The 143,373-nt window shown below is 46.4% G+C and overlaps 3 protein-coding genes and 1 long non-coding RNA gene across 8 annotated transcripts; 2 read left to right on the plus strand and 2 right to left on the minus strand.

Annotated features, from left to right (window-relative positions):
* The first annotated feature begins 7,011 nt into the window (after nt 1-7,011).
* Nucleotides 7,012-25,182, plus strand: LOC310698964 (claudin-34-like). 3 transcript variants are annotated; one of them, XM_083520537.1, is made up of 3 exons: nt 7,012-7,220; nt 21,683-21,775; nt 24,006-25,182. In XM_083520537.1, the coding sequence occupies exons 1-3, from the start codon at nt 7,099-7,101 to the stop codon at nt 25,000-25,002; spliced, it is 1,212 nt and encodes a 403-aa protein (XP_083376663.1). In that variant the 5' UTR covers nt 7,012-7,098; the 3' UTR covers nt 25,003-25,182. The 3 variants fall into 3 exon arrangements, with proteins under 3 accessions (XP_083376663.1, XP_083376665.1, XP_083376664.1); XM_083520539.1 differs by lacking the exons at nt 7,012-7,220; nt 21,683-21,775 and adding an exon at nt 8,847-8,869; XM_083520538.1 differs by lacking the exons at nt 7,012-7,220; nt 21,683-21,775 and adding an exon at nt 23,571-23,640.
* A 5,171-nt stretch (nt 25,183-30,353) lies between these two features.
* Nucleotides 30,354-41,792, plus strand: LOC310698968 (transmembrane protein 106C-like). 2 transcript variants are annotated; one of them, XM_083520545.1, is made up of 8 exons: nt 30,354-30,476; nt 36,205-36,433; nt 37,668-37,731; nt 38,229-38,388; nt 38,491-38,631; nt 38,737-38,786; nt 39,557-39,610; nt 40,172-41,792. In XM_083520545.1, exons 2-8 carry the CDS (start codon nt 36,247-36,249, stop codon nt 40,386-40,388), a joined length of 873 nt encoding a protein of 290 aa, XP_083376671.1. In that variant the 5' UTR covers nt 30,354-30,476; nt 36,205-36,246; the 3' UTR covers nt 40,389-41,792. The 2 variants fall into 2 exon arrangements, with proteins under 2 accessions (XP_083376671.1, XP_083376670.1); XM_083520544.1 differs by lacking the exon at nt 30,354-30,476 and adding an exon at nt 30,697-30,776.
* Nucleotides 41,793-42,943: 1,151 nt separating this feature from the next.
* On the minus strand, nt 42,944-120,684 carry LOC310698967 (arf-GAP with GTPase, ANK repeat and PH domain-containing protein 1-like). 2 transcript variants are annotated; one of them, XM_083520542.1, is made up of 19 exons: nt 118,329-120,684; nt 69,271-69,329; nt 68,015-68,102; nt 66,924-67,009; nt 65,752-65,893; nt 63,945-64,079; nt 61,821-61,918; nt 61,103-61,255; nt 60,014-60,100; nt 59,797-59,901; nt 58,525-58,687; nt 54,074-54,175; nt 53,804-53,950; nt 52,159-52,218; nt 50,724-50,875; nt 49,618-49,708; nt 48,154-48,376; nt 46,860-47,115; nt 44,461-45,203 (listed from the first exon to the last, which is right to left on the minus strand). In XM_083520542.1, exons 1-19 carry the CDS (start codon nt 119,959-119,961, stop codon nt 44,997-44,999), a joined length of 3,987 nt encoding a protein of 1,328 aa, XP_083376668.1. In that variant the 5' UTR covers nt 119,962-120,684; the 3' UTR covers nt 44,461-44,996. The 2 variants fall into 2 exon arrangements, with proteins under 2 accessions (XP_083376669.1, XP_083376668.1); XM_083520543.1 differs by lacking the exon at nt 52,159-52,218 and having other exon boundaries at nt 42,944-45,203.
* Nucleotides 81,271-84,054, minus strand: LOC310698969. The gene is made up of 2 exons (XR_014521861.1): nt 83,923-84,054; nt 81,271-81,374 (listed from the first exon to the last, which is right to left on the minus strand). It is a non-coding gene; the product is annotated as an uncharacterized lncRNA (long non-coding RNA).
* Nucleotides 120,685-143,373: the final 22,689 nt, after the last annotated feature.

The raw sequence follows: 143,373 nt of genomic DNA on the forward strand, positions 1-143,373 counted from the left end.
TTCTGTTTTCCTCCATTCCTCCTTCTCCCCGTCTGGTTCACTGAGCAAATAAGAGAGAGGAGGTTTCATGCAAGTCAAGGTGTGCAATGGATCTTCAGGGCATTTGGAAGGAAGAAAAGGTTCAGGAACAAGCGACGCATCAGCCCCCCAAGTGTAAAAACACATTTGAACATATCACTCATGAGATTAGCCCCCCCCCCCTTAGGATATAAATGCAGAACATCCTACGCTCCTATTAATATAAATAGTGGGGTATTTCATATGATAAGAACAGAGGAAGCTGCCTTATATGGAGCCAGACCAATTTTGGGAAAGTGCTACATGGGCCAGTCCACCAATTGGCTACCAATGAGAACATAGCAAAACACAAAATGGCTGCCATATGGTGTGGTATGAAATAAATTTGCCTGGCTGTGGGGCGTGAAGGGCGCACCCTGCTAGACCCTTGCCACGTGGCCTAGTCCCAGACTCGCTAGCCCCACAAAAGAGGCTCCTCATGAGGCCAGAGGAACATGGCCTGGCTGTGGGGCATGATTCGAAACCTCCAGTCCCAGTCCAGTGCTCTAACCACTAAACCACACTGCCCCCCATTGCAGTCTATAACAGCCTGGAGGGCCACAGATGCCCCATATTCTCTGGCTCTGAGATTGCCCAAAGTTCCCTTTCTATCCCTTGTTGTGCAAGAAGAACCGGTTGTCAAGCCTTTAGGTATGTGGCCCTGAAAGCGAAGTTATGGCTATGGCTCAAGCTCTGTTTCAGACCGGTGGGTTTGGCCCCCTTGATTCTGAGGGATAACTTTAAATCTCCATGGGAAGGGGAGATAGTGGAGGAAGTGCAGAAGTGCGGGTTGTCCCCCCTTTATATAGAGTCCATGACGTATAGCCACGCAAAGGCGGTGATCGCTCAAAGATTAAGGGATATTGCCAGACAGGAGGACACAGCCCGTGTGAAACCTGGGTTGTTTCTGGGGGAGCAGTTGTATCGGGCTGCTCCAGCTCGCTACCTGGCGGATATCCACTACGTGGAATACCACAGACTATTTACTGCGGCTAGGCTGAATGTTCTTGACTCGGCGGTCCTGAAGGGAAGATATGGAGGAGTCCCATATGACCAGAGATTATGCCACTGTGCATTGGGTGAGGTAGAATCCACAGAGCATATTTTATTGAGCTGTCCCAGCTACAACGATTTAAGACAGTATCTTATAACTCCATACTTACCCCAGCTCAGTTCCCGACAAAGAGGAAAGCAGACAGCATATCTGCTATTAAGTCTTCTGGGAAAACAACCTTGTCAGTGGCTAAATTTCTTTTCCTGGCACTCAAGTGTCGGAAACATATAACTGAATGCTTTGACGTGGGTTATCTGTGAGAGGTCTAGTACTGTGGCCCTACCTTATTTATGTACCCCCTATGATGTTATGGTTTATAATTATTGTGTAATGTTTAATTCTGACTATCGGTCGAATAAAGGAAATTGAATTGAATTGAAATTGAATTGTTGTGCAAAAAGAAAAATGCCCATGACAAAATGTGACATTTTTGGTTCTTTGGAGACAGTTCGGCTTCTCTCTCTCTCTCTCTCTCTCTCTCTCTCTCTCTCTCTCTCTCCATTTAAAGGAGCCTCATCTCTTTTCCCACCCAACTTCCTCCTGCACCCCCCCCCCCAGCTTCAAGATTTTCATAAAGAAGTAACTAACTAACCAACCAACCCATGATTGGAATTTACGAGATTAAGGAGATAATTTATTTTTATATAAGGAAAATAGATGGGAGGATAAATTAATTGCGCAAGGCAAGAATATATAGGATGGCAAATATCAAAAGAAACAAAGATTATGATTTGGGTTCTTAAAATAACACCAACACATGCCTGCCCATTGGATTTCAGAACAAATATGTCTCCGAGAACTACCATTCACAGAGTTCCCTGGGAAGTTGTGGGCATCTCTTTCGAGAGGCAATGCAGTGTGCCTCTGGGGGGTGAAATCAAAGGTTTTCAGCAGGCGCTAGAAGGAAAAACGAAGGAGACGCCTGCGAGAAGCCAAGTTACAGGGAACCAGGCAGAGGCCTTCTCGGTGGTGGTGCCTTCTTCATGGTGATCCACTACTGCTTTAAGGGAGGTTTTGGAATAAGTAGATTTCTTGCTGATCCAAAACACCCACCCACCCCACTCACACATGAAAACAAAGACCACCACAGCCGACTACAAATGAATAACCACACCCTAGGCCAACCCCAACCTCTCTCACCACCAAAGGAACACAAGCGAACGGCCAAGAACCTGCACAAACAACGCTGACACCAAACCCTACATATAGGAAGTAAAATAGAAAAATCGCCACCCAACCCCACCCCACCCCATCTTCCCACCCCCCCCACCTCTTTCCCCTTTTCTTCCTAATGTCTCAACAAAAGAAAATGATTTGTAAAAATTTTACATGGGGGGAAAAAACATGAGAGAGAGACATTGCACACTTTTGTAAATCAACAAAATTTGTAATAAATAAATACTAGTTTTTGGGAGAGGGGTGCAAGTAGCTAGCCATGCCTAGGGCACAAAATAGCCTGGCACCAGCACAAGGCCAACAAACACAAAAAGGAAAAACATCAATGGGGTACAAGCCAGCTGGGTAACCCTAGCTTCCACTGAGAGCTCCTCACCCAAGCCGAGAAGGGCTCCTGTGCTCTTCTGTGCAATGCTAAGTGCAAGATGTAGGTCTTTGTGACCTTGAGGCACATGCCAGAGGCAGAGAAGTAGCTGGTGAGTAGTTGCTTGACCGAGGAGGAGAGGACAGCAGAACAGGGGGCTCCTTCAACTCCTCCCAAACACACTCCCACCATCCAATTATACATTCACGTTCCAGAGATTGCACAATGTGAGGAAAACTGTGAAGCCAGCCAATGCCTCTACATAGCTCCATCCTTATTTCAGATATTGCCATATATCAATATATTCCATTATTTAGCAGTTTGCTACTCCCTGTTGCAGGGAGTAACATGTATGATGGCATGTTTGGGGCTTTCCTCCATCTCCACTTCGCAGGATTCCTCTTGAATGATAAAATCATCCGCATGGCTTTCCTCCATCTCAAGTGCGGAGGATTTCTCTTCAATTACCAGATCCAGCAGAGAACCACACTTTGAACAAGTAGTTAGACTCTCGCTTTTTACTGCGCTTCTTGAGGTAATCAGCCTAACAGTTGCTACAGTGGTGCCTCGCAAGACGAAAAGTATTCGTTCCGCGAGTCTTTTCGTCTTGCGATGTTTTTCATCTTGCGAAGCACGGTCCATCGCAACTGCGCCTCTTCAAGCGGCTTTTTTAAAAAAGTGCAAGACGTTTTCGTCTTGCGAAGCAAGCCCATAGGGAAATTCGTCTAGCGAAGCAACGCAAAACCGAAAAACCCTTTCATCTAGCGAGTTTTTCGTCTTGCGAGGCATTCGTCTTGCGGGGCACCACTGTATTTGACATTTATCTGTTGCGGTGGTCTTGGCGCAAAATCTCTCAATCCCTACAGAACCTAGAGAAAATTTATCTCCGAAGGTGTTACGGAATTACGGGGGGGGGGCGGGAGAGACATCTTTAAAGTTGTTAAATGTTACAAACATTATGCCTGAACCTATCCTTTCGACTTGACAGCTCAGGGAAGAAGATACCAAGCTGTATGAATCCTATAAAATCAACCCCTTTGCCAAGTTCCTCCATTCCAGCACCATTTTGCCCTTGGAAAAAAGACTCTTTCCCCTTCCACCTCCCCAAGCTTCAAGACATGTGTACACACCTCCTGCCCCAGGAAATGCCCAGAGGTGACAATTGGTGGGCTCATTGTTAGCCAAGGGAAGACAAATCTCATCCCCAGACTTGCCTCCGGCTCCAGAGATGCCAAGGAAGTTCTGTTGTACTTTGGGTGGTGGGTACTTAAGACATGTTTGCCCATGATGCTAAGCTTATACTGTACCTGGGTGTTGCCCTGACATAGCTGCCTATGCTAATCTTGTGTAACCCTCCCCTTTTGTGACATGTTAGTGATGTAGCAATGATGTATTGAAGATGCTGTGCAAACTGTATTCTGACATATGGTGGGAAAGTTTTCAAAGTCAAGGTGGCCCCATGCTCTGGGTTCACTGGCTGCTGTTGAACCTGTTGCGCAACAATAAAGGCTCTGAGTCTACTGACTGCTGTTTTGCTCCAAATTGCTTGCTTGCTGGAATTTCCTTCTTTTACTGACCACATGGACCTGCGGGGGGACGTGTACCCCGAGGAGCTGGGCTGTTGAGTAGTCTCTCAACCCGGAATCTTCCTTAACAGTGTGGAACCTCTAATGGAGCAATGTCCGTCCCCCCCACAAATATTGTTTCTTAGACTGTCCCTGTGGCTGACTTTTTGTTTTTTTTTTAACAAAAGCACATTTCCCATCAAATTTAGCTGCAGATTAAGCTGGGGGAAGGGAGGGGTCACTATTTCTCTCCTAAACCTCTCCTGTCCACCACCACCCTCTTCTGGGCACAAGTATTTTAGACAGCCCACCCCTGTTTCCTTCCTATGCAGAGTTTAGGCCCAATAAGCTGCTATTACTGTTATTATTGTTACCTTTGCAATGGTCATGGGGGATAATTTGCAGGAAATGTGTGGCTTACTGTTTTCCTTTTTTAAAAAAGATCTATTTGCAAAAGGTTTATATAGAAAATCAATCAATCGGTTAGTAATAGGTCCTCAAAACACCTGAGGAGGTACTGCTGCTAGAAACTATTCCCCCTCTCCGCAAATCCCCTTCCGCAATCAAGATGGGATTTCAGCTAAAATAGAGTTGGAGAACTTGGGGGTTTCAGCAGGAAATTCAAGGCAGCCCCCTGCAGCTTTCTCAGGGTTCTGGAAAGCATATTGAGCTCTTTGGAATTTTCAGGATTTGGGGGGGGGGGCTGTTAATAGATGCTGCGGAAATGAATTCTTCTTGTGGTTTCTGTGTACGAGATCCATCCCAGTATATAAGCACTACGGTTTGGAAGGAGGCCAGTTGTTTGGAAAGCACAAGGTCGACAGAAAAAGACACCCAGGCTTTTGTGGACTGTGGCAGATGAGGACAGAGGGAGACTGCGATTTGGGGAGAATGTATCTTATTCTAAGTAAAGCTTAACTCCACAGAAACAGAAAAGATGTTTGACTTTCTAGGATATGGCACTGCTGTTCAGATAACAAGTTACCCAACCTCACAATTACTTAGGGTCATGCAAACAGACCAATAGCCCATTCTAGTCCAATGCACTGATGTCCACAAAAGCCGGACGGATGATTCAAGGAAGCTTCCAGGCAGGGCATGAAGGCACTTAGCTCTTCCCCCCTCCCAGAACTGATATTCCAGGACAAACTTTTTTTTATATCAGAACTCTAAAGCGCTATAAGATTTAAAAGAGAGGAAAACCCAGCTGGATGGGCGGGGTCTAACTAAATTATCAATATTATTATTGTTTTATTTTGTGTGTGTGTTTTTATCTTGTATAAAAGATAAAAACATAAAAAACTCAAAGGCATCTTCAAATGTTAAATAAATCCAAGCAGTGAATTGCCAGGACTTGGAAGCCCCCTGGTCATGAAATCACTCTTTCCACCCACCCACCCCCCTTTCAAAAATGTGCATGGAATGAATGAGCTGGCATTCAAATCTATTCTTTTACAAGCATATTTTCTATTATTATTGGGTCCATTCTGACAAATATTGGGTCCATTCTCTCACTTCTGGCCCTTCTTGATTCCCTCATTCCTGGGGGCTGGACTAGATGACCCCTGGGGTCCCTTCCAACTCTTCCATTCTATTATTCTCTCGCCTACAATTCCGACACCCGCTTCAGGTTGTACCAATAATACCAGCAGAAAAACCACATTTTCGCCAGTTGATGGTCTTTTTTTAGGGGGTAGAAAGGAGCGTGGGTTTGTTTTGGAGGTTTTTGTTAGGAAATCCTGACATCCAGTGGATGGGGAACGCCTGACAGCTGACGTTACACTCCCAACATCCACTTAAAAGCCATATGGTACCTTGAAACGCTTCCCCCAAAGGGATTCTGGGAGCTGTAGTGCTGAGAGCCGTTTGGAGACCCCCTAGTACCCTCCCAGAACTCCCATTCCCAGAGTTCCCTGGGAAGTTATGGGCATCTCTTTCGAGAGGCAATGGAGTGTGCCTCTGGAAAGCCTAATTGAACCATTACGTGTAGTGCTGTATATAAGGAAACCATTACGATTGTAACTAACGCCTTATCTCGGTGGGGAGGGGTGTTATGTACTAAAGTTCTCACCCTGGGCCAGCAGGGGGATAGTCTAGATAGTTTTCACTCAGGTCCACGTCAGTTATTTTAGGCAGGAAACCCTGGGATGTTGTTGCTACAATGTTGATAGCCGGCTGCCTATAAAAGCAGGCCGGCTGAGCTGTTTGCTGTTCAGTTCTGTCCAGCTTACAATAAAGAGCTTCTCTGGAGAAATCACTGTGTCATCTGCTATGTTCGCCCGCAACTTAACAGGTTGGTTAGTTAGTTAGTTCTTTATGGAAATTTTGAAGCTGTGTGCAGGAGGAAGTTGGGTTTGAAAAGGGATGAGGCTCCTTTAAATGGAGAGAGGGAGGGGGGAGCAGAACTGTCTCCAAAGAACCAAAAATGTCACATTTTGTCATGGGCATTTTTCTTTTTGCACAACAAGGGATAGAAAGGAAACTTTGGGCAATCTCAGAGCCAGAGAATACGGGGCATCTGTGGCCCCCCAGGCTGTTATAGACTGCAATGGGGGGCAGTGTGGTTTAGTGGTTAGAGCACTGGTCTGGGACTGGAGGTTTCGAATCATGCCCAACAGCCAGACCATGTTCCTCTGGCCTCATGAGGAGCCTCCTTTGTGGGGCTAGCGAATCTGGGACTAGGCCACGTGGAAAGGGTCTTGCAGGGTGCGGCCTAATAGGAGCACGGGATGTTCTGCATTTATATCCGCGGGGGGGGGGGCGAATCTCATGAGCGATATGTCCAAATGTGTTTTTACGCTTGGGGGGCTGCTGCGTCGCTTGTTCCTGAACCTTTTCTTCCTTCCAAATGCCCTGAAGATCCATTGCACACCTTGACTTGCATGAAACCTCCTCTCTCTTATTTGCTCAGTAAACCAGACCGGGAGAAGGAGGAATGGAGGAAAACAGAAATCCGGCCTGAGAACGGAGGTCCCTGTCAAGAGAATGGCCAAGATCTCCTCAGGTGAGGATGAAAGGGGAGGCAGGGAAAAGCAAAGAGCCCCTGAAAACATCCCCACACTCGGAAAGAAGTTGTCGGCCAAACCCCTGCATGGAAGTGTATCTGCAGGAAGACGGTCAGCACTTTCCTATTGGATGGGTGTCACTGAGCAGAGTTTTCAATGGAGATGGTGTATCCTGATTAAGTGGGGAAAACAGAACGGGAGAGCATTTGGGTGTGGAGGATGTCATGCAGATACAGAACTGGACTTGCGTATTTGACGGGGTGAGCTCCCGTTGCTCGGTCCCAGCTCCTGCCAACCTAGCAGTTCCAAACCACGTCAAAGTGCAAGTAGATAAATAGGTACCTCTCTGGAGGGACGGTAAATGGCGTTTCTGTGTGCTGTTCTGGTTTTGCCAGAAGTGGCTTAGTCATGCTGGCCACATGACCCGGAAAAACTGTCTGCGGACCAATGTTGGCTCCCTCCGTCAGTAAAGCCAGATGAGTGGCACCCCCACCCCAGAGTTGCTCCTGACTGGACTTAACTGTCAGGGGTCCTTTACCTTTACCTTTTTAAAAGCACTTCACACTGCCATGCAATGTGAAAGTGCTTCATCTTATCAATGGTCACAACTCCTGAAATGAATGGATGGCTCCAATGCTCCATTTGCTGTCTTCCTTCAAAGATTAACATTTGTGTATGTTCTAAGATGTTTAAAATAGTCAAAAAGATGACAGCTTTTAATTCCTCTGAATTTGATATCTCCTTTAGATTTTTAAAGGCTGGCTCCCAAAGTTATTTCAAGTGAAATAGATGGATTTAGGCCCATTGCTTAACCAAATGTTAATCACACACACACACACACACACACACACACACACACACACTTCAGTGGAAACTGCATGCAGCTGAGCTGCTCACATTCGGAGCATCAACACAGAAAGGAACAGAAAGAAAGCAACACAAATATTTTGACGGAAGTGTCTTAGGAAAGCGATTTTAAATCATGGACACCTAGGTTCTGAAAATGGTATTGCCTGTATTGGTGTGAGGGATGGGGTCCCATGGCACAAATTCCATGTGGTCCCAGTGCAAAGGAAAAGAGCTAAGATCTTCTCCCTTACTATAATGTCCAAACAAGATGGGATGGGGAAGAAGAATGAGAGGTTTGTAAGGAGTCTTCAATAATTTTGCCAAGGAAATTCTTATGTCTCATGCTATTAGCCTTTCTTGTACATGGAGATCCTTTATGAAATGCATTCAGGCCCATCAAACAAATCTGTACTGAGATACACATACTGTATCACCATTTTTACTGCTGGAACTGCTCTGAATCTGACTTCAGGAAGAACATGTTTTAACTATGCAGTGTCCTGGAATAGACACTCTGCATTGGGAAAGAAGGGAACTGAGTTCCCTCCCATTTTCCACTTTCCTGATGTTCCAAATGACCAGTACCTTGGAGTTATGATTTGTGTTGTTGTCAGGATTCTAACTGTAACTGTAACTGACCAAAGAATTCTGCAGAGCAGTTGCTGCTGTGGCTGGCCGGCTGCTCAGGCGAACGTCAGCTCAGTGGCCAACCGCTCAGTCTTCTTGAGGCTCAGGAGCACCTAGCAAATACCTGCTCTGTTCCTGGCACACTAGACTGTAGCTGAGGAAGGCATTTCACGTAAGTTTATGGATTAAACATTCCTCACTATGCCATCAGGTGTGTTTATGCTCAGTGGAAAAAGATAGGTGCAGTAAAGGTAAAGGGACCCCTGACCATTAGGTCCAGTTGGGACCGACTCTGGGGTTTGGCGCTCATCTCGCTTTATTGGCCGAGGGAGCCGGCATACAGCTTCCGGGTCATTATTAAGCTGCTTCTGGTGAACCAGAGCAGCGCACAGAAACGCCGTTTGCCTTCCCGACGGAGCGGTACCTATTTATCTACTTGCACTTTGAAGTGCTTTCGAACTGCTAGGTTGGCAAGAGCAGGGACTGAGCAATGGGAGCTCACCCCGTCGCGGGGATTCGAACCACCAGCCTTCTGATCGGCAAGTCCTAGGCTCTGTGGTTTAACCCACAAAACAGTGAAATCATGAGCAGCTTCCCATCCACAACAGGTTGCTGAGGTTCTGGCTATTTTCACAGGAACAATGCAACAGTAGATGAAATCAGTAGCAGTGTGCTGGAAGAAAGTCTGAGTGTCGGCTTCTCTGGATCAGATGTCTCTACCTAACCAGGGGGTGGGAGAGAGCAGGGGAACTATTTCTTTTGCTGCTTCTTTCTGTGCCTGGAAGGAAGAATGCAGGAGGGAGGATTTCCTTCAATGACTAGACATGCTTGTTATTCCCTCTCTCACTGCATCTTGTCTTCTTTTTTGTTTCCAGGATGTCTGCCAAGGTCTCCCCTGCTCCCCTCCTCTCCAAAACCCCCCTGCGGGTGAAAGAAGGCTCCCTGGTAGTCAAATGGCTGCGTTTAGTTTCTGGTCTCCAGCTGTGTGCATTCCTGATGGATATTTTGGCCTTGCCGATGTGCATTATGTCAACGATCAGTGTCAACTGGCGAGTGTGGAGTGTGGAAGACATCGAGGGAATCGACTCTGGAAACATCTGGATTGGAATCTGGGGTGTCTGCTTTTGGAAAGACCCTTCTAACGACGGCAACTCTTTTTGGCATTGCGAAGATCTCGATGAGCAACATCCAACCCTCCCGAGGGAAATTTTTATTGCACAGGATTTAATGGCATTAGCTTCCATTATGAATTCAGTGGCCCTGGGATTAATTTCATTTGCCTTGTACAATGTGTTCAAGCCCAGAAAACATAAGGATTTTCTCTTTCGCTTTTTTAGGCTTGGAGCTCTGCTGAACTTAGTTGCAGGGATACTCGTCCTGATTTCTGTGGTCTGGAACACGTCTGCTGTCTTGCAAAATGGGGAAATTGACTTCCCTGAAACTTTTGAATTGCCTCAACTTCCGAGCGAGCAGCATATTGGACCTTCTATTTATGTAGGCTATATCGCTGCAGGTTTCCAGCTGCTGAGTGCAGCATTGGTTGGGATTGAGAGATGTTGCATCAGGACCACCGCAACAGATACATCTCTAATAGAAACTGTAGTGGTGATTACCCCAGGAAGTGTGGTGAAAAGCGAGAGTCTAACTACTTGTTCGAAGTGTGGTTCTCTGCTGGACCTGGTAATTCAAGAGAAATCCTCCACGGTGGAGATGGAGGAAAGCTGTGCAAAAGATCTTGTCATTCCAGAGGAATCCTGCACAGTAGAGGTGGAGGAAAGCCGTACGCCCCAAAGCTCACCTGAAGGACATCAAAGTCCACCTGAAGTCCCAAAACATACTATTATACATGTTATACCCTACAACAGGGAGTCGTAAACTATCAGATCCAGATCAACGCAGATCGCTCCATACACGCATGGATCTGCTTGGATCAGGATATGATAGTTTTGTTTTGGGACTTCAGGTGGACTTTGATATCCTTCAGGTGAGGAGGCCCTTTTTATGACTAGTAGTTAGTTAGTTAGTTAGTTAGTTAGTTATTAAAAATTTTGTTGATTTACAAAAGTGTGCAATGTCTCGCTTTCATGTTTCCCACCCCCCCCCCAGTAACATTTTTATAAATCATTTTCATTTGTTGAGACATTAGGAAGAAAAGGGGAAATAGGTGGAGGGGGGGAACGATGGGTGGGGGTAGCGATTTTTCTATTTTACTTACTATACGTAGGGTTTGGTGTCAGCATTGTTTGTGCAGGTTCTTTGCTGTTTGCTTGTAATTAATAAACCAATTAATAAACCCATATTAATTAAAATATTGACTCTGTTCGCATGATCTTGGCCGGTTTTAATGCACGCTCTCGTCCTGTTTTTCAGAGCCTCCTCCAGAGCAGACCCACTAAAGCCTAACCGGTGGGTCTACTCCTGTGTAGGATTCAGTTCTTGATAATTGTGCACTTGGGTCTGGGTTAAAGGCGGATCTACACGGATCCTCATGGATCCTCCACTTTTTAAAAAATAACTCCATCAAATGCAGTGTCAAATCACACCTGGAAGGCACGCCTACAGACTGGACTATCAAAAACGTGGATGCAGCACCACAAAAACTTGGATCCGAGGCATGGATCCTCATGAATTCATATGATTTTTATAGTGAAACAAAATAAAAACACCATGATACTGTAGACCACTTTTTAGTCTGTAAGCAGAACCAAAGAAATCACGCATCCACTGTTTCGTGCTGCCGAAATGGAGCAAAAACATGGTTAAAAAACACGGATCCTGATGGATCCTCATGATTTTTGCATTAGATCAGGCCAAAGTCACCGTCAGCTCAAATATCATGGCCATGGGCACAGTATCCACCACAAAAATCACGAATCCACGGCTTCCTAGCGACACCGTAGCCCAAAATCGTGGTTTTGAAGCATGGATCCTCATGCTTTTTGCACTAGATCAGCCCAAAGTCACTGTCAAATCACACATCATGTCTAGGGGCACAGCCTGCACCACAAGAAACTCGGATCCACGGCTTTCTGGTCATACCATGGCCCAAAAACGTGGGTTCGATTTAAGAAGCTGAATGTTTATAAAGGCACTTAGCGAATTTCTGCCACAGAAATTCTGAACAGAAACACTCTGCAGGTTCAGCCCCTAACAGAAACTGCTCTACGGTCTCTGTGTTGGGAAATGGGAACAGATCTTGCTCATCACCAACCTTCCCTCCGCAAATCAGTATCACTATGAGGCTGAACTGAACAGCTTGCTCCAGAGTTTTAAGAGATACGTTTCTGGGGTGTAGTGGTTAAGAGCGGTGGACTCTAATCTGGTGAGCTGGGTTCGCTTCTCCGCTCCTCCACATGCAGCTGCTGGGTGACCTTGGGCCAGTCACACTTCTCTCTGAACTCTCTCAGCCCCACCTACCTCACAAGGTGTCTGTTGCGGGGGTGGAAGGGAAAGGAGATTTTTAGCCACTTTGAGACACCTTCAAGTAGAGAAAAGCAGGATATAAAAACCAACTCCATGAATAAGAATTCTATGGAAAAGGACCATCCCTGCCATGATGATGAAAACTTCATCATCTTCATCCTGGGGGAAAATGACTATTGGGGTTCCACAAGGTTCTGCCCTGGGCCTGGTGCTATTCAATATTTTTATAAATGATTTGGATGATGGAATAGAGGGCATGCTAATCAAATTTGCAAATGACTGCAAACTGGGAGGGGTTGCTAATACACCAGAGGGTGGGTCAGAATTCAAAAATGACCTGAATAGCCTAGAGAGCTGGGCCAAAACCAACAATATGGAGTTCAGTAGGGAGAAATGTAAGGTACTACACCTGGATAGAAAAAATGAAATGCACGGGTGGGGGACACTTGGCTTGACAACAGTACCTGTGAAAGGGATCTGGGAGTCTTAGCCAACCACAAGCTGAACATGAGTCAACAGTGTGATGTGGCAGCTAAGAACGCCAATGCAATTCTGGGCTGGAAGGGAAAGAAGATTGTTAGCTGCTTTGAGTCTCCTCAAGGGGAGTGAAAGGCGGAATATCAAGTCCAAACTCTTCTTCCAAACTCTTTGTAATAGTGACATTTCCCATAAATATGCTGAGACACAACTGAATAATGTTATAGATTTCAATGGGATTCATGGAAGGGCCAAGTTTATTCAGCAGTTTAAATGAATGGGGCATGGAAGGGCTTAACTGGTTCTTAAGCAGGGCCAAAACCTGGGGGAAGGAATCTTCAGTCTCTGCAGAAAACAGCAGGCACAACAACATTTTGTATGGAATGCAGAGCCAGTTCTTCTCATAAGCAAGTAAGGGGAGCCCCTGAGGTGCTGGATGCACCACTAGAGCTGGTGGCATGGTGTGAGTACCAAGGTTGGTTTTGCTCTCTGCATTTTTCCTGAAGTTGTTGAGCTGTGAAAATCATGCCCACTGCCCCCTAGAACGCTGGAAACCATTTTGGGATTCAGGAAGGGTCACCTCAGATAATGTTAAGAGACGGTTTGTTAAGATCCTTGCAAGCATTTTGCCAGCCACAGCTAGTAGAGAGATGCCGCGATAGTTTCCACAATCAGTTCTGACACCTTTTTAAAAAGAGATTGATAATTTTGGCATCCCTGAAGTCTGCTGGGATCGCTTCTCTCTCCCATATTTTTTAAATGCGCTTGTGAAGTTGTTGTGTAAGTTCAATTCCACCCGCTTGGAAGATTTCAGCAGGTATCCCATCAGGTCCGCTGGCTTTGTTGTTTTTCACTTGGTTAATAGCTGTACACAACTCTCCCAGATTTGGAGATACTGCAAGCTCATCTCTAATTTGTTTTTGCGGGATTTGTGAGAGGACCTCAGCAGCTAAGGGGGAGTTGTGGTTAAGGAGATGTTGGTAGTGTCCTTTCCAGCACAATGCAATAGCTTCTTTATCTTTTAGAAGTGAGGTACCATCTGCTGAGCGTAGGGGGCATATGCCATGATTTATTGGTCCATAGATGGTCTGTGTGGCTTTAAAGAAACTCTGTGCATCATGAGTGTCGGATAAGTGCTGGATCGCTTGAGCTTTTTTTTATCCACCAGGTGTTTTTTAGTTCTCTGGTTCTTAGCAAGCAGTGAATTGCCAGGACATGGAAGCCCCCTGGTGATGAAATCACTCTTTCCACCCACCCACCCCCCTTTCAAAAATGTGCATGGAATGAATGAGCTGGCATTCAAATCTATTCTTTTAAAAGCATATTTTCTATTATTATTGGGTCCATTCTGACAAATATTGGGTCCATTCTCTCACTTTTGACCCTTCTTGATTCCCTCATTCCTGGGGGTTGGACTAGATGACCCATGGGGTCCCTTCCAACTCTTCCATTCTACAATTCTCTCACCTACAATTCTGACACCCCCTTCAGGTTGTACCAATCATACCAGCAGATAAACCGCATTTTTGCCAGTTGATGGTCTTTTTTTAGGGGGTAGAACGGAGTGTGGGTTTGTTTTGGAGGTTTTTGTTAGGATGTCCTGACGTCCAGTGGATGGGGAACGCCTGACAGCTGACGTTACATTCCCAACATCCACTTAAAAGCCATATGGTCCCTTGAAACGCTTCCCCCAAAAGGATTCTGGGAGCTGTAGTGCTGAGAGCCGTTTGGAGACCCCCTATTACCCTCCCAGAACTACCATTCCCAGAGTTCCCTGGGAGGTTGTGGGCATCTCTTTCGAGAGGCAATGGAGTGCGCCTCTGGGGGGTGAAATCAAAGGTTTTCAACAGGCGCAAGAAGGAAAAATGAAGGAGACGCCTGCGAGAAGCCAAGTTACAGGGAACCAAGCAGAGGCCTTCTTGGTGGTGGTGCCTTCTTCATGGTGATCCACTACTGCTTTAAGGGAGGTCTTGGAATAAGTAGATTTCTTGCTGATCCAAAACACCCACCCACCCCACTCACACATGAAAACAAAGACCACCACAGCCGACTACAAATGAATAACCACACCCTAGGCCAACTCCAACCTCTCTCACCACCAAAGGAACACAAGCGAACAGCAAAGAACCTGCACAAACAACGCTGACACCAAACCCTACATATAGGAAGTAAAATCGAAAAATCGCCACTGCTGCTAGAAACTATTCCCCCTCCCCACCCGTCCCACTTCTAATGCAAACCCCCTTCCTCAATCAAGATGGGATTTCAGCTCAGAGAGTTGGACAACTTGGGGGTTTCAGCAGGAAATCCAAGGCAGCCCCCTGCCTGAATGAGACTGGATTCCCCTGCTAAAACGAAGAAGGGGGACTGTTTAGGAGACAATCCCGCTTCTGAATCAGGAATGGGTTTGCTTGGAATCCCGCCCAACTGAGCAGAATTTAAGCCCTGCTCATCGGCTGACGTTGAAAACCAGACATCGCCCGGCCCTGGGCAGGATGGCACACCGAGCCTCCTCACATCTGCTCAAAGGAGGCTGCAAAGCGGGGGGACATGTTTGTATAATTTCGTGGTCTTGTTTATTTCTATGCTCTTTTAGATGTGGCTTCATAGCTGAGAGGGGGATTTGAACCCCGGTGCCTCCCAGGTCCTAATCTGGCAGTCTAACTGTTGGACCTGTTCCATGTCTGCTATTGGGTCCCCGGAGCGCAGATTCATACAGCGTGGCAATCAACCTTGCAGGATTCAAAAGGATTTATTTGAAATGCATATGCAGGACAAAGGCACAGCGCCATAAGCTCGCAATCTGCACACCCCAGTCAGGATGCGCCCACTTTTTATAGACTATACAAAAACAAAACAAAACAAAACAACAACAAAGGATGTAAAAGTCAATAAGGTGGGAGTGATGCTTTATCAGATGGCTTTACGCCTTAATTTAATTATATTAAATGGCAGGTGTCCTCCAGATATACCAGGAGAGTTCACCCACCTGGGGTTAAAATCAAACAGTGTTCTTGACTATGTATTGGTTTCCCGGGATCTATTTTTGAATGTCACCTCTTTTAAAATTGATAATGCCCAATTTAGTGACCATCTTCCCCTGACAACCAAGTTAAGTGTTGACTGGCACCTGCTCGAGCGCTCCCACCCAATCCCGGTGATTGTGGAGCCATCCACTAAAATAAAGGGGATTAGATGGTCCCCTGCCCTCGCCCATAGATATACGGATTTTATCCGAGAAAAGTTTCCTGGTGATCAGCCGGACATAGGAATAGTTCCGCGTGATCCTATTACCTGTATGAATTTTTTCTCTTGCCTGATAGAAGTTTTAACTCGCTTTTTTACTTCTCCAAGCTATGGAGTTAAAAACGATTATTTTAAATTTGGCGCCCCTTGGTTCAACTCTGCTTGTAAACTAGCCAGACTCCATCTACATACAATATATAATGACTATAAACTTTCCGGCGCTCTGGCCTTACCTCCATCTTATTCCCTGGCTAAAAAAGCATACAAACAGGCCCAGAAATCGGCCAAACGGGAATGGCATTTAAATCGCTGGCAGACTATAATTTCTGCCTCAAAATCTCATAACTCCCGGAAATTTTGGTCCTTAATAAAGGGAAGAAACATGAAATACCCCTTAACGGTGATCCCAGCCCCTACATGGGAGCAGTTCCTGAGAAAATATTTCTCAGTGGCAGAAGCTCCGGCCACTCACTGGAGACCTTCTAATCCCCTTCCCGTCTGGCCCAATACCGACCCTGCTGAAATCCTAGAATTGATAGCTGAGCTGAAAACTGGTAAGGCCCCTGGGCCAGATTTGGTCCCTGTTGAGGCTATAAAGCTACATTCTGCATGGTGGGCAGGGATTTTAGCTAAAACGTTTGACGCAATAAATGCCACGGGCTTAATACCAGGAACGTGGAAGGAGGCCATTATAATTCCTATCTACAAAAAAGGCCCTCCCGGTGACCCAGGGAATTACCGGAATATCAGTCTGCTATCGTCCATTGGGAAAATATATGCCCGTTTTTTGCTGGCAAGGTTGATGAAGTGGTCAGTTGAGGCTGACCTGATTGGGCATGAGCAAGCTGGATTTAGATTAAACCGTTCCACAACAGACCAGGCAATTATTCTTTATCACTTAGCCCGGAAATACTCGACACCTCGACGGGGCCAACTTTGCGCAGCCTTCATAGATTTGAAAGCTGCGTTTGATAGTATTCCGAGGCAATTACTATGGGATAAACTTGCCTGCTGGGGAATAGATAGAAGGCTCCTGTGGCTTATCTCCCAACTTCATGCCGGGTCCGTGGCCAGGGTAAGAATATCCCCTGCTGGAGACCTAACTAACCCAGTGCCAGTAAATAAGGGTGTACGCCAGGGTTGTATTTTAGCGCCTCTTCTTTTTAACTTATTTATCAGTGATATGAGGAACCCATTAATCGACTCACAAAAATTTATCCACACACCCCCGTATAGCAGATTATCGTTGTCCTTTACTTCTCTACGCAGATGATGCGGTACTACTCTCTTACTCCAGAGTGGGTTTAAGGAGGGCACTAAAGATTTTTGTGTCATATTGCCATTCTAATCATCTGTCTATCAACCACACCAAGTCCAAAGTACTGATATTTTCAAGGAGTCGAAAATTATATTCATGGAAATTGGAGGGCACGAAAATCGAACAAGTACATAAATTTAAATATTTAGGAATTTATTTTCAATATAATTTAGGGTGGAAAGCGCACGTTGAATATCTTCAAAACAAGACAAAAGCCCTATCACACTCCCTCCTCCGTTTTTTCTACTCTGAGGGGGCCTTATTCATCCCTGCGGCCTTGAAAGTGTATAGCATCAAAGTGATGGCCACAATGGCCTATGCTGCACCTTTATGGGCTGCCTTTGCAAACCTCTCACCTTTAGAGTCGCTTCAAAGCCAATTCTTACGCCGACTTTTAAAACTACCAACATGCGTAAGTAATGCGGCTATTCGCTTAGAAATGAAGATCCCCTCAGTGGAGTTAGTTTTATGGAGGAGAGTTTTGATTTATTGGATATCCCTATGGCATAAACTCCCGAACCACTATCTCATTCAATGCATGTGGCGGGATGACTTCACAAATTTGTGGTCAGGAAAAATCCATGCCAAATTGCTGTCCTATGAGATCTCGCCCACGGAATTGCTCAAACTGGATCTAAACGCGGCAAAAAGGTGTATAAATCAAAGGCTGGATGATGTGGAGCTATACCAAAATTTCTTAGCTGGTGGTGGAGCCTACTCGCCATTAAATCTCGGCATAACCCCTATCTATCGTGCTCCGTCCTACTTAACATCGCTTATAGCCGCATCTCACCGAGATGCCTTCATTAGAGCCAGGTTCAATGTTTTTCCAACAAACGTGCTGAGACATAGATTCACTAAGGGCCAAGTCCCTTCAATGTGTGCTTGTGAAATGAAAACATCTGAATCTCTACATCATGTTATGTTTATCTGCCCTATGTACAGTTCAGCTCGTGCTAGTATACTAAACTCCATAATCCAGCCTATGGCTGACAAACCAGTAGACCTACAGCTTGCCTGGGTTCTTCAAGATGTAGATCCTTATATTACTCTACAGGTTGCTAAATTCCTAACAGCCGTTCTCTCATACAAGAGACGGAATGGAATGTTAGCTGATTATTGATAGTTATAAGAATTTTTGATATTGACATCAGATATTGATTTTAGCGTAGTGCCTAAATTTTTAACTTTAATCTTAAATTTTTGTTTTGATTTGCCAATATTTGTCCTTGTGAGCTGTGAATTGTGTTATATTACTTGTGGCTTGTACGAGACCGCTGTTTTATTTGATTTGTTTTGTGTGTTGTGCTTTATGATGGGCGTAAAGCCGAATAAACATTTTGACTTTGAAAAAAAACAACAACAGAGAGTGAGACTTTACATTCTTATCCAATCAGGCTCTAACATTCCATGTTTCTCCTTTTGAAGCTTAACACTTCCTAATTTACTCATTCTTTGTTTGTCTGCCTGCTTATGGCCTTGCCCGTCTTGTAACAGTGGCTTTGATAACAGCATGCTGGAATTTCTATTTCTGAGGCCCTTCAATTGGAGTCTATAAGAGCCTGGAGGGCCACAGATGCCCCATATTCTCTGGCTCTGAGATTGCCCAAAGTTTCCTTTCTATCCCTTGTTGTGCAAAAAGAAAAATGCCCATGACAAAATGTGACATTTTTTGCTCTTTGGAGACAGTTCTGGTTCCCTCTCTCTCTCTCTCTCTTTTCATTTAGAGGAGTCTCATCCCTTTTCAAACCCAACTTCCTCCTGCACACAGCTTCAAGATTTCCATGAAGAACTAACCAACAAACTCATGATTGGAATTTACGAGATTAAGGAGATAATTTATTTTTATATAATGAAAAGAGATGGGAGGATAATTGCGCAAGGCAAGAATATATAGGGTGGCAAAAATCAAAAGAAACAAACATTATGAGTTGGGTTCTTGAAATAACAACAACACATGCCTCCTCAGTGGATTTCAGAACAAATATGTCTCTCTTTTTTTAAATTACCCAAACACTATAATGCAAGGAGTTGTAGTGATAGGCTTCGGCCTATCCTGCCTAGCTTGACTCTCCTCAGCTTTGATGCAATACTTTTTTTTTTCTGAGGGCTAATATTACCAGACTTTTCTCCTCCAGCTCTACAATTAAAACTTTTGTGGCCAAATTTTCCACATCCCCAGCATTGAACTTCTTTGGGATTTGTATAATTTGTTTTCCACCCTTTCTCCTCGGTGAGACTGGTGTTGGCTTGGGCCTTGTCATTTTGCCCCTTTGACAATGGCCTCTTTCCCTTGTCTTTCTCTGAAGAGGGGTTCCCCTTTGCTAGTTGGAATTTATTTCTGTTAGTCCCCCACACTTTCCTGCCAAAACTTGGTTCATTGAACCTATGGTCCCTTATTTCATTTATTTGGCCAGCTAAGTTAGCGGCTTCTTGAAGTGATTGAGGGTGTCTTTCCTTTATAAGATATTTTAATTGGTCGTTGATTGTTTCATAAAATTCTTCCAGAGCAAACGCTTCTCTGATTTTTGGAACAGAGGCTGCCCTCTCCTGTTCTAACCATTTTGTGAGGTAGTTTGAGATTTTCTCCCCAAGCTCCAGGTGTATTGTTTTTCCCACCGAATCCCACCACTTGCCTACCACTTCTGTGGTGACAGGTAGTGATGTTATTCCACCGCAGGTACGGTTGTGATCCCACCTACAGTTGTGATCCCACTTCTGCCACCAATTTTGTGGCGATCACACAGGGCCCCGGGACGTTTGACGGTCTATTGACCCTGTGCCACCACTGTGATTGCTTTCTTTTTTTGCAAATGCTTTTTATTGAGTTTTTTCACAAACAAAATAAAACAATATTTTAGTCATCATTTTATGTCATCTTATTTACACTGCGTATGTACACGCCCAGACTTCCTTCCTTCCCAGCTGCGGTTTTCTTAATATAGATCTTCTCTTAGAGATTCTTATTCACTTCTATACACATCACAGGATTTATGTTAACCCTGCTGTAGTTTTTAAACTTCTACAGTTAATTCTTATGTATGCCACAAATTTACCCCATTCTTCTTCAAACTTTGTCTCTTTTTGGTCCCGGATTTTATACGTCCTTTTAGCTAATTCTGTGAATTCAAAAAACTTAGCCTGCCATTCCATAACCGTTGGGGTCATCTGGGACTTCCACATTTGAGCTACAAGGATCCTAGCTGCTACTGGAGCATATTGGAATAATTTATGATCCTCCTTTTTTACTTCCTCCCCTATTATCCCTATTAAAAAAGCCTCCAGTTTTTTCGGGAATGTATACTTAAAAAGTTTCTTCAGTTCATTATATATAAAGTCCCAAAAATTTTCATCTTTTCACACTCCCACCACATGTGGCCACCACTGTGATTGCTTTCTTGGCTGCCACCACCCCGCTTCTCACAGGGACACACGGAGTCCAGACAGTTGTTAACATTAACAAATAATCAAGTTTATTTTTAAATGCAGGAACAAGCGTATGGTTTCAGTTTATTTTTCTCTTCTCAGTTTCTTAATTTTTGATGTCCTTCAGGTGACGAGGCCTCTTTTTTATGACTAGTATTTATTTATTTATTAAAGATTTTGTTGATTTACAAAAGTGTGCAATGTCTCTCTCTCTCGTGTCCGTCCCCCCCCCCCCCATGAAACACATTTACAAATCATTTTCATTTGTTGAGACATTAGGAAGAAAAGGGGAAAGAGGTGGAGGGGGAAAAGATGGGTGGGGTGGGGTCTGGTGGCGATTTTCATATTTTACTTCCTATATGTAGGGTTCGCTCTATCCTATATATTCTTGCCTTGCGCAATTAACTTATCCTCCCATTTATTTTCATTATATAAAGAAAAATTCTCTCCTTAATCTCGTACATTCCAATTATGGTTGGTTGGTTAGTTAGTTAGTTCTTTATGGAAATTTTGAAGCTGTGTGCAGGAGGAAGTTGGGTTTGAAAACGGATGAGGCTCCTTTAAATGGAGAGAGGGAGGGGGGAGCAGAACTGTCTCCAAAGATCCAAAAATGTCACATTTTGTCATGGGCATTTTTCTTTTTGCACAACAAGGGATAGAAAGGAAACTTTGGGCAATCTCAGAGCCAGAGAATACGGGGCATCTGCGGCCCTCCAGGCTGTTATAGACTGCAATGGGGGGCAGTGTGGTTTAGTGGTTAGAGCACTGGTCTGGGACTGGAGGTTTCGAATCATGCCCCACAGCAAGGCCATGTTCCTCTGGCCTCATGAGGAGCCTCTTTTGTGGGGCTAGCGAATCTGGGCCTAGGCCACGTGGAAAGGGTCTAGCAGGGTGCGGCCTAATAGGAGCACGGGATGTTCTGCATTTATATCCTAAGGGGGGGGGCGAATCTCATTAGCGATATGTTCAAATGTGTTTTTACGCTTGGGGGGCTGCTGCGTCGCTTGTTCCTGAACCTTTTCTTCCTTCCAAATGCCCTGAAGATCCATTGCACACCTTGACTTGCATGAAACCTCCTCTCTCTTATTTGCTCAGTGAACCAGACGGGGAGAAGGAGGAATGGAGGAAAACAGAAATCCGGCCTGAGAACGGAGGTCCCTGTCAAGAGAATGGCCAAGATCTCCTCAGGTGAGGATGAAAGGGGAGGCAGGGAAAAGCAAAGAGCCCCTGAAAACATCCCCACACTCGGGAAGAAGTTGTCGGCCAAACCCCTGCACGGAAGTGTATCTGCAGGAAGACGGTCAGCACTTTTCTATTGGATGGGGGTCACTGAGCAGTTTTCAATGGAGATGGTGTATCCGGATTAAGTGGGGGAAACAGAACGGGAGAGCATTTGGGTGTGGAGGATGTCATGCAGATACAGAACTGGACTTGCGTCTTTGACCGGGTGAGCTCCCGTTGCTCGGTCCCAGCTCCTGCCAACCTAGCAGTTCCAAACCACGTCAAAGTGCAAGTAGATAAATAGGTACCTCTCTGGAGGGACGGTAAACGGTGTTTCTATGTGCTGCTCTGGTTTTTCCAGAAGTGGCTTTGTCATGCTGGCCACATGACCCAGAAAAACTGTCTGCGGACCAATGTTGGCTCCCTCGGTCAGTAAAGCCAGATGAGTGCCCCCCCCCCCGAGTTGCTCGTGACTGGACTTAACTGTCAGGGGTCCTTTACCTTTACCTTTTTAAAAGCACTGCACACTGCCATGCGATGTGAAAGTGCTTCATCTTATCAATGGTCACAACTCCTGAAATGAATGGATGGCTCCAATGCTCCATTTGCTGCCTTCCTTCAAAGATTAACATTTGTGTATGCTCTAAGATGTTTAAAATAGTCAAAAAGATGACAGCTTTTAATTCCTCTGAATTTGATATCTCCTTTAGATTTTTAAAGGCTGGCTCCCAAAGTTATTTAGGCCCATTGCTTGGCCGAATGTTAATCACACACACACACTTCAGTGGAAACTGCATGCAGCTGAGCAGCTCACATTCAGAGCATCAACCCAGAAAGGAACAGAAAGAAAGCAACACAAATACCGTATTTTTTGCTCTATAAGACTCACTTTTTCCCTCATAAAAAGTAAGGGGAAATGTGTGTGCGTCTTATGGAGCGAATTCAGGCTGCGCAGCTATCCCAGAAGCCAGAACAGCAAGAGGGATCGCTGCTTTCACTGTGCAGCGATCCCTCTTGCGGTTCTGGCTTCTGAGATTCAGAATATTTTTTTTCTTGTTTTCCTCCTTTAAAAACTAGGTGCGTCTTGTGGTCTGGTGCGTCTTATAGAGCAAAAAATACGGTATTTTGACGGAAGTGTCTTAGGAAAGCGATTTTAAATCATGGACACCTAGGTTCTGAAAATGGTGTTGCCTGTATTGGTGTGAGGGATGGGGTCCCATGGCACAAATTCCATGTGGTCCCAGTGCAAAGGAAAAGAGCTAAGATCTTCTCCCTTACTATAATGTCCAAACAAGATGGGATGGAGAAGAAGAATGAGAGGTTTGTAAGGAGTCTTCAATAATTTTGCCAAGGAAATTCTTATGTCTCATGCTATTAGCCTTTCTTGTACATGGAGATCCTTTATGAAATGCATTCAGGCCCATCAAACAAATCTGTACTGAGATACACATACTGTATCACCATTTTTATTGCTGGAACTGCTCTGAATCTGACTTCAGGAAGAACGTGTTTTAACTCCGCAGTGTCCTGGAATACACACTCTGCATTGGGAAAGAAGGGAACTGAGTTCCCTCCCATTTTCCACTTTCCTGATGTTCCAAATGACCAGTACCTTGGAGTTATGATTTGTGTTGTTGTCAGGATTCTAACTGTAACTGTAACTGTAACTGACCAAAGAATTCTGCAGAGCAGTTGCTGCTGTGGCTGGCTAGCTGCTCAGGCGAACGTCAGCTCAGTGGCCAACTGCTCAGTCTTCTTGAGGCTCAGGAGTACCTAGCAAATACCTGCTCTGTTCCTGGCACGCTAGACTGTAGCTGAGGAAGGCATTTCACGTAAGTTTATGGATTAAACATTCCTCACTATGCCATCAGGTGTGTTTATGCTTGGTGGAAAAGGATAGCTGCAGTAGCAGATAGCAGAACAGCGAATCATGAGCAGCTTCCCATCCACAACAGGTTGCTGAGGTTCTGGCCATTTTCCCAGGAACAGTGCAAGAGTATATTAAATAAGTAGCAGTTTGCTGGAAGAAAGTATGTGTGGATCAGATGTCTATACCTAACCAGGGGGTGGGAACTCTTCTTTTGCTGCTTCTTTCTGTGCATGGAAGGAAGAATGCAGGAGGAAGGATGTCCTTCAATGACTAGACATACTTGTTATTCCCTCTCTCACTGCATCTTGTCTTCTCTTTTGTTTCCAGGATGTCTGCCAAGGTCTCGCCTGCTCCCCTCCTCTCCAAACCCCCCATGCAGGTGAAAAAAGGCTCCCTTGTAGTCAGGTGGCTGAGTTTAGTTTCCGGTCTCCAGTTGTGCGCATTCCTGATAGATATTGTGGCCTGGATTATGTGCATTGCCTCAACAGCAGTTGTCAACTGGCGAGTGTGGAGTGTGGAAGACATCAAGGGAATCGGCTCTGAAAACATCTGGATTGGAATCTGGCAGGTCTGCTTTTGGAAAGACCCTTCTGACGACGGCAACTCTTTTTGGCATTGCGAAGATCTGAATGAGCAACATCCAAGCCTCCCGAGGGAAATTTTTATTGCACAGGATTTAATGGCATTAGCTTCCATTATGAATTCAACAGCCCTAGGATTAATTTCATTTGCCTTGTATAATGTGTTCGAGCCCAGAAAACATAAGAATTTTGTGTTAACCTTTTTTAGGCTTGCAGCCTTCCTGAACTTAGTTGCAGGGATACTCGTTCTGATTTCCGTGATATGGAACATGTCTGCCGTCTTACATAATGAGAAAATTGTCTTCCCAGAAGCTTTTGGATTGCCTCAAATTCCGAGCGAGCAGCATATTGGACCTTCTATTTATCTAGGCTATATCGCTGCAGGTTTCCAGCTGCTGAGTGCAGCATTGGTTGGGATTGAGAGATTTTGCGTCAAGACCACCGCAACAGATAAATGTCAAATAGCAACCGTAAGGCTGATTACCCCAAGAAGCGCAGCAAAAAGCGAGAGTCTAACTACTTGTGGAAAGTGCGGTTCTCTGCTGGACCTCGTAATTGAAGAGAAATCCACAGTTGAGATGGAGGAAAGCCATGCGGAAGATTTTGTAATTCGAGAGGAATCCTGCAAAGAGGAGATGGAGGAAAGCCGTACGCCCCAAAGCTCACCTGAAGGACATCAAAGCCCACCTGATGTCCCCAAACATACAATTATATATGTGATTCCCTACAACAGGGAGTCGTAAACTATCAGATGCAGATCCACACAGATTGCTCCATACATGGATGGATCTGCGTGGATCAGGATCTGATAGTTTTGTTTTAGGACTTCAGGTGGGCTTTGATGTCCTTCAGGTGAGGAGGCCTCTTTTTATGACTAGTATTTATTCATTTATTAAAGATTTTGTTGATTTACAAAAGTGTGCAATGTCCTCTTTCATGTATTTTTCCCCATGTAACATTTTTACAAATCATTTTCATTTGTTGAGACATTAGGAAGAAAAGGGTGCTAAGAGGTGGGGGGGGGAAGATGGGGGGTGGGGTCGGGTGGCGATTTTTCTATTTTACTTACTATACGTAGGGTTTGGTGTCAGCGTTGTTTGTTCAGGTTCCCCTGAAGCGGGTGTCGGAATTGTAGGCGAGAGAATTGTAGAACGGAAGAGTTGGAAGGGACCCCAGGGGTCATCTAGTCTAACCCCCAGAAATGAGGGAATCAAGAAGGGGCAGAAGTGAGAGAATGGACCCAATATTTGTCAGAATGGACCCAATAATAATAGAAAATATGCTTGTAAAAGAATAGATTTGAATGCCAGCTCATTCATTCCATGCACATTTTTGAAAGAGGGGTGGGTGGGTGGAAAGAGTGAATTCATCACCAGGGGGCTTCCAAGTCCTGGCAATTCACTGCTTGCATTTATTTAATATTTGAAGATGCCTTCTTGCTTCAACTCTGGTTTTTTTGTGTTTTAATCTTTTATACAAGATAAAAACACACACACAAAAATAAAACAATAATAATAATAATTTAGTTAGACCCTGCCCATCTGGCTGGGTTTTCCCCTCTTTTAATTCTAATAGAGCATTAGAGTTACGATATAAAAGAGGGAAGATAAGTTGCAGCTAAGGGTGGAAAAGAAAAAAAACATCCTAGGAAATGGGATGGGAAGCAGATAATAGAAAAGGGGGGGAACTTACTATGTAACGAATCCTGATGTGCAATTTGTGGAATTTCAACAACAACACAACAAAATACTTAATAAAAACAAGAGCATAAAGAAAGCAAACCAATCACTATCCCTAATTAGGTATTATCTAGATAAAAAGCAAAAACTAAAGGACACAACTAATTCAAACCCATTCATTCCAATAGGCTTACTCTGAGTAGAATCTCACTGCATTGTCACTGCAACTCCTTGCATTAGAGTATTTGGGCAATTTTTAAAAAAGCCATGCAGGAGATTTTATCATTCCAGAGGAATCCTGCGAAGGGGAGATGGAGGAAAGCCCAAAACATACCATCATACATGTTACTCCCTGCAACAGGGAGTAGCAAACTGCTAAATATTGGAATATATTGATATATGGTGATATCTGAAATAAGGATGGAGCTATGTAGAGGCATTGGCTGGCTTCACAGTTTTTCCCACGTTGTGATTTTTGTACAACACACACACACTTCACTAGTTGCGGGACAGAATCTTTAAACTATTTTTTATCCCCTGTGCGTGTCCATACTGTACATAGATTTGAGTCACCTGAACCTGCAGATGGAACGTGAATGTATAATTGGATGTTGGGAGTGTGTTTGGGAGGAGCTGTCCTCTCCCCCTCGGTCAAGCAACTACTCACCAGCTACTTCTCTGTCGTCGGTGCCTCTGGCATGTGCCTCAAGCTCACAAAGACCAACATCTTGCACTTAGCATTGCACAGAAGAGCACAGGAGCCCTTCTCGGCTTGGGTGAGGAGCTCTCAGTGGAAGCTAGGGTTACCCAGCTGGCCTGTACATCATTGATGTTTTTTCTTTTTGTGTTTGTTGGCCTTGTGCTGGTGCCAGGTTATTTTGTGCCCTAGGCATGGCTAGCTACTTGCACTCCTCTCCCCAAAACTGCTAAGTTCAACTTTCCAAAACAGGTGCCTTGCAGGGGGGGGGGGAATGAAAAACACAAAATGTGAAACTGCTATCTTTATATTAAATTATTACCGGCCTCCTCTCTGCAAGCTGTTCTTATTACAGTAACGTTAAAAACAACAATAGCTTCTCTCACAGATATTTGTCAAAATCAGTAGTTTGTGCTTTGAACCTTAAAAGTTCCAAGGAGTGGTTTAATACTGTAAATGTCTGAATTTGAAAACAAAACAAAGTTTGTCTAAGATTTTTGAACAATTAAAATGAACCTACTATATACATGAAGTGAAACAAACATGGAAAGATTTCTTCCAAATAATCTGAAAAGGAGTCTGAGAATTTATTGACACAACTCCCGAGAACCTGCAGTTGTAGACTGAAAAGAAGAACCAATAAGGAACAGCATCTGTAGCTACGCCTTCACAAGAGTTTGAGAATTTTCTGTTTTTATTTTAGAGCTTACAGTCTGTAGACTACAGTTCTTCAGTGTTTTGAGAGCTTTGTAACTAATTGCTTTATTGAAGAGCCCATTTTTTTCAAAACATCAACTTTTGTCAAAAGATTGACCAGGTAGAAGATGTAACATTTTTAAAGGTATACCGCTATTTGAAATGTGTCGTTTCCCTTTTTATTTTAATACACAACTGAATGCTTATTTGCTTTGAGGACAGTTTAACCACAATATAGAATTCTGGAATTGGGAATCTTAGTACAGTGGTGCCCCGCAAGACGAATGCCTCGCAAGACGGAAAACTCGCTAGACGAAAGAGTTTTCCGTTTTGGAGGTGCTTCGCAAAACGAATTTCCTATGGGCTTGCTTCGCAAGACGACTCTAAGCCGCTAAGCCGCTTATCAGCTGATCCGATCAGCAGATAAGCCGCTAAAAGCCGCTAATAGCACTAATAGCGCTAATCCGCTAATCCGTCAATGGGGTTGCTTCGCAAGACGAAAAAACCGCTAGACGAAGAGAATCACAGAACGGATTCTTTTCGTCTTGCGAGGCACCACTGTACAGTATTTGGAGGGGCTTGTATAAGTATAACATCCTGATCATGTGAGCTATCAACCAGACTGACTCCAAGAAACCAAATTAAGGTTAAGGAGCTTGCTTCAGGAAATTTCCAAATGACATTTAGTTGAGAGATTATTGAACCCTCCAAGGAATTTTGTAATCCAAGCCAAACTTGGCCTTGTCTCCAACCTGCCATTTGAAGTTCGAGCTGTTAGCACTTGCAATATACAGTGTGGGAAGAATAGTATGGCTTTGGCAACAGGGCAATTTATAGAAGCTTAACAACCTCAAAAAGCAAAAGCAAAGAACCAACCATCCTCAAACCTTTCTCCCAATGAAGTAAGATGTAAATTAGGAAGAGCTTAGGTTCCCTTTTTTGCTGCTATCTTTTATTTCTGGATGGACACCCCACTGGTCAATGTCAGGCAGCCTAAAGCCATGAACTGCGACATTGTTTTCCATTTACAGATAGGTAGCCGTGTTGGTCTGCCATAGTCAAAATAAAAAAATTCCTTCCAGTAGTTGGTCTTTAAGGTGCTACCTTAAGGTGCTACCCCTTGGTGGGGCAGAAGTGAGAACAATGGAAAACAATATAAAAAAATTCCTTCCACCCTGTCTTTGGTCTTTAAGGTGCTACTGGAAGGAATTTTTTTATATTGTTTTCCATTGTTCTCACTTCTGCCCCACCAAGGTAGATGGTGAGGAAGAAACAGCAGAAAAAAGAACCAGGAAATTCCATCCCAGACAATTGAATCTTATACCTTTTCCTGTCTCTATGCATAAGAGGCCTAAGGATTTAAGTGCAGAAATCCAGTGAACTTAGTGGGTCCTATTTCTAAGTACAGTGGTGCCCCACAAGACGAATGCCTCGCAAGACGGAAAACTCGCTAGACGAAAGAGTTTTCCATTTTGGAGGTGCTTCGCAAAACGAATCTCCTATGGGCTTGCTTCGCAAGACGAAAATGTCTTGCGAGTTCCTGCGGGGTTTTTCTCCTTCCCCCCCTTTTTCTAAGCCGCTAAGCCGCTTATCAGCTGATCCGATAAGCTGATAAACCACTAAAAGCCGCTAATAGCGCTAATCCTCTAATTTGTCAATGGGCTTGCTTCGCAAGACGAAAAAACCGCTAGACGAAGAGAATAACGGAACGGATTCTTTTCGTTTTGCAAGGCAACACTGTAAAGATAGACTCATAGAGTAGAATACAGTAATAGAATTCTAGAGTTGGAAGGGATCCCAAGCTATTCCAACCCCCTGCGATGTAGGAATCTCAACTAAATCATACATGATAGATGGCCATCCAACCTTGGCTTAAAACCTTCCAAAGAATCATAGAGTGCTTATTGTGAAGTGGAGTGGCGCAGGCCCAGCTCTGCCACCTCATTGCCACACTATAAGTCATTTATTTGCCTTACTCTTAGGTTGCAATACTCTCCGCACTCATGGGAGTAAAGCCCATGGAGTTCAGTGGGTTGCTTCTGAGTACTCCTGGGATTGTAGTGTTATGCACCTTCACTTTGGAGGCGGAGGTCAGCAGGATTCAACAGGGAATAGTGGATTTAGGATTTATCCTAGAACCAGGAAGGGTAAGCAGCCCATTAAAAGGGAATAGGCTGGATTTGGACATAGCCATGCTTAGAGGAGATCCACTGAATTTGAAGAGTCTGCTCTCATTGTAGAATTAATTCTGGATTCAGCTGGGTCTTTTACAGCTCATACCACTGTGGAATTAAATTCATATGAACCACTGGTGTGCATGTGTGTGTGATTAAACTGAATTAATGGAACTGGAGCAAATTGGTGTCAATCTGTATTCAGATACAAGACAGTTTGGGCAGCTGAGGCGAACCACAATATGGTTCCCCCCGCCCACGCCAAGGCAGAAGGGGTGAATGAAGATATATGCATCCGTGTTCCCCAAACTCGGGACGCCAGCTGTTTTTGGACTACAACTCCCATCATGCCTAGCTAGCAAGACCACTGGTCCGGGATGATGGGAATTGTAGTCCAAAATCAGCCAGCGCCCCAAGTTTGGGAAACACTGATCTGCATGGAACAAGGCTGGGAATAATGGGCTGGAAAGATTCAATTAAGCTCTATACGGTCTTGGGATCTGCTGCCCCAGCGCCTCCTGCGCCCGCCTTCTTTTGCTTCACGGGCGGGCCCGCCCCTCTCAAGAGACAGAGCCTTCCCTGCTTAACCATCGTTCGCACATGCGCAGTGAAACCAACAGCGCTCCCTTGTGGGGGGCCGAGGCTTCGGCGTCTCAGCGCGTCGTTGCAGCTGCGCCTACTCCTCGTGATACGGGCTGACGCCGGTGCTAGGACTGCGCACGCGCGCTGCTGTCTCACGCCCGTATGCCGCGCCTGCGCACGGGGAGGTGAGCGGCTCCTTATATGGGGCGGGCTTGAAAACGCCCCTTCTTCTGTTTCGTCTTGCGGGTCCGGGCGGGGGCGTGGCTTCCTCTCGGCACCGCCCCCTCCCTCGTTGTGACGCTGCTGGGTGTCGTAGCGACGCTAAGCGGCTTCAGCAGATGGCGAGGAGCCGCCGGTGAGGCCGGAGCTGGGGCGCTTTCAGCCCGGAGGTGACTCTGCGTGGGGCGGTGGGAGGGTGAACGTGTGAACGGGTGACGCGGGAGAGGGAAGGGAGGGTGGCCCGAAGCGGGTCGGGGTCTTCCTCAGCTGAGGCGAAGCGGTTTCCAGACCCCTTTTCAGCACCTGCTGTTTCTACGACACCAGCCTCCCCCCAAATGCTTAGAAAGCTGAGGTGGTTTTTAATAGGGGTCAGCGTTTTAACTTTTGTATTTGTCTCTCTCTCTCTCCATTTCACTGTTTTATCTTTCGTAAGCTGCTTTGGGGGTCGTCGTTTCGCAGTCAGGCGGTGTGTAAGTTTGATGAAATAAATAAATACCTCTCCTTTTCCTTCAAGGTGGTGGCGTGGCCGGCGCTCCCCCCCCCCTTCTCACGTCTTTTTATTTTATTCCCACAACACCCTTGTGAGGTAGGATTTGCTTAGAGAGGGGCAGTGGCGGGTGGGGCAGGCCGGCTAATAATAATAATAATTATTATTATTATTATTATTATTTATTATTTATACCCCGCCCATCTGGCTGGGCTTCCCCAGCCACTCTGGGCGGCTTCCAAAAGAATATTAAAATAGCCCTTGAGCCCTAGTTTGACACTCCTAACCCTTCCACCCCGTTGCCTTTCTTCTGGTATCTGTCCCAATAGTCTTTTAACCTTACCTGCTATTTACAGATAGGTAGCCGTGTTGGTCTGCCATAGTCAAAATAAAAAAATTCCTTCCAGTAGCACCTTAAAGACCAACTAAGTTAGTTCTTGGTATGAGCTTTCGTGTGCGTGCACACTTCTTCAGATACACGCGTATCTGAAGAAGTGTATCTGAAGAAGTGTGCATGCACACGAAAGCTCATACCAAGAACTAACTTAGTTGGTCTTTAAGGTGCTACTGGAAGGAATTTTTTTATCTTACCTGCTATGTGAGACTGGCCTCAATTATTATTTTTTAGGAGTAGCTCTGTCAGTAGAGCACGCGAATCTTAATCTCAGGGTTATGGGTTCAAGCCCCCACGTTGGGGCAAAGGATTCCTGCATTTCAAGGGGTTGGACTAGATTGACTCTTGTGGTCCCTTATGATTCTATATACGGCCATCTTTCTACCTTTGTCTTCTCTCCCCACCCTCTTTCTCCTCCTGCATCTCATTGTTTGAAGCTAACACCCCCCTTTAAAAAAGAAATTAAAGGGTGGTTCTGCCTTTGCACAGCCTATCCAACATGTTTCTGTTCCCCAGTTTTGGCTGTCAACCCGCCAGGTGAAGTATCTCATTTAGTCTTGCTATCTGCTTTAGTAATTCAAAAGAAAACTGCTTGTGTGCGTGAGAAGTAAAGTTTTCGCATCCACGAAAGAAGCTGTCTGTTGTGTCTCTGCAATGCATGATTCACTATATGGGTCTTGCCTCCTTTCAGTTCGTCTCTTTGCCAGGGGTGAGAGGATAATCCTGCCACCTCTCTGCATGGGGTTGTGTGATGGCATTGTTCAGTTACCCCAATATAGAGTTGCACTTTTGAGTGCGTCTTGACTATAAGGTGCAGGCAAGCATGAAGTGAGCGGTCCTTGTAGAAAGGTGAATGTGCACTCATCCTATAGAAAAAAATCAGCTGCCGTCAGAATAGCGATTTTCAGGTTGAAGAATGATGTGTGCCTCCAACTTTAAATTTGTGTGTGGGATTGTACTGAATAGTTGGGCATGGGAATTTTAAGAACTAGCTCCTCCTGTATGATCGTGCCTGTCTATTGTGGTCCCCAGTGGAGGTGGCTCTCTGTTTAGCGACCATGAGAGGTGTGGCTGGAGTCCACATAGGACAAGGTCTTCTTCTTTTGTGGAACTCTCTCTTGAATATTTGCTTCCTCCCCCCCACCACCTGTATTTCCACGGCTTGTAAAGGCTGTGTTGTTTTGTCATGCCTTAGGTGTGGATTAGCTCTCTCCCTGACTTCTGTTTGTGCTGCTTATAAAGCGTTTAAATTGCTGAGATGCTGTTGTGTTTGATTATGGCCCCTTCCAGATGCCCTTTTTAGTTTGCATTCATGATCTGTGCTCATGATGGTATCAAGGTGGTTATGTGATCTGTTTCTCTGGTACTTTTTGCACGTGCAAAAGTTTTGGGCATACAACTTGGTTTCCTGCCAGTGCATGTCCTTTAACTTCCTCCTGAAATTCTGTAAGTTTTTATGCCATAAATGTCCTGGCATTTATTTTTATTTTTTTGTCTCACTCTTGTTACCTTATAGTTCAAGAGTGCCTCTCCAAATGGCAGCAACGCAGTAGCACTGGGGAAGCATCACAGAACAACTTACAAAGCGGAATGATGGGTGGATTGTCCAATTTAAACCCACTACAGTGGTACCTTGGTTTAAGAACAGCTTAGTTTATGAACAAATTAGATTAAGAACGCTGCAAACCCGGAAGGAGGTGCTTTGGTTTGTGAACATTGCCTTGGAAGCAGAACATGTTCCGCTTCCTGTTGAGTGTGTTCCATTTGTAAATAGAGTCCCCCGCTTCTATGGGAAAGCACGGCTTGGTTTAAGAACGGACTTCCGGAACAGATTAAGTTCGTAAACCAAGGTACCACTGTACTAATGTTCTGTTACTGCTTCAGTGACATATTGCAGAACACGCCCCGAAACAAACAAAAAACATAGCCTGGAGGTGCCCTACACATTTTCTTGTTTTGGTTGGTTGGTTCTGTTAATTTTTAAGTTTTGTAAGGTGCGCTTGAGGGCCTTTTAAAATGGCCAGGTATCCTACTTGGATTACCAGGAATGTGAAAACATGAACTGAATCTGTGAAAAAGGACTGACCTCAATATTTTCTCTCAATACTCTGTCATACACCAGTGTGACCCAAGTCTTAGGGCCCAACCCAGTGGTGTCCCCGAATGCTCCCTTGTATAAATCTTTCCCCCTCTCTCCCCCATGTAAAATAATGATGAATAATCCCATCTTTGTTGGGGGATATAAAATGCCGTACAGTATATGGGAGGAAGGGCAGTGTTACAGTGTGATCAAGGCCTTTCATTCCTGCTGCTGAAAGGCCTGACCCACAATGACACTATTGCAGTCATCCCTACAGTCACACATTGTCCTAATGACATTCATCTTGCTAGTAAATAATGTTTTTGTCTTGGGGTAGGTGGGGAGGGGAGCTACTTGTAGAGAAATGGGGTGGGAGGCCCTGTAGGAGAAATGGGTCAGGGCCATGAGAGAGATGCTCTTGAGCAAAGCTACTTTGTGGGTGGGTGGGGGTAAGAAGAAGCAAAGGGTTTAAGTGGAGGGAAGGGGGGGTGGCTTGTGCTTAGGGAACGTGGATTTCCTCACTTTCTAGGAGTCTAATTAGATACTGTTATGAGTGTTTCTGGTCTTGCTTAGTGACCCTCTCTCTCCTTCTTTTTTGCCCATCTTGAGTGGTGAAGGGGCTGGTCTTGACTTTACGTGTTTTTCTTTGTGTTATGTGTTTTAAGTTTGTTCTTCCAACATCTCCTAACCAGTGCGCATTCTCTTTATCTATCCAAAAAATAGCGCTATTGTTTTTTAGACATGGGTATGCTTCTTTTAAGGTTATGTCCACAACTAGAGCTTAGTTCTTGTTTGTTTTATTTATTAAAACATGTTTCCCTGTCTTGTCTCTGGGTTCCTCTTAAGATGTCTCACCACAACACATTTTAAGAACAATACCACTGGGGTGGATTTGATTTAAATCAAATAGATTTAAATCACTAGTCAGTAAGACTTGATTTAAATCAGATTCTACATAAAGACTCATTCTTGCTGCTATAATCTTAATATTTACAACCAGATGAAGGTTTTGATTTTGGATTAATAAATTCTTAGTGAAGTTTTTACAGTTATATAAAAAATTACTGATTTGGTTATACTATTAGAAATACATAGACACAATTATGAGATTATTGTGAGGTTTAATAAGTTAACTGTTTATATTTAGACAACTTTTCTGCTGTACTTTATTGGAAGGAGAAAAATGATCATTTCCTTAATAACAATTTAAATAATTTATTTAACTAAAAGAATAACATTATAGCATATGTATCCATATTTGTTAACTACTGTGGTTAGAGACTTTATTGTTTAGACAATGTCAGGCGAGTCCTGGGAAGAACGGCCTGGAACCAGTGAACTCTTAGTAGTTGACTGGCAAGCACTTCGAGGACTTATAGATCCCAGTTACTATTTCCACCCTACCCCCCCCCCCCCTTTGGATATGCTTCTACATTCAGGTGTATATTCTGTACAGTTAAGTGTCAGTGCAGTTGTTGGAACCCAGTGGGGGATTTTTTAAATCAAAAAATCCTATTTTTTAAAAAAAAAATCATTGATTTTTATCCACCCTGAATACCACAAATGAAACAGCATTAAAAATCATCAGCTGATCAGAAAATGTTGTTAATCTTGTCCACATTCTTCTTTTACAAATCCAAACCTTTACTGCTTGACTCAAAGTGAGCGGTGCCCTGGGCGTTCCAATGTTACAGTTGGGGAAAGTCTCGTCTCTCATTCATGCATGCCTTACTTCAGGCGAGGGGTGAGGAACTTGTGCCCGCCCATGTTGCTGGACTAAGTCCCATGATCATTGGCTGTGCTGGCTGTGGCTGATGGGAGTTTGAGTCTGACAATATCAGAGGGCCACAGATTTTCCCATGCCTGCTTTAGATGACAGGGGTTCAGGCAGCAGACCTGCAATTCTTGAATGGTACACACGACCAAGTTTATATCGAAGGAGGCAGTTCCTGAAGTATCTTGGTCCCAGACTCTTTAGGGCTTTGAAAGTTAAGACTCACACAAACAGGGACTCAGTGAAGCTGGAACAACGCTGTATGGAAATCCAAAACATCTTGCAGCAGGCAACAGTCTGGCTGCTGCATTCTGGAGCAATGGCAGTTTCCAGACTTACTTCAAAGGATGATGCTGCATCTACAAGCACTTCCTAGGTGTACAGTATACCTTTTCTTGCCCGGGAACATAGCCCCACCAGCGGCAGGCCAAACATATGAATCTGTATGATACAGTATACCTATATATTCATGTGCAGAGAAAAGCGTCATTTGCTGTATTTTTTCCTATTGTGATTGCATTAGCAAGAGGGAGACAAATGTGCTGCAATTGTTTATATGCTGCAAGCTGTTTGGGATCCAGATAAAGTGCAGGAAGTAGAACTGGACAATAAATTTTGGTTTCCGAGTACTGTATCTTCTTTTAATGATTTCTAGGCTGTCTTTTTAGGGCAAACCCTTCTCAAGGCAGCCTAACTTCAAATTTAAAAAAGGCAGTTAACTTAAAACATTTCAAGACCCAGCACCCTGCTCATATTAATTAAATATCAAACAGGATACTTGGTTGTCACTCTTATCTCTCTCTCTCTCTCTCTCTCTCTCTCTCTCTCTCTCTCTCTCTCTCTCTGCTTTCTTATGCCTGGGCAAAGCAAGCTGAATTTTTGAGGTGAGAGAAATGAGATATCCTCTTGTTTTGCCCCTTCCCAGAATTTTAGCACAGCCGTAATACATGGTGTAAAAGTGAAGGGAAACAGTGCAAAAATGTAGATTGTATACAGGTTGCAGAATTCATTCATTTCCCCATCACCATCTTGGTGCAGAATTCTAACCTTTTCTTTTGGATTACATGTGACACTGATGGTGTCCCTTTCTGAAGCAGATTAACCTGGGGTGGGAGAGATACTGCTTTTTATGTCAACATTTGTCCTCTGCTTCACCATTTCAGGACACGTTAGGAACCCCCTCCTTCCCGAAAAAACCTGGTGCAATGGGGTCTTTGCAGTCTGTCGGCACCAGCTCCTACTCCTCCAGGCGACGACAGAGAGAAGAGGACAACGATTTGCTAGACAACAAGGATCGGGAGGAAGACATTGCTAGGTTTCCATATGTTGAATTCACTGGGCGAGACAGCATCACCTGCCCCTCCTGCCAAGGCACTGGCTGCATCCCAACAGGTAATTCTGGCTCTGTATACCTTAGCCTGCTATCTCACCTCCAGAGGACGGTGACTTTTTTGCACTACTAGGCCATAGCTTAAGGGCATCCTAAAGTGCCTTTTCCTACTCCTGCAAATCCTGTCTTCTAGCATTTCCTACTATCTCACCTTGGGCTGTGCAATAACTGTATTTGAGGAGTTCCTCTTGGGTCAGGCTGGCCAGTGGCCTGGAGAGATTTGTGTGGAGTAAACCAATCCCTTGTCCTGCAGGAATCGCTGGCATGGTATTCACACAACTTGCTTTTGTTGCACACCAGTCATGCCTAATAAGTGAGGGCTGTTGGAAGCTAGAGATCCTACCCCCAACATAGGACTTGGACTGGGCTTCCTTCAGGCCCCTTCCTGCTATACAGTTTTGCAATCTGCTGTTGTCAGTGGACTCCATAACAAGCTTCAGCTCCCATTGGTTTTGAAAGCATGTTTCATCCCGTGGGATCTTCCCTGCTCCCCCCCCCCCCAACCTTGTGATTTCCCTGCCACTTGTAGTTTATGTCCTTTATAAATAACAGTCACATGGTGACGTGGTGTGCACCTCGTTTCTCAGAGGTGAGCATGGACAGACTGAATCTCACTCTGCAGACCTGATGTTGCCTGCCTCTGGTGGGGCAAACTTGGCAGACTCTGTGGAGTGCTAAGTAGCACCTCTAGATCAGCGGCACAGTCGTGATTCTAGACTCATGTCTGCCACAAGTGTATAATTTTGTTCAAGTTACATTTATTTCTATTTCTACCCTATACAGGGGTGAAGAACCTGTTGCCTTCTAGATATTGTTGGATTCAAACTCTCAGCCCCAACAAGCCTGGCCAATGGCTACAGGGGATGGGAGTGGTAGTCCAATAATATCTGGAGGGCCTCAGGTTCCCCTTCCCAATTTTGTTTGTTTATTTTACTTAAACTAAAGATTCCCAAGGTGGACTTGAAAACAGTCTGTTGTTTTGCTGTGTATGAGTTATCACATCCTCCTGTTTTTTTAAACAGCTTAGGTAACACCTACCCCATCCCACCCGTCCTTGTAGAGTTGTTCACTTCTCAGTCCTGTTGATAATTCACAGGAAATTCAAGTAAGTTATTTAGGACTTTTTCATATGGAAACCCAGATTTCACAGTTTTCACATATTTGTGCATTGAAAACAAGCCTGTAAGACTTGAGAGCTTCTAGCATTGGCAATTACTTCTTGCTTTCTCCTTCTAGAGCAAGTCAACGAATTGGTAGCTCTAATACCATACCATGACCAGAGGTTAAAACCTCAAAGGACGTAAGTACAAATGAAGTCTCTAACTCCTCTTGCTGCCTTTATGAGGTCCAATATTGCTCTATTTGCAATCCTTGTTTTGCTGATTTCATTTAATATTCTAATTTTCTGAGATTGTTAATTTGGGGTTTTCATCAGCTGTATGCCATAATCATCACAATTATAACAAATAAAGGCTTGACATATTTTGCTTTGCATGTCAGGAGTCTATCTCATATATTAGTTTCACCCTTTAAGTTGAATTACTTAAATAAATGAACTTTTCCATCATATTCTAATTTTTCATGGGAATCACAAGCAAGGAGAGTGCTGTTACCCTGAGGCCCTGCTTGCTGATGGGCTTGCTATAGGCATCTGGTTGATCAGTGTAAGAACAGGAAGCCTTTGGCCTGATCCAGCAAGGTCCTTCTTATGTTCTTATGCATATAAAGTGTGGATCTGTTAGCAGGAGCTGAGCCCAGGAAGGGAAGCTGGCTAACTGTTGATCTTGTCCTCTGCAGGAAACTCTATGTTTTGGTGTCGGTGCTGCTCTGCCTCCTGGTGTCAGGGCTGGTAGTCTTCTTTCTCTTTCCTCATTCAGTCCTTGTGGATGACAATGGCATCAAAGTGGTTACGGTCTGGTTTGACGAGAAAAACTCCCTTGTGGTCCTTGCCATCACGGTAATACCCAAGTGTGCCTATATATTACTTAATGCAGCTGTAGTTTCCTGGATCGGTGCTAAGAATCTTATCGGCTTTCTTTTCCTCTGCCCTACTTTGTAGGCCACTCTCCGGATCAGAAACTCCAATTTCTACTCGGTAGCAGTAACCAGCTTGGCCAGCCAGGTTCAGTACATGAATACTGTGGTTGGGACTCGGCAGATCAACAACGTCACCCGTATCCAGGCACTGAGTGATCAGCTGGTACTGCAGTCTGGAAAGACAATAGGGATCTTGCCTTTATGGTGGGGTGGGAGGAGATGCAGCCTCTTAAACTAATGCGGCTTTGCTTGTGCTCTGTTTTTCCAGGTGAACTTCACAGTGAAGGCTGAAATGGGTGGACCATCTTCTTATGTATAGTAAGGACTTGGTTTTTGCTTATCTGTGTTTGAACCTCAGCTAGGCTCTGCAGCACTTACCCCAGAGTAGCTGCCACCTCTCTCCACCCACCTCCACTTTTCTAGAGAGCTTTTGGTTCCCTCGGGTAGTTAGTTGTCTTATGCCTGTTGGAGCAACTGCACAATAGAGCCAGTGCATAAGCATAAGCTGTGTACAAGCTTTGGAAATGGTCTCTCAGCAATATCTTGCAATTGTATTGTAGCATTGCCTCTCAAGATGTGGAGAATCATGCCCCTCCCAGCCAAACTTACGATAGCTTTTATTGTATGCTCCCGCCACAAACCAAGAAGCCTCAAGTGAGTGAGTGTAGTGTCTTGGTTCTTCTATGCCACTACTCTCTCCTGGTTCCTAGGTTTCCCTTCCTCCTTCTTGCTACTTTGCTGCAGGCCCAGCTATCTCACACCAGTGTGGTATAGTGGTTAGAGTGTTGGGCTAGGACAAAAGAGACCCAGGTTTGAATCTCCACTGGATGGTTGGGCTAGCTCAAGCTCTTTGCATAACCTGCCTCACAAGGCTGTTCAAGCTATAAAGTGCAGATAGCTCCCAAATAAAGATTAAAAAGGCATCAAAATGTTATCAAAGCTTGAAGAGCACTGCACTTCATTAAACACTTGTCGTGAGATGGTAATTTGTCAATATGATTAACATGACAAGACTTCACATTTTGTGTGTTTCCTTTTAATTGTTCAAGTCTCTTGCCAATTTATTTCTTTGTCTTGGTCTCTTCCAGTTTCTTTTGCACTTTACCCAAGATCAGAGTGCACAACATGGTGATTTTCATGAGGTATGCTGCTCTTATATTCTGCTTTGCCTCTGCTAGAAGTAAATTTGACATCAGTCGATAAAGTGTGAATTCCTAACTAGACACTGACCTGTAGGACCATTGGACTCCCAGTAAATGTGTCGGTTGCAAGGAAGTACAGTGGTACCTCGGGTTACAGACGCTTCAGGTTACAGACTCCGCTAACCCAGAAATAGTACCTCGGGTTAAGAACTTTGCTTCAGGATGAGAACAGAAATTGTGCAACGGCAGGCCCCATTAGCTAAAGTGGTGCTTCAGGTTAAGAACGAACCTCCAGAACAAATTAAGTTCTTAACCCAAGGTACCACCGTATAGTTTTGTGAGAAATAAAATAAAAAATTATCTGCTGGGTCAGTCCAAATCTTGAAAGCTGAACTCTGTGACCAGAATAAATCACACAAATCCCCAGAACAGATTGGGGAAGGAGTGGGGAGAATGTTTGCCTCAGGGCTTCTTTGAATGACTGCATTTTTAGCATAGTAGAAAGGGGTGCAGCCTTTCTCTCCCCCGCCGTGATTCCTTCTCTTTGCTTCTACCTCTCAGGACTTCAGTGAAGATCTCCTACATTGGCCACATAACTCAGAGTTCCCTGGAGACTCATCATTACGTCGACTGTGGTGCGAATATCACCTATACCCAAGGCAGTTCTCGGCCTGTACCCACACCACCAACTAGGGTAGGTGTAGCTCAAGAGAAGAACAGTTTGAGTCAGCTAATGTACTTCAGTGATCCTAGCAGCCTGGTTTCGACTACTGTATAACCTCAGGACAATGGAACTTTGCTTTTGTATTGTTGGAGGGCAGAGAGGGGTTGTTGTAGTTTTTGGTGAACCGGAAGCTAGGAATGTCTCTGCACGCAGCACTTCTCCCACACGATTACATGAATAGCTGGACGACGCATCGGCTCTTGTTTCGGAACAGCCTCTGCTTAGTCCCCCACCCCCACCCCCTTCAGGCTGCCAGCATCTAGCTTGCGTTATTTTGCTCTTAGCTGATCAGCCTTGGTTCTTGAGGACACCCTCTTGAGAGCTTCTCTGTTCCTCCGTAAAATTAGGAAAAAGCGTGTTTCTCCAGGTGCTTCATTCCGCTGGACTACAAAGAATGAAATAATTCCCAGGATGGTGCTCCTAACTCTGTTGTTACCAAAGAGGGAACTAATATTTGATTGTGGAAGGGGAAGTGATCTTAACCTCATTTCTCGTGTCCTGGTCTGAAACACTTGGCTTGCTTGTTGTCGGTGAGACCGACTAGCCAGGAAGTGAGAAGACTAGCCAGCAATCTAAGTTTTGCTGAAGCAAATGGATTTTGCAATAGTTACAGCCCTGTTGTGGGTGGGGATTTCTAGACATTCAACGGGGTTTTCATGGTTGCAGTTCCTTTTAAGCTAGTTTTGACTGTGTCAGTGGTATTCCTAAAGCTCCTTTGATGTCTCTTAAGCGTATTGTTCTAAAGGGAGCGCTATTGATTTAGAGCAGAGGTGGCTAACCAGTGGTCCTCCTGCCCCTAGCTTCCATCCTTCCTTCCTGACTACTGGCCATGCTAGCTGGATTGATGGGAATTGGAAGGCCACAGGTTCCCTATCCCTGACTTAAGAGTTGTCACACTTTCTGCATCAGATTTTTCTGCTAGGAAAGGGCTATGAGACTTCTAGATCTTTGCATTAGGAAAACCTATGAGCAGTGGGCTTTTAAAAATCTGACTCTCCAAGCTGGGAAATGTTGAGTCAGTTTAGTTGGCCCCTGTGCTGTTTAGAGGGGTTTGTTCTCAGTATTTTTGTACTTTGTAGTAAAGAAAAATATTTATCTTTTTAGTGTTTCTGTCTACAATGTTTCCCTCTCTTAGAAGGATCAAGAGGTATACATCCTAGGTAAACCAGGAAAGTAAAATTTAGGACTGGAAGGATACTCCTCTGGATCACTACTAATCCTTTTCCCTTTACACATCGTAACTTCAAATATCTGTTGCTGAAGTTCATCTTCCCTTTAACACTTTTTTTGTGTTCTAGCCAGTCTGTGGAGAAAAAAGACACCCATTTGAAGTGAGTTTTAACTCTGTATTTTGATACTTAAATGACGGGGAGAGTTAATGTTTCTATAGAATCTGTACCTTTCTGCTTGGAAGACTCTAGTACTATAAAGTTAATAAACCTTGTCTTTTGCTTTTGAGAGAGGTGTGCTGATTTTTCTCTACAATGTCAGTTTGATACAACACGGCTTTGTAGGATACTTGGTGGCATTGCAGAAGTTGTGGTTTCAGGTCTTGCAGTACAATGGCGGGTGGTAATAAACCCAGCCACAGGTACGAAGCCTGCTTGGAGGGAGTTGGCCAAGGATAGTCTGGGACCTGCAATGGCGTATTGCTCAGTGGAATGTTTATCCAAACTAATAGTGGGGTTTTTCCCCTTGGCTACACTTTCCCTTTTAAACTCTGTGCTAGCTGATTGCCAATTTCCATAACTCAAAAATTGATCTGCCTTCATTTGGAGATTACTATACCAGTGGATTGTGGTTGTAACAAGAATGGGCAGAAGCTTTGTTGATACGATGAGAATGATTTGTTGGGTGGTGCATGTACTTGGAATGTGCTGTGTGGACAGAGTTAGTTCCAGCACACGTTTTGTTGCAGCTCAGACAACATCCCTGGTTCAGGTGTGATACCACTTGCTCCAGCAAACTGGTTTGTAGGCAGCACCTAAAACCTTGGTTGCTCAGTTGGTTGAAGAGCAGCACTTATTGCAGCTCCTGTGGACCCGGAGTCCAGCAGATTTGCACACCTGGGCCAAGGAAGGAAGCAACATGAAAATCTCTGAATCACCAACCTTACCAGCAGCAGGATTTCATGTTAATGCTAGTATTTTGTGAGGCCTCGCATCAGATCCAGCAGTGTAGCTAGCTGGGGTGGGGTATGTAAACAAAGCAAACGCTCTCCTTCTCTGTCTCGCTAGTCCTCTTGTTTATAGTCCCTCCTGTTCACCAGACCTGTGTGGTTTGGGAAACATTCTGCCTGCTGTGATGTGCAGAGGAGTGTTGTTCTGTTCTTGCTTCGCCAGGCAGGGTGAACTTGCTTGCTGCTTCTGAGACCTCTCAAGATGAGAGCAGCATTGAAGTGTCTGTGCAGCCAGTCCTCCACCAACCTCTGGACACCCAGCCTTGATAATCTCTCTTGTGGCCACAAACACTTTCCTACTCCCTCACCCCTGCAATTCAAGGTGGCCTTAAAAGGCGTCCTTTCCTGCTTTAATCTCTGCTAGGAAGGAAGGAAACGGAGTAAGAACTGTTCCCCGCCCAGCAGCAAATCCAACTCCAGACCACACTCACAAGAAGGAATAACCAGTCTTTGTTATTACATCTTCTTACATTGTCACGTACTTACAAGTTACAATCCAAGAGATTACAACAGCGGCACAGGGCCAATACTATCAGCTCTGGCACTTCTGCGTCCCCCTCCCCCCACCCCCAAACCTCATATTTCCCCCCAGGAGGTATTATAATCCCATCCCACTGTGAGGGCTTGCACCAGAGGCTCTCCTAGAACCTTGTGCTGAACTGCCATGCCCAACAGCATAAATTACATTCAGTCTTCAGGAGCCCCCCCCCATACCCCACCTGTCCCCCTCATGACCACAGGCTCTAGTCCTCCAAGGCAGGGGGCGGAGGAGCGCAGGGGCCCGAGGTGCAAGGTAGCCCCTCTCAACATCTGGTTGTGCCAGGCCCAGCTTTCTTCACTCTGCAAGGGAGGAGGCAGTGGCAGCAGGATAGTCCTTGCCAGCAGGCCCTTCCACCTCCACCCAGGGCCTGTAAGCCTCGTGCAACACAATCGCCAATACATTCATGAGTGTGGTCCAATTCAGAAGGGCAAAGAAAGGCCTGGCGCCTCTGTGATGTGGCCGGGGTGGGCTTGTGCATCTGGCCCACTCGTTAGCTCCAGCCCTGAACAAAGCAGCCCAGAAATGAACTGAGCCACAGCCAGCACTGTGGGGAGTCATCGCCATTCACCTTCCTCCTGGAATTCACTGCCATGACCCTCATCACGGATTTGAAATAAAGCCTGAGGCCACACCACTCATCGCAAACCACACAGGTGCCTCTGCTGCAGTGATGGGACAGGAGGACGACGAACCCTGTCCCCAGACATGCTGCCCAGCCAGAGAGAGGGAAGAGTTTTACGAAGCAATAAATTAAAACAGCAGTAGTCTAGCCAGAGAAGGACGTGGAGGTGGTGTCTGGGTGATGGGGAGGGAGAGAAGGGCCTTTTTTCTTTAGTTTTCAACCCTTTCTAAAAAGCACTCTTGTTTTAAAAGCCAAGGCCTGGGGCTTTCCTATCGGTGTCCTTTGTCACACTCTCCCGGCTGCACTCAGAGCAAACAGCCACGCCTGAGCTGGCAGGCAGTGTTCTGGCGGCTGATGGCGGGAGCCTCTCCCAAGGAACCAGAAAGTGATTTGAAGGGATGAGGAGAGAGCAGGGGGCAGATCAGTGGCAGGTGCATGGTGGGAGGGGGAGTGCGCATGGCGGTTTAGGACCAAAAAGAAACCTTGTTGAAAGGCAGAAAAGGTGAAGGCTTGAAGCAGTGCCTTCTCACCCCCTCCCCAGAGGGGAAAGGAATCAAGGTGCCAAGACTGAAAGGGGGGGTGGCCTATTTGGAGAGGCCTGGCAGGGCCATTTGGAAAGGCCAAAGGGTTTCTCCCTCTGCAAACGGCATGAAGGCCCCCTCCCAAACCTTAGGCCCCTGCGCACTGCCTTACAAAAGATAAGACTCGCTGGACCACTTTTTAACCTTTTCCCTGACAGCCAAGTTTTTCTGGGCCCTCATAGAGTTGGTTAGGTGAGGCTGGGTCACTGACCACTCCAATAACACTGATTTACATTCCACCTTCAAAGCTTGTTACAAACACAGAAAGAAAGAAAAGGAAAACCCCCACTCACCACTTGCCCACCCCCGCCCTCCCCATTTCTAAAAGTCCCCAGTAACTGGGAAGAGAAAGCCATCCTGGGCCCTGATCCTTCACTCCAAGCGCTGGGGCGCATTGCTCTCTCTCTTCCCCGCAGGTGTTGGCGGCCTGCCTTAGAGATGGCTGTTGCCCTGGAGACCAGCAGAGCAGCTCAAGGCCTGGCAGTCGGGAGGAGAGTCACCAGCCGCCGAGGTGGTTCGGGTGACGGCGGCGGCAGCCTGCGCCAAGCAGAGCCATTGGAGCAGAGCTCTGGGTGGCCACCACCTCCTCATCCTGTGCGAGACGGGAACTCATGATCCAAGCTCCTTGGCACGTAGTCCGGATGCCAGAGGGGTGTGGGGTCTCCCTAGGGAGAAGAGGCATCAGTTGCTGGACCCCTGCTGCACCACTGGGATAGGGAAAGAGGCTCCCCCTGGGGTGCTACACCAGGGCAGTTCGGGCCTCGGTCCTTCCCACGCTGGCACTGCTGCTCTTCCGGCGCAGGCCAGGGGTGGCGATGCTGCTGTAGCCTTCGTTCGGGCAGCCGTGTTGCAAGAGGATGTCAGTGCATTCCTGGCTCCCTGATTGGCGGGCGTAGAAGAGGGCTGTGTGCCCAGTGGCGTCGCACGCCTTCACGTCAGCCCCATACTGTGGGGGAAAGAGCGGTTGAGCCGTGTTAGGAACCCCAAGGTGCTCACTCCAAGAAGACACAAACATACACGGAGGCTCATGCTGAGGATTGGGAAATTAGGGTTTCACCGAGTCAACAGCCTACGTTTGCACCCTCAGCTTCCCTTTACATCCACCACTTCTTTCAGTCCAGAGGCTACCTCTCTCACCACCACCGTACTTCCCTTCTTAGCTTTTTCTCAGACTCTCTCCTGCTTTTCCCACAGCTGTAACAGCAGGATAGAACAACTTCCTAGGGCTGGGACACTGCCCTGCTGCTTGGGTTCAGTTATGATCAGGCTGTGTTTGTTCTGGAGTCTGCCAAACCACCTGTGACTATTATCTTGGTGTGTTTTTTTTAAACAACCCTTCTTTCCCATCCATTTTAAAGAGCCTTTCAGTAAATAACTATCCCTGTGCCCCCACTCTCTATGCAGCAGACACTTCCAACCTGCCAAGCTGACATACGGCCCCAGCAGCACACTAGCCAGCCACCCCCTGCTGCAACCTAGTACCAAGTTATCCTGTGTATGGAATACACCACCAACATTTTTATGCATCCTGCTGACCTTTGCTAACACCATCTAGAGTACTGTTTTGATTTTAACTTAGAACAGTTAAACCGTGAGAACTGCGGGTGGGATGGGGGGGCAAGTTTGGGGAAATCTGCTAAGCTGCACAAAACCTTTGGCCTGGGATGGTCACTGCCAAAAACTGCTGGTGGGAGGACACACTGATTAGAAGCTACACTAGTCCATCCATCCCAGTACTGTCCACTCTGATTGGCAGAGGGTCTCATGTAGAAGTATTTCACGTCACCTGCAACCTGATCTTTTATATATATATATTGAAAACCTGGATATGCCAGGGATTGAACTTGGGACCTTCGTGCAAATCACATGCTCTGCTAATGAACTCTGGCCGCTTTCCCTTATATTGATTGCAGGTTGAAGCTCCATGGGCTTTAGATTTGGACCATGGATGCTCTGCATTTTTTTTAAGCTTTTAAAAATCTCAGCTGATACAAGTGTCTGAATCATTTCTTAAAGAGCCCACATTGCAGTTGTACATGCTACCACAGAACTGTCTTAATGTGATTTGGAGCTAGGGCATGGGAAATGGTGCTTTTGATGAATAACTCAGAGATTCTAGCCAATGTATACAAGCTACAAAAAGTGGCACGAGAGAGGGGGACCTAAACTAGCCGTACAAAGTGAGAGTCAGCTCTATGCCAGCCCTTGTAGACGCTTGTCTCGTTTTTCTTTCTCCCTATATAAGGGTCTCATCTGCACTCTGCGTTTAAAGGGAGCTGAGGGATGTTAGGAGACCCCTATTGCCCTCCCAGAGCTACTATTTCCAGATTGGTTCATGAATCCATCAACCCCTGCATCCTGGGAACTTTGGGAAGAGAAATAAAGGTCTCCTAGCAACTCTCAGCGGCCTTAACAGACCACACTACTCAGGATTCTTTGGGGCAAGCCATGACTGTTGAAAGTGGTATGGTACTGCTTTAACTGTAGAGTGCAGATAGGGCCTTAATCCTTTTTGACCCAGGGCACACGAAGAGAGCTGGAAGGGGACATCTGCTTCCCTTGGATCCCCAACATCTTTCACCGTCCACTGCCAAGAACTTACCCAGACCAGAAGCTGAGTAATAACCACGTGCGCCAGGTCACATGCCACGTGCAGCGCCGAGCGCCGGTCTTTGTCGCCCGTGGGGGCGTTGATCTGATCCTTGGAGCTGTGGGCCAGCAACAGCAACACAGCACCCAGGTCCTGGTCCAGCACGGCCTGGAAGAGCTGGCACCCGAGGGAAAGTTCAGAGGGGGGCAGCGGTGCCAAGAACAGCCGCTGCTCGTATTTGGCTCGAATCCATGACTCCCGCTCTTCCCTGGGAAGACAGAGAGAGAAAGAGGGGTTATGATGGCTATAGGCAAATTCCAGTTTCGGAGTCTGTATGCTGCGGAATACAAGGGGAACAGAAGGGAAGGGAAATTGTGCTTATGACCCTGGTTGAGGTTTCTTTCCCCCAGTGAGAAACAGGACTGGATGGAACAGTTGGCATGGTCCACCCAGCATGGTCCTTCTTAAGTAGAGAAGATCATCCCGCCAACTGAAGAATAGACGAGATGATTCTCAGGGACCCAACTCTGCAATATAATCATTCTGAGTCTAAGCCTAGCACTAAACAGAAAGAGCAAAACCCATAGCAATGTACACCTATGGGTTTTGTAATCGGTGAATGTAAATGGATTCTCTGTGCCCTTACATCTGCAAAAAGATTGATATTGATACATTGGAAGGGCAAAAATATGGCCTCTCTTGATCAATGGATAGATGACATGACAACTCTTGCAACCCATGAACAGATTGTTTCCAGATGAAGATTATGTATGCACAAATTTAACAATATTTGGAACTTATTTATTGAAACCATAGTGACCCATGAATCAATGTATATTTGAGAGAAACAGTATGTTCATTCATTTACATATATGTTATATAGTTCTGTAATCTTAATTATATTTTATTTTTATATTGTTGTTTTTCCTCTGACTTTTAATATGTTTTATGTATTCTTTTTCTTTTTTACTTTAACTCATATTATTATTATTATTATTACTACTACTACTACTATTATTTAAGAGTAGCTACTAAGTTGGACCGCAAACTCTAATCAGTCATGGGCACAATAAGCCAGGCAAAGTGAAGCCACTTTGACAGAAAGTGTGGCAATTGCTTAAGTTCCCCCATCTACCCCAGGTACCAGTCTAAACTGGTAGTTTAACAGCACAATTCTGCGCATGTGGACTCAGAATTTAACGCCCATGACTTTCGACAAGATTACGCTCCTGCACAGGACTGTAGCCTTAGGTCCTGGAGGCTCCAGTTGTGGCTGTGTTACAGTGGCAGCTTGCCCTGCACTCACCGTGACGACTCGCAAGTGGGTTTCCGGCGTCCTTGCGTGCATTTCTCCCAGACGCTGTTGGCCGTTTCATTGCCGATGGAGGTGAGGACCAGCGTGAGCTCCAGCGGCCAGTCGTCCAAGTCGAGGGAGCGGACCCGGGAGAGGTGGGTGCCAAGGTTCCGGTGGATGCCAGAGCACTCAATGCAGATCAACGCCCCCAAGTTCAGGCTGGCCCAGGTTGGGTCTGGGGGTGAGACAAGCCAGCCAATCAGAAATCAGGGAAGTCTCCTCTCGCCCCCTGCAAAGAGCTCACAGAGCTACAATTCCCAGAGTTCTCTAGGAAGTGAGGTTGTTAAACCACTCTGGGAATTTTAGCTCTGAAAGGGGAATAGGAATTTCCTACTAGCTCTCTGCTCTTTTTGCAGACTACAGTCCCTAGGATGCTTTGGGGGAAGCCATAATCGTTTAAAGTGGCATGATGCTCTTTAAATGCATAGTGAAGATGGGGCCTTACTCTTGCACAAAGCTTGTGCTCATCATGCCAAGATCCACCTTGAACTGCTCACCTGTCTTTTTAAAGGTTTCCTCTACCTCCCCCCCTGACAATCATATGCTCCACTGAAGAAAGCTTGGAGCTTTTGGTTTTCCTGCCCACAAACAAGGGACTGTGCCATCTTCGAGTGAAACAATGGTTTTCTACTGCCTTCCCATCTGAGCCCCAGGAGTTATCAAGTTAATGCTACAATACCCCAAATGAACAGACAAGAAAGACATGCAACAGAATTCATACAAACAATCCAGGACAGCAAAGTTCAATTGCTTCACAGACTTACAACCCCCATCAGTCTCAACCAGCATGGTCAATGTTCAGGTTTGATGGGAATTGTAATACAGTACAAAACATCTGGAGGGAACCAGATTGAAGAAGGCTGATCTAGTGGACAGGGACTAGGGAGACCTGGGTTCATGTCCCTGCTCCCCATGGGACGTTGGGCCTATACCCCACTCTAGTCCAACCTACTTCAGACTGCTGTTGTAAAGATAAAGGATGATTTTTGTACGCTGCTTTGTGAAATAAGGCTGGGATAAAAAAATTTAAAGAATTAAACGCACTCAATCCCAGCTCACTCCTGTTCCCCTACCTGCAACTATGGCATTTTGCCTATCATAGATTGTTTCATCTTGGGCAGGAGTCACACCCTCTCTCTGTTCTGCACAGCATCTAGCACATAAAATAAAGATTACATAGAAGCTGTCATAATACTCCCTGGATTCTCTGTCTCCAGACAGGATTAACCAACGTGCTGAAAGGGAACTACCTGTTCCTAAGGAACTGGCAGAAAGCAGAGCTGCGTGGTGCCAAATGGCAGCACTAATATCTCAATAGCTTTAGTGCTAATAATACCCAAGGATCAATCACTGCCAACACACACACACATCTGGAATCCCTTTAGATCCGACTGCATACAAAAGAGAAATACTTACTCAAGGCCCCACAGTCCACACATAAGGAATTGCCTTTGGCATTACGGATGGCCTGGATTGCCACTGCTTCACTCTGGCTGTCCATGCGAGCCTGTAGGGATAGAAACAGAGGGTGCATCTTCCTGCAAGCCTTTTCTTCAGAGCGCTTAAGCCTGGTCTCCCTCGCCAGGGCAATAGTTCAGTCCCTCTTCAAACCTTGAGCAAGGTTCTCGCTTTGCATGCCAGTCTTCACCCCCAACTGCAACAGGGTGGCCCCTGGAGACATTGCCTTGGGCCATGGACTTCCCTTATTTGCACTGAGACAAATGGGATCACAGAGCCTGAGAGATGGGACCTGCTTTATGGAATGCTCCACACAGGGAGGTCTGTCGAGAACCCTACCTCGCCCCAAGCTTTGGCACTGCATGTTTGGATTTCTACTGTTTTCTCTCTTTGTGTTGATTTTGTTGTATTTTTTTGGCATGGTTCTTATGCAAGTTGCTGTTTCCACCCTCCCTATTCAAAGTAAAAAAACTCATCACCACCAAATACCCAGGGTGGGGTGGGGATGTTCCTCCCTGGTGCCAGAAAAATGGGGAGAGTGTTGGGAAAATGCAGAGCTATTACAGAAAAGGCCCATCTATATAACACACGGGTGGCACTGTGGGTAAAACCACAGAGCCTAGGACTTGCTGATCAGAAGGTCGGGGGTTCGAATCCCCGCGACAAGGTGAGCTCCCGTTGCTCGGTCCCAGCTCCTGCCAACCTAGCAGTTCGAAAGCACGTCAAAGTGCAAGTAGATAAATAGGTACCGCTCCGGCGGGAAGGTAAACGGCATTTCCGTGCACTGCTCTGGTTTGCGAGAAGCAGCTTAGTGATGTTGGCCACATGACCCAGAAGCTGTATGCCGGCTCCCTCGGCCAATAAAGCGAGATGAGCACTGCAACCCCAGAGTCGGCCACAACTGGACCTAATGGTCAGGGGTCCCTTTACCTTTATATAACACGTTAAGTGGAAGGTGTGATCATGACAACTACATGGTAGCCAATATTGAGACAGGCAAGCCTAGATCATTGCAGGGTAGAGTTGTATGTGTCCCCGTGTTTTTTTGGGGGAGGGATCAGTACCTTGTTCTTGCTACTCTCGCAGCACTGCAAGCTAGCCAAGATCTGGCTCTCGATAGCCTGGACCCAGGAGTCCCTCTCTTCAATGGTGCTGGCTTCAAAATGCCATGTCTGCCCTGTACTGGAGACGATGATGAACTCAAAGTTCTCCTCCTCTGTGGATACAAAAGAGCAGGTTCCAGCTGGACCGCAGTGGAGGCTGGATGAATCCTAGGGCTTCCAACCCACATATTTTCCCTCCCTGCGCTCCCCTAAGGGGCAGGTTCAACACACCCAGAGAATGGGGAGGATGCCCTTCAGGGGGAGTGACATGGACAAGAGCCACGGCTTGTGCTCACTAACAGCCCCAAACCCCATAAGGAGAGCCAGAGGCAGAGTTTTGAGGCACACACCTTCCTGAGAGCACAAGTCCCATGATTACACTTATTCAAATATTTGCCACTGCCAACGTGCAAACATATTTGCTACTGCAAAAGTATTTACATAGCGCCCTAAAGTTGTGGAATGCTGTACAATGTGTGTTTTGCCTGGGGTTTTTTTGCCGGCTCTCTCACAACCGTGCTATAAACTGCCAGTTCCCAGGTTACAGATGGGAGGGGGGACAAGGGGAGTGAAAAAATGGCACACGCTGTGGGGTCCAGAAGAGGCGGGGCTTGAACTCAGGTCCCCTCAGCCCCAGACCTGCGGCTTGAATAAATGGGCCTTAGTCTCTTCCGGAGTCTTCAAGAAAATCTCCAAAAGTTAACGGTACAGCAGTGCCTTTAGTAAGGGCAACTAAAAGGTGACAAGCAAACAAGCAAGTTTTTTAGTTCATCAAAACCCTTAATGAGGTTGGTGGAAGAACACAACAATGACAACCACCAGGGCATTAAAAAGGGGCTGGTGCCATAATGCCACAATGTGGTGGCTTCCCAAACTCTCCCCCTTCAGGGCTCTCTGTCCTCTGTTGACGTGCCTGCCAAGGAACCTCTGGGCACGGCAGAGGTTTCTGGGGGAAGGTATTCTAGGGCACCCATGGGGCCTTCCTGTTCACCTGTACACACTAAGAGGGGACTCCAGACACACCCAGCAATCCCCAAGGCTGTACAGTTCAGGATGAGATGGGGCTCATCTGTCATTACAGATCTTCCAGTTGAGGAAGCCCTGAGGAGCCCGCAGGCTCTGTGGAACACAGTTTGGAAACAGCCATCTTAAAGGAATTCCGGGAGCTCAGCCACCTTTGCAAACCCGATGTGAGCAGGGAGGGACATTTTAACACTCCCCGGGGGCTGGGGGGTTGTTAAGGAGAGGCAGAATAGGACGGAAGCTTTCTTGATCCCGGGGGAAGCGTTTTGGGGACAGACATCTACGCAGGCTGCACGTCACGATGTAAGCACAATCGCATGCAACAGGCGCCACGGCACAAAAGGAGCTCGCGCCTGCCCCCGCCACTCATTACCTGTTTTATAAATATTTCTTAAACTACCAAAGGTTTTTAATTTCCACATTTTACGCTTGGCTGCGGAGGGTCCGGAGGGGAAGCAGGAAGCGAGAGGCAGAGAAAGAGAAGGGAGGAAAAGAAGAAAGGGGAGAGTGTTCAGAGGAGGAGAAAAATAAGAACCAAAAAAAGCAGAGGCTATCCAGAACCCACGGGCCCAGGGGGTGGCAGTGGCGGTGGATGCGTGAAGAGTCGCAAGGGAGAGTGAGGGAGGAAGCTGCGTGAGCCGCGACAAACCCTTCCTGGGCAAGTGGGCATACAGCAAAACCGCAAGAGTGGAAATGAAAGGCTTCGCATCAGCTGCCTAAGTGTAGACAGAACAGAAGAGGTGGGGGTGGGAGCGGGAAGCCCAGTTGGACTTAGGGTGGTGCCTTCCGGACTCAGAACCTGTGGGGTGTTACCCTTCAAAAAACCCACTGGTTTCAGCATGGCCTCCCCGCAGTCTAAATTCGTACTTCCTGAGGCCGGGCAGGCTGAAGACAGTGCTGGCCTTTCCTCTAGATCAGGGGTGGCTAATATTTTCCTTGAACCCTTTGGCCAATTCTCCAGCAAGTTATGGGGCCAAGAGTGGGTGTGGCCATCACACACTCTTAGGGATCATCCACATTTCCCCCAGGAAAATCCATTCTTTAGAGCTAAATCGGACCAAACGTCAGTTGGATTTCTCTGGGTTGACATATGCTCCAATTGAGCACTAAAGAATGGGTTTTCTAGCGGGAAGCAGTCGGGCAAAGGCAAAACCGGTTGAACCCATGCCTACAAAGCAGGGGACAAGTGGACGTGTGGATGAGCCCTTGCATGCTGGCTGGAGCTGATGAGAGTTGGGAGTCTAACAACATTGAGAACCACAGGTTCCCCAGCCATGATCTAGTGTGATCCACTAGATCAGGCAGAGGGAGCTTCCAGTTCACAGACCACATTGGTCCCAGCAGAGACCATTTCCGCTCCACAGACAACAATCTGCTCCACATCCAACTTCATAAGATCAGAGATCATCACAGGAGCCATTTTTCCTTTGAAAAGCAGCTTGTCTTCACAGTGATGTAAGGTGACTGACAGGCAGATGGCCTCACTCCCCTGTCAATATCGGTAAATACCCAATCCCAGTTCACGGGATCATTCCCTACATTTTTCTGAGGGAGAAGGAAGATGTGAAGTGGGAATTTGGGCAGAGTGCTTGGGGGTTCGCAATAGATGTTATCTCCACTGTGGAAGGGAGTCTTCCCTCTTGTGCAAAGACTGTCACTCTGGCAAATATATGCATGTCTTCCCAGGAGTGTGGCTACTTATTTTGAATGGTGAGGTGAGCAAGCTCCTTCTCCTGTACTTATGGAAATTTGCATTACCAGGAGCAAACCAGCTGGGGCCACAACTTTTCCTACCCTAGAAAACAACGGGGTGGTCCTTCTAAGATCTCAAAAATGTTAACCCCTGAAATGTAGGGTCAGTGTGATGTCACTACAGGCACAATTTTTAAATATCAGCTCAGTGCATCATTCCTAAGTCTGTCCCCGCAGTCTGGAGGGGCAAAGAGTGAGGTTCTCAGGGGCCAGGAGTCCACGAGCCAGTCTCCCTTGCAGACAAAACCAAGGCAGCTGCCTCTTACCTTCTGCCTGCCCTGCAGACCCCTCTGTTTTTGAAGGAGTTGACAGCTTCTTCCTCCTGTGCTTCTTTCTGTCAACCATAGGGGATGGAGGTGGGTCTTTCCCACCGCTGCCAGGGCTGGAGAGCCCTTCTGCAGCCATGGCTACCTCTGCAGAAACAGGCAGGAGAAACAGATCACATTGCTTCATCCTTCCCTCTGGGCTCAAAGCAGCCCTTTCCCAGCATCCTCTCTCCTCCATCCTGGGAGCTTCCAGGTCTGTGCTGAACTTACCAGCCTTGGAAGAGGACACAGATCGCTGCAGGCGCTCAGGTTTGCCTAAGAGTTTGATCGCTGGGTCGACAGGAGGATTCAGCAGACCTGGACTGGGGCAAGCTGGGTGGAGGGGAAGAGAAGGAAATTATGAAGCTGTGTCAGTTAGGACATTCGCACAACTGGCCCAGAACTGCCACCTCTGACTTCCATCAGCACTTTAAAATCTCTCAGGTTTTCTCCAGGTTTCAGCTGAAAAAGGTGGAAACCTGTATCTAATACCTTCTGCATGAAAAGCATTTGCACAAGAGTAAACTGTGGCCTGCCAACAAAGGCCCGTATAGTAAAAACTATGGTTTTCCCAGTAGTGATGTATGGAAGTGAGAGCTGGACCATCAAGAAGGCTGATCGCCAAAGAATTGATGCTTTTGAATTATGGTGCTGGAGGAGACTCTTGAGAGTCCCCTGGACTGCAAGAAGATCCAACCTCTCCATTCTGAAGGAAATCAGCCCTGAGTGTTCACTGGAAGGACAGATCATGAAGCTGAGGCGCCAATACTTTGGCCACCTCATGAGAAGAGAAGACTCCCTGGAAAAGACCCTGATGTTGGGAAAGATGGAGGGCACAAGGAGAAGGGGACGACAGAGGACGAGATGGTTGGACAGTGTTCTCGAAGCTACCAGCATGAGTTTGACCAAACTGCGGGAGGCAGTGGAAGACAGAAGGGCCTGGCGTGCTCTGGTCCAGGGGGTCACAAAGAGTCAGATACGACTAAACGACTAAACAACAACAAAACTGTGGCCTCTCAAGGTGTGACTATCCTAGTTTCCTAGATGTGAGTTCCTCAACATAGTACCCATGGGGCCCGAAGACATCACTTGGTGCTGGCCAAGGGCCCTTGCTCTTCCCATTTGAGTTCATCTAAATAACTATGGCTTTTGAGGAGGGGGGGGGGTACCTGATTTTTAAAAATTCTTGGCCTGCATTCTTTTTGTTTTGTTGGAGGTGTAGGTGTTTTGGGTATGGATTCTGAGCATTGCCAGTGAGCATTCTTTTGTGAAATGGGTATTTTGTAACACTCACAACAGTTTCTGAGATTTCTAAATGTGCCCCGTTTCTCAAATAAAGCTTGAATAACCAGGTCTGGTTATTTACACGGCCATTTCATCAGTCTGAACCAGTGAGAAATCACAGCAGTGTGTCCAAAGCTAAGCCTAAATCTCTCCTGAGCGTATCTTCAGCTCAAGAGATGAAACGGGCCACCCGTTAGGCCCCCGATTTTCCCCCTCATTGCCAATCCCACCCCTAGTGCTACAATTTCGCCACCTATGAATGAGGCAGCAAATATAAAAGGGCCTTAGGCTTTATCCCCACTTCCACTTGTGCTGTACATTTGTTGTTGTTGTTTCGTCGTTTAGTCGTGTCCGACTCTTCGTGACCCCATGGACCAGAGCACGCCAGGCACTTCTGTCTTCCACTGCCTCCCGCAGTTTGGTCAAACTCATGCTGGTAGCTTCAAGAACACTATCCAACCATCTCGTCCTCTGTCGTCCCCTTCTCCTTGTGCCCTCCATCTTTCCCAACATCAGGGTCTTTTCCAGGGAGTCTTCTCTTCTCATGAGGTGGCCAAAGTATTGGAGCTTCAGCTTCAGGATCTGTCCTTCCAGTGAGCACTCAGGGCTGATTTCCTTCAGAATGGATAGGTTTGATCTTCTTGCAGTCCATGGGACTCTCAAGAGTCTCCTCCAGCACCATAATTCAAAAGCATCAATTCTTTGGCGATCAGCCTTCTTTATGGTCCAGCTTTCATTTCCATACATCACTACTGGGAAAACCATAGCTTTTACTATATGGACCTTTGTTGGCAAGGTGATGTCTCTACTTTTTAAGATGCTATCTAGGTTTGTCATTGCTTTTCTCCCAAGAAGCAGGCGTCTTTTAATTTCGTGGCTGCTGTCACCTGTGCTGTACATACAAGGGAAATTTATTGCAGTTGCAAGGCTTCCTACAGGGGGCGCTGCTGCTTCATCTTACAGCTGTTTTCCCCACACTAAGGCTAAAGGGAAAATTCAGTTCCCCAGGTTTGTGAATTAAACTGAAACGATTATACTTAGCAAATGCTCCAATTCAACCTGGCACCATTAGACACCTCGGCACAAAGAAATATGACTCCATTTAATAAGTTAAGCTAATTGCCCAAAGCCAAAATTCATCATAATTTTTTTTTTATTAGAGCTTTGATTTGATTAGATGGGAATCAATTCTTCGATTTGAGCATTTTCACGGAGGAGGAGAAGGTGTGCAGCACCTCCAGGAAACCCGAAGATATCGTGGAGTTCATTTACTGCAATCGTGCAGGAAGGGAATGCTGTGTTTTGGAGCTGGAACTCCTTGCAGCAGATGTACATAACTTGTGTCCCACCAACCACAAATGGGGATGTATTAAGAGGAGCTCAATAGACCAACCTTGTAAATAACCACTAGCCTGGTCACCTGTGGTAAAATGGTGACAAAAGCAGGGAAGCTTTACTGAAGCTGGCTCTTTTTATCTTCCGGGTACAAATGCCTAACGTAGACACACGCTGCAAGGCTGGTTAGGAGAACTGGCTGTGGAATAGTTCCAGGAAGTTAGTCGCATGTCGGCAATAGATCTCCTGGGTTTGCTGCCTGCCCAAGACTGCAGAAAGTGCGGGGAGGGGGTGTCAAGATCCTAGCAGACAGTCATGGGGGGGGTGATATGCAGGTGGGTCACAAGAGGCCCCACTGTATGGATTTTTACATCCTCTGCTGGAAAGAGGTGAATGGTTCTGATGTACAATGAGGAGGAGAAGGAGGAAGGGCGAACGCTCCCCATCAGGGGACAAATTGCATGCTGTTTAGGGAGTGGTTGGAATGTACAGAACTGCTCACCTTGACATTTCCTTTCTAAGGTGCCATCGCCGTGGGACGATATTTCTATTTTCATCGGACATAATTCAATCCCAAATGGAAGCTATTCCCCCTTTTGATGTTGTTTCCTATGACCATAAGGGTAATCCAAAACATACCCAGGAACTCGCCTCCCATTTTGGAATTAATTGGAAGACTGGGAAATATTATGCACATTTGCAGACTTTTGAACGCCCACGCACCACTTTTTGGGTGATGTCCCCCAGCTCATGTTCATGATTTGATACTCTTGATCTGTTTTATGCGGTGTGTGTGTTTCTTAGGGAGTCATCTGGGACTTCAGTGGTTCCCAAACAGTTCTCATGGGCTACTTGAAAATTGCTGATTTTCTTGGCGGAACATTTAATGCCTTTTCTGCTTGTTGTAGCAATGTTGTCAGATGTTGCATGACTTTTAATTGTATTTTTGCTGATCACGTTGTATTTTATTGGATTACAATTTGCATTCAATGGAATACAAATTATAATACAATATGAGAAGCAATAAAAATCGAAAAGCAGTATGAATATTTAATGCCAAAGACCACCTGAATGAAGCTTGTAGAAACCCTATTTTAGATCACTGATGTCTTTAATTATTTGGCCTTAATACATTAACACTGTGAGCAGAATGTGGTTTTTATTTCCTGCTCCCAGCTGATTCACTTTTAAAGAGGTTGACTTATTTTCTTGATTCCTATGTCTGGATCAGTAGAATAAAAATATTTCAGGAGGCACAGCCACTTCAAACTTTCTCACATGCAAAGCATTAAATACTCACACAGAGATTGTCTGACAATCTCTCACACACCTGTTTCCCAGCACATGGCATGTGCAAATTGGCCTGTCATGACAGCATGCACATGTACAGAGAAAGAGACACATGTTCAACCATCATGCATGACATGTGGGTTTCTCTCCCCCCCCCCATACGAGGCGTGTCATAGCTGAGCCAGCTGTTCGTTAAAAACACTATTTTGTTGTTTTTCATCATTTCCTTCTGTTACACCCTTCCTTGGCTGTTACTAATTAAGGTTAAACAAAAGTGTGAGTGCATCAACATCATAGTGCAAAGGGAGGGGGGATGCTTGGCTTTGCGAGTGGCTGGAATCTCAGAGAATTGCAAATAAAGAAAACACAACGTATCGGGAGTGTGAACTAACAAGCAGTAATTATACACACAGCCAAACACCATGCAAGTATTCCTTCCCTGGCAAACTTGCAAGTGTCAGAGCTCTGATTTTTGTGCTGTTGCTGCCCAAGAAACCCCATTTGAGTCTCACACTGAGGCATCAACCTGCCTAGCTAGGATGTCCAGGCCACACGTGAGACTCAGTGTGTTGTAGTGTGATCCCTAAAGGTGCTGGGGCAGGGAAGGAGCAAAGCACTCGGGGTCTCCTGTTGAAGTTAAAAATCCTCTCCCGCTCCTACCCCAGCAACTTGAAAGGGTTTGGGGTTTTTTCTTAATGTCAGGAGATACAGCCGCTGCAGTGCTCTCCCATCCTAAATCTGCTAAGCCCATGATGTGGGAACAAGCCACTTACTGCTGGTGTCCCCGACTCCCACACTGCTCACGTCTTTGACCAAACCGTTGATGCTCGAGGAAGTGCCACAGGCAGAGATGGCTCTGGGTGGGCGTTTGCCGGGCACCTTGACGGTGGTGCGGAGCAGGTCCATTTCTTTGCCGTGGCTGCTATGGATATAGTCCTGCAAAGGCACAAAGACCAGATTCTTTTTGGGTGGGGCGGGAATTAAGAGAATGGATCACATGCACATACATACAGAATGGTGCAGCTGTTTTGGACACAAGTAGGGCTGGACAGAACGGTATGCACCCAGTCTCTGTGTCCCTTGCACGCAAGTAGACCAGCAGGGCTGTTACACCAAGTGATTGTGTGGATTTTTAGGTGAAATCTGGGAAAAAAACCACACGCTTTTAAAATGCACCTGCTGGAAACACACATCTTTTTCTTCACACCACTGCCCAGGGGCTGGTGTTATGGCATCATGAGGAACGGCTAAGGGAGCTGGGCATGTTTAGCCTGGAGAAGAGGAGGTTAAGGGGTGATATGATAGCCATGTTCAAATATATAAAAGGATGTCACATAGAGGAGGGAGAAAGGTTGTTTTCTGCTGCTCCCGAGAAGTGGACACGGAGCAATGGATCCAAACTACAAGAAAGAAGATTCCACCTAAACATTAGGAAGAACTTCCTGACAGTAAGAGCTGTTTGACAGTGGAATTTGCTGCCAAGGAGTGTGGTGGAGTCTCCTACTTTGGAGGTCTTTAAGCAGAGGCTTGACAACCATATGTCAGGAGTGCTCTGATGGTGTTTCCTGCTTGGCAGGGGGTTGGACTCGATGGCCCTTGTGGTCTCTTCCAACTCTATGATTCTATGATTCTATGATTCTATGATTCTATGTGCTGCCACATGAATGTCACAAGTGCCACGCTTTCTAGCATCTCCAATCAGCTAGAAATGTTTTGTAAAAAGAAAAGGGGGTGGGCAAGAGCCAGAAAGCCCTGGCATTACCTTGCAAATAAAAACTCCAAAACAAAACAAAGAAAGCCCCTAGCAACAGCAACAACGTAAGCATAAGTGGACCAGGCTTAGAACGGTCTGTAGAAATGTGATCTAATCCATATGTCTATTTTCCAATCTGGCCATGATCTGCTGGATGTCTCCCTCATACACATTTTGTGGTTTTATTGCAGTCTGCTGCCTTTAGATGGTAATGTGTAGGACTTGACAATGCGACTAGCCAAGCCCTGGTGTGTTTGGAGCTGATGGAAGCTGGAGTACATGGAGCACTTACATTAATGCTGGGGTGATAGAAGAGAAGCCCATTGCTGGAGAGAGTCACGTATTTTTTCTTCCACTCCTTGTTCAGAGAATTGCCGCTTCGTTTCAGCAGGAAACTCTAATGGGAGAGAGGCGGTGAAGGCCGGGGGTTACCGACGGTGCCCGGACTCTTGCAACCGAGGGTTCAGAGGACTGGCAAACAGTTGCCAGGACAAATATAAGGAGGTCACCTGTTTGATGGGTATGGCTCGGCCACTTCCCGTGTTTTCCCCTCTGCTGTCCAGGCTCCGCTTCTCGGTGTCACTCCCTCTGCGATTCTGCAAAGAGACACAGCTGGGGTTCAAAGGTAACGTCCAACCATGGTTTGCCATTATGCCTTCACAAAACATGCCTTGCAAAATAGCCAGCAACATGAATCTGTAAACTATGGCTTGAAGCTAATTTACAAACCATAGTTCGGGCAAAGTGAAGTTACAGTCGAAGCATCAAAGCATGGGGTTGGGGGGGGGCATTGCTTGCCCCAAAGCTGGGAATAGCCTAAGAAGCGAGGAAACAGACCTGAAAGTCTTTGGATACTGGGGCTGGTGGAGTTGCTTCCATGGTGGCCTGTCTCACCATCAAATCACACTGGGAGAGGAGAGGGCGGCCAGGGAAGGTTGAGGAGGGCAGGGCTCAGAAGAGATTCAAAAACAAGGAGAGCTGCCTTATTTGTTCATCTAATCCAGTAATGCCTACTCTGACTGACAACAGCGGTTATCCAGGGTGTTATATAGAAACACTTTCCCATCTCCTGTTACCCAATCCCTCTGTGTTGCTGTGGTTCACGATGTTGCCCCTTGATAGCGGAGGGTTATTTTCAGTGTGGACTAGGGGGTGGAGGAGAAATTTGATTCCGTTTGCATTTAAAGCTTCATTTCTCAAATTTGCTTTTTCCAAAACAACATGAGGACCAAAGCGCAGCTACCCTTTGAAATATTTATCTGAATTTTGCGATGTAGTTTTCTAGCCAAGCTGTGTTTACAGAATGAAGATGTTCATGAAAATAATGTACAAAAATGCTTGACATGATTGCAAAAACATGTAACTCAGTCAGCACTGAATTAAAAATGCGTTTATTAGAAGAAAACCACACCAAAGACTTTTTTAAAAAAGGTAATTTGCAAATTGCTGCAAAAAGGTGGAGAACCAAATTTAAGATGGGAAAAATGAGAAATTGAGAGAACTGGAAATTGACAGATCCTTCCATCCTCAGTCTGGACTGGGCCACCCACCCTTTGGCCTCCCTTGTCCCATGACTGGTGGACTCCCCTGGAACTCACCGCAAAAAGGCTGGTTCGGCGTTTGGTGCCACGATGCAGGGAGCTGGGTGTGCCAATTATAGCGGTGGCCTCCCCACGCAGCTCCCGGTGGCTGATGTTGGGCGTGGAAGGAAGGGATGAGGAGTAGTCGCTCGTGTGGCCACCGTTACTTGCCTAGAGGGGGAGGAAAAGACCAGGCAGACTTATGCCAGCCCCTAAAAGCAAAGGAAGACAGACACGCAGGTCCGGCAGGGCCTTGGCTGTGCGAAATCAAGTGGCAAAGGTCCTGCGTGTGTGATTGAATGCTTGAAAATGAAAAAAAGCAGCACCCCAGGTACAAAAATAGCACTGCCAAGGAGATGGCTAGGCTGTGGAATTTTTTCTGCTTCTCCTTCCACTTTCCCCCAGGAAAACCCACTGTTTACCACTTAATCGGAACCAATGGCAACAGGATTTTCTGTGGATTTATGTTTCCTCTGATTCAGTGGTAAAACGATGGGACAAATGAGGAACCACTTGGATCCGTGCTTTCTAGGCACAGGAGAAGTGGAAGTGCGGACGACGAGCCCTAAGCGCCGACAGAGGAAGCTCATGCAAAGAGATCCACTAGATCCATGGGGCTTAGCCTCACACCCTCCCTCTCCATTCACGGTGCTGTGCCACCAGCAGGAGGAAACTCCGATTCCCGTAACTGGGCCCATTCAGGGGGATGTACTTGCGCGAGGTAGATTCCACCCACCGGCGTGGAGACGGCTGAATGGCTGGGGGTGCTGGGCAAAGATTTGCAAGATGCAAGGAGCTGCTGCTGTTTCTTCATATTCACAATCTTCTGAGCAACTGCAGTTGGGGGAGGAAAATACACATATATATCTGTAAATCGTAGGGCTGCTCAGATCCTCCAGTTGCCACACTGGAAATCGGCTATAAATGCTCAAAAGGGAAAAAAACTTTGCAGGGGACATGACTGCAGACCCTGCAACATCCAAGCTCCACAGACACTGTTTGAGTCCCATCCCATCCACACTTGCCAGTCCTGCAAGGGCCAGGTCATGCACACCCTGAACAAACTCTCTGCTGGGGCCCTTGACACCCCCCCACATCCAGCAGAATAGGAGTCACATCCAGGAGGGGCTCATGAAAGGGGTCTTTCTCCATGCAATTAGCCCCATGCTGGGAGGGTGCCAATTGGGTGGGGAATACACATGTGATGCGTCCCCTTTGCTCAAACCTGGTCATATTATTCACATGTGCTCTTCTGCAGCATGAGATCACACCATGTGCAAGCAGCTCCCGCATCATCTGGTGCACGTGTGATGGGGAGCTTGGTCTCCCTGTAGCTCAGTGAGTTACACCATGGTGCTGATAACACTCAAGGTTGCAGGTTCAATCCCTGTATGGGCCAGCTGCATATTCCTACATTGCAGGGGGTTGGACTAGATGATCCCCAGGGGGTTGGACTAGATGATCCAACTCTACAGTTCTGTGATTCTGTGATTCTGTGTCCAGCCTGGGGTGGGGAACCTGCGACTTGCCAGCTGTTGCTGGACTCCAGCTCTCATTATGCGCAACCATTGGCCATGGGAGTCGGACTTAAGCAACACCCGTAGCGCCCCAAAACTGCCAACCCTGGCCTAAACCAATAAATATATGGTGCTATCAGAGACTCCTCAAATGGCTGTCTCGTCGTTCTTGTATGCCGGATGTGCAGAAAGCAAAAGTACTTTGGGTCGCAAACCAGAGTTCCCACCACAACCACAAAACTGAACACAAGAAAAGCTTTTGACCTATAACACACTGCCTGCAAAGTGTACTCAGACACCTCTATGTAGACAGAAGTCAGTCCTGGAGTCAACAAATCCCCACATACACAACACAAGCTGCTTGCCCCAATTCTTCTTATGCAGGAGCACGCCTCCCGAGAACAGTAGAGGCTTGAGCATGGCCGCCTCAAGCCACTGACTCTCCAACCAGTGACATGGAAGAACCAGTTCTCACAGTTCTACCGGCCTGTAGACTCCACACATGATGGAGCAGACAAGGGAGTCAAGGGGTCCCTGGCACACCCCCGTTGCCTGTTTATTTATTTAATGGCCGTTTCCACTCTACTCGTGCCCAGAGCAGGTATCAAACTGACAGAATGACGCAACACATTTAAAGCACCAAGTATAATGCCAGAGAACAACAACAACAACATAATCATAATAATAACAACAACAACTATTATATCAGGTGCAGTTGGTGCATTCTTGTATACAAATATGTACGTCTTGCTTGCACAACCCACCATTTTTGCAACAGACAAATTGGTTCTGCTTGAGGGTGTCTTATAGGCACCTAGTTGGCCATTGTGGAACTAGTTACAGGTAGGTAGCCGTGTTGGTCTGCCATAGTCAAAAAAAAAAAATTCCTTCCAGTAGCACCTTAAAGACCAACTAAGTTAGTTCTTGGTATGCAGTGTATCTGAAGAAGTGTGCATGCACACGAAAGCTCATACCAAGAACTAACTTAGTTGGTCTTTAAGGTGCTACTGGAAGGAATTTTTTTATTTTGATTGTGGAACTAGTAGACTGGATTGGGTGGGCCTTTGGCCCAATCAAGCAGGGCTCTTCTTTGTATTGTGTAGGCATGTGAGATGTCCACACGTGATTGGTGCATGCGTATGCACCAATCGCATGAGGAATTTTGCACCACTGAAGGGTCTGCAAACCCAGGACACACTCTCTTGCCCTACACACAGGGCTGAACTGCTCTTGTTTGCCATTAGCCATGTCTTGAAATGTGTTCTCCCTTGGCTCATGTTCACAGGCACTCTTGCGGCCATGAAACCCAACTTCCCAGGAACACATTCCAGAAAAGTCCTCACCTTCATTGAAGACCCGGTCAACATTGAGTCCATAAGTGGCACATGTCTCGTAGTAGAGGCAGCGGCGCATTTCAGTGCACAGAGCTCTGGCTCGGGAATCCTCAATCACACGTGGGTTGCTGGCACTGATTTTATCTGCAAGGAAGAAGCAAAAACAGACACACACACAAACTTCATCTCTGAGCTGGACAGAAATCTCCTGGAATCAACGGGACTTGCTTTTGAATAAACATGCATAGGATTGGACTGGAAAGTATTCTCATTCTGCCTTAGCTGTGTTATCTCCTCACCACAAAAACAAGCTCCTATATACGGCCCTGCTGTTTTATTTGGGATGTAAGAAGGTATCAATTTCCTTTCTGACCCACGTACACTGCATGCTCTTCCGCCGCAGTTCGACTTCCAAAAAAACCTACGTTATTTGCCTCCCTGTCCTCTGTGGCAGAGCTTGACATAATTAATTCTGTTACTATTACATTATTCCACACTATTCAGCCAGTGTGGTGTAGTGGTTAAGAGCGGTAGTCTCGTAATCTGGTGAACTGGGTTCGCGTCTCCGCTCCTCCACATGCAGCTGCTGGGTGACCTTGGTCTAGTCACACTTCTTTGAAGTCTCTCAGCCCCACTCACCTCACAGAGTGTTTGTTGTGGGGGAGGAAGGGAAAAGGAGAATGTTAGCCGCTTTGAGACTCCTTAAAGGGAGTGAAAGGCGGGATATCAAATCCAAACTCTTCTTCTTCTTCTAATGCAAATGTGGGAGAGGAAATGCCACCAATTGCATATCATTTGCAGACTGGAAACAACAATAACAGTGAATATCGCTTGTATTCACTGGATTGGTTTCCATTCTGGACACGGGCCAACAAATTTTGGCAATTTTCACCCCCCATTTCCATTGGAATCCTTCAGTATCCCTAGTAACAGAGGGAACCACAGATCTAGAAAACTGACCGGATTTTGCTTTTTCTATGGTGCTGCCTTGTCCCAATTTGGTGCTTTCATTTCTCCACCAGTGATATGAACACTCACAACTAGAGTTCCTACTGGACTGTGTTTCAGCGTGTGCCGCTACCTCTTGGTTTCTGACCTCAGCTGGCCTCTTTATTCTTCTCCAGCTATTCTCATCGGCATCTTGACCCAGCTGGACAGGTGACCTAGTAATACTAAACCGGCTTGCACTTAACTTTGCTTTTGTGCAACCTTCCCTGCTGGATCAGGCTTGCTGCTGCTGCCACACTAAACTTTGGATTGGATCCAGCAAAGGCTTACCTGACCATACCACCCGCAGTCTGGTGTCTGGGATACGCCAAGACCCTGGGTCAAGGCTAAGAGCCAACAGATGTCCTGCAATGGAATTCCTTGCCTGGCTAACAAAACCACCAGGTGTATGCATTCTGTGAATGCACTGTGCACATGCAGAAATGGATACTAGGATGCTATTCCTTTAAACAAACAAACAAAACAAGTTTCTAGTCCTTAATGAGGACAGGCTTGAAAGTAAGCGGGCAATGTACGGTGGAAGTTCAGAAACCAGAGAAAGTCTGAGCAGAGCTTTAAGCGGCTGGGGGGGGGGGGAAGGGGCAGGGTCTCTGTGTAGCCCCCTAGCAGAAGTAATTATAGTCCTAACTGGGCTGTCAATCTCTTCATGTATAAAGAAACAGTTAATAGCGAGCCTAGTGAATACAAAAGCTTCTTCCAGTTGGCTGCAGGAAGACCCCAAGGAACAACTCCACCTGACTGCCCCTTGCCGCCCACCCATGCCCCCAAGATCAAATTCCCTGTAGGGCAGATACTCTCGCCCACTCACCCTGAGTGCCCACAAGCGCGAGAGCCATGTCGGAGACCGCGCGGTAGTTTGTGAGGAACCCGTAGTACTGGGTCAGTTCTTGAAAACTGGCCTCGTTCTCCAGGCTGAAGACAAAGATGACGGCATCGGCCCAGTTTGCAAACTGCAAGCGGGAAGGAAATCGAGAGGGAGAGACATATCAACGGGGGGACAGTGTTCAGACCAGTCACACCTTCTTCCTCTTTGTTTGGCATTGAGTCAGGGTGGAACCAGGAGTATGAAGGGATGCTACTGTTCTAAGGTCTACCCCATCCCCTCCACTCCAGCAATTATACAAAACCAGCAGCGCAGTGGTGGAGGGGCCATAGCTCAGTGGAAGAGAATGTACCTTGCATGCAGAAGTCCCCAGCATCTCCAGGTGTGCAAGGTGCAATCCCCATATGAGACGGCTGCATATTCCTGTATTGCAGGGGGTTGGACTAGATGACCCTCAGGGTCCCTTCCAACTCTATGATTCTGTGACTTGGATAGACTCCTGCCTGAAACTGCTGCTGCCACTTGGTGTGGACAATACAGAGCTAGATGGACCAATAGGCTAAGGCAGCTTCCTACATTCCTAAAGGTAAAGGTAAAGGGACCCCTGACCATTAGGTCTAGTCGTGGACGACTCTGGGGTTGCGGCGCTCATCTTGCTTTACTGGCCGAGGAGCCGGCGTACAGCTTCCGGGTCATGTGGCCAGCATGACTAAGCCACTTCTGGCGAACCAGAGCAGCGCACAGAAACACTGTTTACCTTCCGGCCGGAGCGGTTCCTATTTATCTACTTGCACTTTGATGTGCTTTCAAACTGCTAGGTTGGCAGGAGCAGGGACCGAGCAACCAGAGCTCACCCAGTCACGGGGATTCGAACCGCCAACCTTCTGATCAGCAAGTCCTAGGCTCTGTAGTTTAACCCACAGCACCACCCGCGTCCTAAGGACCTACATTCCTACAGAAGCCCAACTATGTGGAGAACCTTGCAACTTCTTCTTCTTTTAATTCCCAAATTGGCACTTTAATAATAACTTTTCTTAGCATCATCCTCTTGAAGGATGCTCCATGCAGCTTCTGAAAGCAGTGTGAACTGCAGCCCGGGAGGGTCCACAGCGCCCCAAAGGGACCCCACAAGGACCTCCACACATTCCTCGGCCTACCTTGGCATCTGGAGGTCCTGCTTCCTCTCGAATCAGCAGGAGGTGGCTCTGCCCATCCACCACCACTTCCTTCTTGAACTGGCCCCCTGAAAAACAGAAGGAGGCAGAGCTGGGGTTGGGGAGCAGCCAAGCAGCAGAAACAAAGCTGTCCTTTCAGTGCAATGGCTCTCAAGTGGGAAATTAACACAGCTCAGTGTAGCAACATAAGAAAAGCGCCGCTAGTCCAGCTTCCTGTTCTCACAGCGGCCAACCAGGAAAGCCTACAAGAAGAACCCACAAGTAGCACTCTCCTCACTTGTGATTCCCAGGCTGCAATACCTCAAGGACCGTTTCTCCCCCTGTGATCATCACCTGAGGCCCTCCTTGGTGTGCCTCCTCCATGACAGGTCCAGAGGCAACAACAGAAGAACCGGCCTTTTCTGGGGTGGCTCCCCGTTTGTGGCATGCTCCCCCCAGAGAGGCCTGCCTGGCGCATCATCATCATAATTTATTATTTATACCCCGCCTGGGTTTCCCCAGACACTCTGGGTGGCTCTGGGCCTTCTTTACATATCTGCAGGCGCCAGGCAAAAATGTTTCTCAATAATCAGGCCTTTGGCTGATGGAGGTTCTATGGCCTTTTAAATGTGTTTTGTGGGGAGGGGAGTTAATGGTTTGTTTTCGTTTCGTTATTTAACTTGTGTTCTAATTTTGTATTTTGCTGTTGTGAACCACCCTGGGATTTTTGGATGAAGTGCGGTATACAAATTTTACTACTACTACTACTACTACTAATAATAATAATAATAATACTGCCTCTGGGGGTGGGTGGGTGTAGAAAATGCAGATAGCTGAAGCCTGAGATGGGAAGGAGAAAACCAGTGGCTCAGAAACAAGTATTGTACGTGGGGGATGATAGCTGGCTGGGGTAGGTTCCCAGGTTCAGTCCCTGCCATCCCCAGTTAAAAGCAGATGATGTGAAAGGCAAAATTTGCTCTGTTTACTTTCCTCGTCTTCCTTTCTTACTTCCCCACTCCTTTACGAGGAAAAGAAAACTGAGTAGGTGCGCATTGGGCAGGGCACAAAGAAGCGAGCGGGGGAAAGCAGCTCACCCTCTGCAGGTTCCAGGCCCAAGTAGGAGCCGGTCAGGTAACGATGAACGAGGGCGGATTTCCCACTCTTGATGGTTCCGAGAATACCCTGCGGAGGCCAAGGAACAGAAGTCACTGGCAGGGCATAGCTCGACATAGTACAACAACAACACCCTCACCCCGTGGCTCTCTAGGTGCTTTCGGAACATGCTGACCTCACTGTTCCAGAACTTTCTCCCATCCCCTACACACACGCTCGCCAAAGAGTGCCCCCTCACCACCAAGCCTGGAACCAGAATTAACATGAGAGGAAGTTGCCTTGTGGCAGAAGCTCCTCCTGAGTAGCCATGGGCAATTCAGTTTTTGGTCTGTGCCACTGTTACGGTATACTTGTCCTTTTCTTGCATCAATCAGCAAGAAAATCTGCAAGGAAAGTCACATTTTAATATGTATTTGTTTTCTTCCTCAAAGCCCTCATTTCTAAACATGGTTTGGCACATTTTTTAAAAATATCAGAATGCGTAAAGATTAAATTTCTCAAGGATCCCTACCCCAGAGAAAGACCAGTGACGAGGCAGCAAAGTAGGATAGCTAAGGCTGAAGAGAGACGGGAAGCGGAAGTGGCCACTCATGCCACCCAGTGGCGTAGCGTGGGGGGTGCAGGGGGGGCCGGCCGCACCGGGCGCAACATCTGGGAGGCGCGCTCCACGGGTTAGGGGGCGCAAAATCCACGGGTTAGGGAACGCAAATTACTTGCCTTGCCCTGGGTGCTGACAACCCACACTACGCCACTGATGCCACCATAAGCTCAGGCTGGCTCAGTGTGGTGCAGTCGAGTTTGAGTGGTGGACTGGGACTTGGGAGACCCAGGTTCAAAGCTGTGTGATCACTGTCTCTCAGCCTAACCTATCTCACAGGGTTGTTGTGAGGACAAAATGGGGAAGATGGGGACCACGAATGCCACCCTGACCTTGGAGGAAAGGTGGGGTATAAATAAAATCAATTTTGAATTGATTTTTCTGTGTGCCAAAGCTACCTAAGAGAATCAGCTCAAATTGATGCAGTTGGCTAGGGAAACCAATGTCCATATGTGATGCAGAATGGACAAGTAACATGAACTGTGTTATTTATATAGGCCCATGGATGTGAATGTCCATTTGCAGAAGGAAAAGATGGCAGGCCTCCGTCAGCTTGCAATCTAAGGAACTCATTTATGGTATCTAGATATGTACTTGAACAGTGCATGTATAGGTGACAAAGGTCAACAAGACACCTACCAGTCGTAGCTCCGGAACGGAACGTCCAAGAGTCCATTCTTGGCTGTTTGCAACGGCCTCTGAGGAAAGGAAACAAGAGAGACAGGTAAGAAATTAGTAATCTCAATAATCCTTGCAACAGCCCTGTGAGACAGGCCAGTAGCTTATCACTCCCACACTGCAGGTGGAGGAAGCTGAGAAATCGTGATTCGCCCTAGGGCAGGTGGTGAATTTGCGGCAGAGGCACCACTGGACCACTGGCTTACAGCTCACAGAGCTCTGAGCAGATTAATCTCAAGACAAGTTGGTCCTCTACACACAGAGCTGGAGATCAACACCCCCCCCCGACTGCTGTTTGCAGCTTTCTGAGGAGGCAGGAAGTTGGGGAGCACAGCTGGGCATGTGTGCCTGTGTGTGTGGATGGAGGAATGGGGAGGAAGGACAGAGAAGGCAGGCAGGGATGAGATTCTCCCCTTCACGTACCATAAGCTGCTCTGTGGGGACAAGTCCTCTAGCCCTTCGGCTCTCCCACACGCAACAGTTTCTCCTTTGTGCTACTTCCGGGGTGGCAAAGGAACGGAGAAGGCAGCTGCAAGTGGGTGGGCACAGAGCACAATACCCATCCAGGGTCCCTGGGACAAGAGTCACAGTGGCGGGATGCATCCGCCATGGGATAAAGAGCCAGTTTAAGGCCCAGTGTGAGCTGCCTGGGAGTCAGGAAGCGAGGCTCAGAGCAGGTGTCCTGGCAGGCTCCATGGGAAAATTGGTGGGAGGGCAGGAGGGGAATATAAAGAGGACTTTTCCCGCTTTAGGCACCTGCAGCCAAGGTCTGAGTTGCCAATTCTGAGGCTCAAAGAAGCATTTTGATTTCCATGCCCAACCAAATGCCTGGGAGTTCTGCAAACTTTGCTGAGAACCTGGTATTGGCAACCCCAGGACCTGGTCTAGTTTTACTGCTGTTTTTTTTTTATTTAAAAAATCTTGGTTTAATGTTTCTTGTTATTCTGATTTTTGCCCTGTAAATTGCTCTGAGATACTTAACACGATGGATAGATGGGGATAAGGATTCGTAGAGTAAGAGACTGTGGTGTAGGGAGGTAAAGGAGCAATGGCTGTATGGGGCAGACAGAAGGGAATAGAAAATATGTCTTAGGGTATCTCCAGGCTGTCAGTATTTTGTTGGAGGGACACGAGCACATACCAGAACTTCAGGTTTGTGCAATTAAAGTGGATTAAAGGCCTCTGCCACCCTAGCACAACAAATCCACTTGGGGGGGGGGAAGGTTTTTTTCACCATTTGGAAAGCGATGGGGAGATTCACTGAAAATTGTGGGGTGCACAGATGATTAATGGGAAGGCGAGGCAACACCCCAATGAGCGCTCAATGTTATATAACCACCTAAGAAACAAATCAGAATGAAACAAAGACCAAACATAGTCTAAGGCTCTAAGCTTTGCGGAAGCAAAATCAAGATGAGTGCCAAATAAACAGGTTATCTTGGGAGGTCTTAATCTGGAGAGTGCTCAGTGCCCCCTGCCTTCCTTAAATGCTTTAAGTATTAATAAAAAGTGCTTCTGAACATGTAAAGAGTGTTTCCCCCAGCTATTGCCTGCCTTCACACACCTGCGTTTCGAGGGATAGCGGTCACATAGCATAGCTCCCAGGAAGACTTCACCGCCCAGCAGTTCTCTTTTGAGAAACAAATTGACAGGACAAACAGATATACAGTGGTACCTTGGGTTAAGAACTTAATTCGTTCTGGAGGTCCGTTCTGAACCTGAAACTGTTCTTAACCTTACCACTTTAGCTAATGGGGCCTCCTGCTCCCACCGCTGTGCAATTTCTGTTCTCATCCTGAAGCAAAATTCTTAACCCGATGTACTATTTCTGGGTTAGCAGCGTCTGTAACCTGAAGCATCTGTAATCCAAGGTACCACTGTATACACACGTGCCTATGGCCAGATTGCCTGCTTATATGTCTGCCTGTTTATAGCAGGAGTAGGGAACCTTCTTTGCAGCCTGAGGGCCACATTCCTTGGGGCGAACTTTCCAGGGGCCACATGCCAGAGGCAAAATGGAAGTGTCTCGTATTTCCACAGCAGGCTCCATTCCAACCAGGAAAGCACCAGAGATTTCTACACTCCCCGCAAGCAAATAAGAGGCATTGTTGCAGTTCAAGGACATGTTCCTGCAAGGCAAAAGCACTCAGGGAGGGTGTTGAGCACAGAGAGTGAAGGGTGTGGCCTGGAGAGAGTGGGCGTGGCCTAGAAAGGGGACTTGGCCTGGGGAGAGATTCAGGTGTCAGGCAGAGTTACCTGGAGGGCTGCATTTATTTCCCAGGCACGGAGCTCCTCCACTCCAAGAGACAGCAACAGAACCACCACTAGCCCTCCCTCTGAGTCCCACATCCATCTGTAGAGATGTCCCTGGTGGAGTGCTGTTGCTCAGTTGACACTGAATGTACAGGGAATAGGCAAATCACACCTGAGGCTTCGACCGCCCATGGAAGAACTAACAAGAACCAGGCAGCTAGATGGCACTAAGGAAGGAACCAGCTCTGGAAAGAGCTCCAGAGACAAGGATGCAAGTGCAGGCACTAAAATTATTTGCCAATATTAAAATTAATCAGAATTTCAACTTTGGCGGCTCACAGTTTGAAAGTGAAATACTGACACTGAATTTGTACTTAAGTGTGGAATTTTATCCCAAAATTTAAAATGCAAATGCTAAATGCCATTGCATGTCAATGGTCAGATACTGTAAAGTATTAGGTAGTCATTAAATACTGCCAGATATCAACACCATTCCATGTCAGCTATTAAGTATCAGGTGTTAAGTACTGTCTAACTGTGGATTTAGGACTATGTATCCCTGGCCTCCCTAAATTCCTCATGTGGTCTAGGGGGATCTTGGACCAAAATCCAATTTCAGCTATGAATTCTCACTGAGTAGCTTATTATCAGTTTTGAAATAATTTTCTACCAGTGTACTCTTCCTCCTAAGAGCCAATACTCCCAATGATGTATTTTCAGTATAAAAACAATTGACATTTGGAGCAGGGGAAAGTGAGGAGTTTGATTTTGTATTGTTGACATCTTGCCTGACTCCCTTGTTGTTGCATGATATTTTGTTAAGAGCTCTCCCCCATGGTTTATTAACTCTATTTTTAATTGACTTGATGTTTTTAAAATGTTTCATTGATCATGCAGATAGTCATCATGAGGACCTAACGGTGAGGCAGAAAGGCAGAGCAGATAGGATTCAAATCGGGGATGAGGAAAATGTTCAGCCTAAGGGCCGCATTTCCCTGTGGGCAATATTCCCAGGCTGAATGGCAGTGGTAGGCGGCGCCAGAGGCAAATGTAGGCAGAGCAACAAATGGAAATATCCCCTTTGTATCTACACACACTCATATATCCCTCTCTTTCCTCCATCCAGGCAACCAAAGTGCATTATCAGAACTCAAGGACACAGTCCAGACAGGCAAAAATGTATGAAGCAGGGCTGGTGAGGAAAATGGCCTGGGAATAGTTCTGGTGGCCACCTAGAGGGGTTTGGAGGACTGTATCTGCTCTCTGGGCCAGAAGTTCCCAACCCATGATCTAAATCAAGTTGGTCCAACATGTGGCCCTCAGGACGTTTTGTGATGGCCCTCGGCAACATTTGATGTCCCCCAGAGTCCACAATGCCTTCCCAAATGTTAAGTTGTGGGTGAATATATCAGACGACACAGTGATTCTTCAAACAGCTCTTGTTTATTCAGAGGCCAGAACAGAACTGAGCTGAAGGGCTCAGTCAGCCTGCTTATATAGAGCTCTAGTACAACGTTACTGTAGCAACTTTCTAAAACTATCCAATCACTGAATGTCACTTTCGATCCTTCATTTGCATAACTATCTACAGTATCCCCCTGCTGGCCCAGGGTGAGAACTTCAGTATATAACACCAAAGCTGGGTAAGCAAGGAGCTGGGCTTTGGAAAGGAGGCGTGAGGCCTCTGACAGGCTCCTAGAGTCCTCCTGCCTTGCTCCCAAAGCCTAGTTAGCACTTTTCCAGAATCAAATTTAGGGCTCGCTCCCCCACAATGTGCAGCAAGGCAGTGGGCGGGTTCGGTGTCAAAATACTCTTGCAGCCTGCCTGGTATGAAAAGTTGGGCTCCCCCTGATTTAAATAAACATGCTCACAAAATTTCAGTCCAGGACTCAAGGCTATTTTTTCTCCATCTCACTGATCCCAGAAAACCCTGCAGCCGTCCCAGTGTAAGCAGCCAGGTGACATTGAGATGCCTCCAGGTTAATTATTATAATTACGATTATTTATTAAATTTGTATACCGCCCTATACCCGCGGGTCTCAGGGTGGTTACAACATAAAATCGCAATATAAAAACACAATAAAAATAAAGACAAAAGTAACTCAACCTCCTCCCCAACACAATCAGCCAAAGGCCTGGTTAAAGAGGAATGTTTTGCCCGGTGCCTAAAAATATATAATGAAGGCACCAGGCGAAGCTCCCCAGGGAAAGCACTCCACAACAGGAAGCCATTGCAGAAAAGGCCCGTTCTCGTGTTGCCACACTCCAGACCTCTCATGAAGGAGACATACAAAGAAGGACCTTAGATGCTGATTGCAGGGTCTTGGGTGGGTTCATATGGGGAGAGGTGGTCTTTGAGGTGTTGCGGTCCTAAGCCGTTTAAGGCTTTATAGGTCAAAACCAGCACTTTAATTGGGCCTGGAAACTAATTTGGTCTATACCTGGTGGTCGGTAGCAAATTTGTGCTGCCGGTGGTGTGTGAAGCAGACCTTAAGCCATCCTGGCCGGCCTCCCTCTCCTCACATGTTGGGGTGGCGAGACAGCCGCCATTTCCTCCTCCTCCTGCCAACTCCCCCCTGTTTGAACCCCAATGCTGGCTTTGCAGGCTCCCTGGCGGAATGGCCCTCGCCTTGCATGCACCTGAGCAAAGGGAGCCCTGCACAAAAGCACAGCTCACGCCTTTTCTCGCTCTCCCTGTGTGTGTTACTACGAAACGGTTGCTTAGCAGCAGCACCCTGCACACATCACCAAGGTAACCGGAGAGGAAAGGGGGACGAGGAAAGGTGCAGCAGCCCCTGCTGGCCTTTTGATGCAGAGCCAAAAGGGCAAAGCTGTTGCCCACTTTGAAGCAATGCCACCCCCTCCGCAATTTGACTAATCCTGCTGCCACCCGCTAGCCAGCCAGCCAGCCAACCTTCCCCTCCCTCTCACACCAGCAAACTACCGTGGCCATCTTCTTCCATTTCTGGCAGGCCTTCTGCCATACAGCGGTCAAAAATTCAACAGGTGCAACCATCCCCAGCATAGCTGTAACCTGTTGAATTTCTGTCTGATGCAGCTGCCTACAAACAGAGGCTGCATTAGGTTAAGCACAGGGTAGGAGGGACACTCTACAGTACAGAACAAAGGTGACTGGGTTAATTTTCTTCGCTCTGGTGCAGCAATGTCAGCTGTCGGTCAACCAGCCAAATAACCAGGGGAAACAGCCCTTTGCTCAGGATAACGGTATCTGTGGCATCTGCCCCACGGTGGGCCTAAAACAGGACAGCAGCAGCAGCAGCATAAACTGCTACTACATGCATACATTATGATGCAACATTACTCAGCGGATGCAAATCGATTAAGGAATGTAATTATGAACCCTAAATAATAAATCGGGACAGCTGCCATCTTATAAGGGTGGTGTTTTCCATTCTAGGACTTGGCTCCAGTTTTACAGCTGAATGTTAGATATTTGATCTGCCATTTGCACGCTGCAGCTTACACGCATGTTTCCAACACAATCCTTCAGCTAGAAAAACTGTGTGCGTGAACCCTGGGAAACACAAACAGTAAATGCTGCTTAACTTCTCTTGGTGAAAACTGAATAGATATGGAAGTGACGAAGGAGGACATATATTCAAAAGGCACATTTCCCTTCTGAATTTTTATTTTTGTTAGAGCTGAGGGGAGCTCACTCCCTCCCTTTCCCAGGTGCCTCTGTTCAATACACCAAGAATAGGACGTCCACTCTAGAAAGCCGTAGAGAGAAGAACTGAAGGTTAGCTTCACGTGACTTCCTGATAGAAGGGAAATGTGGGCAAGGTACACCCTGGTTTTAAGCAGTATGCCAGCCACATGCACCTTCCTGAATTACCCTTTCCAAAGTAGCTTAGGAACACTTATGTTGTTACATCACCGCAGCCTCAGTTTCTAAGGGGCTACAACACTTTGGACTTTTACAGCTGCAATGTACTTGGGTGTGACTCAAGCATGTGCATAATCCATGTCCCGTCTCTTGGTTTTTAATTATGTATACAGTGCCATTAATGAACTATAAAGCACTTTGCAGACATTCATAAGCAAAAGGAAAGGCAGGTTGTGTCTGGATTTGGAAAACCTGGGGTCAAATTTCCCCGCGCAGCCACAAAGCACACTGGGGCTGTGTACACACCACACATTTAATGCACACGACTTTCCCCCCAAAGGATCCTGAGAATTGTAGTTTGTTAAGGATGCCAGGAATTGTAGCTTTGTGAGGGATTAACTACAGTTCTCAGGATTCACTGGGGGAAGTTAGGTGCTTTGAATGCATGGGGTGTGTACATCAGTAGCGTACCACAAGGGGCGGTCGCCCTGGGCACAAAACTGTTGGGGGCACAAAAAACCAATACCAAGTGCTGCCTCAATACAGTTGCAGACTTCTTTTGCTGGCCTCTGGTTTCGCCATTTGAACCAGAAAGTGACCTTCAGACAATGGAGCAACTCTTCTTTTCCGATCTCTGTAGCTGCGATCTCCTGGGTGAGGCAGACACCATTAGGCAGTTGAATGTGCATGTGTACTCTGTCCATTTCCCTCCCTCTTTGTGGCCCCGGGTGCTGGCAACCCATGCTACACCACTGGTGTATACACAGTCTAGGTGGCCATTGGCAAGAGTCTCTTTCTCTCTGTTTTTAAAATACACCTATGAAAAAACATGGAGTCACCAGCTCTTAAGACATTTTTCCTCCTCTTTTCCTGCTAAACACCTAGTTTAACACATGGCATGACATCACCATACTGTTAGTTTCCCTGCTCCTGCCTCTGTCTACATGCGCTACATCAGGAAGATCTGGGGCATTACATGGCAGGACAGAGCCTCAAACAAAGATGGGCTCTCCCAAGCCCATGTTCCCAGCATGTTCACACTGCTGTGTCAGCGACGTTGATGCTGGCATGGTCATGCCTACAGAATGGAAGACGGCAGGATCTCCAAAGACCTGCTCCACAGGGAGCTGGCTTCAGGCACCAGGCAGAGATGTCTACAAAAGTGACATGACAGTTGGCAACATTAACCCCACCATGTGGGAATCCCTTGCAGACAACCGCAGCACCTGGAGACAATCGATTGGACTGTGTATCCACAAGAGTGACCAGAGAAGAAATGACCACTGGGAGGAGTGCAGAGAGAAGAAACACCATGGTGCCATCTGCAGTAGCACAACCGGACACCTTCATCTGTCCCAGCTGCAATAAAACATGTCTCTCCTGTATCGGTCTCTACAGTCACAGCAGACACTGAAACAGACGGATGCCAACAACAACAAAATTAATGCAAAGATGGAAACGTCTCTGTACCTCTTTCCCAGCCCTCAGACATAAACATAAGGATGTGACCATCATTTGCTGGACCCAGTATGAGAGGGTGAAAGGCCCAATCTGCCAAGGGGAGGCGCAGACATTGCACCTGAGCTAAGCCCTACAGGTAGACGATTACATTATCAATCCAGGCCGTTCCTTAGGGTAAGTACTGTCCCTAAATTACTAAAGCACTGGTTTGGGTCAAATTTCCTACTCTGTCTACCAGAGGCAAGTTTGCCCATCTTTGGAGTGGCAAAGACTTCAAAACAACCAGGCATGTGACCTCTTTGCAGTCTTTGGCTGCAGAAAATTGAGGCTGATGACTATCCCATTATGATGATTGCCTCTTGCTCTTTCTATGACCTTCCATTTTGCCCAAAATGGATGCGCACAATCCCTGACTCTTAACTTTCAATTTAATCCTATTTTTTTGAAGTGCCTAGTTGCATTTGCGAAATTCTTCTTCTTCTGGCCTGCAAATACTTTCAAAGTACTCTGGCCTCTGGCCAGCGCACTAAATAAATTTACCTTACAGTACAAAACTACAAGACAGGGTTAATATAGCTGCCTCTATTGCCTGAGGAGGAACTGTTGATTTAAGATCCTGAGAGGGTTGTGGCATCATGGCAGAGTGGTTGGCAGGCATCCATTACCACATGCAAGCACACACTCACTCACTCACAGTGTGACTTCTGTCCCAAACTCCGCACATAATTCTCTTGCAAAGAAGAGTTCCCGTGACAGGCTTGAAGCTTCCCTTTTGAGTGACTGCTCCAGGCTGACAGTGTTCTCTCCTCTCGGGATGTTACATAAGGAGCAGTGTGTGTGTGTGTGTGTGTGTGTGTGTGTGTGTGTGTGTGTGTAGAGAGGATACTGGCACCCTCCTCCTCCACCTGCAGCAGCAGCTTCTCCCCTTTTCTGAAGACTTGGGCTTGGTGATGCAACAAGGCAGAATATGGAAGACACCTCACAAGGCACCACTGCCCACTTCCTGCCTTTGTTGTCTGCAAAAGGAGGGCTGCGCCATGGCTTGCATGCAAGGGATGTACGCTTCCAAGCCTAGAGCCTCACGTCTAGGTGACAACAGCAGCCAATTTCCAAACAGGCATTCATCTTCTGCTCCCCAAATCCTCAAAGCTGGGGCGCTCAAACCTTCCCCTCCAGCAACACGAGCAGAGGCAAACAACATTAGATACAGGTCGAAAGGGATGCGGAGAAGCCATGAGCTTCTCTAAAGTTCCCACATCCTTTATGTGTAGGAGTTTGCTCCTTCTCCTTCTCTCTCTCTTTCTCCCACACACAGGAGAATCATGTGCTGTGAAGCCGCATGAGGACACCGCAGGGTGTTTTTTCTTCCACTCTTGCTTTCTAGGCAGAAAGTGTTCCCATCTCCCTTCGAGTGGCTGAGCACCCACAGACGGGGTGCTGGAAATCCTGCTCCAATCACAATCAGAATGAACAGGTTGCTCTGGAGTAAGACTAGCCACCTTTCTCTTTTAAAGAGCTCATGTGTTCGCACCATCCACCAATGCTCCAGCCCCTTTGCTTGGGCCTGATTCAAAAAACAAAATTCCTGTGGACAGCTCCTTGAAATCTGCACAGAGCAGCCTAAGACATTTTGGAATATCCACAGAACAACCCGAAATGGTGTTAAAAACACAGACTGGGTCCAGAGGCTCAACTGAGGGCTTAGCCACACTTACCTTTCCTCAGCGCTCCATGTCAGAGAGCCCCCCCTTTTTTTTGCTCTGGAGTTTTCTCTGTGAAAACCCTCTCTTTAATGCTCAACTGGAGAAAACAGCAATCCCTAGAAAACTCAAATTGCCATTTGTTGCAATTCAACTTTAAAGAGCGGGTTTTCACAGGGGACGCTCCAGAGGCGGGAGGGAAGGAGCTCAGCTTTAAAGTTCAGATCTGTGCCTGGAAAGAGCAGAGCAAAAGCTAAGTGTGAATAAAACCTGCCTGGGGAACAGCAACGAGGAGCAGAAGGCGATATGAACAGGTGAGAGCCAGTACAGTGTAGTGGCAAATAGTGTTGTTGAGCCAGGAGCTGGGAAACCAGGGTTCAGATTCCCCACTCAGCCATGAAACCCACTGGGTGACCTCTGGCCAGCCACCAGGCACACCAACTCCATGGGGCAGGGGCCTCTACAGCCCCCCTCCATGTCCACTGGGATGGGGCTCAACCCCCTCACCAATCCTGAGGGGGCAGAGGAGGCCTGGCTGGATGTTGCCCTGGGCTGTGCGTCATCTTCCGCCACTGTGCGGCCTGGCAGGAAGTCTTTGGGAGATGCTGTGCAGACTAACATGGCCTGGCAGGCAAATGTCGCATCGAGAGGCAAATGTCACACCTGGTCAGCCTCTCCTAATGCGACAGCCATCACACACGCTACGTGTGATGCGCATGATGTCACACGCATGCATGACATTAGCCTCCCCAAATGCTGAGTGCAATTGGTGCCTGTGCCAGCCACAGTCCCTCAGCCTGGCTTACCTGACAGGGTTGTTCTGAGGATTAAATGGAGAGGGGGAAGAACATCAGCTCCTTGGAGGACAGCACTGTAGTAATAAAGAAATACGCAGGGCATTTTCATCCAGACTTGAAACTGACGCAGGTAGCCATCAAAAGTCTGTTTGCCTTAGGAAGACAGTCTAACCTTGCCTTAATAGCAGGATCAGTACCAGCTTGATAAGGAGATTCAGCCATGTGTGTAGCTGCCTGCCAGGCAGACTGGCCAGTTCCACCCTGTTGCTGAGCCCATTGTGGGCGATGGGTATGTCATATGCAAGGTTTTTTCTGAAAGAGAAGAAATGCCAAAGGGCACATGGCCCATTTTACAAAATGACCACTGGCACTGTTGGGGGGGGGGCTTTCAAACTGCCATATTAGCCACCCCTCCTGCTGCCAAGCCACATGGAAGGGAGACACCCTGTTGAAATGGACAGATATCTGAAGAAATCAATGGAAAGAAAAGCTTATGGCTCGAAGGTGGGGAAGAGAGAAGTAGGAAGACAAACCAACCAACCTGAAACCAATTTCAAGTCGGTATTTAGGTAAACAGCAATAATGAAAAGCAGCCCTGCATGTGAGCCCCTTTCCATTGCTATTAGGGGAGCAATTATCCTCTCAGCTACGTCTGAGCTCCTGCAGGCCAACGGGAATGAAGTAGCCACTTCTTATCGCCCATCTTTCCCGGGCTGCTGGCAGCTCCCGTAAATTAAACTGCCCAAGCAGAGCTATAAAAAACGCTGTCTCAGCAAGCCTGATTGAGGAATCGGCCTCTCACTTATTCAACAAGTTGCTACCCAGCTTTGCCAGCAATGATGCGTCATAAAGACCTATGCATGGAGGTTGCATCAAAAACATACCACCCTGTAGGGATTGTACCAAAAGTCTACCTACTCCAGCATTCTGACCCCAAAGGTAGACAACCGGATACTTCTAAGCAGCCGACAAGCAAGGCATGAAAACAGGAGTGTATTCCAGTTCTTTGGCCCCCAGAGAATACCATTCAAAGATATGCTGCGCCTGACAGTGGAAGTACCATTTCACTCCAATGGCCAACAGCTGCAGATAGAGTGCCCCCCTCCTCCATGAACTGGTTTACTCTCTTTCAAAAGCAAGGGTAGGAGACCTGTGGCCCTCTAGATGTTTTTGGGTTCATGGCCAATGGCCAGGGGTGATAGGAGTTGTATTCCAGCAACATCTAGAGAGCCACAGAGGGTTTCCCCTTCAAAGTCAGTATTTGCCTCCACATCTTATGCCAGTGAACACAAATTAACCAAATTTCCCGAATCTGCTGCCCAATTTCACCAGGGTCACATCCACACCATGCATTTAAAACACTACATGGCCTCCCCAAAAGAATCATGGGGAATGCAGTTTGCTCCTCACAGAGCTACAATCCCCTGCACACTTCACAAACTACAGTTTGGAGGAACCTTTGGAGGAGGCAAATTAAAAGCTTTGGTGTTTTAATTGTATGGTGTGCATGTCACCACTGAGTTATAATTTTGTGAGAAAGGACAAAAATATTATCCTTCCACACCATGCATCCTTTAATAATTCTTTAACATGCCTCTCTGAATTCATCCTCCTCTGCACACAAAAAACCCCAATAAAAGCCCTGAACACGTTGGGCTTTTGTTTTGTTTTTGGTACGTATGGATGGATATATGTATGCAAGTATATAAGGTGCTCTGGCCTCTTGATTCATTTTTGTTGCATTTTTTCGTACCTTTCACAGATCCGCGGTGTACTTTTTAAGAAGATGGGGCAACCAGCAATGTACACAGTATTCTAAACGTGGCTGTACCAGGGATGTGTGTAAACGTTATTATGATATAGGCAGTTTCATTTTCAGTCATTTTCCTAATAATCCCTAACATGGATTTTGCTCTTTTCATTTCCATTGCAAACAGCAGTTCCAGAAAACAATTCTGTTTATGGGCAGTTCCTTGTTTCGTTTCCAGTAACATTTATCCACTGAATCTGAGATTGGAAAGGAAAGATCAGTTGCAAAGGGGTGGAGGGAAGGGAGCAGAGAACAGAACCTTCTCCTTGGATTATGAGACCTAATTATTTTCTCTCCGTCTCAGACTACAAAAACTCGGAGCCATCAGTGAAATTAGAAGTCAGACAATGTAACGTCACATCCAGGATGGCTCTAACTTCAGAGTTTGCAAACATTGTTTTTGGCGCAGTATGCAAGTAGTAGATGGGCTTTAAAGCAATGACAAACCTAGACCTAGACAGCATCTTAAAAGCAGAGACATCACCTTGCCAACAAAGGTCCGTATAGTTAAAGCCATGGTTTTCCCAGTAGTGATGTATGGAAGTGAGAGCTGGACCATAAAGAAGGCTGATCGCCGAAGAATTGATGCTTTTGAATTATGGTGCTGGAGGAGACTCTTGAGAGTCCCATGGACTGCAAGAAGATCAAACCTATCCATTCTTAAGGAGTGCTCACTGGAAGGACAGATCCTGAAGCTGAGGCTCCAATACTTTGGCCACCTCATGAGAAGAGAAGACTCCCTGGAAAAGACCCTGATGTTGGGAAATATTGAGGGCACAAGGAGAAGGGGAAGACAGAGGACGAGATGGTTAGACAGTGTTCTCAAAGCTATGAACATGAGTTTGACCAAACTGCGGGAGGCAGTGGAAGACAGGAGTGCCTGGCGTCCATGGGGTCATTAAGAGTCAGACACAACTAAATGACTAAACAACAACAAGATGGGCTTTTGGAATGATCTGGCAGGGCTATTTTTATGTTAGGTAGGAGGATGCTGGCTGGGATTGCCAGGCATCAGAAGATGGGGATCTGGTGTCCTACACAATCCCTCATTACACCCTACTACCCTCTGTCCCTACAGCCAGCCCTTTCCCACTTCCCCAGTCCTCAGAGAAGTCCCAAATCCTTTCAAGATGGTGGATCTGGGACAACAACATGAATTTGGCACAATAAGCAGGTGCACGGCTGTCTGCATCATTCCTACAATTCAGGATGAAGGATTTGGGATACGGTCACATAGAGTTTTTGTGCGAATTGTTCTTCTTGCAGAACATACACACAAACACACAGAGCTGTGACTACAGAGAGTTTGATTCAAATCAAACAATCTGGGATTAGTTCCTTAATAGGAAGATGCTAGGGTTCAAGCCAAGCCCAGCAGCCCACCTCCTCATCAAAGGACTCCGTTGGCTGTCCCTTTAGAACAGGCCTGGGGAACGTTTGGCCCTTTGGGCACTACAAAACTACAACTCCCATCAGCCCCAGCATGTGCAGCCCATAACCAAGGATGATGGGAGCAAGGATGACTGGGGAGCCAAAAGTTCCCTACACCTGCTATAGAAGGCTGATTATTAGAAGGGGGAAAATCACTCTTCCTGTGTTAGAGACACTTTCCTTTATTACCACTACTGTACTTTCAACCTATTTCGGGGTTGAAAAAGAGGTCAAGAGGCTGTGCCATGCCTCCAATTAAGCCTTGGCCACATATTCCCCTGCAAGGCCCATCCAGGAGGACCCAGGTGCTAGTTAATCTCCGGCCTCTGACTCACAGACCCCGGGGCAGGGGGAGCAGAGCGCATTCTGCAACCTTATGCCAGGGGCTTGGCGCGCACGTTCCAGTCGATTATGTGCAATGATGAGAGCTGACAGCCGCTAGTTGCCCGCTGTAAATGCTCAGAAGTGCGAACTGGTACCAGAGCACCCAAAACAAAGTGTATTTCTAATAAATCTCTCCTCGCCTTGCTCTTTCTTTCGAAGCTTGCTGCATACCGATTCTCTGGGGCTGATGGCTTTTTTGAAACGTCAATCAGAGAGGATCAAAGGGAAAGCTGGAGAAGTCATTTTACACCCTTATAATTCCTCCTGATTAACACATCTGCTCAGACAGAGGTTTATGGCTGGGAAGGAGGGAGAGAGGGAGAGAAAGAAAGAGAGAGAAGATGGAATCAGGGCATCAAAGACAGCCTGGCACAGCTGTCTAGGGGATTCTGTTCATACAGCAGATCCGAGCGCTAGCTGGGAAAGGCGGGCAGGGGGGAGATAGAATCATGTCATCCTTAATGCTGCAGCTGGGGTTCAGACCCCCCCCTCCCCAGACACTCTCTGGAAGCATGAAGCTTATTGCCTCTACGTTACTACAGGTAGCTAAGAGACAGAAGAACGAAGTGATGGGGGAAGGATGAAACACAGGGCATTCAGCACTGCTAACTGATGCACCAATAGTCCTAATTCTGCATCTTCAGCCTTGGATTCTAAAGCAAGTGTGGGGGACCTGTGGGCCCCAGATGTGGCTGAACTATGACTCCCACCATCCCTGACCACTGACCATGCTGGCTGGGGATGATGGGAGGTGAAGTCCAATAACTTCCAGAGGGCTGCAGGTTCCCCACTCCATGGTTCTGCTGTACAAGGTATAACATCCTTCCAGTGCTACCCCTACACATACATATACACCACTTTTAATTTGCAAAGTACTTTACAACGCCAGCCACATTCTCGCAAGAGACATTCATGAGAACGTTCACTTACTTCCACTTTACAAAATGGAAATGGAGATGTAGAGATAAAGACTTGCCTAGGACCGCACAATGAGTCCACAATAGAGGTTAAACATGAGCCCAGCTCTCCCAGACTTAAAGCCTCCAGAACCTGGGTCAACTAACTGTCACAGACTCCTACAGTGAGAGGCCCATGACCTCATAATGGAGGAGGTTCATGACATCACAATGAGGGAGGCTCATGTTGCAACAAGCAGATCAACAGCAGACTGGGCAGAAGGGTAGATGTCATTTTTCTATCTATATCTCACAGTTTTGCCAATTAACTTCCAACCTTGTGCATGCTTACATTGGATTAGGGTCCCACTGAGCTTAGTAGTGTCCGATCTGTGGGTGAACATGCATGGGACTGGTCCATAAAATGTTTACCTGCAGAGGTTACTTGGCACTCTCTGCAAATGCCCCTGGCAAGACAAATTGAGGCTCACAACTGTGAAGTCATGAATTTATATAATTATTTTGATTGACAACCATGAAATCGAGATTCACAACAGGTTAATTGATACCTCTTGATGTTCCAAGCCCAAGTTGGGTGAGAGAGGGTCAGTATTATACAAAGAAAATCAAGACAGCAACACAAGTTCAGCTCTCAACTCAGCCATGGACCCTATCAACACTCATAGACCTGTGACTGTTTTGCAGCCTCAGTTCCCCATCTGTTAAAAAGGAATGGTGTGTCTACTTTACAGGGCTCTTAGGGTCATCAGAAGGAAATGCAGTTATTTACAGTGTGCCATAGCAAGGACTGTGGATATGAACTAAACAATTTCAAAACTCTGCCTTGAGCTAACCCAAATGCTACAACCTGCATAAATTAAGCAAAGCCATGTGCATATATCTGCATCATATATTCTGCTTTTACAGTGGTACCTTGGGTTAAGAACTTAATTCGTTTTGGAGGTCCGTTCTTAACCTGAAACTGTTCTTAACCTGAGGTGCCACTTTAACTAATGGGCCTCCCGCTGCCGCCGCACCGCCACCGCACGATTTCTGTTCTCATCCTGAAGCAAAGTTCTTAACCTGAGGTGCTATTTTTGGGTTAGCAGAGTCTGAAACCTGAAGTGTCTGTAACCTGACGCATCTGTAACCCGAGGTACCACTGTACTAATCACAGGAATGGACAAAGTTGTGAAGATCCTGCTTAGCTTCTCTTGTGGCTTCAAATATCTTGCAATGCACTATCCTTACACTCTCATGTCAGCCCAAGAGGGCTGGAAATCAATAAAACCCAAAATCTTTTAATTCCAAATTCTTCACTCTATACAAAACTCCATGTGGATGTGGAGTTATTGCAGAAGCCACAGCCACCTGGCTAGATCTAATTCAGCCATCACATGAAAGCATGAGACCTTTTCACAGTTCAAGCCAAGCTCAAGGCAGCTTACAAATGAAAAACAAAGCAGACAAGCAGTTCTAAACCATAGTTTAGAATAAAGCTCAAGCCATGGTTTGGATCAGTACAATTCGTGGTTTGAGGGGATGTCAGAATTAAGCATCACTCTACACAAGCATACATTTGCCCATGAGGTGAATTCTGGTGTGTACAACTGACCCATAAGTTGTGTCGGGAATAAGTGGGACTCACCTGAACAACAGAGCTTTGTGATCCATACAGAAACCACTGTTCCAGCATTTGTACAGTTCTAGGGACGGTGAAACTGAAGAGGTTATGCGGTGCCAATTTTAAAGGTACCCTCATTCCATCATCTAAGATGTCAGGTTGAACAATCACACAGCCAAAGAAGACACACAACACGATAAAACTAAAATCAAGTCAGATTTGTAGAAGGTTGTGACAACACAACACTACTAGTTCAGTATGTTTTCAGCATGGTTCAGTCTGAATCATGAAAAATGTTGGCTTTAACAGGCGCATATTGGCTAGTATCCTTGACAACTGCACCAACCCATCAGCCTCCATAAGTTTTTTTAAATTGTTTTAAAACTTTGTTGGTTTGGAAATATGTGAGGGAAGGGCAAAGATATAAATGCATATGGGTTTGGTACATAAGAGTTGGGGAAAGACAGAGGACAGATCCACCTCTTTGACATGGGACTCAACTCACTGACTTGCTGATATTGGTGTGCAACCAGTTGATAATCTCACTGTGACCACCGCTGTGGGTTATGGTTTCTTCCTGCACACAAAGAGCCTTTAGTAGCTTTAATAAAGAGACTCACTGCTCTAATTTGTCATCTCTCTTACCTCTGTGCCCTGCACTGTCCCACTAAATAGCAGCCTAGTGACTCATCCACAATACAGAGCAATGTTTGGTCCTCCGCCCCCCTTTTTTTAAAGGATTTTATTGTTACAAAACAAACAAATAAACAAAGGAAAAATACATACTGCATCTCCATTTTCGATTAATAGAGTCTGGACCCCCTAATCTCTTGCAATGCCAATACAAATAAAGGACCTACTCAGGTGATGCTGACACAAATCCTACACTAACACTATGCAAGAACATTACCCCCAATCTCCCTCCCTCCCCTTTCTTTTCCTCCAGTCGCATGTCTATGACAACAATGTCTCATACTGAACATAAGCGAACTGTGAAACAGACTCCTCCATCTTTATTTGAGCATCACTACCAAAAAGAATAGTGCCCCTTTCAACCACTCTACGCTCTCCAAGGTCCTGAACTAACCAACACTTTCATCTCAGTACAGGCCAATCTTATGTTTGAGCTGTGGTCAAATTTTAGGGCTCTCTCTTCCACTATTTACAACTTTTGCTGAAACTAGCAAATACTGATATGCCTGTGTGGATGTTGGTTCTCCTGTTTCTTCCTCATCATCTTTTCCTTCAGTCTCTGTTCCACATTCCTCTGCTCCACCTGTACAGACTTGATCATGCTACAACAACAGGGGCTGCCTCCAGGATCTCTCTAGTCAATACTGTGAGAGTCAGGACATTAATAATGTGTTGCAGTTACACAACTGAAGTTGCCATAAACAGCCAGGGAGAGGCAAAGCGGCCATGATGAGTGTAGCGACTGGTGCAGGAGTGAGTTGCCATTCTGGCATTTGGCCTGTTCAAGGAACACACAAAGGGAGGCAGGAAAGAGAACCTACATCTCCTGGCGACTTTCTGTGCCTCATACTTTGAAAATGATGGCAGAAAGCACGATCTTAGCTCACCAGCTGTACTCCTAATAAGGGTTGGCATCTCTCAATTATGCTGTGCTCAGAACCAAGAGAGGCAACTCATGAAGCATCTCCTTCTGAGGTTTTCTCACAGAGCTTTGACAGGCACTCATCGGGGATTCTGTAGGTATAGGAACACCCTGTCATAGAGCAGGAGTGTGGACTACTAGTCAATCCATTGGACTTCTTCCAAATCTAGAGCAGCACAAGAGGCACACAACCCCCCCCCCCTGCAAAATGGGAGCAATAAGGGCAGCCTGTTTTATAAGCTGGTGCTTCTGTACGGATTGCTGCAATAATGCAGGTGGAGCAGTTAGAAAAGGCATTGCTCAAATACCAAGTATTTTATTATTATTATTATTATTATTATTATTATTATTTCTATTTGTACTGGCCAAGACTGGAAGGGACTGATCCTCTCAGCTGCCTGTCACCCTGGCTATCAAAAGACAGCAGTTCAAATACCCCCGGTGCTGTTCTCTGCAAAACAATTTATTCTCTGAGCCTTGAAAATCACATAGAGAGGAAGTGGGAAAGTGTTATTCTTCCAATTTCCTCCTTCAGCTCTAGGGAGAAAAAGGTAACCGTATTCACCACCTCATGACTAAGGGTATTGGGGGGGCACTCAGGGTTTTTACTTATCAGGGAAAGACCATTGTGCCCGTGAGCACCATGTTGGTGGCCACTGCTTTAAACAAGCCTTGTAAATAACTTGAGGTAAGTTCCTGGCTTGCCTGCTCATTCCCATGCTAGACACACATGGCACACTGGTGACATAATCAAATCAGCTCTCCTCAATTCCACACACATTTTCCTAACTAGCAAACAATTCTTTTTCGACAGAACCTATCGATATTAGAGGCTGTTTTCAGGTAAGAGTCAGAAAACTGTGATGAGCTTCCACCATAGGTTAAAATGACCCAGGGAGCACTTCCTTGAAGGAAAGTTGGGATCTTATTTTGAGTGCTTGCCACAGTGAAATCCACGGCAAACCTTCTTCCTTGGAGGTTTTGAAGCAGAGGTTGGATGGCCAACTGTCATGGATGCTTCAGTTGAGATTCCTGCATTGCAGGGGGTTGAAATGGATGACCCTTGGGGTCCCTTCCAACTCTACAATTCGATGATTCGATGAAATCCATCAGAAGCTGCAGGAGCCAACCTGTATGTGAAGGATCTCCAGGATCTGTCCAACTGCTCAGTTCCAAGTCTTGTTTACATGGCAACCCTCAGGCATGGGAAATCAACAGCAGGGATGGGGAACCAGCACCCCTCCAGATGTTGCTGCACTACAAGTCTCCATTGTCCCCAACCAGTGGCTGTGTAGCCAAGAGTTGGGAGTCCAAGAGCAACTGCAGGGGAACCACTGATTCCCCCCATTCCCTGCTCGATGTTTTCCATAATGCACAGCGTCAAAATCTCTGGAGAATGGCATTCTGGGAAACGTTCCCACAGTGCCAGGTGGCTGAGAGAAGGCAAGAGCAACTGTCAGCAGAACAGAGGGGTAAATATGCTCCCCTTTGCGAGGCACCCTATAGATCATGGGGGCACGTTGATGTAAACAGGGACTCTGTGTACACAGCACAGCAGCTGTTTGCCTCCCTTGAAGACGAGTGCAGGGAAGAGACCTTCAAAGACACAATGGTGGGTGATGATGCCTCGACTCCGAGCTGAAAAGTAACTGTCAGCTCCTGCACTCTGAGTCACCAGCCAGGCAGCTCATTAAAACGTCAGCCCCTGCCAAACTCCGATGCCACAAATGGAAGTGAGTGCAGCGGGGAATGGGGAGAGGGGCGGGGGAACTGGGGTGGGGGTAATCTAGCAACCATTGTTTCAGCCTGCGTGTGTCATTAACTCATTTTTAAAAGGCTGCTAAGATGAAGGAGCAGAAACGCCCCTGAGTGGGAGTTTGAGTGCTATGGAGCTCTTTTTATAAGAAAGAGAGGGGGGGGGAAAACAAAGAGCAATGCCCTAGTGGGTTAAAAAAGAAAAAAAAACAATGGGGAGGGAATGAGCAGAACAATGTTCTTCTTCCATCCCTGACTCTGCCTACTGACTCCTCCTGGTGCTTCGCTGTCACATCCTGTCCTAGTAGGGAAGCCACCCCAAAGCGGGTTGAGGATCAAGATCACCATCACCACCTGGGCTAGGGCTCTCTGTCAGGTCAGTTTCCAACATGTGTTCTAGGTCACTCTGCCATTCCACAGGGCTCCACAATGAGGAAAATGCAATAGACCAGGCATGTCCAACAGGTAGAGCGCGATCCACCGGTAGATCACTGGACGTCTGCGGCAGATCACTGGTAGATCATAGGCTCCCCCCAAAGAAGCTGAACAACTGTGGCTCCCCTAAAAAAAGCTCAATATTTTACCTCCTTAACAACTTTCTTTCCTCCTTCCTAAAAAAAAGCTCAACAACTTTGACCTTAACTCTGTGAGTAGATCGCAGTAACTTGGGAGTTGGCCACCCCTGCAATAGACAATCTGTCCACTGTCCACTGCTGCTGATCTTTCCTTGCAATCAGTGGTGTGCGGTCAGTGGACAGGGGGGGACAAGGCTAGTCCCCTAAATGTTCCCCTGGCGCTTCCTTCCCAAAGCCTGTGAAGCTTCAGCCCGGCTTAAGGAGGGAGGTGTGATGCTCAGACGGGGTCCAAGAGCCCTCCTGCCACCTTCCCAAAGCCCACCCAGCTTTGGGAAGAAGGCAGGAGGGCTCCAGCATCCCGCCAGAGGCCTGACACTTTCTTCTCAAAGCCCTGGAAGCTTCTGCACAGCTTAGGGAGGGAGGCACGATTCTCATGCATGCAACATCAGGACATCGTGATGTCAGCTCCGCCCCCCAATCGCCCTCACTAGCTGGCGCCTCTGGCCCTAACAGTTCCCCTACAGAAAAATTTCACTGCATGCCACTGCTTACAATGCACAGCTGCAGCGGAGAATCATGGCCACACTATACCACAGGAAGCCGTGGCAAATGCATGTCTGATGCATAACACGAGGCAAGGAGCTGCAGTCAGTCCCAGTTTTCTGGCAGGCACAAATTTATAACACACATAACTGAGCACATAACCTCTTTTTTTTTTTTAGGTTTTGAACCTTCTTATGGGTGCTCCCCAAATTTGCAGTGTACAACAGGCCTGGCTGCGTTCTTTATTGATTGAGCTGGCACCCAAAAGCAGCACCCCAGGAGCTGTTGAAGTTGTGCAGCTGATGGGCTGATATGGAAAAAGCTTTCCCCCTCCTCACACATGATGATCTTCTGTTTCAAATCGTGGCTGCAATATGTTTGTTGTTTGTTTTTATTTTTTTTAAAAAAAAAACCTCCTGAAAAATACATTAGCGCCGGCTGCCATGTAATTTAGGGGGTGGCCTCAAGCAAGCTTAAGTGAGAGTCTGGGGTGGAGAGTTCATTCCGGGAGGTCGAAAGGAAAAAGTTGAAAGGAAAATTGAAGTCAAGTTAGAGTGTGCCTTTGCTGCCTCCTTGGCTGAAATCTGCTAGCTGTTGGTTACATTTACCGTATTTTTCGCCCTATAGGACGCACTTTTCCCCCTCCAAAAATGAAGGGGAAATGTGGGTGCGTCCTATGGGGCGAATGCAGGCTTTCGCTGAAGCCTGGAGAACGAGAGGGGTCGGTGCGCACCGACCCCTCTCGCTCTCCAGGCTTCAGGAGAGCCCCAGCGCCAGCCCCACAAGGTCGGGGGACAGAGGGAGGCGGAACGCCGCCATCCCGCTGTCTCCCGAAGTGGTTTGGAGGCTGACGGCGGGGAGACCCCACCGCCAGCCCCGCAAGCTCCGGGGACAGCTGGGAGACGCAGCGCATCTCCCTGCTGTCCCCGGACCTGATCTGAAGGCGGGCGGCGGGGAGAAGAGCGCTTCTCCCCGCTGCCTGCCCCACAAGCGCTGGGGACAGCAGCGCGTCTCCCTGCTGTCCCCGGACCTGGTCTGAAGGTGGACTGCGGGGAGAAGAGCGTTTCTCCCCGCTGCCAGCCCCACAAGCGCCTGGGGGGGAAATAATTTTTTTCTTTATTTCCCCCCCAAAAAACTTGATGCGTCCTATGGGCCGGTGCGTCCTATGGGGTGAAAAATACGGTATATCCTGTCTATCTTTCAAAGCAAGCCAGGTTGGCGTATACAGTCGATCCCTCTGCTGAGGGGCAGGTTAGGTCCAGAAAACATAAGAGGAGCCTGCTGAATCTGGCCAGTGACCCATCTCCTGCAGAATCCTGTTCTCACAGTGGCCACCCATATGCATGTGCGAAACCTGCCAGAGCCCTTTCCCCTCCCGGGGTTTCCAGAAACTGGCATTCAGAAGCATTGGAAGATAGCCATCACACCTAATAGCCATTGCTAGCCGAGATCTCTCCTCCATGAATTTGTCTAATCCTCTTTTGAAGCCAGAGATGAGCCTTAAAGCTGTACAAACAGCCAACTGTCCTCCTCTTCCCAGTCAACTTGTTTTTATAAAACTGGTCTTCTGGAAGGATTTAAGGCAGGCATAGGCAAACTCGGCCCTCCAGGTGTTTTGGGGACTACAACTCCCATCATCCCTGACCACTGGTCCTCTTAGCTAGGGATCATGGGAGTTGTAGTCCCAAAACATCTGGAGGGCCGAGTTTGCCTATGCCTGTTTTAAGGGATTGATTTCTAATTATTTGTATTAATTTAAAATACTTTAATTAATGAAATACACTAAAGGTGGCTTGCAGAGACAACCTTCAGGCTTGTGTGAATGTCAGCTAGTAGAGATGGCTTTGACATGCCTGCATTGCAGGGGGTTGGACTAGATGACCCTTGGGGTCCCTCCCAACTCTACAATTCTATGGTTCTATGATCAAGTGCTCTTCTCCCTCTGCACCTTCAGTTACGTCAGAGTTTAGCTATGGAACAGGTTAAGGAAGAATCCCCATCAACCTCTGTTACAGGTGTCCAAGAGACAAAGGGCACAAATTTCCAGGAGCCTCTCAAGTCACAAGACTGTGAATCTTAGATCTGAGCTGGCCTCGTTGTGTGATGCATCTTCTAGAACCCGGAAAGTGGAATGAGGGAGATTCTAGATCTGAAAATTTGTGAGGTGGCTGTTGGAAGAGACCAGAAGGCAGCCTCTGCTCCCACCCAGGCTGTGAAAGGTTTGCAGCCAGAATCAAAAGGTTGGTGACTGGGGAGAGAAACCTCCTATTATTTACAGCAATAAATGGAAGTACAAAGGCTACACTGCAGGTGAGCTTGCATTCAAGCGTGAGCCCAGCCCACACCATCCGCTGCCGCCGGGTTAGCTCAGCTGTTTCCTTGAGGATGCCAGCTATGCAAGCTTCTGGTGTTGTGTGAAGGAAGGAAATGCAGGAGCGAAGGGAAATATTCCAGGAACAATGCCTGTGATTCTTTTAGGCGACTCTGCTGAATGAAATCCTTGCCTTTTGTCAGCTAGTGATGGCTTTCCAGCTATGTGGACTTTTGTTTATCCTTCAAGGAAAGGACATTAAACAGAGGGGAGGATGGATGCTCAGCCATCTGTGTTCAGTTTCCTTTTTAAAAAAGTGAGTAACATAAAAGTGTATAGAGAAGCTCACTTAACACACTCATTTAAGTTGTCCATTATTTAAAAAAAAACAAAACCGCATTGTACTCACAATCAGAACTGCTCTAAAGCGATCGGAGGAAAGATTCATAGAATCATAGAATCATAGAGTTGGAAGAGACCACAAGGGCCATCGAGTCCAACCCCCTGCCAAGCAGGAAACACCATCAGAGCACTCCTGACATATGGTTGTCAAGCCTCTGCTTAAAGACCTCCAAAGAAGGAGACTCCACCACACTCCTTGGCAGCAAATTCCACTGTCGAACAGCTCTTACTGTCAGGAAGTTCTTCCTAATGTTTAGGTGGAATCTTCTTTCTTGTAGTTTGGATCCATTGCTCTGTGTCCGCTTCTCTGGAGCAGCAGAAAACAACCTTTCTCCCTCTATGTGACATCCTTTTCTATATTTGAACATGGCTATCAACCTCCTCTTCTCCAGGCTAAACATGCCCAGCTCCCTTAGCCGTTCCTCATAAGGCATCGTTTCCAGGCCTCTGACCATTTTGGTTGCCCTCCTCTGGACACGTTCCAGTTTGTCAGTGTCCTTCTTGTCCTTCCTCGCACCCCTTCAGTGTCTGCCTTCTGCAATATGGGGTTCTAATGAGATCTGTGCCAAAATGGGACAACTTTCCTGAACACACCCATTTCTGGCAACTTCTTTGGGACTGGGATTGAAATGGCCTCCTGATGAAGCACGTGACAACAATATTTCTGGAATCAGGCACAGACTCAAAGGAGAGTGACTGGCCACTCAGCAAATCCACTAGAGGCACAATTTAGAAATGACCCATCCAAATTATAGACACGGATTGAAAAGAAGTCCTATGGGGTGCCCATGGGAAACTAGTCCCAAAGCCATGGGGCGGGAAGAAAGCAAATTAGAACCTACTGACAGATCACTGGATGATTTGTATAGCCACAACAAGAAGCCCCTTTCTTCATAAATGTTGGTGGTAGAATTCCTGATCTGTAGTAACTTAGCTGTGGATTTGTACTTCTAAATGGAGGTCTAAATGGAATGTGCGGCATCTGCTATGCAGGAAGGTCTCTGCCCAAAGGAAGCTACAGTCGGAGGCTGACAAGAGGGAGGAAGAGACGGGCGTGGAGCAGAGAGGCAATTTGCACAAAAGCCTTTCCAGGAAATCAAAACTTGGGACACAGGCTTGCATCTGACATCAGAGTAGACCTATTGAAATGAATGAGCATGACTAACTGTGACCCATGACTCTGAATGGGTTTACGCCCTACTCATGAGGTGCAGTTGGTAACTGGCTCTGCTTAATTTCCCAAGCCACCATTTTGCATCTGGCTTCCATGGAGTTCTAAAAAAATAAAGTCGCTCCCGCAAGCTTAAAATCTGCCCACATCTGCCCTAAGCAAACCCACCACTGGCATTTTATCCACATCTGGGTCAGAAGGGACCCACCTGCCCACATTCATAGATATCCAGAAACCTTACATAAGCCCCTGCTGGACTCTCAATCTTTTACACAGAAGTTTCAGAGTTAAAGTCCATAGCAGAAAGGAACTCTCCTCCTGCTGGTGGACTGTAGATGCTACTTGGGTGGGTTGAGGACAACATCATAAGATCTCCCCAGTTCACCATGACCATCCCTTGGGGTTGGCCGGGATCCTCCCTCAGGCAAACAGTCTCCAGAGAGCAGAATGCTTAAAAAACCGATTATATTTTCTGACAGGTGGAGGAAACTACATCTTATCAAATCAGACTCAAGAAGTAAAAATTGCCTGGGGAAGCCCAAACACCCAGAAGAACAGCTCAGGAAATGAGAGTTGGCGTTCTCAATTGTGCTGTGCTCACAACAAGGGCAGTGAGCAGGAAGCAATAACAATTTGGAGTGTTTAGCAGACAGTGGAATTTTAATTCCATATTCCCCTTACTTAACCTGGCCAAAAGCAGGTATTCAAACTTCATTGCAAGCTTCCTGCCCATTTATTAATAATAATAATAATAATAATAATAATACCCCACCCATCTGGCTGGGTTTCCCCAGCCACTCTGGGCGGCTCCCAACAAAACACTAAAATACAATAACCTATTAAACATTAAAAGCTTCCCTAAACAGGGCTGCCTTCAGATGTCTTCTAAAAGTTTGGTAGTTATTTTTCTCTTTGACATCTGGTGGGAGGGCGTTCCACAGATGGGTGCCACTACCGAGAAGGCCCTCTGCCTGGTTCCCTGTAACCTCGCTTCTCGCAGCGAGGGAACCGCCAGAAGGCCCTCGGAGCTGGACCTCAGTGTCCGGGCAGAATGATGGAGGTGGAGACGCTCCTTTAGGTATACTGGACCGAGGCTGTTTAGGGCTTTAAAGGTCAGCACCAACACTATGAATTGTGCTCGGAATCAGCTACCTTCGACTCTCCATATGTTGTTGGATTCCACCTCCCAACATGGCCAGGGATGATAGGAGTTGCAGTCCAGCAACATCCAGAGGATCACAGGTTCCCCATCCCAGGTTTAACACCTTCTTTGGAACAGGATCTGTTTACCCTGGGCCAATGTCCTGCATAGTTACCCAAAGCCATGGAAAACTGGAGTCAAGATGGGTACTCTCTGGACATCACCAGCAACTTTTATCAAATATAACATTTCAGGGCTGTTCAGACTTAGCATCCAAAGTTCCAAGGCAAGTGGTGTGTGTGTGTGTGTGTGTGTGTGTGTGTGTGTCATAAAGCACCATTGTGATGAAATTGGAGACTCTTGCACAAACACCCAAGAACTTTCAGTAAAAGGAGGAAAAAAAGGTTTCAACATTTCTCAAGGAGGCCCCACACATTGGTAACATTTCTCAAGGAGGTTCCACACACACCCTCCTTATATCTCTGTGTTTGGAAAATAAAAAATATGGCAGGTTTGTTCACTTTAATCTGGTCAGGATCAGCCCACCCTTCATTGTCCTGATGGCTTAAGCCACAGATGGGGAACTGGTGCCTCAAGAAGTTGTTGGATTGCAACTCCCATCATTCTTGATTACTGCCCATGCTGAGGCACAAGTTCACCTGTCCTTATTCAGAAATTATCCAAGATGCTGCTTTTGTGTTCTGTGACGCCACTTTCAGTCTACAAAACCCTGAATGGCTTGGGTCCTGCACATTCTGCCACAAACACTCTCTTGACTACACCTATGGTAAGCTCACCTCTATGGTAAGTACAGGGGCTACCTCATAACCATGTAAATACCTTCCTCTAGAGGTTTGCCGAAATACAAGTCCAAACAATTCCCAGAAACAAAGCAAGGTGCATTTAAACTGAATTGTTCAAGCTGAAAGGGCAGCAGAGGAAAGTTAGGCTGTTCAGAGTTTTGAGGAGGCTTGCTTGTACATGGCTGGAAGGACTGTGAAATTTGTGGGGTAGAGGAAATGGTTGATCATGTTATATGGGATTGTTTGACAGAACACCTCTCCTTTGTAGGTTTAGTGATTTGGGCTTTGCAGATTTGTCTATGGGGGCTTCTCCTTCAGAGTTAGAATTTCTGAGGCTCAATCTTGGACAATTTATGATGGTTTGTGAAAGATATAAGGCTGTAAGGGTGAAATATGATCACACTGTTGCCAGTAGAAGCAGTTCCTAGGAATCCTGCCTATCCAAAACGAGGATTTGTGGACTCCATTAGGTTTCATTTGTTACTTGCCCTGGCCCCATGGAATAGGGAGAGCAAGAAATCCAAAACAAAAATAGTACAAGTACCCAAAATCAATACTCATCACATTCTTACCTCGACCAACTTTTTAGGAAGCTTTTCAAGATATGGCAATTCCTGAATCAGGATGGAACACACCTGAGTGGACAAGTCAAACACACTGGTTGTGAAACCAGTTAATCAACAGACCAAAACACACACAGAGGCTGGATCTAGACACATCAAAAAAAATGTTTCAGGAAAACGCATTGTAAAGCTCATAATGGGAAATCAAGTTGCCAAAGGATAAAATTCTACAGCGCCATCAGGTGCCACAGTGTTTGTTATAGCACATTTTAAATACTTTTTTAAAAAAACAACAACTAATGAAGCTGAGTCCAGAGTCGACCAGAGTAGAATGTGAATTGGCCTCAAGATCATATCTATTTCTAAGGAGAATGGAAACCTGCCCAATGCTGGGTGTGGGGAGGAAACTGGACACATAGAAATGCAGAACTTCCATGAAAAAAATGGGAAGTATTAATTCAGTCTGGTACAGGACTGGTGCTTAACGCAATGCAAGTCCTTAGCATACCACAATATTCTTTCAGGTCTGCTTGCATTAGTTTCCATGTAAGCTCATTTAAAATTGCCCAACAGCAGAAAAAGAGGGAACATTTTATCACATGTGGTGGGAATGTAAAAAGGTGAAATGCTTCTGGGAGATGATATATAATGAGATGAAAAAAAATGTTGAAATATACATTCATAAAGAAACGAGAAGCATTTTTACTGGGCATTGTGGGGAGTGATATAAATAGAATGGAATGTAAGCTCTTTTTATATGCAATAACAGCAGCAAGAATATTACTGGCCCAAAAATGGAAGCAAGAAGAATTACCGACGATTGAAGAATGGAGGATGAAGTTAATGGACTATGCAGAACTAGATAAACTAACAGGAAGGATTCAAAACCGGCGGGACCAGAAATTCACGGAAGACTGGAGTAAATTTACAGACTATTTGAAAAGTATTTGTGAAGATCAGACGACGTTTGTAGGTTTGCAAGAAGTTTTGTGAGGAGTATTATTGGAAGTATTGCAAAAATGGAGAAGGGGAAGGATGATTTGTTAAGAGATGTAAAGGCAATATAAAGTTAAGAAATGCATAAGAAGTGGTTAAAACGGTGGATCATCAGAGGTGCTGATGGAAGTCTAAAAAGATTGTATAAGTGATAAGTTTTGTGGTACATTTTATAATTTATATGTTAAAATCAATTTTTAAAAAATTAAAAATTGCCCAATAGCGTAGAGGCTCGGTGTTCAGAAAGCTGGCCGGCTCAACACCACTTCTGATTCAGCGTGGTCAAACCCTGCCCAACTACACTCCCCTCCCCCCAATCACAAAGCCTTCTTCCCATCTTAGTTCCTCCCAATACCTTGACAGTCTTGGCAATAGAGTTCGCTTTCCATTGATTTCCAGTTGCCAGGCACGTGATGGATGTGCTCTGGGGGGAAAGATCGGCTTTACACTTCCCTCCAGCATCCAGAAGAGAATGCCAACCTCCCTCGTACTTGGCTTTGAACTCTGCCAAGAGACTGCCGCATGTCTTCCTATCTTGTAAACCAAGAGGTCAGGTGGGACCCAAGATAGCAAATTACAAGATGGCTCAGCTGGCACCATGCCTGCCTGCCACTCATGCTAATTGCAGGCGGGAGAGGGGCCTGACTTGAGGCGGAGCCCGCGAAAACGAGAGAATGAAGAGATACTTCCAGTCAATGACCATCTCCCATGTGTCCCACAGATTTCTGGGAAACCTCTCATTGCAAGACTGTTCAACGCTCACGCAGATTTCTCATATGTCTGACCCTGTCTAAAGATGCTTCAGCCTCACTCACTGACTCAGGCCACATTCCCACCATATATTTAAAGCACTATTATGCCACTTTAAACAGTCATGGTTTCCCCACTGTAAAGGAACTTGGGAAGTGTAGTTTGTCAAGGGTCCTGAGAATTGTTAGGAGACTGTTATTCCCATCAGAGAGCTATAATTCCCAGAGGCATACCCTCCAACATTTCTCCGGTGAAAATAGGGACATCCTATTCTATAATAATCTCCTGCCAACCTAGCAGTTCGAAACCACATCAAAGTGCAAGTAGATAAATAGGTACTGCTCTGGTGGGAAGGTAAACAGCGTTTCCGTGTGCTGCTCTGGTTCGCCAGAAGCAGCTTGGTCATGCTGGCCACATGACCCGGAAGCTGTCTGCAGACAAACGCTGGCTCCCTCGGCCAATAAAGCAAGATGAGCGCCGCAATCCCAGAGTTGGTCACGACTGGACCTAATGGTCAGGGGTCCCTTTACCTTTATTCAATAATAATAATAATAATAATAATAATAATGTTTATTATTTATACCCCACCATCTGACCAGGTTGCCTCAGCCACTCTGGGTGGCTTACAACATATATAAAAACATAATAAAACACTAAACATTTTTTTAAAAACTACCCTATACAGAGCTGCCTTCAGATTCTTCTAAAGGTTGTATGGTTACTTATCTCCTTGGCTGAGGGATCGCATAACTCCATACCCTCCAATATTTCTCTGATGAAAACAGGGACATCTTAAGGAAAAGTGGGACACTCTGGGATCAAATCAGAAATAGGGAAGGTGTCTGTAAATCTGGAAATGTCCCTGGAAAATAGGGGCACTTGGAGGATCTGAGAGGGTGCAACAATCGATACCTCTTCCCTGGGGACCCTAGAAATTGTTATCTCTGTAAGAGGAACAGTGGTCTCTTCTCACCATTCTCAATAAACTACAGTTCCCAGGATGCTTTGGGTGCTGGAGGCATGACTGATAAAGTGGCTTAATAGTGCTTTAAATGTGTGGTGTGGATGTGGCCATATCCTCTTTTCCATGAGTCAAAATTGTTGGGGCACTTCCACAAAAGATTGAAAGCTGAAGTCCAGCACGCACACCACTCACACAGAATCTACATCACTTTATTAAATAACACTTTCATCTCTCTCGATCAGTGCCCCCAGGGCTCAGGCCTGCCTCATAATAGCAACCAGCACAGAGCAAGCAATATAGCACAGATGAGACAGGACACTAGACTCTGAGACCCACCAGTCAGGCGCAAAAGAGACACGCTAAGGATTAAAGAATTCTGAAACAAGAAATTGGTTTTGAGTACTGAAACTGAGTGCACAGTTAGGAATGGGAGAGAAGTTTGATTTAGTTCACATTTAATGCCCAATTTGTCAAATTTTCACTTTCCAAAACAATATGAGAACCAAAACACAACCATCCTTCAAAATTCACAGTTATCTGAATTTTGTGATGCTGTTCTCTGGCCAAACAACATTTCCAAAAATGCACATATATTTGGGGGAAAGTGTGCATAAAAATGAGTATCTTAGTGAAAACAACATACAAAAAATATATATTATAAATCACTTGCAAAAATGTGCACAGTCATCAAAACTGAACATAAAATGTGTTTATTAGGATAATTTTGCAATAAAATTCTGAATTTTCCTGATTATTATTATTATTTAAATCACAAATTTCTGCAGAAAACTGGATGTGGAGAACTATTCACAGTTGGTGCCTACATACATTCTTCATTTCAGGTGGGTTGTTTTTGTGGGGGAGTCAATTTTAGTTGCTACTGTTAAACCGGGGGGTGGGATCAGAATCCAATGTAATTTACAATCATCCAGGCAACCACTAGTATATCTCAATCTACTGCCTGGCAACTCTTAGCCAATAATATTGAAATCAAGTATACCTCTGAGAATGCAGAAAATAAAGCAGAATCGTTATGTAAACTTTTTAATATACTTCAGTGTGCCAAGAAATTTATCTCCCTGTTGTTTTTGGCTATAGAGGCATCAACATTCTCCTCCCAAACTCAGGTCTTTCAAAAACCTTATAAATTAAAAATATTGAAGATCCTATTTTCCACTGTGAAGGTGCCTTAACAGGCGGCACACATTTGCCACCTATTTTTACAGGTCAGGATGCAGACCATGCATGTGGTTGTGTTGCATTGGACCGTACCACAATTCACACACTTGGCATCCTGCAATGGTCATAAAAACACCCACAGGCAGAATACAAAACGCATCTCCTTTGAAACTGCAGCTGGTGTGCTGCTGATAAATGGAGCCGTTCTCCCTGTGTGCGCGGCTAGCAGCAGAGTCCCTCACAGACATCTCCTTCCATTCTGTGGCACTCTGTATGCCGAGCGCATTCCCCGCTCAGAACCACCCCAGGACTTTAACGGAGGAGGAGGGAATTATTTTATATTCACTTTGCAATTACAGGATGTGAACGTTGCATCTCTCACTGAATCATCCCTTGACAAAGGGAACCACAAGCACATATATTGTATGTCTGCAGATCCCTTTCATTACCTTATTTTGCAGAGCGGAGAAGAGTCTGTGGCCCTCCAGACTCCAGCTCCCAACATCTCTGACCATTGACTGTCTGGGGCTGGTGGGAACTGCAATCCAACAATATCTGGAGGTCCACAGGATCCCCATCCTTGGGTTAGACTCTATAAATGTGAGCTTTATGTGTTGAAGCCAAGAAAACCTAAATACTGCAATCTAAGCAAGTTGCGAAAAGCAAGTAAATTTGCATCTCCTCCATCCCATAATCTATTTTGCTTGTGCTAGCCATGGGAGAGGCAAAGGTCTGTGCAGTGCACTGCGACCCCACAGGAAATCCAGGACTCAGGATTCAGAGGCTCCACAAAGAGTCACCCACACAGAAAAATATTTTTGCAACCATAAGGACCAGAAACATGAAAAAACCCTAAATGCCGAGGTTGGGGGGGGGGACTTACTTCTGCAGACAATACCACATTTTGGTCGTCCCCCCCCCCCCGATCTTGCACAGAGTTGCAGTATATATGCACTTCCCCGCTGACAAACTGGATCAATGCTATTTGATGTAATGCGCCAATAAAACTGTCAAATAAATGTGCCTGGATTGCAGAGTTCACAAATTCCATTCAGCAGCTGCTGCAGCCATAATTTGCCAGGATATCGTTGGTTGGGAATGGACTATATCTCAATGGAAGCGCACATGCTCTGCATGCTGAAAGTTCTCTGCTCAGTCCCTAGTGTCCCCAGCTAAAAGTAGCTCATGTAGCAGGAACAGGGAAAGACCCCTGCCTGACCCCTTGGAGTGCCACTACCAGTCAGAGTTGACATTGGGACCAGAGGAAGCCGCCTTATTCTAAGTAGCTCAGTATGGTCTGAAATTGACTGCTAGAGGTTCTCCATGGTTTTGGGCTGGGAGATGCTGGAGAAATGTTGGAGGGTTGGAAGCTATCCAAAGGGCATCCTCATATATTACATTTATATACCATATATAAACACATCACCTGAGCATACTCACCAGGAGAGCCTGGACTAGTCACAGCTCTCTGTTGAGCACACATTTGCTGATATACCCAGGTTTGCCTCTGTGTGTGGTGTACAGACAATGACCAATAGATGCGTGACCGTGCACATCATGGTGATCCACAAGGGGGTGGAACGCGCTTGTGTCCACTCTGCCTTCACGCATGATGATGATGATGATGATGATGATGATGATAATAATAATAATAATAATAATAATAATAATAATAATAATAATAATAATTTATTATTTATACCCCGCCCATCTGGCTGGGCTTCCCCAGCCACTCTGGGCGGCTTCCAAAAAAATATATTAAAATACTGTACTACATCAAACATTAAAAGCCTCCCTAAACAGGGCCGCCTTCAGATGTCTTCTAAAAGTCTGCTAGTTGTTGTTCTCTTTGACATCTGGTGGGAGGGCATTCCACAGGGAGGGCGCCACTACCAAGAAGGCCCTCTGCCTGGTTCCTTGTAACTTGGCTTCTCACAGTGAGGGAACCGCCAGAAGGCCCTCGGTGCTGGACCTCAGTGTCCGGGTAGAATGATGGGGGTGGAGACTCTCCTTCAGATATACTGGACCGAGGCCGTTTAGGGCTTTAAAGGTCAGCACCAACACTTTGAATTGTCCTCGGAAACGTATTGGGAGCCAATGTAGGTCCTTTCAAGACCGGTGTTATATGGTCTCGGCGGCCGCTCCCAGTCACCAGGATGACCCAGGATACAATCCCTACACAAATCGGGGGTTGCCTGTACACAAAGCCCCACAATTGCACAGCAACACAGTGATGCAATAATGATGAAAATAAAAAGATGAGATTTGCAGGATATTTGCAAGCAGTAAGCAGCATGCCAATATGGCTTTGATACCACAGAATCACAGGGCTGCAAGGGATGGTAACTCCGCCTGTCCAACACAAGGCCAAATTTTTCCACCTACTGAGTCCTATGCTGCAGATTGACCCATATAATCAAGGCCACAGGAATGCTGAGAGGGAGGTGCAAGGCAAGGAGGAGCTGGTGGAGCAGATAGCTCCAGGTGACTCATGGGGAGGGACAGTATCTAGGGAAACAACTTCCAGAGCAGGAAGCACATTAATCTGTTGCAGCAAAAATAAACCACAAAGTCCTGTGGTACTTTATAAAGACTTGAACCACAAGACTTGCTTTCATCCCAGGTGAGTAGTTGGGGGCACTCTGGACCTACTCGCAGATGCTTCATAGTACAGTGGTACCTCAGGTTACACACGCTTCAGGTTACATACGCTTCAGGTTACAGACTCAGCTAACCCAGAAATAGTGCTTCAGGTTAAGAACTTTGCTTCAGGATGAGAACAGAAATCGTGCTCCAGCGGCACAGCAGCAGCAGGAGACCCCATTAGCTAAAGTGGTACTTCAGGTTAAGAACAGTTTCAGGTTAAGTACGGACCTCCAGAACGAATTAAGTACTTAACCCGAGGTACCACTGTACCAGAGTCTCTGTAGTATTGCCACCATCTATTTAAAATGTATCTTCAACCAGAGGGGTAAAGTCTGAAGTACCAGTTCCCATAACAGAAACCAAACAGTAGGACTCACCAGCAAATCTTCCTGGTCTACAGTGGTGCCTCGCAAGACGGAAAACCCGCTAGACGAAAGGGTTTTCCGTTTTTGAGCTACTTCGCAAGACGATTTTCCCTATGGGCTTGCTTTGCAAGACGAAAACGTCTTGCGAGTGTTCCGATTTTTCCCCGCTCCCCTCCCTTTTTCTAAGCCGCTAAGCTGCTAATAGCCTTTTAGCCGCTAATCCGCTAAGCCTTTAATAGCCGCTAAGCCTTTAATTGCCGCTAAACCGCTAATAGCGCTAATCCGCTAAGCCGCTAATAGAGTTGCTTCGCAAGACGAAAAAACCGCTAGACGAAGAGACTTGCGGAATGGATTAATTTCATCTTGCGAGGCACCACTGTATTTCTCTCCAGCAGATTGAGATTCCATTTTAAAAAATCAACAACAACTAAGGAGCGGTACGTTTTACTTGGAGTAGGTCCACTGAAATTAATGGGCCTAGCTTTTATTTCAGTGGGTCTGCACTAAGTAAAAATCTAGTTAAAAGCCGCCTCAGGTTTTCATTATTTTTAAGAAGAACCCTGCCTCAAGCCATACCACACAAAACTGTCTACGCACAGCTATTCCCCACTGCATACCTCAAGCTTATACACACCCCAAATCTGTATCTGGCGACACTCTGGGACTTTCCAAAGAAAGGCATAAAACCATAGACCTGAAAAAAGCCCACTCCAGTCTTCCCCAATATCTAGTGTCCTCCGGATATTGTTGAACTGCAATCCTTGATGGGTGGGGCTAACAGGAGTTGGAGGCAGGCCCCACCTGTTCAGACCAGGGAAGCCCCTAAGGCAGGAGTAGGCAACTCCCACGGACGGTCCGGGAATCAGCGTGTTTTTACAAGAGTAGAATGTGTCCTTTTATTTTAAATGCACCTCTGGGTTATTTGTGGGGCATAGGAATTTGTTCATTCCCCCCCCAAAAAAAATATTGTCTGGCCTACCACATGGTCTGAGGGACGGTGGACCGACCAATGGCTGAAAAAGGTTGCTGACCCCTGCTAAGGCATTACACTCACAGGCGCTCTGCCACTGGCAGAGAAGCAGCACCAACACTGGCACCATTTTCTGGTAAGATCTTGTGAGATTTCACCATAAATCCACAAGAGCTCACTGGAAATTGGTGCCAGTGCCGTTCCCACTTTTCCACCAGCAGAGGCGGCTCAGGCACAGCAGGGCACAGCGGCACACCCTGTTTCGCCTCAAGCAGCAAAATGGGACACATCTCACACACACACACCCTGGTTGGTGACCAACTTCATTTTAGGAGGCTGGGGAAAGTCTAACCTGGTTCAACTCCCTGCTTGATGAAGGGAATTCAGAGCTAGCACATCTCCAATAGTTGGTTGCAACAACTAGAGAGGAAGAGTTGAGACCTACCCACTTTGGAAGAATGGCAGATGAAGCTGATTGACTGCATGGGACTGGCAGAAATGACTGGCAGAATCCGTGACCAGGGAGAAGAGTCGGCAGAAGAAGATTGGAAAAAATTTAAGGGCTATTTACAAAAATATTGCAAAATTAAGGAATGTTGAATGATGTTGGATTGGAATTAAGTGGTTTTAAGCTGTAATTATGATAAAATGGTTTTCTTTTCTTTTTTAAGTAAGAATGTGAAGTTATAATAATTTAAGATGTTGAGATAAGGATTTGCTGTATAAACAACTTAAACTGGGGATACAAGAAGGGGAGGAGGTCGGGGAAATAAGCTACAAGAAAATAAGCTGTGAAATGTATGTGTTTTTCATATTTTTATGTTTGTTTTTTCTTTTTTGTTTGTATAAAACTGGAAACTTTAATAAATATCTTATAAAAAAAAGAGAGAGGAAGAGTTGAGATCACAAAATCGACACAGGTTCCCTCTTCCTCATGGATCATAAAGCTGATCTGGCCAAGTTGGCTTCGAACTCCTGCACTAAACTGTATTTTTAACTTGCTGCATTTAATTTGGTTCCATTCCTGGAGGATGTCCAGTTCTGTGAAATTACGGCTGCCTTGTGCCTTTTTGTCTTCTGCTGCTTTTAGTTATTTGGGCTTCATTTGTTTTTAACTACATGTCGTCAGCCGACTGGAGCTTTGCAAAGGAAAGACAGGCTATAAATGCCTTATTTAAGCTTGACGCCAAGCCTTATTTTCATATACTGCTGCCCACCAACTTGATCACAGATGATCCCAATTCTAGCTCCCCGGTCAACAAGTCACCAGAGGCATGGGAGGGCTGGGGGGGGCTGGCTCCGACACGTGAGGGAGCTGCAGGTACAGCTTTCTCATGCGACAGCCCAACACCCACCAACAGCAGCTCCATTTCCAGGGTGGAGAGAGGTTGCAGCACACAAGGCGCCCAGCCCAGTAGCTCTGGCTGAGAGAGGACAGTGGTGGACTGTGTTGCATGACTGCACCCCCTGCGCCACTTTGCGAGGCAAGCCGCAGCGGGCTTCTTCTGCGCCCCACCCCCTTAGGGGCATGCCCTGCACACCCGCCCCAGGAGGCGTTTGCATGTGCTATGCCACTGCAACTCACTTTCCTAGAGGTGAAAATATGGTGGTCCACTGTACATTTAAAGAACATTTAAAACACCTAAAAATAAGAATTATGGGAACTGTAATTTACACCCCGCGCCGCCCCCCGTGTTAGAAACTCGGATATATAAGCTAGGCACCAGATGGCTCCTTACACCAGGGTTGTAGGGTTACAGACACCTGATGAATTGCTGTGAAACCTTGGATTCCCTCCACCATGGCACAAAACAGATATTCAACCTGAAAGTCCTGACTTTCATTTAGAGTTGCAAACACTTTGCAGAAAGCCAGCCATGTTGAATGTCTTTGGCAGCAGAAACAAAGAATCCCCAATCCCCTTAACGCCTAACCAGTTATACTGGCACAACTTTTGGGGCTCCTATTTGGCGAAGGAAGCTCTCTAACCCATGGATGCTTGAGTACAACAAGACTTTAAAGCCACCACAGGAGCTTTTGTTGTTCCTACAAACAGATTAGAGCTTAAGAGTGACGCATCAAAAATTATACAAGAGGGGGGCGGGGTCATACAAGCAGTGAGGCTGGGAGTCCTCACTTCCACCTGGTTCCTGCCTTTGACTTTCTAGGTGACCTTCAGGAAGGTCCAAGGCTGCATCTTGAGCCTGTGGCCTCAGTTTCTCTTTAACCAGGCCAGCGATCAACTTCGGAGGACTGAAAACTGTCAATGGTCAGTACTAGTAAATGGCTCCGTGATCCTTATACTGAGATGCTACATTCAGCTCACTGTCAGCAGCTGTAAGGAGTTCCATTAATTCTAGGGAGCCCATCTGGGCACAGAAACAGGAAAGCTATAGAAAAGAATTGGCTGCTCTGACAAGAGAAAGCATTCCCCGGACTGTCATATATTTTAAAAGGCCGCTGAAAAAATTGTGGCTTGTTTCCTAAAATGGCACGTATCTGGACACCACACCACAAAGGAGGGCTTGATGTTTAAGTTCAATGTTTCCTTGAATTCCGGACGACTCTGGACCACCCTACTGGAACACTTCCTCAGCCTGGATGCCAAAAGGAGCTCTTCCCTTAAATCCTTATATGCAAGAGTGTACATCCCCAATAACGTACATTCAATTTCTCCTCCATTCCATTTTATCCTGCATTAACAATATTCATTAATAATGATAATGATAGCAATAGCTCAAAGGGTGCTTTTCAGCCTGAAAACCCTTATTGGGCAGGCCAGCAAAACCAGTAGCCCGCCAAGCTGAACACACCTCAGCAGGGGCTGGTTTTGCCTCCTGCAGGATAAACAACTGTGGGAGTCCTCCAGACTAGGTGGCTTTTTGTTTGTTTTTGAAGGGGTATTCTGCAACATGCCATTGATAGAGCTGATCGTGATAGGGGCATGATGGAAATCTATAAAAGCTATGCATGATGCAGAGAAAGTGGACAGAGAGACTTTTTCTCCATCTCACATCATACTAGAACTGCAACCATCCAATGAAACTGAACGCTGGAAGATTCGGACATGCAAAGGAAAGAACTTCAGACAGCGCAGGGCCCCTCCAGACCCTTCTCTGCAGGTGTGACCCTTCTTTCTGGGTGTCATTGATACAAAAATAGTGCATTGGTGATGGATTTATATTGGGCTGCCCACACATTATTCCACTTCGTTAGTTCTTCTGTGATGCTTACCCAATATGACTGTGTTATTGCCATCTGGAGGGGCACGTTTGCACTCAGAGGTGCCAACTTGAATAACATATTGGGAGACCCACGTAAGCCTCACCCTGCATAATTGATCACATGGCACTGTGCATGCACACTATTTGAATGGCAATGCCCATCAACTATGGGGGGGCACACGCACAAGGTCCCTTGGCCATAGCAGAACAGCAAACAACCTAAAAAAATTCCTTCCAGTAGCACCTTAAAGACCAACTAAGTTAGTTCTTGGTATGAGCTTTCGTGTGCATGCACACTTCTTCAGATACACTGTATCTGAAGAAGTGTGCATGCACACGAAAGCTCATACCAAGAACTAACTTAGTTGGTCTTTAAGGTGCTACTGGAAGGAATTTTTTTATTTTGACTATGGCAGACCAACACGGCTACCTATCTGTAACAGCAAACAACCTGAACTATTAACAGCATTTCAGCTGGAAGTTGTAGGACATGTGTCAAATGAAAACAAAGCAATGTGTCCATCCCAAAACCTTTGCAAGGGCAGAAAATATTGAAATCAGGCTTGCATGTAAGCTCCTGCGTACCATCATGAGCACAAATAATCATGAATCCACAATCAGAAGGATATCTGGAAGATCCCAGAAACTGCCAGAGCAGGGGAGCTTATCAAGCACCTGGTAGGCCATAATACTTGGTAGAGATGGTCAGCAATCAGCATAGTAAGGCCTCAATCTCAAACATATTGGTTGCAGGGTTTTAACTGTTGGCTGCTCTGAGCACTTTTGGATGGACAGCATATACATTTTATTTTATTTTTTAAGTTGCACATCCCGAATGAAGCCTACAGCTCTCCCTAAGAATGGCGGCTTCTGCTCAGATACAGCTTCAGCACTAAACCAGAAAGATAAACCACTACCCAAAAGAGAGAGAGGCACTTTCTTTTTTTTTTTTTTATAAAATTTTTTATTGCGTTCCTTTTCATAGGTTCACAAATTAGTTTACATAGCAACATACAAGAAACATTTTTTTTTTATATATAAAGAAAAATAAAAAAAGGAAAAAAAAATTGAATATGTTACACATCATGTTTCATAAATTTACTTTCTTTTGGACCTCCCCACATCTTCCCAACATTGCATTCATTGTTCTAACCTGATCAGCAATTTGTTACCTTGTTTCACAACTTATTGTATCTTTGACTTTATTATGTTACCAATTTCGAAAGTTTGTAGTTTACTTTTGGTACCTTCACAATAAACATAATATATTGTTTCAAATTTGTTTCCTTTTCTTTTTTATCTACGCTTATTTTATCCTTTGCTTAAATAGGTTGCGGAAGCGTGACGTTTCCTAATCATGCACAATCTTAACATTCAAACAACTTATAATATTTTTGCAAATAATCCTTGAATTTTTTCCAGTCCTCCTCTATTGTTTCTTCGGTCAGATCTCGAATTCTGCCAGTCATTTCTGCCAGCTCCATGTAGTCCAACAACTGTGTCTGCCAGTCCTCCAGTGTGGGTAAATCTGGTGTCTTCCAGTACTTTGCGATAAGAATCCTTGCTGCTGTTGTCGCATACATAAACAGAGTTCTGTCCTTCTTTGGCACCTTCCGGTCCACCATGCCCAGCAGAAAGGCCTCTGGTTTCTTAAGAAAGGTATATTTAAATACCTTTTTCAACTCATTGTATATCATTTCCCAGAAGGCCTTTACTTTCGGGCAGGTCCACCAGAGGTGAAAGAATGTCCCTTCTTCCTCCTTACATTTCCAACACTTATTATCAGACAGGTGGTATATTTTAGCCAACTTGACTGGGGTCATGTACCACCGGTATACCATTTTCATAATGTTCTCTTTCAAGGCACTACATGCCGTGAATTTCATACCGGTGTTCCATAACCTTTCCCAGTCCTCAGACATAATGTTATGTCCTACATCCTGTGCCCATTTTATCATAGCCGATTTAACTGTCTCATCCTGTGTATTCCATTTAAGCAGCAAGTTATACATTCTCGAAAGTACCTTAGTTTTGGGTTCTAATAACTCCGTCTCTAGTTTCGATTTCTCCACCTGGAAACCAACTTTTTTATCCATTTTGAAAACCTCTTGCATTTGAGCATAATGTAGCCAGTCTCGCACCTTATTTTTTAATTTGTCTTGGCTTTGGAGCTTCCAGTTGTCTCCAACTCTTTCAATTAATTCCCAATATTTTGGCCAGTAGGCCTCCATATTGGGCCTTTTTTTGGAAACTTTGGCTTCCACTGGTGATAACCACCTCGGGGTTTTACCTTCTAGTAAATCCTTGTACTTCATCCATACAGCAAATATTGATTTTCTGACAATATGGTTTTTGAACAATTTATGAACCTTTGCCTTGTCATACCACAAGTATGCATGCCAACCATAAACATTGTCAAACCCTTCCAGGTCTAGGACATCAGTGTTTTCCAACAAGAACCAATCCTTCAACCAGCAGAAGGCTGCAGCTTCATAGTACAACCTTAAATCCGGCAGGGCAAACCCCCCTCTTTCTTTTGAGTCAGTTAGTATTTTAAATTTTATTCGGGGCTTTTTGCCCTGCCAGACAAACTTAGATATATCCTTCTGCCACTTTCCAAAACATTCCATTCTGTCCACGACCTGTAGGGTTTGAAATAAAAATAACATTTTTGGCAAAACACACATCTTTATAGCTGCGATTCGGCCTGACAAGGTAAGTTTCAATCTTGCCCATATATCCAAATCCTTTTTGATTTCCAACCAGCATTTTTCATAATTATCTTTAAATAAATTTAAATTTTTGGTGGACAAAAATACCCCCAGGTACTTCACTTTTTTCACCACACTTAACTCTGTTTCTTTCTGATACCCCTCTGTCTCTGTAGGTGTCAGATTTTTAACCAAAACCTTGGTTTTTTGTTTATTAAGCTTGAATCCCGCCACCCGACCAAACTCCGAGATAAGTTCAAGAACTTTTTTTGTGCTAGATTCTGGCTCCTGTAATGTCAAGACTAGGTCATCTGCGAAAGCTTTCAGTTTGTATTGTTTCGCTCCGACCACTATACCCTGCACCAACCGATCCTCTCTGATCATATTCAGCAATACCTCCAGGACAGAAATAAATAACAGAGGAGACAGGGGGCACCCCTGTCGTGTCCCTTTTTCAATTTTGAGTTCCTCCGACACCACATTGTTCACTATCAGTTTGGCTTTTTGTTCTGAGTAGATTGCTTCTACTCCATTTTCAAACCCCCTTCCCACTCCCATCCCTTTCAGGTTTTTCTTCATAAACCTCCAAGAAATGTTGTCAAATGCTTTCTCCGCATCAATAAAAATTAATGCGGCCCTTGTGTTCCTAATTCTCAAAAGCTCCAATATGTCAATAATGTTCCTGGTATTGTCCGACATATGTCTGCTAGGGAGAAAACCTGCTTGGTCCTTATGAATTACTTCATTTAATACTTTTTTAAATCTATTTGCTAAAATGTCTGCAAATATTTTGTAATCCACATTCAGGAGTGAGATGGGACGATAGTTCTTAAGCTGGGTCTTTTCCATTTCCGACTTTGGAATCAATGTGATGAATGCTTCTTTCCACGTTTCCGGTGCCCTCTTCCCCTCCATAATCTGGTTGCAAACCTCCAATAATGGTTGTATCAAAAAGTCCTTCAAAGTCTTATAATATTTGGAGGTGAGCCCGTCCGGGCCTGGAGATTTGCCGAGTTGCATATTTCGAATGGCACCTTCAATTTCCTGTTGGGTTATTTTACTGTTGAGAATTACTCTTTGGTCTTGACTTATTTTAGTTAGACCATTTATTCTCAAAAATTGGTCTATTTCCGATTCTTGCTGAGGCCCCTGTGCATAAAGATCTTTAAAGTATCTGTGGAAGCACTTCCTTATTTCTTCTGGTTTCTGCACTATTTTTCCTTGAATCTCTAAATTTGTAACTGTATTTAACTTTTGTCTTTTTTTCAACTGCCAAGCTAACAATTTTCCACATTTATTTGCTGATTCAAACGATCTCTGCTTCATTTGTTTAATTTTCCATTCAATTTCTTGATTAATCAATTTCGAATATTGTGCTTGGTGGAATTTGATTTCTCTTAATACCTCTTTTGATTTTGGTTTGGTCCTCAGCTTTTTCTCTCCTTCACTTATTTTCTCTAAGATTTTTTCCTTTTTTCCATTCCAAAATTTTCTTTTTATTGTGTTCTGTTGTATCAGAAACCCTCTCATTACAGCTTTACTTGCGTCCCAGACTGTTCTCTTCTCGACCGTAGTGTTCAAATTTATTTCAAAATAATCCTTTAAAGTTTTTTGGGCCTTCTTAACGATCTCTTGATCTCTTAGCAAGGTGTCATTCATCCTCCATCTAAAGGATCCGGTTGGGATAAGTCTCAATTCCATTTTTAAGGCATTATGGTCGGAGCAGGTTTTTGGGCAGATTTCCACCTTTCTTGTTTTAGGTGCCAGCCCTCTAGATATCCAAATTTGGTCGATTCGTGTCCATGACAAATGGGCCTCAGAAAAGAAGGTTCCTTCTTTACCCAAGGGGTTCCTTGTCCTCCAGATGTCAATCAAGTCCATATTGTCTGTCATTTCAAAAAACGTTTTGGGGAGTCTGCCGTCTGTTGTTAAATTTTGATTTTGGGATTTATCCATATTTGTTGAGACCACCCCATTCATGTCTCCCATCACGATAATATTAGAATAGTCCAGGTAGTCGAGCAGTGTCTCATGCAGCTTCTTATAAAATTCTGATTTTCCATCATTTGGTGCATAAATTCCTAGTATCAGAATCTTCTCCCCTTGTGTTTGAATTTCAATTGCGAGAATTCTTCCATGGTCATCTTTGAATAAGAATTTTGGTGTCAGATTCTCCTTTGCATATATTACAACGCCTCTCTTTTTAACTTTGTCTGATGAGATAAATTCTTGGCCTAATCTTTTATTGATTAATACTTTCCTGTGGAGCCTGGTCACATGTGTTTCTTGAAGACATATTAAGTCCAATTGTTCTTTTTTTAGGATATGAAATATCCTCCTTCTTTTTTCCGGAGAATTCCCGCCATTTATATTCCAACTAAGTAGCTGCAGGGACATCCTGTTCTAGTTGAGATGTTCTTAAGATGAGGTGTCTTCCTTTTGCTCCGATCCCGAGGGGGCAGGCGTTGGCCCGCTTCCAGGCAGAATTGGTGTTGGTAAAGGTGGAAGCCAATCTGCTCCTTTTTGGAGATCTTCACCGTGATCGTGAAGGAACTTTTGGTTGTCTTCAGGTGTTCTAATTTTAACCTTCCTTTCTTTGTATGTAAAGGATAATCCTTGTGGGAACTCCCACCTGTAGGGAATTGCGTTGTGTCTCAGTAATTTTGCTAGTTCTGTATAGGTGGCTCTAAGGTCCAACAGCTGTCTTGGGATATCTCTATAAATTTCCACCCTTTTGTCTTGTATTTGAATTGCTTTTTTGAAATGGAGGCCTAGGATCTTGTCTCTCTCTTCCCTTGATCTTAGAATTATCAAACAGTCCCTGGATCTGTCTTTCCTTACCAGTCTTCCCAATCTGTATGCCGAGACAATTTTAAAGTCTGTATCTTCTGTTATGCCCCAGAACTTTGAAAATTCTTGTGTCAGATATCCAATCAAGTCTCCTTGCTCAAGTTCTGGAATGCCTCTCAATTTGATGTTGTTCTCACGATTTTTCAATTCCACCATTGACAGGTAGGTTTGTTGTTCACCCACCTGTTTGTGCAGAGGCTTGACTTCTCCTTTTATTTCTTCAACTTCTTTTTGTAAGGCTCCCACTTTTTGAATTGCTTCTCCAGCTAGTTCACGGTTTTCCGCTGTTGCTCCTTGCAAGTTCTCTATTGCTTGCGTATGCTGGGAAACTTGATCAGTCAATTTTTGTATCGAAGAAGTCGCTTTGTCTATTTTCAGAGACTGGTCATCCACCTTCTGGTTTAAGCTTGATAACTGCTCCAATATTTGTTTTAATAGTGTGTCTGACCCACCTGCTGCCATATCTTCCTCAGTGGGCTTCTCTGTTATTTCAGCTTGCTCCCTCTGTGTCACCAGTACAGCTGGAACCGACGATCGACGTCCTTGGGTCAGTGTTGTTTGTACAAATTGTACTGGTTTTCTTTCCTTTTCTTTTTCTTTTTCCTTGGCCTCTTTAGTTTCCTTAGCTTTAGATGCTCTTGTTCTCCCTGCACCACTCATTACACATCTGTCAGTGTTCAAGGTCAAATTGTCTATTGTTCCATGGGAAAGACAGAACCAGTTATAAACAATCAGTAGAATGAAAGCCAAAACAAAGATCAGTTCCCAGGATTTTATAATCCGAAAGCCCTGTAGGGGGAGTGCCACCAAGTTTCAAAGACAAAGAAGGAAGTATTCCGCCATTAAAGTTCCAAGTTGTTTCTGCTCAGTAAATCCAATAATCCAACAGTCCCTTCACCGGCCAAAAAATTCCCCAAAGCACCTCTTAAAGTTCAGCAAAGTTCCATCAACGGTGCTTGCAACAAAGTCTCATACAGTCTTTTCTGCTCAAATGTATCAGTTGCACTCCAAAAAAGTTTTTGCAACTGTTTCCGCAGTTATCGCAACCTCTCTCCCCGGCAGTCCGACGTCTGACTCTTTAGAAGTACAAACCAAAAGAGGCAGGAAATAGGAGGAAAGTCCACATTTACAGCTTAATTTAGTCAATATCCATTCCTTCCTTCCGTAAAATAAAGAATAGATCTAGTAGCGCAAGAAAGTTAAAACTTCCCAAAGTCCCGTTTCAAGCGCTTCCGCTTCTTAAGACTTTGCTTTGATCTTGTCAGCAATGTCGGGAGACGGACTTCCCTTTTCTCATCTCCCGATTTCAGCCAAATCCAACAAATTCTTTACCAAATTTAAATCCCTTTACTCACGGGTATGTTGCTTGCAGTTTAGTGTTGGTTTTAGGAAGAAAGGTCAGCGCTCATCTGCAACAGCCGCGCGGCTTCACTTCCGCGGAAAGAGCGATGAACTCACAGCACCGCTACCCCTCCTTCACTCCGGGTCTCCTTACGGGGTCCCTTCTGTGTTTTCAGGGCAGCTTCTGGTGCCCGCCGAGTCCCACGGCCACGGGCTCACTCTACCCGTGGTTTATCTTAATGGGTCGTCGCTATGCCGCAGCGAACGACCCTTTTCCGCGGAGCCCCTCTTCAGAGAACGAAGAGGACCGCCATTACAGTTTCGCGCCGCCTCCGGAAGTCCTGAGAGAGAGGCACTTTCACCCTGCCTTCATGTGCAGGATGAACAATTCTTCTTTCTGATATAGGGCTCATCCCCTTTGTTAATGGGGACTGCCAGGCTCACAACAGACACCATTCATTGTAGCCTCAACACGCATGTGTAATGCAAGAGGCATGTTATATGCATTTCTAGACATTTTTCAAAATCTATGTGCACATGGTTAGCAGGTCATTTTCTTGAAACTGGGAGGAGGGTATGCTGTCAGGTTCTCAAATTTCATTGAGTCTCCCATTCCTTGTTTATTCTTTACAGAAACCACTCTTCACTCAAAACACTCCTACCATACAAATCTAGCCTCCTGCAAAGAACCCCCAGAATGCAGTTTGGCATGAGTGCTAAGAATTATCTGATAAGAGAACTCCCCTTAGCTCCCTTCATAGGATTTATAGCTCACAGGGTTCCTAGGAAGAGGAAATGACTACTAAACCAGCTATAAGTCTCTGGTGCAGGTGTCTGTCCACAGAGGATCATGCTGAGCTCTTTTGGAAGACTGGGGTCAGCTAGCTACAACCTCCTTCCATCCCTCAATGTTCTCCTAATTACCAGAAGCTATCAGTTGCCAAGGGGAGCTGAATGCAGAAATATGACCTTGGAGAAGGGAAAGGATCAGTTCTTCACACAGTACCATATAAATTTGCAGGGGTGTTTCCTGTTAACAGCACAGTGGGAACAAGGACTTGCCTTAGCTGATGGGGGGGGGACGACGACTAATTCCTGCCTTCTAAAATATACCCTTTAATCTAAAACTTTCCACTGCAATTAACCTCTCACTTCAGAGAGCAATTAGAAGAGCAGTCCTTCTGGCTAGAAGGTCTCCCAACCCTCCCACAATGGGAACACATCAAAATCAGAAGAACAACTAGACTTTGACGGGCTGCAAAGAAGCCATTAAGACCATAATCTGGTCTTTTGAGGGTGGCAGGAATAGAGAAGACATTTTTTAAAACTACCCAGAAATGGGAAAAGTGATCCATCCTTAGGCAACCAATGGATATACCAAAGAAAGACTCCTAAGCAGGTAGAATCTTTTGATCACCAACTGATGGAGATATCTTTGTTGTGAACTTCATTATTCCACCCCACCCCAAATTAAAAGCCTAAACTCTGCACCAAGAGAACTGGAACATTAATTGTACATTAATATAATAGAAAATAGATGCATGCTGACATAAATTAATCTGTCAAACATGATACTGAGCTGTGCCAGTTTTCACAGTTTCCACAGTAATGCCTGCGCCAGCCTTTCCCAACCTGGTGCTCTAGATATCTTGGACTGCAATGCCCATCAATCTTAACAACCAGGCTGATGGGAGTTTGAGAGTCCATACTACCATGTTGGAAGAGGTTGATTAGAGGAAGATGCTCTCCAGGGACTCAGGCAGAAGTCTTCCCCAGTCATTTGCTACCTGAACCTACTGGCTGGAGATGCCGGGATTGAAACTGCGACTTCTACTGCTGCGCTATGGCCCCTTCCTTAAAGGAACAGAAGGACAATGGGAGAAGAATGCAACTGGAGACCATGACAGAAATCAGAGAGACAGGCAAGAGACTCTGCCTCTTGTACAATGGAGCTTTCCATTGACGTACACTGGACAATGTGAAACTTATCTTCACAACCACGAGGGATAGCAACCTGCTTTTTAAAAATAGAAAGAGACAGGCGCATGCACAACTGAGATTCTCAGGTCAAAATCCACAACAGGTATCAAATAATCACGCAGAACACATACCGGTTTCTATTAAAACTTCCACAACACCATATAGCTGTGTCCCACCATTCACATCCATATGGAATGGAGTCTGAATTTTCTGAAAACAGTAACAACAGTCGCCCCATCTTTACTTTCTTTTACAGTGGTGCCTCGGGTTACATACACTTCAGGTTACATACTCTTCAGGTTACAGACTCCGCTAACCCAGAAATAGTACCTTGGGTTAAGAACTTTGCTTTAGGATGAGAACAGAAATCGTGCTCCGGCGGCGCAGCAGCAGCAGGAGGCCCCATTAGCTAAAGTGGTGCTTCAGGTTAAGTACAGTTTCAGGTTAAGAACGGACCTCCGGAACGAATTAAGTACTTAACCTGAGGTACCACTGTATATATTTAAATTCTTGTTGCCTGTTAGATTTTGTTGGATGCTGTTATCTCTTGCCTGGTAGGAAAGGGCAAAAAGAGGAAACCAGCTCACCATACACTGTCAAACACAATTGACAGTATCTCTGCTTAATTATCTTTTATAGAACTCTAAGAATCCATTCCACATACACACAGGTATGTGCACACACCACACCTGCCTCCCATCCAATACTCATGAAGCAACCTGTAAAATCAGCAGAGTTCTTGTTCAGCACAGTGAGCAAGAGAACCATTTGCTGCAGAGGTTGATTACGCTCCTGCTCTGCACTTACTGCTTCTGCTTTGGTGGGGTCCAATTCGTTGTGCCGTAGAGGATGCAGAGATACCACCACCCCTTTCAGAGTTAGCCGAGCACCTCCTAGGTAATCCCTAAATCACAACCATTCATTACGACAAGGCTTTGGCACGTAACATGTAATGGGGGCGGGGGGAGAAAATATACAGGAAGCAGAACGTTCTTGCATTTGAAAATTCGTCAACAGCTAGCCCAGGGATTTTGCTTCTTGAAGGGCTTCACAACCTGCACCACTACAGCGGTAGTTCCAAGCCATCCTCAGGACTGAGATCCACCCTAAATGTTACCCCCTTCAGCATCTGGCTTGTTGACCACATAGTGGGAAAAGCCACTGGAGAAAGCGTCCTTACCAGCCTCCGCAGACACCCATTAGTGATAATATCATTTTTGTCACATTCCACCATAAGGGAGATATTGAGGTTGTGAATCCCATCACACACACACACACACACACACACACACACACACTTTGAGGAGCTGCTGCAGCAGCACATACCTGGGCTCACCCCTCCTCACCTAAGTGAACTGTTCCATTTTTGAGTACATACTCATTGGCTGCCATCACCTACCCATCACCGTGGCAACAAAGCTAAGCAGTCCAGAATCTCCTTTCCAGAGAAATTCCACGTTTCTCTCGCAGGGTACACCCACCAGTGGTCTTGAGGGCCCACTCAGCCCAGACATATATCTTTGGAGTGAAATCTACAGAGGCGACTCTACAGAGCAGGTATAGGGAACCTGATGCCCTCTAGGTGTTGTTTGACTCCAGGACCCCATCAGCCGGACCGGCACACCCAATGGGCCAAGGATGATGGGAGGTAGAGCCAGGCAAAATCTAGAGGGCCACATGTTCCTCAGCCTTGCTATAGAAGAAGTTGAGCAGAGGCCCATACAGATCTGTGGCTGCTCCATGCCAATTTTTCATTCTGGAGCTCCTTGCTGGGAAGAAACCAGCCTAGCATTCCCATCGTCACATCCCAAGGCAAATTTATTGGTGCCAACATCTTCCAAGCCAGTAATGAAACACCTTCGGTCCTCAAGCCCATCTCCCATGTTCCACAGTCAAACCTCCACCCTCACCCATCCCTTCCATTCAGAGAGAGGCTGGGCCTCTTAGGCCACTGTACTTACTGGGCAATTCACCCTTGGCCAGTTCGACGCTGAGCAGCTCCTTATGGCTAAGGCTCCAGCCAGGTCCAGGGTGGGTGGGAGTGGATGCCGGGCTCTTGGTGAAGATGCCGCTGATGAACTTGAGCATTTTACGGTCCCGGGTAGAGGCCCGACCACCCTCCCGGCCTCTCTTCAGCCCCACAGCTGCCTCTGAGGAGCAGGAGCCAGAAGAGGCCAGACTGCCCGGGCCATGGTTGAGGTCACTGTTGTCCAGAGTCTTGCTTTTGTTCTTGTGAGGGGATAGTTTTGCCCGGGATCCCCCTCTGGGGACCGTCTCCCCACTGCCCTTGACAGCTACCTTCATGCGTCCCTTGACTTCGCTCTCGGGCCACGACAGGCGGTTGGGGGTGGCCCCCTTGTGGCCCCCTTTGCCAGCCTTTGGCTCGGCACCCACCTTGGCCCCGCTGGTGGTCACTGTCTTGAAAGGCTTATTGGTGGCCAGGCGAAGGCGGCGGTTCCCAGCGGCCGGGTGAGGAGAGGAGGCTCCCGAGTGTGAGAAAGAAGATCCACCCACCCGGCCCACACTCATTTCCAGGGTCCCAGGCTCCGGGCCACCCCAGCTGGCGTGGCTCACCAACATTCGGCGCCCTGGCGCTGCAGCACTGGAGGAGCAACTGGCAGTGGTGGGCGTTGGAACTGGCGACTCGTCCCCAGGCACCCCCAAGGTCTCCTTCAGCCCAGCCTTGGGGGGGATTGGAATCACCTCTGGCTTGGGGGGAATGGGGGGAACGACGGGGACCAAAATGGCTTTGGGTTTCGGAGCCACAGCTGGAGCTGCAGAAACCACAGTTACTTCAGGCTTGGCAGTTGCAGCTGAAGGAATGGCAGCCTCAACCTTAGGAGCGGTGGGCGAAAAGAGAACAGCTGGAGGCAGCTCAGGTTTGGGGGGGACAGTCGGGGCTATAGAAGGAACAGACGGCTCAGGTTTGGGAGCCAGAGGTGGGGCGACAAAGGGCACAGCCAGTTCAGGTTTGGGGGCCAAAGGCGGGGCTACAAAGGGCACAGCTGGTTCAGATTTGGAGAGCGCAGCTGTCGCCGGCTTGGGGGGCACTGGAAGCTCAGGTTTGGGGGGCACCGCCGGAGCACCCAAAAACCCCAGCCCTTCGGGCTTTGGCGCAAGGGGTCTTCCTTCTGGGCTCATGGCGGCTTTGGCCTTGGGGTCCCACGGGCTCCCTCGGCCCGCGCTGCCCCTGGGCGGTGTCCACACGGAGCCCGGCCGCCCTGTGCCATCTGGGGACGGGGACGAGCTGGGCGTCCCGGGGCTGCTGGGCGAGAGCTGCAGCAGGTAGTCGGACGTGCTGGCGCTGCTGGTGCTGATCCAGAGCGCATCCTGCCGGTGGAAGATGCGCTCCTGCCTCTTGAGCTTGGCGGCCGCCGCTTCCTCGGCTTCCTTGCGGTCCTTCAGCCCGGAGGGATCCGCCGCGCAGGGCGACGAGACTCGCGCGGGGCCGCCGTCCCTGCCGTCGGGCACGACGCCCCCATCGCCGGCGCCCGCCTTGTCGTCGCCTTCTTGCTGCTGCACCGACTCGAGCTTGACCAGGGTCAGCGAGATCAGGTAGGTGGTCCGGCGCTGCAGGGTCGCCCCTCTGCTCATGAGTCTCTGCGGGAACCGCCGGCGGCGGCCACGCCGCTAACCAACATGGGCCACACGCTCCTGCTGCTGCTGTTGCTGCCGCCGCCGCCCCCTTTGGATGGCACCGGTTGCCCGCCGCCGCCGCCGCGGACCCCTAGCGCCCCCGCGCACAAAGGGCAGCTCGACTGGGCATCTCCCAAGCACGGCGATCCCGGGGAGCCCTTACCTGCTCCTCCGCAGCGCAGCGGCGGGCGGACAGGCGCGCATCTTCCGCCCAAGGAGGAGGAAGAAGAAGGGGCGGCGGAGGGGGGCTGGTCCTGGGTCGCTCAGCGGAGGCGATCGCCCAAGCCGAGGCGGGCTGCGCGCTTCTCCCGAGCAGGCTGCGCAAGGCAGGGCGGCACGAGGAGACGGGTGGCTGTTCCCATGCAGACGAGCCGGAGCGCGGGCGGGTTCAGAGGCGGGCGGGGGGGGGCGCGAATCGGCGAGCGGATCCCCCTTCGCGGTCTTGCCGCAACCTCGGCCGCCCCTCGGCGCGGACCTCACGGCTCGGGCAAGGCGCCAGTAGCTCTGCTGCTCCCCCGCCGGGTCTTGGCGCTCGCAGCCCGCCTCCAAGGGCGCATCTCCGCCTTCCCGCCGCTGCCACCGGGTCCTGGCTGGAAATCCGCGCTCGCGTACCAGGAGGCCGCCTCTTCCCGCTCCCCCACCCGCTCCGCTGCGCCAATGCCCTCCTCCGAGCCTTCCTCCTTCTTCGCCGCCGCTGCCACCCCCCCTCCGCCGCCTTCCTTCTGGCTTCTACTAATGCCTCTTTGGCGAGGTTATGGGCGCGCGTTTGGCGAGGTGCTCTTGCGCCTGCCTGGGCGACAGCAGCGGCTGGTGGCGAGCCGGAATGCGGAGATCAAGGTGCTGGTGGGCGGGTGGGATCGTGGAAATCAAAAAAGCAGAGCTATGGCAGCAGCGGCGGCGGCGACGCCAAACCCCTTCGCCGACGGTTTCCGAAGGAGGGGAAAAGAGGAAGAAGCTACGGCCATTTGCTGTAGCCTACGGAGTTATAGGTGGGGGGAGAATGAGAGAGAGGAGAATTAAAACGGGGTGGGGAAGGCAGATCCTGAGAATTCTCACATTGGGAATGCACAAGCCAAGAAGTGAAGGATTTCTGCAGGGGCACGTGGAAATCCCGGACTGGATCGCATGGAATCTAGCCCCGCGCACGCGCGCGCACAAGACCTGAGAGATTGCCTGGCTCAGGGATTCATCAGGCACCCTTCCGGCGCTGGCGCAAGGGGGGGATAAAACAGCCGCCGCCGCCGCCACCCGCAGATGTTACATGTCGTGGGACTAAAATTAGCCCGCGCTGATTGGCTTCCTTAGTCTGCCCCAACGGACAAGGTCATCTGGCGACCCAGCTGGGAAGGCGCAACATCTGGAGGCTTAGGGGGATGATGCGGCTAATGTGCTCAAATCCCCACCTGCTGTGGGATAAGCATCCAGGTAATTCGAGAAGGGAAACGATGTTAAGGTGAGGCTGCAGGTGGAGTTACAGGTGGCTGCAATTGTCTTAACAAGCCTGCCTTTCTGGCCCGGCCACCACCCACCTGCACCTCCATCAACTGCTCCTCCCATTCATTTCCACAGAGGACATGCCTATGACTTAATCAAGCAGGAGTGACTGCTGCACGGTTTCGGTCATATGTTTCTAGGTTGTTGTTGTTTATTTAAAAAAGCACATCAATTATTATTATTAAATTTACATTTGTTGTGTGTGTGTGTGTGTAGTCTCAAAGCAACTTAACAAAATACAGATAAAAATTTTAAAAAATGGCAAAATATGTAAATACAAAATTCTTTAAAACGCTCATCCAACAGCACAATAAGGAGGACAAGTCCTATCCCACCCCACTAAAACATGAGCACCACAGCAGAGGCTGATTTAACTATTAAAAGCCTGGGTAAATAGCAATGTCTTAGTCTGGTGCCTAAAAAACAGACCATGATGGCACCAGGCACATTTCCCAAGGGAAAGCATTCCACAAATTGGGGTGGGGGCACCACCGAGAAGGACAGTTCTCATGTGGCCACCCTTCCCATCTTCCTCAGCTGAGATACAAGGAGAAGGGCTTTGATGAAGGTGGTTCGTGCGGGGAGAGGCAGTCCTTGAGGTTCATATATTCAACCCTAAGGTTAGGAATGGCACAGAGCACAGAGAATCTCTGCCCAGTAAGTATGAAATCAAAGATGGGTGGCAAATTGTGCCTCTCCAGGTATTGTGCAGCTAAAGCTCCCATCATCCCAAGATGATGAGCCACTGGTGTTGCCCATCAGATCTAAGGGCTGCTTGTTATTCGTGTCCATTGGATGATGAAACTATGGCACTGGGTTATTTTTAGCATGGCAGCCAGCTTTGGGAATGTGCTGGCAAATCTTTTTAACATGTAGCAAGATCACAGCTCCCTATGTCCTAAAAGGGTGTTGAGATGCTAATTGACCTAGAACATATTTGAGACATAATCTCAACACGCATGGGGGAAGTTGCAAAACTGACCACTTTTGCCAAAATTGGCATGAACATCATCGTGCCCGAACGGGTCAAGTGAATTAGTGTGGTACAGTACAGGGACAAATGTGAAGGCAGAATCAAACTGTGGTTGGCAGTAGAGATGAAGGAGGTCAGGTTATGTGACAGCAAGTACCGCAGACCTGGTAATTCTATGGCAATTGAAGAAAGTGTTTGCTGGGAAAAAATATTATTTTGAGGGGCAAGAATTGCCTTGACTAAATGCTGCACACACAGAAGATCTGGAGTAATTTGCCACCTTCTAGTTTCATTCAATCACTAATGCCTCTTCACCCATTGTCTTAACGTGGGGGGGGGGGATTGGGGTATGTCGCGTCATAATTCCAGGTGTCAAAAAGCAGCCTGCTGTCAATACAAGGTGGCCAAAATTTGCTGGTGTTTCAATTATATGACATTGGCTCTTTGTGAACTACGCTGGCCTCCAGTCCATTTCCAGGCCCAGTTCAAAGTTATGTGGTTTTGTTCAAAGGCCTTCATGGCTTGGGACCAGGGTACCTTGAGGCTCTCTCCCAGTACATTTCCGAGCACAATTCAAAGTGTTGGTGTTGACCTTTAAAGCCCTGAACGGCCTTGGTCCTGTATACCTGAAGGAGCGTCTCCACCCCCATCATTCAGCCCGGACACTGAGATCCAGCGCCGAGGGCCTTCTGGCGGTTCCCTCATGGTGAGAAGTGAGGTTACAGGGAACCAGACAGAGGGCCTTCTCGGTAGTGGTGCCCGCCCTTCAGATGTCAAAGTGATAAACAACTACCTGACATTCAGAAGACATCTTAAGGCAGCCCTGTTCAGGGAAGTTTTTAATGTGTGACATTTTAGTGTATTTTTGGTCTCTGTGGAAGCCGCCCAGAGTGGCTGGGGAAACCCAGCCAGATGGGTGGGGTACAAATAACAAATTATTATTATTATTATTATTATTATTATTATTATTATTATTTCCTCTCCTGCCAGACATCTGGTACAATGTGCCCTAAGTACGCCCAGCAGCCTTCCCTCCATACACCATTGCCTCTCTAAGAATACATGTGTGCACCCCCCTTAAAGAGCTTCTCAATGTGCTGGTCCAGCCAGTATTCTGATGTTGCCAGCAAAGGACCAATTAATGCTAATTGCACCTAAATATCCCAACTGACGGCACCGTTGAAAATGATTCATATTCAGAAAGCAGCACATTCTGCGCTGGCTGCTTCCTTTCCAAAGTGCTGAGGGAGCATTTCTAGCCAACTGTACTTACATCACAGCACATAATCGCCACAGTTCTCTTACCTGGGTCACAAGCTGCCCTGCTGTGCTGCTATAGAAAGGTTTCACTGGCAGGCACCCACATGAAAGACCCGTGCTGCTTTTAAGAGCAGGTGTGCACAAGGAGTGGTAGAGACATGGTCATTCCGAGACCAAATTATCTCCCCTACGTGTGAAATTAATACCCAGACACAGAGAACTGGGCTCAGGTCTGCAAGGACGTATATCATATCTGCATAGACAGAAATTCACCTGTCAGTTCAGCAACAGCAGTGCACCAACGCAGAAGAAATTCACACAATCTCCATTGCACCCCGAGGCAGTAGGTATGTATGAGTAACTAGGCTGTAGAGTTTGCACACAGACCAGTGGAACTGCACGTGAAATCTCTGTGTCAGCACTTGCACAGGGTCAGACATGTCCTCATCCCTAGGTTTTCGTCGTCACATCCATATTAATAATTGTGTATTAATCTTTGTAACCATCTTGATTGTAAAACTTGTACGAGGGTTAAAAAGGTTGTGCCATTCTGAATGGATTGTATTTTCCTTTGTTCCCAAATGCACGTGGAAGATTCCCACCTATTCTGTGCCTTCCCTTTGAACTCAGTCTGAGTTTTCCTCTCAAAAGCATCTGATTTACAGCACAATCCTAACCATTATTTATGAAATGTATATCCCACCACCCCTCCCAAAGGAACTCTGGGCAGGAAACACATGAGTAATAAAACAATACAATTAAAAACATCTTTAAAAATCCACCATTGAAACCATTAAAAACCATTCCCATTTAAATGCAGGATGGGATAAAGATATTGAAACGCTTGTTGAAATGTCCTACTGAATCCACTAGGGCATAAAAGGATAATCATAATAATCACAATAATTTCAGTTTCTTAGCCACCTTTTACTGTAAGGTTGCATGGAAGTTTGCAGCAATAAAAAACCCCACAATATTAAAAATTGTTTAAAACAAATTGCAGTCTCAGTGATCATGGTGACACTAATTATGTAATCAAGATTCCTAAATGTAATTTCCCTTTTCTGGGACAAGCTCAGGATCCAACCCTTATATAATGCCCATTGTTATTGAGATGGTCAAAAGGGTTTTGGAGATGGTTTCACTTCACCATTATGGGGATTCTTCCTAGGATGAGGAAGGAGTCCTTACAGACACCTGCAGGGTCATTGTCTTGGCTGACCACTATTCTTGGTTGCATCCAGCTTCCTCCTGCTAGGTGGCTGTGCAGGTCTGTTTTGCACTGTATAGTGCAAACTAAGAAGACTCAATTTTTAGCCTCAAAGAATCCTAATTCCTTTTTTAATGTACAGAAGCTGGGTCTCCCAGAGTACTAATTGCTGAGAGGCAAACAAAGCGGGAGTGTTGCTCTCTTCCTGCCATAGATGTAGGTCTCCAGTAACTGACCATCATTGAAACTTTCACAGGGTACAAGTCAGTGTGATGTGTTTAAAACAGGTTATTATGTCGTCGTCATCAGTACTTCTTCTTAAAAACTCTACATGCTCATAGCAGCCCTGGGATACATGTCATTACTGTTATCGCCGCAAGTGTAGTGCAACCATTGAGGCCTGTCTGTGGAATATAACACCAAGACCTAGTTCAATCTTACCCACCACTGTGATACCAACCAACCAACCAAATTACCATCCCTTCTTTTATTATCTTAATTTATTACACATGCTTCACCTTAAGGTCCCAGGGTGGGTTATAACAATTTAAAATACAGTGGTACCTCAGTTTTTGAACATCTCCATTGATGAACGTTTCAGTTTTCGAACGCCATAAACCTGGAAGTAAATGCTTCCGTTTTCGAACGCGCCTCGGAAGTCGAACTTCCGAGGCGGCTTTGGCTGAGTGCAAGATCCTGTTGGCTGTTGAGTCCTGTTGGCTGGGAAATCGCGCCTTGGTTTTCGAACGTTTCAAAACTCGAACGGTTTTCCGGAATGGATTACATTCGAAAACCGAGGTACCACTGTAGTTTTGAAACCGTGCCAGTCTCTCATGAGCAGTGACTACATTATTACATGAGCACTGTTCCACAGCATTTGATATTTTCATTTACATAGATTCACTCGAAATAAGATGGGTTTATGAAGCATACTATATCCACCCACCACGTTGATGAAGAATTCTACGAAACAGTAGTCAATATCCAGAATTACTGTTCAGTGTTTGACATCACTGTTGAATACATAAAGCTTCACAGTTTGTCTTCCACTGTACAAAGTTTGGTACCTCGATTCCTTTAAAGATTTTCAGAGACTCTGAGACTAAAGATTTCATTCTGAACTTTTTATGATTTGAAGGAATTCTATAAAGATTGTCTATTACGTATGTATATGGCCATCGTGTTGCCTAGACATTGTTGACAGTCTCTCATGAGAGACAACTGAAGGAGCCTCCTCAGAGCAACCCACTCCTTTCTTCACAATGGCTGGCTACTTCAAGCCAATTTGTTCATGTCAGCCTCCTGGCCATTGCCTCATAAGGTGGCTATGTGTCCCGCTTTACAGTGGACAGCGTTACATTTGAAGGTGCCCTCTCTTTGAAAAGCCATCCCAGTCTGAGTCTAATTTAAAGGTAAGGTAGCTTGAAGTTGCCCTTCAACAGTTTGGCACCTGGGTAGCAGACCAAACAGGTCCGGTGGTCACTTGGTCAAAGTCTTTCCCACTATAATGAGATGTATTGTACTTCTGTTTAAGTTATAGTATTTCTAAATGGATGTCTATGCATATAATATACTGTATACACATCTTATGCAAATCTGCGTCCTTTTTTAAACAATGCATTTCCTCTGCTTTGGCGACACAGAAATTGTCAGTCCTAATCTTGGGCCTTCTTCAGAGCCTCCAGATCTTGATCTGAGAGGACCCACCCTGTGCTTAGTCCTCAGCTAACTAAGACAAACAAGCCAATACACTGAACCACATTTACTGGGAAGCAACAGATTGTTCCGTATGAACCAGACTGTGACTAGCATTCAGCGGCCCTTTTTGTTTCACGACAAGCCAGATTTTTCACGAGCACTTTGTGTGCTGCTAACTGGAACCTTTTGAAATCCCAGTCTGTAGATTGCAGATGGAACTATGAAACACAATATGAGAAACCCTTTTTAAATCTTAACTGGGAGTTAGTAAATGAATAAATAAATAAATAAATAAGCCATGAAATAAATAAATAGCAAGCAAACAAATAGCCACTCTGCAAAGAGCTCCCTGCCAGTCACGCTTTATCTTGGTTATTTCCATCACTCCTATCCTTGTCAAATCCGACTGCTTCTTTCTGAGTCAGAGAAGCTAACAAAAATATGTCTTTGATTTTTTTTTATAAATCCCTACATTTTGTTGTTATAGCAACCAAAGCTCTGAAAATGTAGGAAAACAGCAGGAATAATTAAACTAAGCAGTGAAATCAGCATTAATGGGAACAGTCAAATGTACCTCAATTCCAAGTTCATCAAAGGAGGAAGGATGTGCAAGAGTGGTGGTGGGGAAGGGGCTGGAAACGAGAGTACCAACTTGAATAAAATATTGGGGGGGGCAGGTAAACCCCACCCCACATAATCAATCACAAGACATAGCTCATGCATACCATTTGAATGACAATGCCCATCGACTTGGGCTCAGATATTTTATTGGGGGAGTGAAGGGGTCTTGGTCCCTTGGAGTTGGCTCCTATGGCTGGAAAGATTATGAATACCCCAAAAGAAAGGCTGAGATAGGCTCATGGAAAGGATAAGAGGCAGCTACAATTGCAGGGAATCTCCTTCCTTTAAACTGCAAAAAGGAGAGAGAGATGTACCAGTAGAGTAACTGAGATTACACCTGAGATTACACCAGAGATTCCTCTAAAACAATTACATAAATGAATAATTTAGCAAACCCATGTGTCCTTCTTTACAGAGGACCATTCTCTGTTTGAAGGGCTGTCAGAGGAGGGCCTTCTGGTCCAAGTCCAGTTTGAAGATAAAGAACATGAGAAAGGGAGACCAGCGAGGGCTTTCATAATTGCCCCTCAACAGTCAGTTGGCAGCACCTGGAGAAACTGACTGAGCAGCCATACAAATAACTCGATCCCAGCCTTCCCCACTATGGTGAGATGCATTCTATTTTGATCTCAATTAAAGTGATTGCTTCTAAATGTATATCTGTGCAACTAAATTAACATATCCAGACCCATGTCCTCTTTTGCGCCGATACACAAGTGACCTCCCTAACCTGACCACAGTGAAGCTGTATCAGTTTCACTGGCTGGAGATTGGGTGGGTGGCTTTTAACAGATGTAGTTTGGGCTTCACTTCATTCTAGGATGGGAAGGTGGGAGCCAGATTATAGCAGATGGCAATTCTATTCCACTGACTGTAATAAGCGCAATCTGATGTATTCATTTCCACTGAGGATCTGTCGCAATGGCCAATTTACACTTTCTTGGATTTTCTAGCTCTTTTCAGAGACATACAATGTAGTTTTATCTTCTGAACCACCTTGAGATCTTACGATGAAGGCGGTATATAATATACATATAATAAATAATACAAAGAGGAGGGCATTTATTCTGCTTACTTGGGTGTAGAGGAACATCAAACAACATATATTTCCGCCAATGGTTCCCATGTCCTCTATATTGGGCATACGCAATAAACACTTATGAGTTGCTGAGAGTTGGACAGGGGGCAGGCTGATATAGTGCAAGCACAAGTCCTAGCAGGTGGGGGAATAATGGTATGGGGAGGAAGCTTTGAGTTCCTATATAGGATACTCCAAGAAATTAGGGATGTTACTTGGTCCATGGCTGCCATTAGTGCAATACTGAACTTCCTCTAGAGACAGGTGGAATTCATGTGAAAAGGATCTTACATGTGAAAAGGATCTAGGAGTCTTGGTTGACCACAAACTTGACATGAGCCTACAGTGTGACGCGGCAGCTAAAAAAGCCAATGCAATTCTGGGCTGCATCAATAGGAGTATAGCATCTAGATCAAGGGAAGTAATAGTGCCACTGTATTCTGCTCTGGTCAGACCTCACCTGGAGTACTGTGTCCAGTTCTGGGCACCACAATTCAAGAAGGACACTGACAAACTGGAACGTGTCCAGAGGAGGGCAACCAAAATGGTCAAAGGCCTGGAAACGCTGCCTTATGAGGAACGGCTAAGGGAGCTGGGCATGTTTAGCCTGGAGAAGAGGAGGTTAAGGGGTGATATGATAGCCATGTTCAAATATATAAAAGGATGTCACATAGAGGAGGGAGAAAGGTTGTTTTCTGCTGCTCCAGAGAAGCGGACACGGAGCAATGGATCCAAACTACAAGAAAGAAGAGTCCACCTAAACATTAGGAAGAACTTCCTGACAGTAAGAGCTGTTCGACAGTGGAATTTGCTGCCAAGGAGTGTGGTGGAGTCTCCTACTTTGGAGGTCTTTAAGCAGAGGCTTGACAACCATATGTCAGGAGTGCTCTGATGGTGTTTCCTGCTTGGCAGGGGGTTGGACTCGATGGCCCTTGTGGTCTCTTCCAACTCTATGATTCTATGATTCTAATTCAATGTCATGCTATGATGCATGTTCCATTGGCATACACATTGCCGCTTGCCAGTCAGAATGATCCCCTCACACTCTGTTCTAGGGCTGCCCCAGAGCCAATTTCAGGGGGTGCAGGGGGCCCACAGAGGGAGGAGATGCCCATGGCTCCCCCCAAAGAATCCTGGAAACTGTAATTTCTTAAGGGTGCTGGAAATGGCAGCTTTGGGAGGGGAAAGCTACAGCTGAAATGCATTGAAATTAATTACGCCATTAATTACTTTAGTTTTGGCCGCAGGGAATAGGAAAACAAATAATGTAGGTTTCAGCCGCCGTCAAACTGTAGCAGACTGGAAACCGCTGATTGTGACAAACGGACCCAGGACAAGACAGAAACCGCTGCCTCCTTACATCCCTGCCTCCCCACGATGTTTTGGAGGGCATAAAAAGCGCTGTAAAGCTCTTGGTGTATTGTAAATGCGACATATAATCATCACAATGTCATAATGGGCATCCTATATTTTTGAACCTCATCACTTCACAGGAAGGTTTTCCGGAACAAGCACTTTGTATAGCGCTAATTTGAAATGGAAATCCAGCAGCCCTGGCTGAAAGCTCAAAAGGATAACTGTAGGGTTTCCCGTCGCAAGCCCTTGTTAGGGAATACCTTTTGCTGGTCAGCAGGTGTGCTTTGCAAGCTTACAAGCCCAGGCATCCAAGCGGCTCATGCGGGCCCACAAAGCCTTGCAAACAAAATCCCAGCAGCTCTCACAGATCCAGCTGCTCCCATCTCTTTCTTTAATGCCAGGGCTAGCTGGGAGGGGCTGCCTGAAAGAGGCATCCTCCGAATCCTGTGGGCTGCATTGGCACCAGCACTAAAAATCCACAGCTGAACCCGGGGACTGTTGGCCCTTTTCAAAGTAGCTCTTTGTTCCAAGGCAGCCATTAGTTTCAGCAGGCAGCTGAGGGATGTGACAGCTTACTGCCCAATCCGCATCCCAACGAAATCAAAGGATGTGATTTTAAGCCAGTTGAGGCTCATTTGATTCAATTGAATCACATACCCTTGTAGCCCAAATTAATGGATATCAGGCCTTAACATGAGGCAAGATTCAGCCTAGCAACCTGTTTTTCAATGCCAGGATCTGGAACGAAGAGTACAGCTGTCCTTATTTGCTAATTTATGTACTGCCAAAACTCTAATGGGAAGAGCACCTTCAAACCTGCACAGAGTGCAGTTCTCTCACTAGTAAGTGTCCACCCACCCAGATCTGGAATCAGTGGGCAGGGATTCTAGGTCAGTGGGTGTGGTTTTCAGGGAGCCTTTTCAAAAATAATAATATTTAACCACTGATGGCTACTCCCCATTAATTTCATGCTTACCCAATCACCAATTCCCACTTCATACCATAAGTACACATCGCACCACCGGTTGTGATTACAACAGAGGATTAGAGATTAAGCGTAATCTGTATTGTAATCTTGAATGGGTACCCTGGCACTTCTTACTGGGTCTGACAATTTTCAGCCCTGCTGAAAAGAGCTAAATCACATCCACACCATACATTGAAAATACTCTTACACCACTTTAAACAGCCATGGCTCCTGCCAAAGAATCTTGGGAAGTGTTGTTTGTTAAGACTACTTGAGAGTTGCCAGGAGACCCGTTACTGAGCTGCAGTTCCCAGCACCCTTAACAAACTACATTTCCCAGGATTCTTGTTGGTGGTGGGAGCCATGACTGTTAAAGTTGTATAAGAATGTTTTAAATGCACAGTGTGGTTGTGAACTAATTTCTTTCCCTATAACCTTGAAGGCACAGTTTTAACATGCAGAATGATGGGGATCTTTGTACTGTACAAAAGTAAGGCATTATTCTACACACACACACACACACACACACACACACACACACACACACAAACCACACCCCACAAAAAGAAGACTCGGTACTTGAAATGCTTTCAACAGGTACTGGTTACTTAGGATTTGCAACTGAGTGTACACAGCAGGGAGCTGAAGCTAACCCTAGTTCAGGGGTCTGCAACCTTTAAGACAAAAAGAGCCACTTGGACCCGTTTCCGAAGAAAAAAAACCTGGGAGCCGCAAAACCATTGTGACATTTAAACAAATATAACACTGCATATATTGTTTACCTTAATGTCCGATCTGACAGCGGGCGGGAAGGTGACGTCGGGACGGTGCGTGACTAACGCACGCACCGCCCCCATGCGACGTCACAGCCAGTACAGCGCCCGCCACAGTGGGGAGTGTTGGGGCGCACAATGCGCCTCCTCCCCTTGCTAGTATCCGCCCTGGAGCCACGACAAAGGTGTAAAAGAGCCACATGCGGCTCCGGAGCCGCGGGTTGCAGACCCCTGCCCTAGTTCATTCATGAGGGTCCATATATAATACACATACATGTTGGCAAAATGTGCTTGCCTCATTCCTTTGTGTTTGGGTGAACTAGAAATTTGGTGGCCGACCAGGGTTACTGCTGATCACCTGTAAAGTGTCAGAGATGGCAGTTTAGAAAGGAGAACCCATCCTAGGCCTGCTCTTTTCCTGTTTCCCCCAACTAGAGTTCCCAGATCTATGTTAGCTACAACCGGCAGAAATACAGCTGAGGGAGAGCAGGAGAGAAATGGCAGGTAGGAAAGGGTTAATCATCCTCTCCCGCTGTTGCTTCTCCATTCCAAATTGAGGGAGCCCCCACTCCCCCCGCAAAGAAAAAAAGTTCTCCTGCTGCTCTGCATCAAACCAGGTTCCTAGACTAGGATCTGCCACAGAATGTTTTGTTCAGTCCTGGAGAACATGGTGTATGAAGCAGCCCATAGGCTCCAGAAGCATAGCTTGCTTGGCTTGCTCACTGTCACTTTGGGGATAATAACCCACATTTAGTGAGTGTTACAGGAAACCCAAATAGTAATATAACACATTACACCATGTTCTGGAAAAACCTTGGCACGTTGGGTTGAACCTGGAAGTGGCACCATGATTTTGAGCTGTCTCCAGGGTTGGCCCTATCGCCAGACAGCATAAGGTGGTTGCTTCAAGCTATTGGTTTGGGGTTTTATGAAAACAAAGCAAACTCTTAATTACCGTATTTTTCACTCTATAAGATGCACCAGACCACAAGACGCACCTAGTTTTTGGAGGAGGAAAACAAGAAAAAAAATATTCTGAATCTCAGAAGCCAGAACAGCAAGAGGGATCGCTGCGCAGTGAAAGCAGCAATCCCTCTTGCTGTTCTGGCTTCTGGGATAGCTGTGCAGCCTGCATTCGCTCCATAAGATGCACACACATTTCCCCTTACTTTTTAGGAGGGAAAAAGTGAGCCTTATAGAGCAAAAAACATGGTATTTAACAAATTACGATGGTGTTTTCACTCCCAGGAAGAGGGACTCACGGGGTTTCCCGCCACAGGTGCCAAAATCACTTGGTTGGCCTTGGGCACAATGCCTCAGGCAACAAAATGTCTCGGGTTGGCCCTGGCTGTCTCCTTCCAAGCGCTTGCAGGGCCAGTCACACAGAAGCTCCCCAGTAAGAAGCTGCCTTATTCCACATCTGACCATTGGTCATCTTGCTCAATATTGTCAGCACTGGCAGCCGTGTTGTCAGGTGGAGAATTCCCCCAGCCAGCCCAGAAGAGCTGCTGTCAGGGACTGAACCAGTGCCCCTTCCATAGAATCATAGACTCATAGAATCATAGAGTTGGAAGAGACCACAAGGGCCATCGAGTCCAACCCCCTGCCAAGCAGGAAACACCATCAGAGCACTCCTGACATATGGTTGTCAAGCCTCTGCTTAAAGACCTCCAAAGAAGGAGACGCCACCACACTCCTTGGCAGCAAATTCCACTGTCGAACAGCTCTTACTGTCAGGAAGTTCTTCCTAAGGTTTAGGTGGAATCTTCTTTCTTGTAGTTTGGATCCATTGCTCCGTGTCCGCTTCTCTGGAGCAGCAGAAAACAACCTTTCTCCCTCCTCTATGTGACATCCTTTTATATATTTGAACATGGCTATATCATCACCCCTTAACCTCCTCTTCTCCAGGCTAAACATGCCCAGCTCCCCTAGCCGTTCCTCATAAGGCATCGTTTCCCCTCAAGTTGCGTGAATCAGCCTTTATATAAAGCACAGGCACAGCTGGTTCACTTCATTTCTCAAGTGCCGATCAACATGTCATTCTAGAGGTGGGTTCTTGTCGCTACATCTGCTAATTTCCCTCAGCCCCTGACTCACGGTGCCGCTGCAATGCAATTCCTGACTAGGAGCTGACTTTCCTCCATCCTGTCGCTGCCTCTCAAGCCACATATCTATATACCAACGAGGACGGGTGTGCAGATGCGCTATCAAGACACTTACCAGTGTCATGGAGATATGAATGATTCAGGGCTCAAATTAAAGCAGGGAATGCGAATGTTTGCCAAAAGCCGGGGGGGAAATGCTGGCGCTGGCAAGCTCCTGACTTCATAGTGGAACAGAACATGCATGCTGTAGCCACAGAAAAGCATTGCAGAGCAACTTGTTTAGGGATGTAATCACCAGCATCACCTCCTTGTCACTCTGGCACCTTGGAAAGGGAAACATTTTCTTCCCCAAAGGGTGAAAGCAAGACAGCAGGAACAGGGCACCCAGGAAGAATGAAATGGGCTCTCAGGTGGCCACTAGCCAAAATGGAAGCAAGCTAGTGAGCTTTCTTATCGTTTTTGTAGGTCTTCCAACTTGTACTCTCCATTTTCTTTCTGACGGAATGGAAGGTTCTTTTCTCTTTAATATGACTGATCTCTAATCCTGCTGGGAGATATGGGTGCAAATTATCCCTTTAACCCTTCACCTCCCCCTTTTCCAACAAACCAAGCAGCTTTTTTTAAAAAAACAACAACTCCTCTTTGAATATACTATTTATAGCTCCATGCCTCCCTCCCTCATCTTCTGAACATTCACACACACACATATGCACACATACAGCCAGCACAATGGAATTAGGAGGCAGTACAACTGTGTATAAAATAGAAACATTCCTCCTGCTCCCCTCTCCCCAGGCTAGGCTACACGCCAATCATTCTGCTTGCTCTGCAAGCCCATCTTGCAGTTGCAGGACCGGATTTCTGACCCTAACATTGGACATTTTGCAAATGAGAAAAATCTGCATTCTGCGTTACATTCATACCAAACATTGCGGTTTGTTTGTTTCAAATAGTCATTGGGAATTATTTGACAAGAACTGTGGCAGAGAGGGGAGCTAAATGGCACGCTGGGCAGCTATTTAGGAATGTTTAGAGTTGAAGGGAAAGGACTGAAGGTGCATTGCAGTGGCTAAGGAAATGTGCAGAGCAAAGACATGTTACTCATTGGCCTATACTCCTAACACCCAGATCCACCGTTGTGTTTCATGTGTATACACAACAGACGGTGCCAAGAGTAATCTGCCTATAAGGACAGTCTTAATCCTTTGGTGCTGCCAGCTCCCCTTTAAAAACTGTTGCCATGCACAAGCTGATCAGAAACCTGCAAAACAGGGGGCTGGGTATGATGAGAGCAGCAGCGGCAACCTCTCTTTGTAGGGAGGAGCTGCTCTTAAATCCCCTCAAACGCTTATATCTTCAACATGCTTGACTGCAAAGCATACGTTGCTTCAATGCTCAGAGCCCTTTAGCACTGAGGAGGCGTTGCTTTTCTGCAACCATCTGGATTTAAAATGGAAGATCCACACAGCACTTAACACAGCACCGTATTATCTAGCGTTGCTCACCCAAGTGGCCAAGATCTTTCCACATACAACCTTTGTGGGCCCGTGAAGATATCTGCAAGCCGGAGATACTGATGTGGACACCACATGTGCTCCCAACGCTCCTCACCTGAGCTGCAACCCCCAACCCCATATCACCCCAGGCTGCAATTAGCCTTGAAACTATTTTGTTATACTGGAGAAAAAACGTCTTATATTGGCCAAAAGAGATTCTGTTCAGCAGAGGGAAAGGCAGGGGGACAGGTCCCTGCAGGTGTCAGGAAAGGCGTCTACATGGGACTGCCCTTGAAGCTGACCCAGAAACTCCAGCGGGTGCAGAATGCCGCTACGAGGCTCCTTATGGGGTCCTTGCTGCAGGACCACATTCATCCAGTGCTATACCAGCTGCACTGGCTCCTGGTGGAGTACAGGGTCAGGTTTAAAGTGCTGGTTTTAACCTTTAAAGCCCTATATGGCCTAGGACCCTCGAACTTACGGGACCACCCCTCCTGGTATGCCCCACAGAGGACCTTACAGTCTGCAAATAATAATATCTTGGAGGTCCTGGGCCACAAGGAGGTTAAACGGGCCTCAACCAGGGCCAAGGCCTTTTCGGCTCTGGAGCCAGCCTGGTGGAACACTCTATCGCAGGAGACCAGGGCCTTGCGGGACTTGACATCTTTCTGCAGGGCCTGCAAGACAGAGTTGCTCCACCTGGTCTTCGGTCTGGGCCCAGTTTGACCCCCCACCCCTCTATGGGACCCTGTAAGTTACCTCTTTGGCCCTTTTATCGGCTCATGTGGGACCAACATGGATAGCTGGCCCTGATAAATACTTGAGGTTCCCGACCCCTATGGTTGTAATTCATGGGCAATCATTTGATTTTATCCTGATTCTAATTTTTAAGCTGCACTTTAATCAATTGTTTGTGTTTTAATGTATTTGATATTTGATGTTAGCCGCCCTGAGTCTGGTCTTGGCTGGGGAGGGCGGGTATAAATAAAAATTAACTTACTTACTCTGAGGGCACATGTGTGTCTGTGGGGGCCACATTGTTGACCTATGTTCTGTTGCTTTTTGCAAGTCTGGTATATCAAAAAACATGTTTCTCAAAAATATTTTTTAAAAATTTGGCCTTGCACACATGTAGATAAATACCTGGGCGCATGCTCACAATGGACCTCAGGTTTCCAGAAACTCATGGAGGCTGGGGAAATATTAGTTAAGGGGAGTGGACACCAAGACAAAGTGAAAATGCATGCCATCAAGCACCACCCATTAAAATCTGGAAGGGAAATGCAGAGAAAGAGTTGAATGAAAGTGCTTGTGTGCACAAAAGTGCACCTGAATAAAATGGACCTGTGCGACCTGCTCTGGTGTTTAAACAGCCTGCATCAAGAAAAGCTGAATTGTGCAACCAGTATAAAGCACACAAAATTAACACACTTATTTGGCACAACTTGTTCAGCTTATTTAACCATAGTGAAGGGCAGGGAAGTCCACATGGCAATAACAGAGGGCTGCCCTGCCCCCACCTTTCCTGGTTTCTCACAATTCAACTTTCACACTAACCTCACCCCCTTAAGCACTGGGGATTTATGAAAGCTTAGAGCATTGGGGATGCTGAACTCTGCATCCAGTACCATTATTTGCCCCTGCATGTTGCGAAATCAGGATTCTGAATACATATAGCAAGTCATGATATACGTGCCACGTCCTCTCCCAGTACTGCAATTTATAAGGGTGCCATTGCATGAGCTGGTCATGTATCAACCCTTAGATGGTGTTCTTTCTCCCATTTCCAACTCTCTTTTGGCAGAGGAACGCACAGAGGAATAGCCCAGTTCTTCCCTTTTTCTCCTTTAGACACTGATCTCCCGCAATATTCAGCAATGCAGAAACATGCCATACTAGGAGGATGGTTGAGGAATGGCACCCTGCATCACAGTGATAGTGCTGCTGGAGTCTCCATAGCGACACACCCACATTGTCCCAGCTTCCTGCTGGCTTCATCATCTTTTTTCCAACCCCCGCTAGAGCCCAGAAAAAGGGTCCCCCTGTGAAGAAATGCCCAGGGTAGAATTAGCCATCAGCTATGGAAGCTTGAAACCCAGAAGACGACCTGAAGGCATCTGATAAGCTTCAACGGCTGAAGTTAAGGAGCCGCATTAGAAGCTAAGGATCTGCATTAAGAAGACTGTTTGCAAAGAACATGTGAAGTGCTCTTCAGCTCCTTGGAGGAAGAGCCACATATAGTAAATTAAAACGGAAAATACAACCATGTCTATCTCAGTACCAAACTACCCAAAAGCAAAACGGAAAGCCACCATTAATGCAAACCAGACTTCACTGACTTGGCGCTCTTCAGCTGTTTTGGACTACAACTCTCATCAGAGGTCTGCTTGCTTGATTTTGGAAGAGTTCCCTCTCCCACGCCAGTCCCAGCCTCCCCCAACCCACACTGCTCGGCAGGCCAGCCCTGCACCCTTCTGGAGAGACTTTCCAGCCATGGAGGCAGGTCCATTAGGGTGGACAGGGCACTGCCCCACCAACCTCTGCTTGCCCTCAGCCAGGTGCAACCTGCCTGCCTCCTTACATACAACCGGTCCAGGTGGAGGCACTGCCTGGGGTAGCTTCCTCCATCCTCAGTGTTGACCTTCTACAACTCAGCAAAGAGGAGGGTGGGGACAAAGCTAGAACTGGTTGGCTTCACCCCGGGCACATTTTTCTGGGTGCATGCTGCTCCCGCTGCCCACCCTGAGCCGCTTTAGGAGACCTTGCAAAGTCGCAAGTTCTCGCAAACAGAGACTGGGAGGGAGTCTTGAAGCAGGGTTTAATTTGCTGCGGAGACAGAGAGTGCAGATTCTGATGTTTGACTAAAAGACACACCCAGAAGCCTTGCCTCATCTCTGAAGCATTTGGGCTGGTATTTGTGGTAACCATGGAAAGGGAAGTTACTTTGAACACACACAGATTTGCTTTCCTTGCCAAACAGCCTGCAGGTTCAAGAGAAAAACCACGTGTAAGCTGTCCGTGACTCACATTCCACCATGGTATGGCTGATTCTCTAGGAACGGTGAAAGGTATGGAAATTCTTGCTGTGCAACCTTACAGACAGATGTGAGCAGGCAGACTCTCTGGGACTGAGGTTGCCCCTTTTTGAAGAGAAACTCTCCACCCAGAAATTGTCTGTCATGGATGCTTTAGCTGAGATTCCTGCATTCCTTGCAGGGGTTTGGACTGGACAACCCTTGGGGTCCCTTCCAAAGACTCTCCTCCCTGAAAGAGAGGGGAGGGGTTGTGGTCGGGAGCCCGAGCACCGCCCAGCAGGGGGCGTAGCCCCCTGCCTCCAGCTCCCAGGCTGGCGCTCACGCCCCCCCCCCCCGGTGGCCACCCAACCAGGTGCCACGGAGGGGGCGTGTTCAGCAGCCTTTTGCTGCAGCGCCAGCCTTTCCCTGGCCTCATTCCTTGTCGTCGCCCCATCGCGAGTCACCCACCCTCCACTCCCTTTAGTTAGGGCTTAGGTCATTGGCCTTGCTATGGACCTTAGGTTGGTCGCCCTGGTTGCCCGGGGGGCCTGGTAGGAGTTTTTCCATTTGGCATTAGGCTTTTTGGTTTTTTCGCCTACCTCGTAGCAATCGTCACAACTTTTGTGGTATTGGTGGGTAGGTTAGGCATTGGAATAATGTGTTGTGGTGTGTCGAAGTGCTAGGTGTGGCCATCGCCTATGCCTTCAATTTTTAGGGGTATTCCGTTAAAGGAATCTGGGGGTCGTGTATTCCGTCCGAAGCCTGCTTGGCGGGAGGCCATGGCACGACCCCCGGTGACATCAGGGGAGAGCCTATAGTTGGATTAGCATCAACAGGCTCCACCTACTGGTGAATAACCCACTTGTTTCGATCCAATGCCTAAGCCAATACCTTCTCATTGCTGTAATCAATAAAGTTGTGGCCTTTTCTAGCCCATCAACCTTATATCACGTGTCCTTGTGTCTTCATTTCACTTCGCGGGGGTCGGGTCCTCGAACCACAACTCTAAATTTCTATGATTCTATGAATAATAACAACATTGTTAGATTAGATGCCATTCAAAAAGAAGCAGCCCATCCCATGTCACCACCTTAGGTGAAATAAGGAGGTGCCACCCCTGCCCATTCTCCTTGCTACCACCACTTCTCCTTGCTTCTCTAGTGGTGGTGGTGGCGGCGGCGGCAGGCTACCCACAAGAGCACTACCCTGACGGATTCTGCTGCTTGAGGCAGCTACCTCAGTCTGCCTCATGGGTGGGCCGGCCTTGCCATTTTCCATAACGCTGCAGGGTGGGTTACAATGGCACAAATAATATAGTTAGAACCCAAATAAAAACCAACCACAAAAACAAGCACCACCATACGTTCATCAGAACTTTTCAGGTATATTTGAAATTTTGCAAATATATTTGCAATATATGTGAATTGAAACCAATGTGTTTGGCAGGCAACTGAACTCATCCAGCAAGCCAAGGAACAGCCAACTTATTGTCAATAACACACACAGGAAGCAACACACGCTCTGGCTGCAGGGAGCATGAGGATGAAGAGAATGCATCCTATACACCTGTATTGTGTACTCCACATTAATTCAGAATAACAACCACTTCCTATTTCATGGGTGAACTGCCCCTACTGAAAAGCAGTGTGTGTGTGTTTTCCCCCCACCCTCAGAATCATTAACAAAGATTTGAATTCCCACAATACGCATGCACATTGGATGGGTGGGGAAAATAAATGGGAGTATTCCAGGTAGATGAAGAACAATTAACCCATGTTAATGGCCTTTATCTAGAATTAGCCCCCCTAAGTACTCAAAGGGCTTCACAAACATCCTTTCAGAAACTCGTACAACCATGGTAAGGCAGAGATGGGAAACTTGGGGCTCTCCAAATCTTGTTGTACTACAACTCCCATCATCCTTGGCCCATGCTTTTTGAGCCTTATGAGAGCCCAAAATAATTTGGAGGACCAAATTCCTGTTACAAGGAAAGTCATGATTATTCCCACAGACAGGACAGGGTGGAGTTGAGGGTGAATAATGGCTTGTCTGGTGTCACCTACTGAGTTGCTGGCTGTGGTGAAGTTTGAACTTGATAATACAGCCTTGCAGCTGAGATCTGGTGTAGCATAATAGCTAAGGGCTGTGAGCTGGGGAGGATCCTGACTCCAATATACATCAGTCATGAGCTGACTAGGTAGCCTTAGGCCTGCCAGAATTGCCTCATCACTTTCAGCTAAGGATGTTACAGAATTCTGATTAAAACATAGACGGGAGTGGAAATTGCCAGGGTTCACTTATTTGTCTCATGTCTGGAACGTAAATCAGTCCAGTGAATACGATTGGTATTTACTGCTGTTGCTTTCAGCCTGCAAACAATACATAACGGATTATGTTTCCCCTCCTTTGCAATGAAATCAATGGGGCGGAAGAGCGTAATGAAAATGTAACTTACATAACTAATTACATAAATTATGTAATCTCACCACTGTGGGCGGAGACGAGCAACGTAGTTTTCGGTGGAAGATGAACTGCAGTGGAAGGCAAGCAGTGCTGTATGAATCTGATACAGGGCAGAACAGAAAACGATGCCTTCCTACATCCCAACATCTACACACAGAAATGATAATACTGCCCTACTTTATAGGCTTGCTGCAAGGATTATTGAGATAATGTTTGTTGCAGTTATCAGGCACTAGTGTGTGTGTGTGTGTGTGTGTGTGTGTGTGTGTGTGTGTGTGTATATATATATATATATATATATATATATGTTTTCGTAGATTTTATATATATATATATATCCCCAGACCAGTGATGATTCAAGATGTTGGGATGCCTGAGGTGCAAAATCCACACAGCACCCCCATCATAGTAAAAATTCTCAAAATAGATTTCAGTAATTTGTAATTTTGCTGCTTTTCCATGGCACCCCCCAGATCTGCCACCTGAAGAAGAGGCTCCTTACCCTGCCTCATGGGCAATACCTGGCTTTTTTGCCAAATTAATCCTCTACCAGGAACAGTCGCAGGGGTTTCATTCTCTTCCCTGCTCTCTCCACCCCAACCCCCCTCCATTTCAGCTGCTCCAAGGGGCTGATTCCCCCAACAGCCTGCCAGGTTTTGACAAGCAGCGCAGCGAGTTGTGTGGGATGCAACTCTCTCAGTCACGCTTTGCAACGCACTTGTCCCTTTCCCCTCCCTCCTTCTCCCTCCCTCCCTTTCTCCGCCCTGCCATGTGGAAGGACAGCGGCAAAGTACAGTCCTCGCCCCCACACACACGAGACAAGGATGTCCTTAAAGGGGCTGGAACATTGTGGAGAAAAGGCTGTGTGTCTGACTCACTTGCAATCCTGGGAAGCAGTCCTTCAAACAGCACAGCAGTCCTTCGCACCTCCCCTTCCCTCATCCATGTTGGCCCACTGTGCTTGGACTTCACACCTGAAGTCACTGCCCCTTGTCTGTGACATCACCAACCACAATGACGTCACAATAGGGGTTATTCATGAAGCATAGACAGCATTTTTTATACACCAGTGTGTTTTATAATCCTTCCTCCACGGAGTATTTTATTCAGCCTTCCTCACAAACAGCCTTTCCTATTCCCATCCGTATATGGGAATTAAGATGGTGACTTGTCCATCATAGCGACTTCCTATTCCACAACAACAGCAACAATTTCATTATTGGGCTTGGGTTGCCCCAGCCACTCTGGGCAGCTTCCAACATATATAAAAACGTAAAAAAAACCCCAAACACTAAACATTAAAAAAAAAACCCTTCCCTCACAGTGGGCCAGATTTGATGAAGTGAAGGGCCATGACCAAAGTTGTTGACTATTTTTTTAGGATTGAAGTTGTTGAGCTTTTTTTGTTACTTTTCCCCAGGAAACTGCCACAGGGGTCAGATTAAACCAACCAGCGGGGACCAGATTAGGCCCCCAAAATGGACTTTGGACATCCCTGCTACAGGACTGCCTTCAGATGTCTTCTAAAGGTTCTATACTTGCTTATCTCCATACCCTCCAACATTTCACTGATGAAAATAGGGACGTCCTAAGGAAAAGCAGACATTCCAGGATCAAATCAGAAACCAGAGCGGCTTCTGTTAATCCGGGACTGTTCCTGCAAAACAGGGACACCTGGAGGGTCTGCCTTCAGGCCTGGATTTAGATGGGGTTGCTCATGGCCCCAACTCAGCCCTGACAGAATAGGGCTCCCCTGCAATTCCAGATTTTCACGGCTAGTAGCCATGCCATGTCACTTGAAGCCACTTTGTCCCCTTCAGTTCCCCTTCTCTATCCAACTGCCTGCTCTGCTGTGCAGCTCAGCCAGCCGTACCTCTTCCCATAATGCAGATTGCCCAAAGGGAACCTCAGACCAAAAGGCGGCCATGAGGTGGGGGACAAGCCAAGTCAAGTGAGTTGGCTTCAGATGCTCCTTGGAAGCCCTGCTGTCTTCCCCTGGGCTTTGGCTGAACTTGTTTTTAGAGCCATGTCTATTCGTGCTGCAGAACTATCTTGTTTGGGGGATTAATTCATTTTGCAGCCTGGCATGCTCATTCCACTCCCTGCTCCCTTCCGTGTCCCATTGGCACATCTGATGGAAGCAGACGATGAAACCAGGAGGGATTGAAGCCCACACAGCAGGCCACAGGACGCAGCCAGGCAAGCCAAATTTTGCGGCTCCATCTAGTGAACCAACCATGGTTTCTGTGGTTATGGCTGCAAAAAAATAAAATAAAAATAAAAGGGAGAGCCAGCTCGACGGGAGCCGATGCCTTGTCATATTGACTTCCCCTGAGAGCTGTAGTTGGCTAAAGGAGTTGGCAATTGTGGCTCTGTGATGGGTAAATTTAGGGTTGCCATATGTCTGGAATTTCCTGGACATACCTGGAATATGGCAGTCGGAAGCAGTGTCTGGGCGGAAATCGCTGAAATGTCCAGGAAAATCGGAACATGACAAGTCTAGATTTTGCTGAATTTCCTCAAAAATGTCATTTTTGTGTGTCCAGATTTTCACTTTTTGAAATATGGCAACACTAGGTAAATTTCAATTCCCATAACTCGTGGGGAGTGCTTTAAAAGTATGGTGTTTGTGCAGCGTCATGGCTGGTATTTTAATGGGCAGAGCTAAGCTGGCAAGAGGGGATTCTCCTCCCCCCTCAAAATCCCAGAATCCAGAGCTGCATTCATGCTGCACAAATTAGAAGGGGAGGTAGAGGAAATAGTGCTCAGAATAAATTGTGCAGATTACGACAACCAGCCTTTATTTTCCTACTTTATGTCCTTTATATAGTGATTCCAAGAGCCAGGTTCTCAGACAATATG

The sequence above is a fragment of the Podarcis liolepis genome (genome assembly GCF_965112155.1).
Source record: "Podarcis liolepis genome assembly, contig: HAP1_SCAFFOLD_22, whole genome shotgun sequence".
NCBI classification, from domain to species: domain Eukaryota; kingdom Metazoa; phylum Chordata; class Lepidosauria; order Squamata; family Lacertidae; genus Podarcis; species Podarcis liolepis.

Coding starts and splice junctions, on each gene's coding strand:
- LOC310698964 (XM_083520537.1), top strand. CDS start 7,099: ATGAAACCTCCTCTCTCTTATTTGCTCAGTAAACCAGACCGGGAGAAG. Junction 7,221..21,682: donor AATGGCCAAGATCTCCTCAG/GTGAGGATGAAA, acceptor TTATTTGCTCAG/TGAACCAGACGGGGAGAAGG. Junction 21,776..24,005: donor AATGGCCAAGATCTCCTCAG/GTGAGGATGAAA, acceptor TTTTGTTTCCAG/GATGTCTGCCAAGGTCTCGC.
- LOC310698967 (XM_083520542.1), bottom strand. CDS start 119,961: ATGAGCAGAGGGGCGACCCTGCAGCGCCGGACCACCTACCTGATCTCG. Junction 54,176..58,524: donor GGGAGTCGGGGACACCAGCA/GTAAGTGGCTTG, acceptor CCCTCCACCCAG/CTTGCCCCAGTCCAGGTCTG. Junction 47,116..48,153: donor CCCACTTGCGAGTCGTCACG/GTGAGTGCAGGG, acceptor CTGTCTTCCCAG/GGAAGAGCGGGAGTCATGGA.
- LOC310698968 (XM_083520545.1), top strand. CDS start 36,247: ATGGGGTCTTTGCAGTCTGTCGGCACCAGCTCCTACTCCTCCAGGCGA. Junction 37,732..38,228: donor AGGTTAAAACCTCAAAGGAC/GTAAGTACAAAT, acceptor TGTCCTCTGCAG/GAAACTCTATGTTTTGGTGT. Junction 38,389..38,490: donor TTGTGGTCCTTGCCATCACG/GTAATACCCAAG, acceptor CCTACTTTGTAG/GCCACTCTCCGGATCAGAAA.